Source organism: Myotis nattereri (genome assembly GCF_964212035.1).
Source record: "Myotis nattereri genome assembly, chromosome: 19".
NCBI lineage: Eukaryota > Metazoa > Chordata > Mammalia > Chiroptera > Vespertilionidae > Myotis > Myotis nattereri.
Genome location: NC_138095.1, coordinates 11,638,789 through 11,780,619, shown reverse-complemented (window position 1 = coordinate 11,780,619; position 141,831 = coordinate 11,638,789). Strand labels below are relative to the sequence as shown.

The 141,831-nt window shown below is 50.5% G+C and overlaps 4 protein-coding genes across 9 annotated transcripts in view; all 4 read right to left on the bottom strand.

Moving 5' to 3' along the window:
• Positions 1 to 30,708, bottom strand: part of MLXIP (MLX interacting protein) — a gene marked incomplete at its 5' end in the record, with an annotated part of 45,253 nt that extends 14,545 nt beyond the window's left edge. The window contains one exon of the mRNA XM_081113431.1: positions 30,296 to 30,708. Within this exon, the coding sequence (XP_080969557.1) occupies positions 30,296 to 30,708 (413 nt within the window). The remainder of the gene's footprint in view (positions 1 to 30,295) is intronic.
• Positions 30,709 to 42,262: 11,554 nt separating this feature from the next.
• Positions 42,263 to 65,726, bottom strand: BCL7A (BAF chromatin remodeling complex subunit BCL7A). Of its 5 annotated transcripts, none has more exons than XR_013997258.1 (7): positions 65,268 to 65,723; positions 58,341 to 58,422; positions 55,939 to 56,035; positions 53,197 to 53,364; positions 48,892 to 49,013; positions 44,844 to 45,137; positions 42,264 to 43,147 (listed from the first exon to the last, which is right to left on the bottom strand). XR_013997258.1 is itself a non-coding variant. In XM_081114219.1 (6 exons), exons 1-6 carry the CDS (start codon positions 65,357 to 65,359, stop codon positions 45,066 to 45,068), a joined length of 633 nt encoding a protein of 210 aa, XP_080970345.1. In that variant the 5' UTR covers positions 65,360 to 65,726; the 3' UTR covers positions 42,263 to 45,065. The 5 variants fall into 5 exon arrangements, 2 of the variants coding, with proteins under 2 accessions (XP_080970345.1, XP_080970344.1); XR_013997259.1 differs by having other exon boundaries at positions 42,424 to 43,465; positions 55,861 to 56,035; XR_013997260.1 differs by lacking the exon at positions 42,264 to 43,147 and adding an exon at positions 43,307 to 43,579.
• An 11,033-nt stretch (positions 65,727 to 76,759) lies between these two features.
• CFAP251 (cilia and flagella associated protein 251) lies at positions 76,760 to 125,963 on the bottom strand. 2 transcript variants are annotated; one of them, XM_081113773.1, is made up of 22 exons: positions 125,841 to 125,963; positions 123,822 to 124,687; positions 122,817 to 123,170; positions 119,927 to 120,067; positions 118,239 to 118,348; positions 113,331 to 113,442; positions 112,999 to 113,079; positions 111,750 to 111,827; positions 109,947 to 109,997; positions 107,928 to 108,133; positions 104,282 to 104,476; positions 103,322 to 103,572; positions 102,591 to 102,742; positions 100,146 to 100,319; positions 98,943 to 99,127; positions 92,044 to 92,158; positions 90,024 to 90,187; positions 87,290 to 87,380; positions 86,911 to 87,054; positions 80,385 to 80,613; positions 79,144 to 79,245; positions 76,760 to 77,024 (listed from the first exon to the last, which is right to left on the bottom strand). In XM_081113773.1, the coding sequence occupies exons 2-22, from the start codon at positions 124,665 to 124,667 to the stop codon at positions 76,888 to 76,890; spliced, it is 3,918 nt and encodes a 1,305-aa protein (XP_080969899.1). In that variant the 5' UTR covers positions 124,668 to 124,687; positions 125,841 to 125,963; the 3' UTR covers positions 76,760 to 76,887. The 2 variants fall into 2 exon arrangements, with proteins under 2 accessions (XP_080969899.1, XP_080969900.1); XM_081113774.1 differs by lacking the exon at positions 125,841 to 125,963 and having other exon boundaries at positions 123,822 to 125,271.
• Positions 125,964 to 128,398: 2,435 nt separating this feature from the next.
• PSMD9 (proteasome 26S subunit, non-ATPase 9) lies at positions 128,399 to 137,319 on the bottom strand. The gene is made up of 6 exons (XM_081113771.1): positions 137,150 to 137,319; positions 133,218 to 133,320; positions 131,276 to 131,487; positions 130,350 to 130,451; positions 129,057 to 129,145; positions 128,399 to 128,756 (listed from the first exon to the last, which is right to left on the bottom strand). Exons 1-6 carry the CDS (start codon positions 137,285 to 137,287, stop codon positions 128,729 to 128,731), a joined length of 672 nt encoding a protein of 223 aa, XP_080969897.1. The 5' UTR covers positions 137,288 to 137,319; the 3' UTR covers positions 128,399 to 128,728.
• Positions 137,320 to 141,831: the final 4,512 nt, after the last annotated feature.

Below are 141,831 nucleotides of genomic sequence, written 5' to 3'. Positions count from 1 at the left end.
AGCCTCACCGCAAAGAATTAGGGCCTTCAAACCAGTTACACACCTTCTTCCTCTCCTTCATCCTCATCCAATGGCACTCTGAACCCACGCCCCCACTGCTCAGCTTTCACCCAAGTTCAACAGCCAGAGACTCTACTGCATAACTGCATCCTAACTGAACCTTTACGGTCACTTAACTCTTCTGGCACCCATTTCCTGGGTAAGATCATAATAATACTATCACCTCCAGAGGGTTTTAATAAGGATTAAATGTGTGTACACACACACACAGTGGGTGAACCCTAAAGCAAAATATTATAAGATATTAATAACCACCTCAGTGATTTAGAGTTACATTATTACTGAAAGGCCTAATTTTTAACACCTCCTGACTTGAAAAGGCCTCTCTTTTGTGCCACTATTGTCATGTGACCCTTCCTCTTCTACAGGAGGAAAAGGTGACACCCACATGCCCACTCTCCATACCCATAAACAAAGACCTGGGCAAAGGTCTACCCTGAATTCCATGTGGCTGTAGAACCACTTGCTTCTCGTTTCCTCATCTGACAAGTCTACTCTGTGCCGTGCGTGAGCTAAGAATGAGGAAAGGGATGGATGAGGCAGATGAAGTGCCCTGAGGCACAAGTCCTGCCTAAGTGCTGAGTGTTGTGAAGAAGAGCAGAGGACTCTGGGAGCATACAGTCGGCATAACTGACCAGTCTGCCAGTCAGGAGAGGCTTTCCGGAGGAGGTGACATCTAAGCCAAGGCCTAGAGGATAAGAAACCTTTAAATAAAGCAAGGAGAGGGGGAGAGGCCATTCCTGCTGCCTGGCCGGCCATGGCCCCGAGGTGAGCAAGAACACACCTGGCCAATGCAGCGGAGAACACCCAGCATGGCTGGAGCCTGGAGGGGGGGGCAGTGGGGGTGGGTGCGGCGCTACCAGACAGACCCGACTGGAGAGCAGAGTATATCCCACAGTGCATTAGGTCCCACAGTGGGCAAAACCAACCCGCTTCCCCCACCTCCGCAAGAGCTGTCAGCAACCTGATGCCTAACCAGGCAGGTGGTTCCAGAAAGAAAAACAACAGAAAACTGTCCCTATTTCTTTATTTCCTTAAAGGGAAAAAATATCCAAAACTTTTCTATAACTGATAGTTTCTTCACATTAAAGCCCAGGATAAAAGGCCAGTTTCTATGTTGCTGGATCCTGACCCAGCATTTGCCACCTGCAGCGATGGCGCAGAAGACACCAGCAGGAGAAGGGCGATAATGGAAAGTGAGGGCTCCTGGGAAGAGAACCAGCTTTGGTGCCCTGCAGTATTTGGTGAAGAACTAACCACTAGGCTTAACAACAAACCCAACCTTATCGCTGCTCTGTTACTGAAGACAAAGCAGGGCAACCTGAGCATAAGAGCATCTTCTCAGAGAAGCGAGGTCACCCGGCCGGCTTCAATTACTTACAGTGAAGGGGGGGGGAGATACGGAGAGATCAAACCCCGTAAGCTGGAAGCCAAACCTGACAGGGTGTAGTCTGGGGGTTCTCATCTTCTTCCTCCTCCCTTGCTGAAATGTTTGACGTTTCCTTGATATTTATGTCAAATTTGGTCAAACTTCAGCAGAAGTATGTCAGATTTCAGAGCACAAACTGCTATTACACGCCCCTCCCCCCCCCCGATTTCTGTAATATCTCAATAGCCAACAGGTGGCGCTCAACCAACACAAAGAAGAGTCTGAGTCCAAACCAAAACCAAAAGCCCATCCACAGAAGCAGAGGGTTAGGGTGAAAGGAGAGGTCCTGGATGTTTTCGTGGTGACTGACCACCCTTCCTCCACAGCAATTTCAAGACAAGAGCTGAAGAAGCGATACACGCAGCTCTATGGTTGCAAGGATTCCACAGGCAAACTGTTAGGAAAACGGGGGCTACATTTCTGTAAGCTTCTTTAGTGACTGGCTTCTCAGAGCCTTTTTTGTGCTGATGTCACTGTCCACCTGAAAGGTGGGATAGAGGAGACAGTCCCTATGCCGACAGCCACAGACCAAACCTGGACGGCGACCCTTGTTACAGGGCTACCCGGAGCCCAGTTTCCCATGCGACGGGCCAGGAAAGGCTGGCTGGCTGCTCTAAAAAGTCCTGAGACCTGCAGAGCTTGGCAGAGCTCCCTAGGGCAGTACCCCAGAAAGCACCTATTGGGGGGCTTCTGCTCCCCAGGCCCTGCCCCAGCTTAATTGGTCTTCCAGACATGGATACTTTTAGTCTAACTCAGGATTATGCCCTTTTCCTTCGTTAAAGTGTAACCAGAAACACAGAATGAAAATTTCTGAGACCACTGGCTCTCCCCAGACAGATGAAAGACCTCTGGTCTTAGCTTCCCAAACCTGCCCCTCCCATGTGCCTGTGTAGGTCCTGGGGCTTCCCCCCAGAACAATGAGCCTGGATTCACGCCCTCCCACTCAGACCATGGGAAGGTCCAGGCCTATGTCTGACTCATCCCAGCACAGTGTCTGGCACCTGGGAGGTGCTTTTCAATATGGAGTTACTAAGTGAGTGCTAAACTTTTCCATAAAGAAAACTCATACTCACCCTGCCATGCTACCCTTCCTAGAAGGCAGATTCATGGCATGAAACAAGGAAGTTCACAGTACAACAAAGGTCCCTCTGAAAACTGTTGGTTAGAACTAGCAGACTGAATTCTTCAGAGGTCTGGCAAGAGACTGCTCTGGAATGGAAATTAAAGGGCAAGTCTTGCACAGACTGGAGCTGGAATTGAGAACAGGGGAGGGTGGGGCTGGGGCGGGGACTTGGGATGCGGTAGGTCCCAGGTAGAATTAGGTCCTACTCCTCGTCAGCCTATCATGATAGGTCCCAGAAGGGTGGTAGAGGCCACTTATTTGTTCATTTGACCATACTTGCTTGTTATGGGACAACATGTCTTTGCCATTCCTGATGCTTCCTAGATGCCCAGTAGCAAAACATCCCTAGCGCTGCCTCCCCTCACTCTCTCCCAGCTAGGTAGAGTGGGCAGGTCACCAATGAGTATAAGAGGAGCTGGTGTGGGTGGTCCGGGCTCTTTCCCGCCTCTTGGGAGCAAGCTGCCCACCAAGGGCCCACACTGGTCAGGCTCTGCTCCTACACAGTGAAACACTATGGGGCAATTAAAAACCAACACACATTTCTATGTACTGACATACAGGCAAGATCTGCAAGGTGCATTAACTGGGGGGAATACCAAAGTGCAGGATATGTAGTATGGCCACCATTTGTACTTTCAGCAGGGAGATATGCACAGACACACAGGAAGGAAGAGAGGGAGAGAGCGAGCAAGGGAGGGAGGCTCAGGAAGACAGCCATTTAGGCTCAGGAAAGATACCCAAGAAACAGGTAACAGTGAAACTGACTTTCATTTGGAGAGCTGAATTAAGGAAGTCAGTCAGAGACTTAGTTTTCATTGTTTAATGTTTTATACTGTTTAAATATAACATATGCATGTGTTATATTTTCAAAATAAACAAGGAAATAGGATCAGGGACAACCCAAGACCTTACAGGGCTTCTAGTTAATTGGGGAAGACAATTAATCACATGAGCAGAGGGAAATGTGTGCCTGTCAATTTTGTGCAAGAGATCCAAATATGAGGATAATGACTATTAAGCAGTTTCTCTAATGAGTGAGTGGATGAATAATGCTCAGTTAGATTGGTCCTCTTCCAGGACTCTGGTTTTTCTTCAAAAGAGTGGTCTTATTGGCCTTTCCTGGGGTCTGGGCTTGGTTCCACAGGCTGCTAGGAGCCAAAACTAACAGGCTCCAGACTGACAGAGGTCCACTGAGGTGCCAGGACATGGGGAGCAGCCACGGGCGAGGCAGGACAGAAGAGGGCAATGCCTGGAGCTGTGGGCCCTCCACCCTGGGTCCAGCCCAAGCAGAGCCTCCTCCCAGGGGAAGCTTGTGAGGTTTTCAGGTCTTGCTCCCATACCTGGGCCTGGGTCCTCGCTACTGAGCCCGAAGTTCATCGTCATGGTTACTTGGTGTCTATTCTGGGGCCTCGTGTATCACTGATTCACATCCAATCCTGTTCTAGTATTACACTGTTTTAATAATTACAAATTGTGATGTACTTTACCATCTAGTATCTACATAAGGATAGTCCCATCATTTTTTGAAGAAAGTTTTAGAATTCTTGCCCATTTATTCTTCCATGTGAACTTTATGACCATGTTATAAAATCTCAAAAGAAAACTATTTTAGTGTTTTGACTGGGATTGCACTTAATTTATAAATTATTGCGGGCAACATGGACCCATCCAACTGGGTCATTACTACCCTAGGTCAGTGTATGTTTCTCCACTTATTCAAGCTACTTGACTTACTTAGAGTCAGAGGAATCTGAAGCTATGTGGTATTCTATAAGCTTTTTCACATAGGTCCTTTCTCATTTCTAATCATAATGCTTTCATTAACATTGAAAAATAATGTAAAAATAAAATACAAGGAGAGAAACCAGCAAGACAAATAAATGCACATAGTTACACGTGCAAATACAAGCACCATCACATTTTATTATATTCAACACAGCCCCACCCAGATGATACAGTAACTGCCATCCTCACCTGATCAAAGTGGCTAAGCCACAGACACAAGTGAGACATTGCTATCACATCAGTACTAGGAATAACTACCTCAAAGAGCATAGCCTTTCCCTTGCACTTTCATCCTCCTATGGGAAAAGTAATTAATTAGTAGATTCAAATATTCACCAGGGCTAAGACTTTTACATAAAGATTAAAAACACCCCACCCCATTTCAGACATCTGGCTTAAAGAGTACATAGCTTAACAGAGGGCTGGGGCCACAATGCACATTTGAGCCAGGACTCTAGAAACTGCTACCAGAGAAGTAATACTAGTAAAAACAGAGCATGTTTGCAAATGTTTCTGAGTTGCTATGAAATCTGGCAGGAAACAAGTGTTATTGTCACCATCATTAGTCATTTTCAAGGCACTGCCAGCTACATCACTTACTTAAAAGGCAGAGAAATCTGAAGCTGTCTGATGCTTTTCAAAGGATAAGGTAACACTCTCCAGGTAGCCAAGATCTATAAATAGGCTTTAAAAGCACTGGCTCCTTTGCTAAAAATCAGCTTTGACTGATAAAGAAAACCCATGGAATCTGTTCTCTAATGAACAGGAAGCCCCAAACCTTAACTTTGACAATAACTATGGTCACAGTGACATTACGGTAAGTTAACTGAAGTTAGTATACATACATCTATCAAATTCTAACCTTTCTGGGGCCAGGAGCTGGAGCCAGTCGTTAACACTGTACTATGTAGCACCTATGCCCTGTGTTCAATGGTGCTTAACAAAAGAAATGGGTTGATGTGGCTATGCAGAGCATGAATACTGTGGCCATGACTTTCCCCATGACACTATCCTGATTCGAATACTCCAGGGGTCCTCAAACTACGGCCCGCGGGCCACATGCAAATACAAATATTGTACTTGTTCCCTTTTTGTTTTTTTACTTCAAAATAAGATATGTGCAGTGTGCATAGGAATTTGTTCATAGTTTTTTTTTAAACTATAGTCTGGCCCTCCAACGGTCTGAGGGACAGTGAACTGGCCCCCTGTTTAAAAAGTTTGAGGATCCCTGGTCTACTCAATTCACTTATTTAGCACTGTTCTCGGTGCTAAGAATAGAGCAGTGAACAAAACCAAGTCTCTAGCCTTATGGAGCTTATATTCTATGGGCAGACAACCAAGTATGTGCTGTGGCAGAAGTACTCAGTGGTATGGAGCAGAAGCAGGTGGAGAGGGAGCTGGAAGGGCAAAGGGGCATGTGAGCAGATGTGAAAGTGAGAAATTAGTGGATCCTGGCTGCTGCCTCAACAAGACAACAAAACTGCTCTTGCCAAGGATGCTGATAACATCCACACTGTCAAATCCAACAGTCACTTTCAGGCCTCATCTGACCAGAGCTCCCTGCAACATCTGACGATGCTCTTTGGCCCCCACGCCTCACCCGACTCCAGGCCTTCTCCGGACACTCTTGGCCTCTTGGTCCCTCCGGCTGCTCCCGTTGAGTCTCTCCTTCACCAGCTTTCCCTCCTCCTTCCCTCAGCCTCTATCTCTGGTGTCCTTGGGACTGGTCCTGGGCTCTTCCGACTCCGTACTCTCCCCTCTGCTCCCTTCCACGTGTGTCCTCCAGGCTTGTACACTAGCTGCCCCGATTCCTCTCTGGGCTTCTCCCCTCTGGCCTCCTTCCCACCCAGCAGCCAGAACGCCCTTGACAACACATGCCTATTCACATCGCTCCCTAGCGGGAACTCTTTCAGAGGGTCCCGTCTGCTTATAGGCAGAATAGAATCCCTAAATATTCACCGAAGTAGTCTCCTCACCCCATGTTGCCCACATCTGGTTGTAACATATTCTCATTCACTTGTCTAACGTCTTCATCTTCCAGATATTAGCTTCCTGTCAGAGCCCTCCTGGATCGCTCTCACGGTAAATGATTTCGCTCTGCCCTCTCACAACACCCTGCACCTACCACAATCTGCAGTTACCTATTTATGTGTCTGCTGACAGTCTCCACAACCAGACTGCCTTTTCCATGGAGGAGTGAGGAGTGACCAATACAAACCCGTGCCCAGCACATACCACCACAGAGTATGTGTAGACTGAACTCCCAAATGAAACTCTACTGTCTTCGTACTGCGCACAGAGCCACACTCTTGACTAGAACAGCCCCTGCTCCCTGGCCTTGCCCCATGCCTCCCTTACCATCCTGCGCCAATCCTTCCAAGCAGTCCTTCCTGTCAGAGCACTCAGTTCTCTTTGCCTGAACCTCACACACTCGCATGGATGTGTTCTTGTTCGTTGGATCTTGGTTTATGTTCTTCCCCATCCCACCTTCTTTCCCCTCCCCTCCCCATTTAAAATCAGATAACACATCTTTGTAAATTAACTGATTATCAGTTTTTCAGGTTTGTTTTATTTTAGAGAACACAAAGGAATCATCCAGATGAAGAGGAGGAGTATATTACAAACGGAACAAGACTAAACCAAAAGTCAGGATCCAGCACTGCAGTCCCAGCTTTGATGCAAACAGCAGTGAGACTTGATGTGGGATATCATCTCTGCTCAACAAGTTATTTCCTCTGCCTGGCTCTCAGTTTCCCTCTTTTAGATGAGAGAGAGAGAGAGGAAGTAGCTTATCCCAACTTCCTTTCCAGTTCTAAGCGTCTAGAACTGTACCCCGCCCCAGAAAGGGAGATGCTGACACTAAAGAATACAAATGAGAGATCCCCAAAGTAGGCAGGCATGTTGGATAACAGCTGCCATTCAGTATAAGAAAGAAGAAAAGGATCTGTAAAACCCCAACACAACCACAGACTTCTGACTTATCTCTGAGAAGGGGATTTTAAAAAGCATGCGAACCAATAAAAAACTTTGTACAGCCCTCCTCACATAATAAAAATTCCAAAATAAAATCTGTTTTACCTTTGCCTGCTAAAGATAATTCCCTCCCATCTGCTACTGAGAATCAGCTGTCAGCCCAAATCTCTCCCTCTCTTCATCCTCTTCCCATGCATGCTGTTAACCTTCCAAGCAGCAAGAGTTTGGGTGGGCAGGAGAGCAGGAGACCAACCCACTACATCAAAGGCCAGATCGTCTCTGTCAGATGGGTCACTATCTCGGAAACAATGTCTCTACACTGACCCCCACCAAGATGAGCGCCCCCTACTGCTGACACTGTCTCCTGAGATATATGAACATATTACATCTTTATCAGATTCAAAACACCTACATCTTTTTATCTTTGTGATATACTTATTTTCACTATGTCCTTTCTGTCAAAAGTAGTAATTTGTTATTCACAAACTCAAACTTAAAACAGGGGTGGAAGATGAAGTTTCAGTTTATGATCACATCCCCATTTTAACTCAGGCCTTACTCACCCTGCTGTCTGGGCATTTCCCATCCTGACTGCTGCAACAAACGCTTAAAAAGAAAAGTGTGCAATTATCGCTCCACAAAAGGGGACACACGCCTTTAAAAACCAAGGTCAGGTAGCATATTTTATTCATCACCCTTGCTTCAAGGCCTCCTGGGAACATAGACAAAAATACAATGACAATATCCAAGGTACAAATAATTTAGCAAACTGCAGAGCAGGGAAAAAGCCAACACAGAAAGCGATGGACATTTATCTTCTCAAAACTGCAGTCCCTGATGTCCTGGTGTTTCCCCTCCATATTCACAAACAAAACCAACCAGTGGGCCGGAATGAAAGACTGGACCAAATGGCAAGGAGATTTTGCACTTACTTATCCTGCAGATCTTTTGGGACCAGTGTGTGTTCTAGGGGGAGGAGGAGAGTAGGGAGAGAGGTAGTATGAACAGAACTTGAAGCCAACCACTTAAACTGTTGTTTAAACTATAGAGTTTTCAGAGTCTTCATGCTATTGCGAGGGCCTGCTCCACTTTCCTGACATAAGGAAGAATTGGCTAACATCTGATTGCTCTCAAGTCAGATTTTACCCAGGAAATCTGATCCTGTCCACTGTACCGGTCCTGATGTCATAAAAATGCATCTATCACCAGAACCTCAGGCCAGGCCATCCTTCATGGGGAGAGAGGGGGGGGGACACAGGGTGCCTTCCAGTGAAGTCCAAGAGCAGCTTTTCTAACCAGAGGCAGCTTTCATAATCACTCTGTTACTGGCTGCTGGCCATGGGAGAGGGGAAGAAATGAGGGTGTCCCCACTTGCCTACGATGTGGCTTTGAGCAGATATCTGGCCTTTCAGAACTTCATTTTTTGGGGGGAGGGGGAAAATAACTTATCTCACAGAGCAGAGGTAAGAATTAAATGAAACAAGATATTTAGAATGAACTAATGGTGTCTGGAACACAGGAAGGTCTCAATAAAAGAGATTTGTGCATTCAGCTGACGTTCCCATGACGCTCAGCACTGCTCTGACTCTGTGCGTGATGAAGTGCAGTTACAGGCCTCGAGGCCGCAGCAGCCAAGTCTCCCAGCGACTGGTCAGGGGAGTGATGAGTAAGGAAAGGTCCTTGGGAGCAGGAGAGAACTACCATTTAGAGATCAGAGATGTTTTTCAGTGACAGTGCAATCAAATCCCACTCCTATCTGCACAGATACAATCATCTTTCTTTTTTTATTAGCACATTTCACTCTCCAGCACAGATGAGTATCTACCTAGTAGAAAAGCCTAATAATTCCTGGACAGGAATGGGAGTTGGGGGGTTTTATGGTCACCCATTACCTGCACTTGCAGTCCCCTCACCCCACAAAGTGCCCTCAGCAAGAAAATGCAGCTGGGGGACTGATTACGCGCCTCCAACATCAGCTCTGGGTGTGCTTCTCCATAATGTCCCTTATCAAGCACTTAGTCAGCTGGAGATGGAACACCCAGAAGAGGGCGGGGAAAGCGAGATGCCAGGAGAAACGCTGGGATGTTCTAAACCCTGCCAGCGCTCCAGGAGGAAGTGCAAAGGCTGGTGGATTCACATAGTGTAGCTTATTGCTACGTCTCTTTCAGCTCAAAGTCCATAATTCCAGGACTCTGTAAGAATAAAGAATAATGAGAAATAGTTACCCTAGAAAATGCTAAGAAGCCAGCATTGAGGTAGTTAGAACAAAGAAAAAGAAAAAGGCCAAAACATTTAAATTCCTCAACTCTTTAAAAGGTACAGATAAATGTGTGTCTTGATTTAAAAAAAAAAAAAAGAGCCTGCGATCACACCTTGCTACCCTGCTTTCCCAACCAGGAAGCAAATGCATCCATACATATGGAAGAAATCACCTGCAGGCCAGGAGGTGAAACACCCAGCAACATTCACCTCAGTCTGATGTGTCAGGCGCTTCACTGAAGACTGGGTGACAAAGCCTGTCTCAGCTCTTGACCTCGGAACCTTACAAGCTAATAGGAAATATAGAACGTCTAGGCTCCCACGAAGTGTACGGAAACACACGTATGGAAACACGAATGGGCACGCAAATGCGCAGTGGGTCCAGGATGGTTGAGCTAACCAGGAAAAGGAAATGTGGAGAAAAGGGTTTTAAGCAGAAGGAGTAAGAGGTCTTTCTTGAAATACCAGCAGTTTGGCTTCTGGGTCCCCTCCCTACTGCATCCTTAGCTTTGATAAGAGAAGTTAAGGTAAGAGCCACTGATTAGAGCCTTAAGGATCAAAGTCTCACCCTCACTGCTGCCTGTTCCTTGCCGATGCATGGGGTCAGCAGCAGTAGCTGATTCTGGGGAAAAGAAGAGAGAGCTATGGGAACATCAGTTCATCCATTGCTCACATTTAGGGTCAGTGTAATTTTCTGAATCTGTAGTCCAAAAAGATGATAGAATAGGAGGATGAGCTAGCTTGTCGCACCCGTTTCTGAAGTCAAGCAGAACAAGAAAGGGGGGAAAGAAGAAACAAAAAAAAGATGGGGACAGGATTTAGAAAAGGGAAATTTTGGAAAGATAGCTTTTGTACTATTAGTGGTTTGACTACATAACAGTGGAAAACTCTTCTAAATCAAAAAATCAATAAGCGAGGATACAAGATTTTTGCCAAACTGAGGGAGATGGTGAAAAATGTAAAGGTCTAAGGAGTTCTACAGAATTAGTTACGCTCCCCAAGTGACTTACAAATGGCAGAGAGAAAAGCGTATCTTTATAACGAAGACAGTGAAGCAAATGATCAAAGGTGACATTCGCACCTCTGAAGGGACTATCTGTGAAGCACACTCACCAAAAACATTGAGCCTAAATGTAATCAAGACTCTGGGGCCTAACATGTGGTTCACAGGAAATCCGGGGGACAGAGCAACATGCTACACAACACAATAAGAAAACTAATAGAGTACACGGGGCATTCTTCAGACAGCTGGACCGGCTGCTTCACAAAGTCAATGCCACGGTGGGGGGAAGGGGGGGGGGGGAGCAGAGGGATTATTCTAGATTAAAAAAGACTAGATTCTTCAGTGCTCCTCAAATCTACCATGTGGGATGGTTCCCAGGACTATCTCTGAGTAAGAACTAACCCTGTGGTTAAGTTCATTTTATATTCCCACCCTCCCACCCAGCTCTGTCCACTATGTATCATCTTCTCCTGCCTTTGTAGTTCCATCTTTGAGAAAAAGCACTTCTTAACTTGGCTGTCTGGGGCCAGGATCTTGCAAAAAAAAAAAAAATATATATATATATATACAATCTCAACTGCATTTGGAGAGCTATCCAATCAAATGCAAAGAAACCAAGTTCCCATTCTGGGAGGAAATGGAGTCTGGATCTTCTCACCATTGTGTGAGCTACCTCCACCCCCATGTGAGTTCCTGCTGTCCTCACCTATGAGGCTGGGACTTCCACAAGGACAGCTGATATGACTAATCTGACCACACAAATATGAAACTAAATGGGGGGCAGAGGTGAGGCAATGCGACCTCTGAAAACATCAGAAAGAAGCCAAACACTGAGTTTCTGTCCCACTCTTGAGGAACTGACTGGGAGTCCAGCCAGAGGAATTATTCGCTCTATGGATTAAATCCCGAGTTTGAAGCATCACACATATGAAAGGGGCAGATGCCAGGCCAAAAGGTCAGCATAAATGTCAGCCTAGACAGCAGGTGGGGAGCCTGGCCAGAGCAGGTGGTCTCCTGTACTGGGCAGGCGAGTGCCAAGTAAGGCTGAGGGCACAGGCAAGCAGCTTGACTTCTGGAGGCTCCATGCCAAGAGGTCACAATTGGCTGTCAACCAGCCGGGGGTCAGGAGCAGCCTGGGATGCCCACTGAGACAGCTGTCTATTCTGGATGGCTAACTAATCACCTCAGATGCTGCTGAGCACAGAGGGCAACAGAAAGCAGGTTCTCCCTTCTGGACCAGGCTACCCCCAGGAACACGGCCGAGGTGGAAGAAAAACAGCTAGCTCAGAGCACCAGAGCAATTCAAGCCAACCAACTGCTTTATTCGAAACAATGCTGGCTTTGTCAGGAGATTGCAACAGCCCGACAAGAGCCAGCTGAAAAACCTGCCCTCTTTTACTCATTTCAATCCCTGGTCCCCATGACTTTGAAACATCACACTAAAAAAGGGGGGAGGAAGAGTTACATTCATAAACCAACATCAGCCAACCCCTGTGATGCACCAGGGACAGCTACCACTCAGAGATGACACCTCATGGAGCTGGCTGTTTCACAGCCCTGATGTCCTTCCCAGGAGCTGAGCTCCCAGGGTGCATTTGAATCTCACTTACTGATACATTTCCAGTGATCTTAGCCAACAAAGCACAAGGGCTGAAATGTCAAGTATTTCTACAGTGCTGCTGGGTCAATTTTCCAGTCAATTCAGGAAGGCAGTACACCCAAGATCTCAATTAGAGCTACCAAGCTGGAGTGGCTGCTCCCAGCTTTGCAAAAGCCTGAAAGCTGCTACTCCAGGGTCCTCTAGGGCAAGAAACAAAGAAATTCTCTCTTTGGGAAGAAATGGTGGGGGGTGGGCACCAGCAGATTACAATATTTCTCACACCACACCCTGCCCTGTTCACTTCATCCATATTTCACAAAATCAGTGGCAATCATCTCAAAGCACTATGCAAACACACCCAAAGCTCCAAGGAACCAGCAACAAGCACAAAAACAGAGATAAGCAAAGCTACCAGGCAAAAAGCAGCTGGCTGCATAGAGGCCAAACCAGCTCAACTGCGACCAGCACGTCTCTGGTAGGCTGCTCTCAGAAGCATCTGGAGGAGGCCATGTAGACCACAGGTGAGTTTTCCGCACCACCTGCCTGCTGGCTCTCAGCAACTATGCAAGGACAACACCAAGGACAAGCCAGAGGCTAAGCTGATAACTGGGTTCCTTGCTTTCATGATAAGGTTTTTTCCCATGGGACAATGCCCTCAGCGAAGGTTTCTCTTGGAGGAGAATCATGAATTCCAAAGCTAAAGGGAAATAGAGACAAGTCAGATAAATGGATGCTCAGCATGAGAGAAAGCAAAGAGGCTGGGGCCAGGCTCTGCTGGATGGGACAGACAGGAAGCCCTCCGTAAGGACTTCTGAGCCAGAATGCAGCTGCCGGATGTGGGATGCCACAAGGGGCAACCTAACCTCTCCACTGGGCCTAGGGAGTCAGATGACCTGATCCAGTTTATAAAACATAACCAAAGTCCTCAGGTCTTCACGCAGCCCCTCCAGCACATACCCTGCCAGCATGGGATGGATGAAACCAGAGACACCCCACAGCTGATCAAGCTGACGAGTAAGGCACTAAAGCCAGACATCAGCATCTCGGGGCTCGATATGACAGGAAGCATTTAAATTGTTTCCTAGAGTTGAATCAGCTCTTCCTTCCATGTACCAAGGCATCCCAGAGTTTTGTTTGTAACTCGGAGGAACATTCACCCACACTGCTCCCCATCACACAGGAGCTCACCGCAGCAGTGCGGACTCACAGCTGGAATCACAAGATCCACGCTCTCCCTGCTTCTGGAACTACCCAAAGCCAAGGAAGGCATCCATCTGCTCACATCCCTGCAAAGCCCTGGCCTCATGGGTCTGTCAGCCAGCAGGGCACAACACGGACATATAAGCTCAGTGCTCAGTCCAGGCATGCACGCTGCTGTGACAAGTGTGTCAAACACCATCCGATGTGTCCCCCAGCCCTCTGCAGGCTATAGGGATATGCATGAGAATGCAGGGAGCTTTCCTATCAGCAGCCCCGAGCACAAACAAAGGCTACTTTTCAGCTGTGTTCACCACCTTCCTCCACACACACCTTACTGATGAGGGTGTGGCCAGGCAGGTGGGACCTAAAGTGGCAATGCCTATTCCTGCTTTTTTTCAAGAGTCCTGCTGAAAGGTTCTCAGGGTAAGGGTGATTTCTGTCAGGAAGAAGGAAGAGGCACAGGACATTTTCAGAGAAAGTAGCCAACCTGGGGTATAGGAACAGAGATGAATGGAACAGGGACCCAGAAATTCCTTAAAGTTACCCCAAAATACCATGAAATATTCTCAATGACCAGCAGAGAGAGATTAAATAAATAATAGTACATCTGCACAATGAAATACTATTCAGTCACTAAAACATTTTGCAGATAAATATTTGGGAGCTTGGAAAGATGTTCACAATCTATTAAATGGGGGGGGGGCGGGCGGGCGGGCGGAATACACTCACCATTCCTAAAAAAAGAAAAACAAACAAAAAAACCCCACAAGGTCTGGAAAGATAAACACTAGGGAATTGACAGTGGTTATCTCTGGGTGTTAGAATTTTTTTTTTTTCTTGGAAAGGGGCCTGGAAATACAGTCAAATTCCAAAAAGTAAGTTCTAAGCTTAGAAGAATAATTACCCGACTTTTCAGTGAACCTTTCTCAGCAGAGAAAACACTGTACCTCTAATAAATCCAAATTCTATTTCAATATCGCTGAGAAGCAGAAGATATGGTGTTTAAGAACCATACAGCTATCTGCCAACATCTTTCCAGATCAGATCAAATATGGATAGAAAACCCAAGAGCTAGAAAAGGTAGGGAATGTGTGCAAGGTGGCTACACAGACCATACTCTTGTGTGTGAATGTGTGTGTTGCGGGAAGGGTCCACTCCTTTCTTAACCACCGCAAACACACACACACACACACACACACACACACACACACACTTACACTGGGGAGGTAAAGACAGAGGTAATGTAAGGTCAAATATATAGGTTAGAAACTTTAAACAGGAGCCAAGAGAAAGGCTTCCTCAGTCTAATTTAAAATTATAATCTTGTTTCAATTATAACCAAATCAGTTGTCTGGAGTTAAGTCAAATTATTATCCCTTTCCTTCACCACAGAATCACTCCATGAAACAGCCCCACCCCAATCAAGCATGGTGGTGAAGGGGTAATAGTCCAAAGTGGAATGTAAAGCTAAGAGTAACCTATGGTCCAAGAATTTCACAAAATGGAGAATCAACCTTCCACCTCCAAGACAAGATTATGTAAATAATTGCCCAAGTTCCTCATAACTCGGAGTATTTGATTACTAAGAGCATGCATTCTTCTGGGATTTATCAGGCAGACGGTCTTAAGATTTTTGAATCTAGAAGATGATAGTCCTGTGATTTTAAATAGAGCCTGGGGCAGAAAGTACACAAGAGTGAGAACACATAAAAAGACTTTCCTTGTGCCTGTGGCAAACAGCACAACATACTCCTTCATCTCTTAGGCTAAAACTCAGTTCTAAACTACATCCAACCTAGATTAAACTCATTTTCCCAGAATACCTAATATCTGAACTCAGACAGTAAATTATAGACTGAAACAAAACTTAAAAGTGGAGTTCACACACAAATTCAGATTTCTTCCAATTTTTCAAATATGCCAGATCTTGTAACACTGGCAAGAATCACCTGGAGCCGAGTGATGGCTGTCCCCTTTAGATCAGGCTGACATTCTCTACTTCACCACACACCCCACTGCTCCCCATTGCCTTTCCATCACAGAGACCAAGTCCATTTCACTTATGCCCGCATGGTTTTCATAACAAAGAAATGTTTCTCTGTAACCATGACTTTGAAAGGCAAAAAATAAAAGATATCAAAGATCCCCTTAGCCTTACAAATGGCCAGCTTTATTTCCTGGCCCATGTGGTCATTTGAGTTGTGACCCCCTAACAGACAATGTTAAGAGGGAAAAAGGTCGCCCTGACTGGTTTGGCTCAGTGGATAGAGTGTCGGCCTGCAAGCTGAAGGGTCCCAGGTTTGATTCCGGTCAAGGGGATGTACCTTCGTTGTGGGCACATCCCCAGTAAGGGGTGTGCGGGAGGCAGCTGATCGATGCTTCTCTCTCATCGATGTTTCTAACTCTCTATGCCTCTCCCTTCCTCTCTGTGCAAAATCAATAATATATATGTGTGTGTGTGTGTGTGTGTGTATATATATATATATATATATATATATATATTTTTTTTTTTTTTTTTTTTAAAGAGGGCCCTGGCTGGTTTGGCTCAGTGGATAGAGTGTCGGCCTGTGGACTGAAGGGTCGCAAGTTTGATTCTGGTCAGGGGCATGTGCCTTGGTTGCAGGCACATTTCCAGTGGGAGGTGTGCAGGAGGCAGCTGATCAATGTTTCTCTCTCATCGATGTTTCTAACTCTATATCCCTCTCCCTTCCTCTCTATAAAAAAATCAATAAAATATATTTTTTTTAAAAAGAGGGAAAAAGGTCTTAATAGGATTACCTTACAGAGGGGGCAAGTTGGAGAACCAATTTCTGAGTCAATTTTAATCTAGGGGAAATGCTTAAGGCAGGTCACTTTCCCAATCACTCTCATTTTCTGTACACGGAAGAGAGAGAATTATGGAATTTCTAGACACTGACATATTTAAGATCGTTAACATCATATAGTCCTGTGCTTCCCAAGTCATATTCCCTAAAGTTAATATTGAAAATCTGAACTGTTTTTGAAATATTTTTTAAACAACAGCTTTATTGAAACATAATTTACACACCATGAAATTCACCCTTTAAAAGTGTTTGTTGCCGAGACCGGTTTGGCTCAGTGGATAGAGTGTCGGCCTGTGGACTGAGACGTCCCAGGTTCGATTCCGGTCAGGGGCATGTACCTGGGTTGCGGGCATATCCCCAGTGGGAGATGTGCAGGAGGCAGCTGATCGATGATTCTCTCTCATCGATGTTTCTAACTCTCTATCTCTCTCCCTTCCTCTCTGTAAAAAAATCAATAAAATATATTAAAAAAAAAAAAAGTGTTTGTTGGTGCCCTAACCAGTTTGGCTCAGTGGATAGAGCGTCGGCCTGCGGACTCAAGGGTCCCAGGTTTGATTCCAGCCAAGGGCATGTACCTTGGTTAAGGACACATCCCCAGTAGGGGGTGTGAAGGAGGCAGCTGATCGGTGTTTCTCTCTCATCTATGTTTCTAACTCTCTATCACTCTCCCTCCCCCTCTGTAAAAAAATCAATAAAATGTATTTTTAAAAATAAAATAAGAGTGTCTGTTGGTTTTAGTATATTCACAGAGTTATGCAGCTACTACCACTCTCTAATTTTAAAGCATTTTTATCACTCCCTTAAAAAAAAAAACATAAAAAAGAACAACCCATGCCTGGCTGGTGTGGCTCAGTGGTTGAATGTTGACCCATGAACCCGGAGGTCAGGGTTCGATTCCCAGTCAGGGCACATGCCCAGGTTGCGGGCTGGATCCCCAGTAAGGGTCGTGCAGGAGGCAGCCAATCGATGACTCTCTCTCATCACTGATGTTTCTATCCCTCTTTTGTTCTCCCTTCCTCTCTGAAATCAACAAAACATTTTTTTAAAAACACCCATAACAATTAGCAGTGACTGTATTCTCCCTTTCCCCTCTCCAGCCTCCCTCAGAGGCAAGTACTTGTGTGATTTTCTTCACCACAGGTTACTTACATCTACCCTAGAACTTCATATAAGTGGAATTGTATACTCTTTTGGGTAAGGCTTGTTTCATTCAACATAATGTCTCTGAGATTCATCCATGTTGTTGCACATACCAGCAGTTTGTTCTTTCTTATTGCTCAATGCAACTTGTTTCTAAGGCAGTATCTCTCAAAAACAAAAGGTCTGTTAAGAAAATATAAGATCAGTAAACATGACTCTCTTCCCTCTTGCTTTTTTTTTTTTTTACAGTTAAGGATACCACTACTTAGAGGGGCTAAGTGATATATTGTTAGTCAGTGGCACCACTGCACTGTCCTGTGTTGTCCAATCCAATCATCTTTCTACCACATCCATTGACACTTGCTAGTCTCACCGGTAAGAAAGTCCCTATCTGAATCGGTGAGAGAATTCTGTTACAGGAAATGAAAGGTCAATACCCAAGTAATGAAGGTAGTAGGCTTCCCTCAAAGACATGTCTGTCAATGAGTGGATAAACAAAAATGGTATACTAATGCAATGGAAGACTATTCATGAATAAAAAGGAATAAAATACTGACATGCATTGCATCGTGAGTTAATCCCGAAAATATGCTAAGTGAAAAAAGTCGGACATAAAAGGCCACGTATAATATGATTCCATTTATATGAAATGTCTACAAAAGGCAAATCCATAGACACAGAAAGCGGATTAGTGGTTGTCTGGGGCTAAGGTGGGAATTGGGATTAACCACAAAAGGGCATGAGAGATTGTAGTGTGGTGATGAAACTGGATTGTGACCACTGATTGTACAACTAAAAACGGAATGAACTTAAAATAAGTGCATTCTGTGATATGTAAATGATACCTCAATAAAGTTGTTAAACAACAACTTGTCTGTATAAGTGGATGAAAGAGTTCTGCTCTAAGGCAGATCTGTTTAATAACTTAAAAAACAAAGGAGGCAATTTAAGAGACCCTACTACTCAACTAGAAAATAGTTGTTTAAAACAACAAACTAATATAATCATAAATGGTTTTAAGAATTCATTACAAGTGTTTTGTTTTAATAAGTAAAAGAACTGTAAATTAGTTTTCTCTAAAGCTCAGTATTAAGCTATCTGGGTAGGTCCCATAAGACAAGCTAGTCCATTTGCAAATGGGCCAGTTACCCTGTGAGCATAGGAAGAAGTTCTGAAGGTTTTTTTAAGCTAGATTATTGGGTAAATATCCAGAAACTATGTTTATCCCCTTACTTTCAATATAAGGTGCTGCTTCTTGTTTCTATGACTGAGTTTGTCTCATGGCCGCTGACCAAAAGAGGCCCAGGAGCTGCTTTCAGAAACAGTGGAAGTGTGCTGCCTCAGCCCCCATGTTTCCACTTCCCAGAGCAACTACAACTCCACGAGCCTCTGTTCCTACCAGCAGTCTGGCTCTCTCTGCTGGCCCCTTATGAACTCTGACTTAGCTTTCCTCTTCACTGTTAATTAACTCAGTGGGATGCTTTATGTTCACTTCTGAGACTCAAAAGCTAATGACAAGAAATTCTGCTTCTGGAATTATTTTTCCAGATCGTGGACACTTTTCTGGAGCTACCAAAAAAAACCCCTTGTACACTGCCTCCTTCCAGAAGAGTTTTCTGATGATGCAGTCTAACCCCGAATACATTAAGAATGCTAGATTTAGAGAAGTGTCTGGCCGAAACCGGTTTGGCTCAGTGGATAGAGCGTCGGCCTGCGGACTGAAAGGTCCCAGGTTTGATTCCAGTCAAGGGCATGTACCTTGGTTGCGGGCATATCCCCAGTAGATGTGCAGGAGGCAGCTCATCGATGTTTCTAACTCTCTACCTCTCTCCCTTCCTCTCTGTAAAAAATCAATAAAATATAAAAAACAAACAAACAAAAAGAAACGGAGAAGGCAAATGTTTCTTTAAAAAAAAAAAGAGAGAGAGAGAGAAGTGTCTTTAGGGCATTCAAGACCAGCAATATTGCTCCACCACAACCAGCCCCAACTGAGTAAAAACACCATTCAGGATATAGGATAGTATGTATTTCACCAGAAAAAAATCACTACTTTCTGAAAGCCAGCTCAAAACTCCAAAACTTCCCCTCCCCAATTACCCCCTTCATGAGGCATGACAGAGGGTAGGGAGGCTAGATGAGCAGCATGGACATGGACAGAAGAACCCAGGGTGGCTGGACTGGTCAGGCTAAGCGGAGAACTGCTCTGGTAATAGTGAGGCTGTCACTGGGTCACCCCCTTGCAGCCTCTTCCCAGGGGAGCTGCCCCACCCACAGCTCCGTCTTTCAGGGTGGCCAGGCAGCCAAGTTTAGTATGCACAGCAGCGGTAGCCACACAGCTGACTAAATCATCTCAGCTTTCTCATTCCAGTAATGGCTCCCAGGGCTCAGACCAAAACCTCAGAGTCATTGTTAATTTCTTTTCTTTTTTTTCCGTTTCATCCTGAATGTCCAATCCATCAGCGACTTCAAAACCCACCATGAATCATCCACTTTTCATCACCCCCACTGCTACCGTCCTCGTCTGAGAATGGTGCCAACAGACCCTCAGTGGTACCCGTTTCCACTCATGGCTGCCTATTGACTAGTCTCCAGATTGGCCTCAACGAACTGTACTCCCCAGTGCAATGAGCACAATTTCCCAACTTACTACCAAGGCCACCAAGGCCCTGCCCCTCTTCAGTCATTCTGACGACTCACCCATGCCCCCACATACCAGCCGTGCTTTGTTGGCCCTTTTTCTAGCCTTGGACTGTGCCACATTCATCTCACCTTGGGCCTTTGCCTAGGGCTCTTTCACTGCCTGGATGACTATCCACTCAGGTTTCAGTTCAAACCTGAAATGTCACCTCCTCAAAGAACTTCCGAGATTAGCGGAGATAAAGTATCCACTCACCTCCATCCCCTGTCACTTGCCATCTTCCCTCCTGCTATATGTTCTTCACTGCAGGAACAATAGAAATCTACTTTGCTTGCTGATTCTCCTACTAGAATATAAACCCCAAGAGGGGAGATGACTCATCTGTCCTGTTGGCTACTGTATCCCCAAGAGCTGGAGCAGTGTCTGGCACACAATAGAGACCTGATTAATACTTCTGAAAAGAATAAGCACTTGTGCCAAGAGCAACCAGTCCAAAGACCAAGGCTAGATGCACGCTCTGTGGCCGGTGAGGGTCTGCTCAGAGAGGGAGGGGCCAGTTAGTCTCCCCCTCAAACATTTGAATTGGAGGCTGAGGCTAATTTAATAGACAACTGGCAAAGAGCGCTGATGGTAATAGAAAGCTTGAAGCAAGGTCTGTGTGTGAAACAGGCCGAGGCAGAAGTTCCCATAAGCAGAAGCTGTGAAGCAGAGAACAGGACAGCAGGTGAGAGAGCCAGCTGGTGGCAGCAGGATGAAAGCCACAAAGAAAAACAGAGCCTGGGAGAGGAGACCAGTCACTAAGGGAAGTACCTAATTATGAGGAAAGAAGGGCAAATTCTCCTGCTGAGGACCCAGAGCTGCCTGGAACCCAGCTGCAGCCTCCATGGAATCAGCCAATGCAGGAATCCCGGAATTATCATGAGATTACCAGCACCCTTCCAGATAACCAGCTTCCTTCCTGGTACTTGCAATAAACCACCATTGTATGAGGGCCCCTGATCCATGTAGCCAAAAGAGCTCTGACTAAAACACAAGTCCTGTGGCCTGGAATTCTAACTATAGAAAGAATTCCAACAAAAGATGGAATATATCACCTAAGCGATTTGCTATCTGGACTGCACATATTATACCCAAGAAGTAATTCAATTTCAGTAATTTAATTCAATGGGAGCTTACAGTGAATTTTCCATCAGCCATTATATGAATCCTTAAAAATAAGTAATATTAAGTTTCTACAATACTCTACTGTAGGAATTTTACTGAGAAGCAAGAATAAAGCCCACTTCACAGACTTTTTCTTTCTTTTTTAAAAAAATATATTTTATTGATTTTTTTACAGAGATGAAGGGAGAGGAATAGAGAGTTAGAAACATCGATCAGCTGCCTCCTGAACACCCCCTACTGGGGATGTGCCCGCAACCAAGGTACATGCCCTTGACCAGAATTGAACCTGGGACGCTTCAGTCCGCAGGCCGATGCTCTATCTACTGAGCCAAACCAGTTAGGGCCAGACTTTTCCTTTTAAAATGCGGTCCCTCCTATCACAAGATCCCCTGAACTGGCGCCTAATACACTCAGCAGAACTTGATATAACTCCAGGGCATGCTGCTACGCTCTCCCGTGGTGGGAGAAGAAATAAGAAAGACTTTTTTTATACCTGGGTTATGTGCTTAAAACATTACCTTAATAAACTTTGGAAACCAAGTCTGTATTAGTTTCTCTTGCTGCTATAACAAATAACCACAAAATTTATGGCTTAGAACAATACAAATTTATTATCTGACTAGGGGCCCGGTGCACAAAATTCGTGCACTGGGGGAGGGAGGTGTCCCTCAGCCCAGCCTGCCCCCTCTCACATACTGGGAGCCCTCAGGGGATGTCCTACTGACGGCTTAGGGCTGCTCCCTGCTCCCCTTGGGGAGCGGGCCTAAGCCGCAGTCTGGCCTCCCTTTGTGAGAGGCGACCGGGCTGATCAGGGGAAGGCACCAGCCCCATCACCCCGCTGCTGCAGCCACTGCCAGTCACTGCAGCCACCAAGGTGTTTTCATCAACACGGACTCCAGTCCCTTCACCATGAAAAAATGACAACTTTCTTTAGGCATTTTCAAGATGTGTCTTTCATAAGATATGACATTTCTTTATTATTTTTTTTTATCCTCACCTGAGAATATGTTTCCATTGATTTTTAGAGAATGTGGAAAGAAAGGGAAAGACAGAGAGAAACATCAAAGTGAGAGGAACACTTTGATTGGTTGCCTCCTGCATGAGCGCTGACCTGGGCCCCAGCCAGGGAAGAGCCTGCAACCTAGGTACATGCCCTTGGTCAGAATTGAACCCAGACCCTGTGGTAGGCAGGCCGAGACATTATCTACTGAGCCAAACCGGCTAGGGCAGGATATGATATTTCTTAGCCCCTCCAGCAGCAGACCTTTGTTCTTTTCTCCAGGAGTGAGGTGGAAAAACCCTGCATCACCTTCTTGGATTCTTATTACCCAAGTTACTAAGAATATTACCAGTGGCATACAGGGAGCTTAGCCAATGAGTGGTCAGAAAAGATGTTTCCTCTGTAGTTCACACCGATCCCCGGCTCAGCCCCTGCCCAGGCCTCAGGCCTCTAGCTGGGGCATTAGGCCTGGGCAGGGGACCCCCAGTCCGCTCTGATCGCCTGCCCAGGCCTAAGACCTCTGGCTAGGGTCTTAGGCCAGGGCAAGGGAACCTGCAGCCTGCTCCAATCGCAGGCTCCGCCCCTGCCCAGGCCAGAGGGGCGTTAGGCCTGGGCAGAGGACCCCCAGCCTGCTCAGATAGCAGGCTCCGCCCCTGCCCAGGCCAGAGGGGTGTTAGGCCTGGGCAGAGGACCCCCAGTCCGCTCCAATCGCCTGCCCAGGCCTAAGACCTCTGGCTGGGGCCTTAGGCCTGGGCAGGGAACCCCCAGCCCGCTCCAATCACAGGCTCTGCCCCTGCCCAGGCCTCAGGCTTCTGGCTAAGGAGATCGCAGGCTCCACCCCTGCCCAGGCCTCAGGCCCCTGGCCAGGGTATTAGGCCTGGGCAGGGGACCCCCAGCCCCTGGCAATCGCCGGCTCCACCCATACTCAGGCCTCAGGCCAGGGCATTAGGCCTGGGCAGGAGACCCCCAGCCTGCTCCGATAGCAGGCTCCGCCCCTGCCCAGGCCTCAGGCTTCTGGCCCGGGTGATAGCCGGCTCTGCTTCCCTGGGTGGTGTCTGGTGCTGCCCGCCCCGCCTCCCCAGTCCCCGATCTGCGGCCTGGATCCCACGGGTGGCTTCTGGGCTGCCCACCCCGCCTCCCCAGTCCCCGATCTGTGGCCGGATCCTGCAGGCGGCATCTGGCGCTGCCTGCCCCACCTGCAGTATGCAAATTTAACAGCCATCTTTGGTGGGTTAATTTGCATACTCTTCTGATTGGCTGGTGGGCATAGTGAAGGTATGGTCAGTTAGCATCTTTGTCTTTTATTAGTGTAGATAGTCCCGGAGGTGAGAAGTCTGAAATGGGTCTCACTGGCTAAAATCAAGATGAGAGCAGACTGAATTCCTTCTGAAGATCTAAGGGAGAATTGTTCCTTGCCTTTTCCAGTTTCTTGAGGAAGCCCACATTCCTTAACTCTGGGCCCCTTCCTCCAGCTTCAAAGCCAACATCAGGCCAAGCCCTCCTGCTGCTCTTTCTCTCTGGTTCTCTCTTTTGATTTCCTCTTCCACTTTTAAGGAGGACCCTTGAGATTACATTGGGGCCACCCAAATAATCCAAAATAATATTCCCATTTTAAACCCACTGATTAACAACCTTAATTCTTCTTTGCTGTGTAACCCAACATATTCACAGGTTGTGGGGACTAGGATGTGGACATCTTGGTGAGGGTGGGGGCATTAATCTGCCTACCACTCCAGTCCATATGAGCCACAATTCACACACCACCTAACAAAACACTTTGGCCTGTTGTCCCACTCCACACCAACATCCCATAAAGCACTGTTCCACAGTGGTTTGCCTTTGCACAGCTGAAGATAAATAAAAGTTTGCAGAAGCAAGACCAGGTACCTGAGCTTCCCTTTTCAATTCCATATATATTTCCTAATCACTCAGTATGTGCCAGACACTGTTAGGTTCGGTGGGCAAATCAAAGGTGAAGACAGCGGAAATTCTGGTAGCTTAGGTCTAAGTAATGGCATGAGGCAGAATCAATAAGGGTTGTGGACTTACAGAGGACCATAGCGTTTATTCCCTTTGGGTTTATCAGGGCAGCTGGTGTCCAAGCTGAGTCTTGAAGAAAGGGTAGGATTTCACTAGTGGGGAAGGGCAGCCATGAAAGGGGATAGGGCCACCTAAAGGCATTCATTTTCCCCATCTTGGATTCTCCATGTCTTCCGTTAGGAGAAAAATTGGTATTTTCGCCACCTCTCTAACAAGACTGCAGATTTTTATGAGCAGATAAGGGAGATAACATTTCAGCTCCAGACACTGTCTTGGACAAGTTGACTAACCTCTTGGTGATAGGACAAATTAACTTCTATGCTCAGGCTTTCTTTCTTTTTTTAAAATATGAAAAATAAGAACTCAACCATGACCTACCTGAGAAGGTTAGTGTGAGAAATGCTTAAGATAACATAAAGAGAATCTAGGATATAGTTGTTGCTCAGTTAATCTGATTCTCTTCTCCTATCCTAGTAAATAAACTCCCACCACCTCTCCTCTAGCCTCTTTTCCCAGGATATTCCCGATTTTATCACCCTTCGCCTTTCCATCAGGATGACATTTAGCCAATCGGGCTCTGTATAAAAAGGAAATTTGGTCCTAAACTACTAAAGGGAAGATGATAGGTAAAAGGAACACTGGGGCTTCCTGCTGGGCAATGTGATTCATATTTTTTAACCCTTAACATGGGAAAGGGGCAATGCACATTAAACCCTGATGTCAGGGGAAACAGTCCACATTGATACCAGTTATGTAAACACACACACACTCAATCGTTGGCATCGCCATAGACCTGGTTCATGTTTTTTTATCAGAGTCCTTGCTAATTGTTCTACAATTGTCTATCTGTTGCCCACGCCAAGTTTGTGAGCTCCTCAAGGAGAGAGCCTGTCCTTCTCATCTCTGTAGCCCTTGCTCCCATCCAAACCTTTTAATGGCACACTATCCTATATAATAAAAGGCTAATATGCAAATAGACCAAACAGCAGAACAACCGAACAACCAGTCGCTTTGATGTGCGCTGACCACCAGGGGGCGTGTGCAAAACATGGTGGGCATCGGCCACAGCAGGATGGTGGAGCAGGTGAGTGGGGGCGCCAGACCAAGGCGGGACACCAGTCGCTGTCATCGAGGTGAGCCTCTGGTGGTTACTGAAATTCTTTGCTCCCACATGCCCCGGTTCCACCCAATGCTCGCACCTACTGCTGGCACCAGCCCCGCTTGCACCCGCTGCCAGCGCCCAGCACCCAGCACCAGCCATGGTCGCTTGGTGCCGCCAGCGGATGTGAGAGGCAACTGCCGGCCCTGATTGCCCCTCAGGGCTTCTCCACCTCCCCCTGCTCCTAAGGGGAGATCGGGGCCAGCAGCCGCTTCTCACACCCACTGCCAGAGTCAGCCCCACTCGCACCCATAGCCAGTGCCAGAACCACCACTCGCACCTTCTCCTGGTGCCCAGCATGGGTCCCAATCGCTTGGTGCCATCAGCAGGTGTGAACAGCTGCTGGCCCTGATTGTCCCTGAGGGCTTCTCCACCTCCCTCTGCTCCTAAGGGGCGATCAGGGCAGCAGCTGCCGCTCGCACCCTCTGCGGACGCTGGTCCCACTCACACCCACTGCTGGCAATGGACCCAATCACTCCATGCCTTCAGCATGCTGTCAGCGTGTGGGAACGGAGGAGGCGGGAGGGGAGCTGCCGACAGACAGGGGTCTGGTTGCTGCAGTGGGAGGGGCTGGGCAGGGGTGCAGAGGATGGGCCAGGACCCGCCCCTGTGCCTACCGCAGCCTTGTGGCCCACAGTTCCTTTCAAGGTGCACAAATTCATGCACTGGGCCCCTAATATAATGATAAAGGACTAAAGAAAGCACAGGAAGAAAAACTGTGTCTTCAGCATGGTTGCAGAAGAGTCAAACTAACTTAGTCATTTGTGGAAATGGTTCCCATTTACAACTAGTTACCAGGCCTAGCATCAGAAAGTTCTTCTTTTGAAAACTTAAAGTTTGAAGAGCTCAATGCTCTAAACCTTTAATTCCTGCTATTCCTTAAGTCTGGCAGAGATTCCTGCCTTGGGTCAAGAACAAAGGGTTACTATACAGGCTACACTTACTCAAGTCGCAGTCTAGAAACTTGTATCCCAAGGCCATCTCAAAGGTCCAAATTAAAAGGTCTCCTCAAGCCCTGACCGGTTTGGCTCAGTGGATGGAGCGTCAGCCTGCGGACTGAAGGGTCTCAGGTTCCATTCCGGTCAAGGGCATGTACCTTGGTTGCAGGCACATTCCCAGTGGGAGGTGTGCAGGAGGCAGCTGATCGATGTTTCTCTCCCATCGATGTTTCTAACTCTCTATCCCTCTCCCTTCCTCTCTGTAAAAAATCAATAAAACATATTTTTTTAAAAAAGGTCTCCTCAAATCTCCACTTAATCAGAAACCCATTGTGCAGAGAGCGCCTGCTTATCTCTAAATACATAAAAAAACCATCACCCCTCCCCTCAGGTTCACACCAAGGCTCCCTAATAAAGAGCTACATAAAAAGCTAGAGAAGTGAAACCAGAACCAACCACAAAGAGCTATATACTAGATGCATTCAGAATCTGTGTGGGTGATTTACATGTGTGACATTCCTTAAAATGCTAAGAGGACAAGAACCATGAACTGTGTTCTAGAGTACACAGCTCCATTGTGGAGCCTTAGCAAGTATGGGCAAACCAAGAATGTGTCTACTGAGTATCTGTAGAGCACACATTTGAAAGCCACACTAAAAGACCTGTCAGATACATCATTTCCTTTAGTTTACAGATGAGAAACTGGGGCTCCTAGTCAATGTCAGTTGAATGAGGATGCAGAGTTGGATTTCGCATGTTAAATCTCCTCTTATTTGCCAGGTACTAGACCCATTCGAAGACATTATCTCAATTAATCCTAACATTCACCCTGCAGGGCAGTTTTATCCTCCCCATTTGACAGTGACAGAAAGGCTGAGAAAAGGTACGCTTCTATCATGGAGATTTTGCCTTGGGGAAAGCAACTATTTCCCTTCAAAACATCCCAATTATTGAGCACACAATCAAGATAGGAAGGACAGCCCTGACCAGTTTGGCTCAGTGGCTATAGAGTCGGCCTGTGGACTGAAGAGTCCCAGGTTCGATTCCGGTCAAGGGCATGTACCTGGGTTGCAGGCACATCCTCAGTAGGGGGTGTTCAGGAGGCAGCTGATGGATGTTTCTCTCTCATGGATGTTTCTAACTCTCTATCCCTCTCCCTTCCTCTCTGTAAAAAATCAGTAAAATATATTTTTTTAAAAAAGATAGGAAGGACATGGGTTTTAAGGAAATGATATGAAGTTGGAGTCCCATCAGCACTGCTATTTACTCACGTGGGCCACTGGGCACTCACAACATCTTATTTCCCCTTCCAAAGTCAGCCTGCCAAGGACCCTTCAGGAGACCAAGACTTTGCATGTTCAGGAACAGAGCATATTCAGAGTCCCGAGACCACTTCACAGGGCTGGGGAAAAACAACCACAACTTCCCCTGCACTTAGTTCCTCCCTCAAAAGGGCTGTTGAACCTCATCTGGAAACAGCTGGAAGGCAGCAGTTTACAGGAAACCAAAAAAAAAAACACAAAAAAAACATATAGCACAGAGTGTACCGGGGAGAGTTAGGCAGCTAGAACGAAGAGGCCAGGGGACACACAGGAAGTTGGTTAGAAGGAGCCCATGCCAGAACCAGTCACGCAGCAGAGGAAGGAGGCCAGGAGGGGAGGTCCAGCTGGCCTTCCTCTTGGCCAAGGAGAAGGAGAAAACTGCAAACAGTGGTGAAGGCTCAGGCCCCACCAAAAGGAAAGTCAGACCACCTCTGAGGTTAAGCCTTCTTCCCTGGTTGCCTCCTACTCCTCTGACAGCCAGCCAGTGGTCATGACGGACAGCTGAGGACAGACACTCCCTTCTGTTCCCGGGCTGCTTTCTAAGCCAGAGGCTACATCCCAGTCCATTAACTGGTTTTGAGTCCTTCCTCTGTCACGCTCTACCCAAGTTCCACACTGCCAACTCAACTTGAGGGCCAGCCACACCAGCCTCACACAGAGAGGCAGGGCACCCTCATGAGGAATCACTAGGCTGGCAGCACCCATGGGGGGGACCTGCACTGGCAGGACCTGTGCACAGGGAGTAGCAGTAAAGCAAGAGAGCCAGTGGGGTGGGAGGTGTTAAGAGCAAGATAAGTCTCCCATCAAACTAAGTGTGCATTTTGCAAACAAGAAAGTTAATTGAGCAATGGCCAGTTGCCAAAATGCTTTTGAAAGAAGTGTGCATGAGGCGGGGAATGCCATTACTAAAATTCCTTGGTGTTAGTTGACAATAAACCTTTAGGTTATCTAAACTGAGGGCAAAGAGGAGACTGGTTTATTCTTTACTTTAGGGGAGCGCTTTCTAGCCCATACCGCCTGCAACTCAGCCATCCATTCTCTCCCTGTACATGGAGTTTATATTAAGATAGAGAAGAGGATTACATTCTTTTAATAAAACACATTCCTGTCTTTCACCCCTGTTTTGTGTGAAAGGGCTCTCTCGCGCTGGGGCATATGCTACAATGGGTCTGATTGCAATGGAAGTGCTCACAATTTGAGATGGAGTAAGCAGAGCTTAAAGGCTGAGGGCTGCAGTCCCAACACCATTCGTTTAAAAAAAACCAAAAAACAAAACAGAACATCTTCACAGGCTCGGTGCCAGCTCAAACTGGCAAGACCAGAGCAGCAAAGCAGAGCCCGACCAACGCGCCATTAAAGGGAGCGCTGTGGGTAACCTGCTGCAGCCATGGGGCCAACAAACCGCCAGGGAAGGCGGTTGGAGAGGAAACGGGAGGGTGGGGGCATTTCAGGAACATAACAAAGGAACAAATGGATTAATCATTTATTCCAGAGGAGGAAAATGTCACCCAGAGCCCTGTATCTAGTGTTTCAACTTCCAGCAAATGGGTAATGTATTCTGGGTTCATGGCTCTCCCACCCCCCCCCAAAAAAAGGGGGGGGGTGGGAAATGTCCCTCCTCTTCTTTACACTTTTCTGGAAACTTCCGAGGCAGCCTGCAGAGAACACCCTACGAAGGCCTGAGCCAGTCGAGGGACCCAACCAATAACCCCCGCTGAGCAGGGACCCTGCCCTGGCGAGAGCTGGGGTGCAGGCCGGGGCTCCCTGCAGAGTCCGAATCAGTTCTGCTGCTGAGGCAGAGCCACCTGAGGCTAACACCTAGCCCACCGAGGAAGGAAGGGAAGGCAGAGGAGGCGCCAGGCATTTCAGTGCCTTGGGGGCGGCGGGGGGGGGGGGCACCCTCTGCCCAGAGCCAAACCCACACGTAGGGTGGCGCTGGGACGCCTGCCCTCCACACCGGCATCTCATCTCCGTATCAGGTTTCAGGGCCGCCAGCGAACCCTGCGCCTTGCCAGGAGGACAGGCTGCACCTCCAACAGCTGTGCTTCCAGAAGTCTTCCTGGGAGACGCCCAGGGCCCCTCCCGAGCTGGGGGAGGGCTTCCCGGTGGAGGTGGCGGGCTTCCCGGTGGAGGTGGCGGGGGGGCGGAGACCCAGCCTCCCTCCGCCAGGGCGAGGAAAGGAGCCTCCAGCTTGGAGCCGGGCGCGGCGGCGCAGGGAAGCACTGCGCCCATCGACCTCCCCTCCCACGGCAGCCGAGGGGAGCAGCGACGCCTTCATCCCCCGGGATCCGGGAGGAAGCAGACCCCCACCATGCAGGGCCGGACCCGCACAGAGCCCCCGCGCGCAGGGGGCCGTCACCCCGACGCCGCTGGGGACCCGCGAGGCGTCCGGTCCCACCTCGGTGGCGCCGGGGACACTGGGAGGAGGCAGCGGTGCGGAGCGCGAAGCCGGAAGAACCGAGCGCGGCGGGCAGGGGAAGAGGCCAGGAACCCTCCCGGAGCCGGGCGACCCCGGGGGAAGGCGTGGAGTCCAGGGGTCCCCCCCACCCCGGGCGGCCCAGCCCCCCGCGCTGGTTTCGTCCGCGGAGGGAGCGCGGCTTGACAGGTGGGGCCGGACGGCGACGCCGGGCCCCCTACCTGTAGGCCAGGGTCATGCACTCGAAGAGCTTGGTGAGCGAGGCGTCGATGGACAGGTGGCAGGAGCTGGTCTTGCCGAAGCTGTAGGTCTGGCACGTCTGCTTGTTGACCGTGTCGAAATCGTAGCCCTTCTTGGGCGGGTGCTCGCGGTGCGGCGACGACACCATGAAGTGGCCGCTGTGGATGATCTGCTGGCGGCGCGGCGGCTCCTCGCGGCCCGGCCCGGCCCAGGGCGGCGGCGGCGCGGCGCTCGCGTGGGCCCGGGCCGCGGGGGCCGCTCCGGAGGCGGGCGGCGGGGACGGCTCATCCGTGTCCGAGTCGTCGTCGTCCTCAGGCACCGGGGGTTTGAGCAGCACCGGGCGGCCCCGGCTGCTAGGCCGGCGCGGGGAGCACATGAAGACGTCGGCCGCCATGGGAGCGCCCGGTCCGGGGCATCCCCCGGGCCCCGGGGCGACGCGGGCGGGCGGGCGGGCGGGCGAGCGAGGCTGAGGGGACGCCGGCCCGGCCCGCGCGCCGACTGCCCGCGAGCGCGCCGCGGGGCGTGAGGGGGAGGGCGCGGGCTGACGGGGCCGCCTCGCGCCCGCCCCCGAGTAACGTCACCGGCGCGTCTCGGCCAATCGGATGCCCGCGTCGGCCTCTTAAAGGCGCAGGGGAGCCTTTCGGTATCTAGGCGGACAAAAAGAAAAAAAACAGGGAGAGCCGGGGCCACGCCTCCGAGCCCCGCCCCTCGCCGCCCCCTCCCCTCCGGGCTGTCCTGGTGCCGGGGGACGCGGTGGCCAGGTAGTGCGGGTCGCCAGGGTCCCGACACAGGGAGGCGCGGGCCGAGCCGGCCGTGCTGATCCCGCCCCACGCTCCGGGCAATCGCCCTGCGGCCCAGTTGCGGGCGAGGCGGGCCCTCCACGTGGTTGGTGGGGGTGGGGCTCCCCCTCCCTCTCCCCGCCCCCCCCCCCCCCCCCCCCCGGGCCTTCCGCTTACTTCTGCAGAGCCCGGAACTGCGTCCCAACAGCTCCTGCCTGATGCTGCTGGGCACTGTGATTGTTGTCCCATTTTATTGATGAGAAGACTGAGTCGCAGAAGGGCAAAGGCATTTGTCGACCGTGAAAACGAGACCAAGAAAACTTCTCACCGAGACCTCGCTTAATGCAGAGGTGGAAGGTGGCTCTGCCAAGTTGAGGCGTTATCCTGGGAGATCGCAGCACGTCCGCCCGCAGAGGCGCTTGTTCAGATCCTCAGTTTGGAGGGCGAGCCAGCACATAAACCATTCCAAACAGGGAGATTCTGAGCCAGAGATTTGTTTTCCGTTAAGTGGGGGGACAATTCCTATGCACCAGAAAGTTGTGACAGTTAAAAAAAAACGAATACCAAGTGCTCAGCACAACACCTGGCCCAATAAGTGTACAGTGTAGACGTATCCAAAGAATGCCAATACCCAACAACTTTTGACCTACAGAAAGGGCAGTTTGGCATGGTTCAATCTAATACTTAACACTTCTAGAAAGCTAAGAAAGTTTTAGGAACTCAGAGCCAGCCTGGGATGGGGGTGGCAGGGCACCAAGAGGCCTAGTGAGGCCCCTGGGCCCAGAGCACCCACCCTAGTCCCAGCAGGACCTCGTGAGTCCTCTACTGACTCACCCCTCCTCTGCTTTGAGGCCAGTTTCACTTCCACATTTGGATGCAAGCTGATGGCCTTGCCCCACCCTCCTCCTGAAGGGGGAGGGTGTTGGGAATGGAAGGGAGGAAGGGCTCACCAAACCGTCTGCACTCACTCCTTTCCTAGAGTCTCTAAGGAGGAGTAGGTCGCCAGGGACTGCCAGCTTCCGCTATGAGTTTGAGGTCCCCACCCCCTTTGCCCAAACCATCGCTTTGAACTCTGGCTGCAAAAATGTGAAGGTCCAGCCTATGATTTGCCTTCCTTCAATCTGGAAATTCTTCTTCTTGGTAAACTCTTAAATGCCCAGCCACATACGACACCGCAGTTTCACTTCTAGAATTTTATTGTGTGTACAGGATGATGACTGCAGTGCCATTTATAAAGCATGAGCAGGAACAATGTAATGTCTAACAAGCGGGGAGTCGTTGGATATATATGGCCCCAAATATAATGGTACACTACATATGAAATGATGTACGTGTATATTTATTGACATGGAAAGAAGTCCATAATACACTGGATGGAAAAACAACTTTTAAAAAGTTATCAGTAGCCCTGGCTGGTTCCCCTCAGTGGTTAGAGTGTCGGCCAGCAGACCAAAGGATCTGAGGCTGAGCAGGTAACTCGGTTGCAGGTTTGATCCCTAACCCCAGTTGGGGCCCATGTGGGAGGCAACCAATCTCTCTTTCTCTCCCCCTCCTCCCTCCCTTCCACTCTCTCTCTAAAAATCAATGTAAAAAATATCCTCTGGTAAGAATTAACAAAACAAACAAAAAAAGATAAAAAATTATCAGTAGTTTAATATCAATTTCAAAAATAAATAAATTCATATATGTATGTGTCTATATCAGAAAGTGCACCATGCTAACTAACACCAGTTATCTGCTTGGGCGGGGGTGATTTTTATTTTTCTTCTTTATGCTTACCTATCTTTTCTAATTTCTAAAAGAAACAATTATTATTTGTATACTTTTTTGGGGGGAGTGTACTCTTTATTTCTGTTTGGTTTCTTAAACACAAAAGACATCCATGAAGGAGGATGTATACTTTTTCTTTAATTGAAAAAATAAATATCCATTTCTGGGAAGGAGAGAACCGCTTCAGGCTGATGCTAAAAACTGGCAGAACCTGGAGGTCTTCTCTCTGGGTGGTGCAGATGGCACAGATGACCTCCAGTTGCCTTTGGGAGGGAGGGTATAAGCTTCGCTGCCGAAACTCTGGAGCAAGGCCAGGGAAGAGGACAGTAGTCTTGCTGTTCGCTCTGCTCACGGCCACTGCATTGCTACCCATGGCCTGCAGCCTCTGGCACCGCACTCCCCGCACTCCTCCATGCTGACTATCTGTGATTCTCGAGTCTCCATGATTTAGTTTCTCCAGATGTTGAACCTCCAGTCTCCAGCAGAAAGGAGAGAGAGAAGGGCCGTCAGCTGAGACCACAGGATGGGACTGGCAACCTAGAGGTCTGTTTCATATGCAGTCTGTCAACCAAACACTGTTGTTGTTGTTGTTGTTTTGAAATATATATTTTTTTGCTATCAGAGAAGGGAGAGGGAGAGGTAGAAACATCAATGATGAGAGGGCATCATTGACCGGCTGCCTCCTGTATGCCCCACACTAGGGATCAAGCTCAACCCAGTCATGTGCCCTGACTGGGAATCAAACCGTGACCTCCTGGTTCATAGGTCGATGTTCCACCACTGCGTCATGCTGGCCAGGCGACCAACCCCCGTTTTTAATCCTCTGCTTTCTGCAATACCTGATGCCTCTGATTCCTGAGATTTTCTAGGGTTCAGAGGAGGACTGGCTTGAGCAGTGGGATCTATTTCTGGAGCACTTGGGTCTGTTGTTTCCCGGCCTTGCAAAGTTGGTTTCCACTTGGCCATCCTCCTTTATATAGTGGTTTGGGCTACCGATGTTGCCTTATTTCACTACCTATGGGTTTTCTGCCTCTGCTTCTTTTTTTTCTTTTTTTAATATAGTTTATTGATTTTTTACAGAGAGAAAGGGAGAGTTAGATACATCGATCAGTTGCCTCCTGCACACCACCTACTGGGGATGTGCCCACAACCACGGTACATGCCCTTGACCGGAATCAAACCCGGGACTCTTCAGTCCATAGGCCGACGCTCTCTCCACTGAGCCAAACCGGTCAGGGCTGCCTCTGCTTCTTATTTCCTTTTACTTTGGGGGAAAAAAAAGAAAGGTGTAAACATGTCTTTACAATAGGAAAAACCAAGATCTAAACAGTTTTTTAAAATGTGACTTATTTGTTAACATTTTAAAAATCGACATAAACATAAGAATGTTAGGATTTCCTTGAACTATCTGAAGATCTGACAACACTGGGTCCAGACTGTTTCCACTTTGTAGCAGCTGGAGCTAAGGAGCAACTATCCCCTTTATTTTTTTAAAATATATTTTATTGATTTTTTTTACAGAGAGGAAGAGAGAGGGATAGAGAGTTAGAAACATCGATGAGAGAGAAACATTGATCAGCTGCTTCCTGCACACCCCCTATTGGGGATGTGCCCGCAACCAAGGTATATGCCCTTGACCAGAATCGAACCTGGGACCCTTCAGTCCACAGGCCGACGCTCTATCCACTGAGCCAAACTGGTTAGGGCGCAACTCTCCCCTTTAGACACAGCTTGTGCTCCCCAGCTTTCCACAGTCCCCACCACTCCCTATTGTCCCGTGGGTTTTGCTTGTCTGCATCACTTGCCTGGTTCCTGTAGGCCAGTGATGGCGAACCTATGACACATGTGTCAGAGGTGACACGTGAACTCACTTTTGGTTGATTTTTCTTTGTTAAATGGCATTTAAATATATAAAATAAATGTCAAAAATATACATCTTTATTTTACTATGGTTGCAAATATCAAAAAATTTCTATATGTGACACAGCACCAGAGTTAAGTTAGGGTTTTTCAAAATGCTGGCACGCCGAGCTCAAAAGGTTCCCCATCACTGCTGTAGGCATCTGAGTTTGAAATCCCTGCTAAACCTCATTATTAACTGCGTGCTCCTCAGTGGAACACGTTAGTGGCAACTTCCTACATGGCCGTGGGCGAGAGAAGACAGTCACAGGAACGGGGAGAGGCGCAGAAGGAAGAGGGTCGTGAGGGTCAGACCCAGGGGCTTGGAGACCAAGAAGGTCAGAGAGCCCTGGGGACAAAACTTTCACAATGTGGGGATAATGACCACCGACTTCCTCGGGCCGTTGTAAGGACCAAGTGGGTTAACGTAGGCGAAGTACTGCAACCTGCCTGGCACATAACATACGGTGTGATGTTGGCTGTTACTGTTTTCACTTGTTTTGTGTCATTGCAGTATGAATTGCCTACAGTAACGCTCTCTCTTTTTTTGTGTACGATTCCACGAGCTTGACAAACATACAGTCACGTCCTCACAAGAGCGCCAATCATGACATGAACTGGTCCTAACACACACACACACACACACACACATAATTCCCTCACCCCCTTGCAGTAGTCACCCCCTCTCCCCACCCCACCCCGGGCGCCGGCAGCCACGGATCGGCTTCCTGTCTCTATAGCGTTGCCTTTTCCAGAATTTCATATAAATGGAGCCATTCAGTAAGCAACCTTGAGCCTGGCTTCCTTTCACGTAGCGTAACGCACCCAGGTTCTTCCCCACGATTGCATGTAGCTGTAGCCCATTCCTTTTTATTTCTGAATCGGGTTTCGTGCTATGAAGGTAGCACAGTCAGCCGATCCGTTCACCGGTTGAAGGCCATTTCAGTTGCTTCCCGTTTTGGGTAAATAGCTAGGGGTGGGAGTGGCCGGCTGGTAGGGTAAGTTTGTGTTTAACTTTATAAGGACCTGCCAGACGTTTTCCTCAGTGGCGGTGCCATGTTCCCTTTCCACCAGCATGTAGAGTTTTCATCTCTCTGCATCCTTACCAGCATTTGGTAGGGTCTCTCTCTTTAGCTCTTTTAGTAGGAATGTGGAGCATCTCATTATGGTGTTAGTGGGCATTTTCCGAATAACTAATGACGCTCATCACCTCTCGTGTGCTTATTTACTTTCTGGACCTTTTCTTTGATGACGTGTCTGTGCAAATATTTTGCTAGGCTTTTCAGGGGGTGGGTGCTGGCTTTCTTATTCTTGACTTTTGAGAGTTCTTTTTATTTTTAACTTTTAAAGAATCTTTATTGTTGCCCAGCTGGGTTACTCAGTGGTTAAGCGTCGACCTTCGAACCAGGAGGTCACGGTTCGATTCCTGGTCGTCAGGGCACTTGGCCAGATTACAGGCTCAATCCCCAATGAGGGGCGTGCAGGAGGCAGCCGATTGATGATTCTCTCTCATGAGTGATGTTTCTATTTCTTTCTCCCTCTCCCTTCCTCTTTGACATCAATACAAGTATAATTTTTTTTATTGTTGAAAGTATTACATATGTCCCCGTTCTTCCCCTTCTAACTTGCCAGAGAGTTCTTTATATAGTCTACAAGTCCTTTATCTGAGAAGTGTTTTCGCAAAGATCATCTGCCCATCTGTGGTTTGTCTTTTTTTTTTTTTAATATATTTTATTGATTTTTTACAGAGAAGAAGGGAGAGGGATAGAAAGTCAGAAACATCGATGAGAGAGATCGATCAGCTGCCTCCTGCACGCCCCACAGTGGGGACGTGCCTGCAACCAAGGTACATGCCCTTGACCGGAATCGAACCCGGGACCCTTGAATCCGCAGGCCGATGCTCTATCCATGAGCCAAACCGGTTCGGCATGTGGTTTGTCTTTTTATTCTCTTAGCAGTTCTTTAGCAGAAGTTGGTAATTCTGATGAAGTCCAATTTATCAATATTTTTCTTTTCTAGTTAGCGCTTTGATGCCTAAAAAAGTTTTGCCTACCCACAAGATCACCAAGATTTTTTTTTTCTTATGTTTTCCTCTAGAATTGTTAGTTACCTTTTGGCCTAGGATCCATTTTGAGTGACTTTTGCTAGCAATAAGGTGCAAGGTATGGGCTGAGGTTCATTCAATTTTGTACAGGGATGTCCAATTGTCCCAGCATCAGCCATTGGATATTCACGATGATTAGTAACACCATCAGGATCTCAGGTGTTCTGGGGGCCGGGGTCAGCAAGGGGACCTCCTGGCCCTGCACATTCCTCAACCCGACAGAAGAATTGATTTCAGGTCGCTTTACCGCCTCACTCTCCTCCTGAATTTTTCTTACATGAAACAAACCATGAAAGGGCAGGGGTGGCCTAGTGGTCTGGCAACATCCCTTTGAAAATAAACAAGCGCAGAAACTGAAAGGCAGCAGCCATCTCTGGGGACTACTTGGAGAAACAGTTTGAGGCCTGGGCATCCGCTACGCGTGGCTCTCCTGCCCCCGCCAGCCAGCGGGTCGGGATACAGGGACGCCAAACAGGATGCTTCGTTGTCATTCAATGTCACCTCTGGCCTGGGAGACCCCACCCCCTGACAGAGACCTTTGCTGGGTCAGGTCATGCTGGTGGGGAGCATCTAACTGTGTGTGTGTCGGGGGGGAGAGGGGGTGCTGGAAGACTTCCATGGCTGAATAGCCCTTGACAGTCTGGACAGCCAGCCTCACACCTCTAAGGGAAACTGAGGCACGGGGGAAAAGGAAATAGAGGCATATGGGTTTGGCATTTTTTGGGGCTTTACTGAGCTATATTTTACACCCCAGGAGATTCACCCATGTTAAGAGTACGATTCAAAACATTTCCTCCTTCATCTATGCAGCTAATCTTTGTTCCCAGCCCCAGATAACCCAAGTTCTACCTTCTGATTCCATAGTTTTGCTTTTCCTAGAAATTTCATATAAATGGGATCCAGTCTGCAGTCACAGTGGGATTTCAAGCCCGAATCTAACAAGGGAGCAGTGAGCCAGGACAGCAAGCACGCCCACCTGCACCCAGGACTTTCCCTGCGTGCTGGGTCACCTGCGGGCACCATTATATCTGACTCTCAGTCTTCACATCTTTAAAATGGGGCTACAAGTTGGGTTAAAGCCCCATTTCAGGGTTAAAGCCAGGGTGAAAGGAGCTAATGGAGGCCCAATGTCTTGCATATTCATCATACTCCATGGACACTGGAAGCAGGACAAACACCCAGCAGCAGGACGGGTGGGCGAGTCCACTGTTACATTCTCGCCCCGTGGAGGATTCTCAGGAATGACAATGAATGGACTCCAGGGGCCTGGGACAATATCGATGAATCTCACAAACATCGAATCCAGTGGAAGAAGCCAGACACTAAAGAGCACATCCATGAATATAAAGTCCAGAAGTGGGCAAACTTCATCTGTGCGGTTACCCTTGGGTGGTAGTGACCAGGAGGGATGTGGGTGATGTCTGGGGCTAGTCGTCTGCTGTTTCTTGACCCAGGTGCTGGTTATACAGGTGCATTGAGTACATTCACTGAGCTACACCCTTACATGTGGATACAAAATGCAGAAAAGTCTTGCAGGTGCCTGGCACATAGGTAATTATTATTATTATTTCAATGATACAGTGTTTCAATAGGAGACTATAGTTGAGTGCAACAGTGGCAAACATTTTCTGTAGGGGCAGGATGGTAAACACTTTCCACTTTGCAAGTGATATAGTCTCTGTAGCAACTGTTTGCAAACAGCCCAGGACAATATGTAAACAAATATGCATGGCTGTGTTTTAATAATTATTTACAAAAACAAGTGGCGGGCCACATTTGCCTCATCTAGTGGAAGATGGGCTGGATGCCAAAGCCTCTTTCACCAAGTCTCTGCAGGACCTTTCACTTTCCCAGCCTCGGTTTTTCTATCTGTATAATGGGAGGCTGATTTCAGTTCAACACTACCATTCAGGGTTGCAAGGAGATCAAATGAGTTCATAACTGAGGGAGCCCTATGTGGGGGTGGGGGTGGGGTCGCGGGGGGTGGGGGGGGGAGCAGGGGGGGAGGCAGGAGTTAACAGTGTCTTGAGATTCTTCAATACAAAGCAGATTGCTATTTCTGTCAAAATCTGGAGAAAGACCTTGACCGGAAGTCATCCAGTGCAGCCACGGGCACCAGTATCCCAGGGGTATCCCAGAGGGAGACAGGACCCATGGGCCTGGCACCACATCCTGATCCTTGCCTCCCAGGAGCTTTCCACCCCTCCCCCCCCACCCCCCCAGGACCTGTAGTGGGCTGTTCCCCTTGATCCCAGGGCCCGAGCTCCCTGCAAGAGGAATCTGGTGGCAACTGGGATGTGGGGATGTCTTGTCAAATCTCCAGCCCTTTGCTCATGCCCTTCCTTCAGCCGGATTTCTCTTCCTCCTGTTTCCTGTGGCTTCTACTCATCCCCCAAGGCATGACTCAGGCAAGGATCACCTGGGGGTGCTGGTTGGATACGTCCAGTATCAATCATATGGGATAGAGGTGAGTCTTGAGAGAAGGTGTAGCCCTAACTGGTTTGGCTCAGTGGATAGAGCATCGGCCTGCAGACTCAAGAGTCGCAGGTTCGATTCCGGTCAAGGGCATGTACCTTGGTTGCAGGCACATCCCCAGTAGGGAGTGTGCAGGAGGCAGCTGATGGATGTTTCTCTCTCATCGATGTTTCTAACTCTATATCCCTCTCCCTTCCTCTCTGTAAAAAATCAATAGAATATATTTTTTTTAAATAGAGATAAGGTGTAACTCCGAGGGCAAGCCCAAAGCAGCCGGGGTGGGTGACTCTTGCCTTTCCCTGTGCACCATTTTCTAGGAGCTGAACTTCTGGAGTCTAAACATGCTTGAGGATAGTAACTGCAGTAGCAATAACAATAGCAGCTAACATTCATTGAGATTCACTCTGTGCCGGGGCTCGTCCCAAGCTTTTTACGTGTATTAATTCATTTGATCCTCACAACAACCCAAGTAGGCACTGTCATTCTCCCCATCTTCCAGATGAGGGAACTGCGGCCCAGAGACGTTAAAACACTTACCTGAGGGCACACAGCTCTAAAGTGCTGCAGCTCTGAGGCTTCTAGAAGAGGCTGCTTCAGAAGTCCCACACGGGCCCATGTTTAGCTCCTGGTGCCAGCTGTGAAATTCCCAAGTCCTTGTCACATGGGAACATGGAAGGAGGAGCCGTTCGGAGGGGGAGAGGAACACTCCCAGTTCGGAGTCAGAGCTACCATCTCAGCAACCACTCCTCCTGGATTTGTCCAGAAGACACCCCGTGTGTGGGTTCCTGTGGGAAAGACCCACTGAAAACTGACCTAAACTATCAAGGGCAGGCACTGGCTCACAAAATTGGAAAGTTCAGGAGAAGGGCTGGCTCAGGGCCGGCTGGGACCAAGGGCTCCAATGCTACTCTCAGGAAGCTCACACTCACCATCTTTCAACTCTCTCCTGTGTTGGCTTCATTTTCAGGCAGGCTGCTCCCCACCTTGGAGCAAAGGGGGCCCCAGGAGCTCCATTTAACACTCCAGCAGAACTCTTTCCCAACAGCTCCCGCAAAAAATCCCAGGGCTGACTCTCATTGGGCCACTTTTGGTCATGTGATCACCTTGGAACCAACTGCTGCCACTAGGGGGAGGGACCTAGACCCGGGTCACATGGCCATCCATGGGACTGAGAGTGAGTGAGGGGGCCCTCTACTGGGAGAAGTAGGGAATGCAACTGGCAAAGGCAGCTGGTGTCTACTCTCAGCGGCAGGAAAACATGCATCTCTCACCCAGAGGGCGTGGGTAGACTTGGTGTTTAAGACTTGGTACAGTTCCCCCTGAAACCAGCCACTGACCTCCATGGCACTTGTTGAGGTGATCCAGAACTCAGACTTGCACAAGAGCTTTCGCGAACTGCCTCCCCAGCCCACCTGTCCCCGTCCCACCTGTCTGCAGTCCATTGCCGCACATGACCTCGGGCACACAGCCCCTCCAGCCAACACCCCGCCTCCTGCTTGGCCTACTGCCCCAGTTCCCTGGTTGTCCTGCCCACCTCCAGGCTGGCCTTTTCCAATCCATGCCATACTGGCAGCCCTGCCCTCAGTCCAGCAGAGCGCTGGCTCAGAAACCTCAGCCACTCCTTATCAACAAGGACAAACAAGCTTCTTAGCCCCGTGCGGGACTTCCTCCACATCCTAACCACACCACCAAAATGCCGCTCTCCCATAATTCCTCGCAAACTGCCAGACACCCTAGTGCACCGGCTGGCTCACTTCTCTGCCCCGAGGGAAAGGGTCAAGTCCGAGTCACTGCTGACCAGGGCTCAGCACACACATGGTGCTCAACGGATGCCTGGAAAACCTGCAAAACTGACTGCTCCTCCGTGGAGGGAGAGGAGAGGAAGTCAGACGGCTCCAGACAGACAGACAGACAGAGGGCTGAAAAAGCCAGAGAAGCCAAGAGAAACACAGAGAACCTGAAACAGAACGACTGGGAGACAGCGGTCTGGGGGTGGGGGAAAACGAGAGAGAGGGGGAGATGCATAGGAAGGGACCTTCATCAGGGCTGTGACGCAGGGAGCAGGCACTCAGGGCGGGCAGGGAAGGGGAGAGGGGAGGGGGCACCGGCTAACGTGTTTTTGTTGCTAAGCAAACAGGCCCCTGTGACCGGCGTTCTGTCCAGCTGAACTTTCCACATCAGGAGTTTATTTTGCCGAGCAACCAGTCCTGGTGAAAACACGGGAAGGTGTTAGAGAGGAGAGGGGTGGGGAGCAGAGAGGCAGGCAAACAAGGAGGGAACATTCGCCTCCCCTTTCCTTATCTCCGTTCCCCCAGGGCCCGGTTGGCAGGTGCAAGAGGAAGTGAGGCTGGACTGAGAAAAATAATTCAGGGAGGAAGTCTGAGCTGAGAGGGAAAGGCCCGAGCCGCTGGGAGGGGAAAGGTGCCCGGAAGGTTCTGGTTCTGCTCTGAGCCCGTCACCAGGTTGGCGAGTTAAGACAGGTCAGGACAACCCACCTGTGACGTGGCCTAACCTCCAAGTCCCTGCCATGGGCCACAGCGTCCAAAGCCAGGGACAGGGTCCTCGGTCAGGATCCAGGTTTTTTGGGGGGGGGGGGGCGGGGGGGGGTGTGCAGGCCGGTGTGGCTTCTAAACTGGGGCTCTGATTGGCTGCATGACTCATGCATGAGACAGTCCTGATGTTGCCTCCCCGAGGTAGGGTGGCCTCCACACCTGCCCACAGCACCCCCTGGTGCCTAATGATGGCAGCTGGCACGACCGTGGGAGACCCCAGATCCTGTGTGCAAGGAGCTTACAGTGTCCTGTTTCCACGTCAGGGCCACACAGCCGTGCGGGAGGCCAGAGCAGGGGCTGAGGGACATTCTCACCATCAATTGGATTTTACTCTTTATTACAATGTTACCAAAACCACACGGTGTTGTTCGTGACCCGAATTTTTTTATTTTTACTTTCTGAAATGGAACCATTGTACATTGTACAAACCATATCTACTGATGGAATAAATAAGTGAAAAATTATACTGCTGTACAACACGCCGAAAAAAAAAAATCGTAAGAGAAAACAACAACAACAAAAAATCAGGTAACGTGAAAAAAAGGTCTTTATACCTCTAACCAGGTCCTTGGGGGTAATGAATGTGCCAAGCCACGACGCCGGTGGAAATGGGAGGTCACCACCCGCAGCGTCAGCCGACTGCCTTCCAGGGTAAGGGTGTAAGTGCCAGCACTTTGTGGAATGTGTAGCCACAGCTTCCCCAGCTTCTGGGGGATCGGGTTTGCCCTGGGAGCCCTTTAGGCCATGGGGCCTGGTGTCCGCGGAAGGCATTCGCTTAGGGCCCCGTCCTGGCTGGGCCAGCTGCCAAGGTGGGAGAGGGCGTGGCACGGGGTGGGCAGGGGGACAGCGGCTCCGGGGAGCGGGCTGCTGGGAAGGAAGCACATCTGGATTTTGCAGTCTCCTCTGGACCAGCGTCAAATGCGGGGCTTCGCTGGCACGTCGCCTGGCACGGCCGTGGCCGCGGTGGGGCCAGGTGGCTCCCAGGCCGCCGGCCCACCCCTACCTTCAGGCACTTCAGAGAAAAACGAATGACCGCCTCGGTGTCGTGGACGGCGTCCTCATTCCCCACCGTGTGGACTCGCCTGGCCTGTCCGCGGGGCCGGCAGGGGGCGCAGGGGACCCTGGCTGATGGACATGCGTGTGCAAGAGTGTGCGTGACTCTCCTTCAGCTGTCTTGGTCATCACCTCTCGGTTCCCCAAAAAAAGAGCAGGAAATAAACATCCCGATTCGTCTTTCATCAAAATGGAGTTTTGCTGCAAAGGAAAAGGTGATTCAAACCCTTCAGGATCTGGAGGTAAAGCCGCCTGGAGTGCTGAGAGGTAACGGGGAGAAGGAGCAGCCGTTCTGCGTACTGCGGAGCACTGACCGCCCGAGGGCGGGAAACTGATAAGATTTTTTTGATTTTTTTTTTTAAGACAGAAACCTTTCGGCCACCACCGCTCACTTCAACATTGAGATCTCCAGAGTTCGCGTGTTTGTTTCCCCTGATCTCAGGAGACGTTTTTGCATGAGGTATTTGAGATTCAGGAACATTTTGCTTCTTCTTGAAGAGCAGGAAATGGATGGGCTCCCTTACAAAAAAAAACGCAAGTAAGAGCCCCACCCTCAGAAACTCTTAGAAAGTGGAATCTGGCAGATACTTCCCACGGTGGTCAGGAGAGCGATCCCCACGGCAAAGGTGGTACCTGAATATGCACCAGTTAGCAAAATAAAACAAAACAGAAAACAACCAACAAAACCTCGCAACCCTTCCCCCCCCCCCCCGCCCCCCACCACCACACACAGCTCAAAGGGAGTTGGAACTCCAGTGCAGGAAAGAAAGCTTGGGAACAGGGCTGGGGGCTGAGGAGTCCATAGAGGAACGAAGAGCAACCAGGCCTCAGAACCAAGCACTCGGGCAGCTGGTCCAAGGGGGCAGCTTCATTTTAGTGAGAAGCAGCTGCCCCAGGCGGGCAGGGATGGAGGCAGGGATTCGATCGCCCCTTCTTGGAGGGCAAAGCTTTCCAGCTCCTTGGTGCCTCCCTTCTGGCCTTCAAGGCTGAACCATCAAGGCCCGCTCCTTGGGGGGACCGACCGCAGGGTACCCTGGGAATAAGACAGGATCCGTCTGTTGGCTCGGTGGTGTCAGGAACATTATGCAGAAGCAAGCGGGTTTCCTGGATTGCAATCTTGACCCCCTTCCCCCGGGTGGGGCTTAGAGGGCCTGGGGGAGGCAGAGGGCAGCAGATTACTGTGGATTTGAAATCCTTTGAGAGCACCAGCTACTCCTGCCACCTGCTCCCGGCCTCCACGGCCTTTCTGTCACCTCGAGACGATCCTGCAGTCAGCCACAGAAGCCACCCCGTCTTCGGAGGCGTGGGAGGAGGCGGTATGGTGGGGGCAGAGGGTGGAAGTGCCAGAATGATCTAGGAGCTCTGTGTGTCCATTTGGGCCACGTGGAAACGCCAGGTTCAGATGTCCCGAGGAAGTGAGCGTATCGGGTGGCCAGAGCTCGGGGACAGTGCCCTGACACCTGAGACTCCTCGGACCAGACCGTGGAGGCTGGGCAGGTGGCCGAAGGTCCTACTCCTCTGCAGCCCCGGGCTCTCCCCATCCCTGCCTGCTCTGTTCCCACTGAAGTCCCGGTACAGGGAGGAGTGTGACATGAGGGCCGGCTGGCCGGGGTAGTGGCAGCCTCAACAAAGCCGAGAGGGCGCTTTGCAAAGGGAGATGCAAAACAACGGGGGAAACATGCCGGAGGTCACCTCAAGGGCACAAGGCACACGAAAAGAAAGCGGGAGGAGTCGGTGGGACAGTGGAAAGCCCCGAAACGTGAATTCCTGATGGGCGCCACCCTCAGATAGCTTATGTCGTTAGAGAGAGAAGTGGGGCGAAAAACAATACAGCAGCAACGCAAATGTAATCTTGGCTTCAGAGACAGTGTCTGACACTCCTGAGCTGTCGACCCACCTCCATAAGGACAGTCACTTCAAGATTCGAGGGTTTTGCTTCACAGCAGAAAGTTCTTCAGTGTCTGAGAAGTCACGCTGTTCTGGGTTCTCTTGGATTTGCACTTGGTAAACTTGGGAAAGTCAGTCGTTCTAACCCGAGGGCTCGCTCGGGGAAGTCGTAGAAGTAAGCCTGCTGATGGATCTCCCGGGAAACTCGGACCGGAGCCTGAGCCCCGAACGTCTACATCTCTTCGGAGTTTTGTTGCGACGTCTCCAGTTTCATCTTTTTAGAGGGCGGCCCTCCTTCCAAATCCTTAGGGGAAGAGGAAGGAAAGAGAACAGCAGGTTAACAGGCCAGGAGATCTGTTCAGGGCAGCCGGGAGGTTCAAGGTCAGCCCAGGAAGTAACTGAGGACAGGACCCGATGGCCGGTGAGCATGGATTTCGGGAGGTTCACACACCTGCAGGGAACCTCAAACCCAAACTCCTCCTGGGTCTCCCGAACCGCGAGTCGCCTTGGTTCTGGTCCTGCTTGTCCGGGTCACACTGACCTCCCTCTGCACCCTCCCCCGGTGCCCCTAAGGTCCCCCTCAGTCCACCCCTCCCGGAGCAGGTGTCCCCCCATTATCCGTCCTCCAACCTGTGAGTAACCGCCAGGGTGATTCTGAAGTTCACGTCTCCAAGCTCCGCGCCTAGACCAGCCTGGCCATGCTAACAATTGCTCCTTGGGGCCCAGCACGGGTGCCCGGCCCAGGCGAGCGCTCGGCAGTGGTTAAGTGTGCCCGGGTATGTTGCCATGGGGAGAGAGAGGGTCTGTGGTTGTCACCAAATTCCCAAGAGTCCGTGACTCAAAAACAGGTTCAACGGTTGCTCTCCCACCTCCTGCCTTGACGGTCCCACTCCATCTCCAACCTCACCTGTCACTTGAGATCAACTTTTTTTTTAAAAATGGAATTTATTGGGGTGACACTGGTTAATAAAATTATATAGGGTTCAGGGGTACAATTCTGTAAGACATCATCTGTATATTGCATTTGTGTTCACCACCTGAGACCAGATTTTTTTTGGTTTGTTTTTTTTTTAATTTCAAACAGGAAGGGAGAGGGAGAGAAACTTCAACGACGACAGAGAATCATTGATCGGCTGCCTCCTGCATGCCTCCTACTGGGGATCGAACCTGCAACCCAGGCATGTGCCCTGACCAGGAATGGAACCATGACCTCCTGGTTCAGAGGTTAACACTCAACCAGTGAGCCACACGGGCCGGGCACCAACTCTTGACGTCGCCCATCCCCTACCTGTTGGGGGTGCTGACATCTTCCTGGGATAAAGGGGGATGATGCCCGGGAGTCCCCCCTTTCTCTCCACACTCCCACACCCAGCCCAACAGCAAGTCCCATCAACTCTATCGCCAAAGACCCTTGAGCCCGCCCGCCTCTCCCTCTGCCTAGCGCCCTGTCCACACCTGAGCTGCCACCAGCTCTCGCCCGAATGACAGCTTCCCTACACAGCCTTCGACACAGCCTAGGAGCTCCTCTCAAAACAGAAATCAGCCCAGCCCATGAGGCCCAGTGGCTGAGCGTCGACCTTAGGAACCAGAGGTTCCGGTCCCATTCCCGGTCAGGCTCCATCCCCAGGATGGGGCGTTCAGGAGGTAGCCGACCAGTGATTCTCTCACCATTGATGTTGCTATCGCTCTCTCCCTTCCTCTCTGAAATCAACAAAACTACATTGAAAAGAATAAAAATAAAACAGTAACGGCTAAACTTCCAGATCAAGCTGTTTGCTTCACTGCCAAGCTTCCTCCGTCCTGCTCGCAAGCCTGGCAGCCCTGCGGGCGAGGATGCGTGTCCGTGTGGGCACGAAAACGGTGGAGGGGGCCCCAGTTCAGGACTGGGCCCCTGGGGATGGGAGTGGGGGTGACAGGAAAGACCCCTGTACTGTTCAGACATCGGGGGAGTAGGGGTCAGGCCCCAGCACTCGATGCTCCCCACCAACCCCCCGAGTGTGAGTCTGTATTTCAAACTGACCTTCCCTCCACTGAGTTCAAGAGGTCAGCAGGCCCCGGCGGACACTGTGGTTTCACAAACTATACAAGAGGCTTTGAAGGTGACTTTTCATCAGTGAGCTCATGCAGCCTGAGACCCTGTGACCTGCTTTTCTCAGTTCACATGGTGAGGATATTTCTTCATTCTTCCTCTGTACCTGGGTCAATCGTGCCCGCCCGCCACCCCCACCCTGCCTTTTTAATTTTTTTTAAATCTTCACCCGAGGATATTTTTCCATTGGTTTTTAGGGCCCGGGCCGGGGAGGAGCCTGCAACCAAGGTACATGCCCTTGACCGGAATCGAATCTGGGACCCTTCAGCCCTCAGGCTTCAGAGAGAAGAAGGAAGAGGGAGAGAGAGAAACATCAATGATGAATCATTGATCGGCTGCCCCTGCACGCCCTCGACTGGGGATCCAGCCCACGACCCAGGCATGTACGCCAAGTGGAATCGAACCCTGAGCTCCTGGTTCATGGGTCGATGCTTAAACACCAAGCCATGCTGGCTGGCCTCAACTGTGCCCTTTTTATTTTTACTTATTTTTTTAAAATATATTTTTATTGATTTCAGAGAGGAAGGGAGAGGGGGAGAGAGACAGAAACATCAATGATGAGAAAGAATCATTGATTGGCTGCCTCCTGTACACCCCCTATTGGGGATCGAGCCCGCAACCCAGGCATGTGCCCTTGACCGGAATTGAACCCGGGACCCTCCAGTCCACAGAGAGAGGCTCTATCCACTGAGCCAAACTGGCTAGGGTGGTGCCCTTTTTAACAACTGTATGCCAGACTGTTTTATACACGACCCTAGATTTATTTAAATTGATCCCTTTAGACCAGGGGTCCTCAAACTTTTTAAACAGGGGGCCAGTTCACTGTCCCTCAGACCGTTGGAGGGCCGGACTATAGTTAAAAAAAAAACAACTATGAACAAATTCCTATGCACACTGCACATATCTTATTTTGAAGTGAAAAAACAAAACGGGAACAAAGACAATATTTGTATTTGCATGTGGCCCGCGGGCCGTAGTTTGAGGACCCCTGCTTTAGATGAACTTCCTGCCACTGCAAACATCTTCCATCCACACTCCCTCTAGGCCTCTGGGCGTTTGGAGGGTGTCCTATAGCACGAAGGGGGGGTGCAGACCCAAGGGTGCGTAGATGCTCGAGTCTGAGAGGAGCGTCCCCTGGGAAGGCCTGGTTCAAGGCTGCACACCATGCAGACCAGGTCCTGCCCTTTCCCTCGTTTCTGCGGCTACGCGTCAGTTCATCCCCAGGTGCCGGAAACGATTCAGCACCGTGGCAACGGTTTTATCCGTTGACGCTGGGATACCACTGAGTCCCCCTTCTTTTAAATGAGCACAGAGGGTTGACAGTGAGAGGCATCACGGTCGCCGAGGCAACACGGAGGCATCTTCTGTGTCCAGCTCCACTGTGTGTTACCCACGTTCTCTCATCTCATCAAACCCCAGCCCCAAGGCAGCTCTGCGACCCCATTTTGGCAGCTGGAGACACTGAAGCTGACGTCTGTGTGAGCTGACAGCGCTGGGACTCGCACCCGGGACATTTGCTCCTATCCCCCCGGGCCACCTGCTTCTGCACCGATTCAGACCAGGTTCTGACCAACCGTGATGACCCAGAGAGGAGTCTGGGCATGGGGGGCATGCTCAGTTGCAAAATATTTTCAAAGATTATTTTATCCAGCGCTGAGGATTCTGAAGACTCATCTCCCCAGCGCTAAAGGCAGGTGACTGGATCACTGAGAGCAGGCACTGCTTTTGTGGAAACAAAGTGAGGAAGCTGAGGACCCTTCCTCTTCCTACCCCTGCCCGTGTCTCGCCCTTCACCGGCAGCCCCCGCTCCCAGGGCCGGACACAGCGGGGCGCTCACGAAGGCACGAAAGTTCCGATCGTCCAACAAGAAAGGCAAAACAAAATAACAAAACACCTTTCAATGCACCCCCGGCACCCTAACGGGCACCCGGCCGACCTGGCAGCCCCTCTGAGGCCTGGCTCGGGGTACCTGAGAGATGGAGGGCGTCTCTGCCGCTAGAGCCGCTTCTCCAGATGGCGGCCGCTCGGCTTTCTCTGAGCTGTTCACGGCGTTTTCCACGGAAGACTGCGAGTTCTGCTCGTCAGAAGCATCTGAGGGTAAAGCAAGACGGCAGAAGCTGTTTTCAGACACGTGACTTGCGGGGCCAGATGGAACAATTACTAAAAATACCTGGGAACGGGGTAGTTTGGTGGCTCGGCGGTCTGTCAGGGCTACCGTACGCTGGGCGGGTTGGGGAGACTCTGGCTTATTTTTTAGAGATGCTTTAAGCATCCAGGCCACGTGCTGGCCCTGTGACCTCCAACCCTTTCCTGCACACCCATTACCTGCCCAATGTCCCTAGAGGGCACCTAAAAACAAAAAACAAAAAACAAAAAAAACAGCTACAGGCTGTGCCGCATGCAGCCGGCGCCCTCTGCTGGCCACAGCGCGCTCCAACCACCACGGCTGCGGACTCCTCCCTCTTCCCAGCACAGAGCCCGCATTCTCCACTGGGGAGCAGACGCAGAGGGGACTGCCCCTGGTAAACATTTCTCTTAATAATATGGGTATTTTTTTTCTGATCGTCAGAGCCATGACTGAGCTTTGCAAGAAGCAGAAAATACAGGAAAAAAAACCCCTAGTTGAAATCGCCAATGATTTCACACCACCCACAGCCACCAGCACCCCAGCAACATTTTAGAGGACCTAGTCCCATTTTCCCAGATGTTTCCCCCTGCACGCACATGATGCTCCTCTCTCCCCGAATGGGGCTCACACAGCATTGTGGGAGATTTGCCATGTAAAAATTCTCTAAGTACAAGAGCATACAAGATGGCTGCATGGCATTCTGTCACCAATTGCTTATTTCATGAATCCTGTTTCGCCCGTTATTTGGGCTCTTTCTTATGCGTTAGTCTCCCTGCTCCCCAACCACGTCCCTTTAGCAGAAGGAAGGTGCAGGACATAGCAGGTTGTGGTGCGGCTTTGGAGGAGGAGGTGCCTGCTCTGCCTGAAGCTTATTTGGGGCATAAAGCAGGAGAGCTCACGAGAGGGGGGAGGGGGTACACAGCACCAACATTCCCCCCCCCCACGCCCCCCAGTCCCACTCTGCTGGCTCTCAGGGTCCCAGTAACATGTCATCTGGCTTTTTAAAAGTACACTAAAAGAGCCCGGCAGGTGTGCCTCAGTGGTTGAGCATCAACCTATGAACCAGGAGGTCACAGCTCAATTCCTGGTCAGGGCACATGCCGGGGGCTCGGGCTCAATCCCCAGAAGGGGGCATGCAGGAGGCAGCTGATCAATGACTCTCTATCATCATTGTTCTTTCTCTCTCTCTCCCTCTCCCTTCCTCTCTGAAATCAATAAAAATATATATTTAAAAGAAAAAAATCCACACTCATGTCATATTTTATTTCATAACTAGAGGCCCAGTGCACAAATTCGTGAAGCTGGGGTGGGGGGAGGGGGGTCTGGCCAGCCCAGCCCCAATCAGCGGATTGGGGCGGGCCTGTCGGGAGGAGAAAGCGGTCAGGGCTGGGCTGGCTGGGGGGAGGGGTCGCAGGTGGTTGGCCGCCCAGCCCCACCCCCTATTGGGGTGGGGGGTGATCAGGGGTGGGGTTGGCTGGGGGGTGGGGCTGTGGGCCGATTGGGGTGGTGGGGGCTCATCGGGGGTGGGGCCAGCTGGGGGGAGGGGCTGCAAGAGGTGGGCCGGTTGGCCTTACCCCCAGATGGATCTGGCCGGTTCGCTGGCCACAAGTGGGCGTCACAGCGACCTGCGTTCTGGTTGTTATGGTGTTGCAGTCGCTGGCTTTTTATACATATAGGTAGATATGTGTTTGCTTTGGCAAACATTTTCCCTTGTAACTGTCCTCCTCCTCTCCGACCACAGTCCCGCCCTACCCTGTGGAATGCGCTCTGTGAGTGGAGCAGGGAGTGGGGAGCGGGGCCCAGACGTAGGCGTAGAAACCAGGCAGGAGGCTGGGGCCTGGAGGCACGCTGACCCTGGCCTGGCCTGAGCGCTCAGTGTGGGAACGGGCCTTGGAGCTCGGGCGCGTTCACGGGTCGGCACAGCGGCCTGATTCTCTCAGCGGAACGGGACTGGAACTCACCCAGGGGGAATTATTTTCCTGGGGCCTAAATTTAGTCCAGGGAGCTTGAACATTATGTCATTCCCTGAACTCACTCAGCAGTAAACAAGTTCAAAGCAAGGTCGACAGCTGGCGACCAACCGGCTTTGTCCCACAGGCGGCGTGCACCCACCTGGGGAGGCTGTGTGTGGGGGGAGCTCTGGCAGCCCTTGGCAGTGGGCAGGTGGGCCTGGCCCGCTGTGAGGGTCCCGCCTGAACCACGCTGGGCACCTGGGCAGGACCAGGGGCCGGGGTGGCTGGAAGGGGACCCTGGTGGGGTTCCCACCTGGACCTGGAGAGCTTGTGTCGGCGGAGAGTACGGGGGTGAGGATGGCAGTTATGAAAGGAGGTCTTAAACCTGGGATCGGATTCCTGCAATGGGCCCTTTAAAGGGAGATGCAGGCCCTGGCCAGGCAGCTCAGTTGGTTAGAGAAAGCAGGACGGGGAAGCAGCCAGGACGTGGCCCACACCTGGTCCTGCACAGCCTCGCCCTAGTGTCCCCCCCACCCCCACCCCTGCCCTCCCAATGGCTCACCAGGCCCTTCCTAGCGCCAGGCTCGGCCGAGCATTCTGCTCTCTCGCTTACTTTCCTGTAGTGACCCGACAAGAGAGGCAACTTTTATTTGTCTCGTCTCATAAACAAGGAAACAGGAAGGCGTGTAGGAGTGGACACGGTCAGCCCAAGGCCACACAGCTGGCAAGCGCCGGCCCAGATGTGACCAGCTCGTCCTGTGTTCACGCTCCCTGGCTCGTGACCGTGCGGCGGACTGTGGGGGGGACTCGCCGCCCAGCACCCAGCGAGGAGCGGCTGCACCGCAGGGGCCCGGGAAAGATCAAATTTTAAAAAGTACGGTTTTGCCAAAACCGGTTTGGCTCAGAGGATAGAGCGTCGGTCTGCGGACTGAAAGGTCCCAGGTTCGATTCTGGTCAAGGGCATGTACCTTGGTTGCAGGCACATCCCCAGCAGGAGATGTGCAGGAGGCAGCTGATCGATGTTTCTCTCTCATCGATGTTTCTAACTCTCTATCTCTCTCCCTTCCTCTCTGTAAAAAAATCAATAAAATATATTAAAAAAAAAAAAGTACGGTTTCTATTGAGTGGGTATGGCTTTCATTCATATCATCGTAAAGTCAACTCATTTGTAAATCAGGGCCCGTCTATATGTGAACATTTTCATTTAAAGGGGGTCCAGACACCTCAACATAAACAAACACAGACCCATGTAAACACACTTACACGTCCTCCACAGGCGTTAAGACCACTTCTTAACGCCTCCTCCACTCCCCCCTGGTGCAGCGCCACCCTCTCTCACCTGGATGATGGCAGCAACCCTGCCCCCCCCACCCCCCCACCCCCCCCCCGCCAAGTTCACAGCAATCAAAGTCAAAGTGATCCTTCAGATCTCGGCACGCAAGCTCCCAATGGCTCCCAGTGCACTCGGCATGAAAGTCAGGGTCTTCTAAGTGGCATTCTGAACCCTGCACACGCCAGGCCCCGCCTCCTCTGGGGTCTCACTGTCTGAGCCCCTCGCCCCGCCCACTCTCCTCCAGCCACACCGAGCAAGCTCCTGCCTCAGGACCTTTGCACGGGTTCCCTCTGCTCACAGTGCTCGCCCAGTTATCCCAGGCGGCTTCCTCCCTCGCCTAATTTGCTGGGTGAGGCTTCCCCGGACCACTGATTTAAAATCACAATATCCCCCATAAAGGGGCCAGACTCCCCATGCCCCTTTCTTAGTTTATCATTCTCCAGAACACTTACTTTCCAGATGCTAGATTGTGTGATTTTTAAATTGCCCCCCAAGAACAGGAGCCCCAGGCATCACCCTTCTTCCAGGACCGGTGCACGGCAGGGCCTCCTTAAAGGCCTGTCATCGCCCTGGCTGGTTTGGCTCCGTGGCTAGAGCATCGGCCTGTGGACTGAAGGGTGCTGGGTTCAGTTCTGGTCAAGGGCACATGCCTGGGTCGCAGGCTTAACCCCCTGTGGGGGGCGTGCAGGAGGCAGCCAATCAATGATTCCCTCATTATCAATGTTTCTATTTCTCTCTCCCTCTCCCTTCCTCTCTGAAATCAATAAAAATATATTAAAGAAGCAAAAAAAAGACCTGCCATCGCCTGCCTGGACAGAAGGCTGGACCGTCCGGATGGGGAGAGGGCCTGAGGGCACGTACCTTCGGCCCCAGGGAGCTCCTTGCCTTCAGCCTGGGCCTCGTCGGCCTTGGTGTTGGTGCCTTCGCAGGGCACAGAGGGGTTGGGCTCCGGCGCGGGGCTGGAGTTGCTGCTGTTCTCCTGTTTGATGGGGGAGGCGTCCGCTATGGAGCTCTGGTTGCTGTTGTCATCTGGGTGGGGGAACAGAAGCACAGGTGAACTCCCGCAGCTGCTGGGGATGGCGGGTGGGGGGCTCAGCTTCCTCATGCCTCACTGCCCACAGGACGCTGTCCCAGGCAGGGGGACACTCGCCCCTCCGGAACCCCCGAGCTGGCACACCCAGTGCCCTCCCCCACGGGCTCCGGAGCTGGCACACCCAGTGCCCGCCCCCCCTCCACGGGCTCCGAGAGCCCTGTGTTTGGAGGCAGCCAGCCACAGAGGCCTGGCACATTTTAAGTCTCTGGGGGCGTCTGAGGCCTGGTCCTGGGTGAGGAGACCAGACATCGTGTGTGCTTGCCTCGGAAGTAACACGGAGGCCGAAGCGCAGTGCATGGGGCGGCGCTGCCGAAACGTTTCATCCGGTCTGATCGCGCCTCTAACCGACTCCCACTTGATCCGAAACAAAAGGGAGAGAAAAGCTACCCCACAAAGTGGGATATTCCACAGGACAGCCGGCCAGGCTCTGCTAGTCAATACCATGAAGGGGGAGAAGGATCAGGGAAGATTATTGTAGATGAAAAAGAAATTTAAGCGCTCTAACAGCTAAACATGATGTGAGAACATTATTTAAATCCTGTGTTGAACGTGCCAGTTGGTAAGAGACGTTGGGGGATGACTGGGGAATTTGAATACAGCCTTAAGTCTAAAAGACATTAAGGAATTATTCTTAATTTTGTTAGGGTTGATAATCGTACACCGGGCACACAGCATACCAATGTCATTCATTAGTGACGCGTGCTCAAATGTTCAGGTACAGACTTAAGTATCACAATGAAGGGAAATTTACTTTTAAAATGCTCTAGCCCTGGCCAGTGTGGCTCAGTTGGCTGGGTGCAGTCCTGTGCACCAGGAGGTCGCTGGTTCGATTCACAGTCAGGGCATATGTCCAGGTTGCAGGCTCGATCCCCATGTTGGCGGGGGGTGGGGGTGGGGGTGGGGGCGGGGGGGAGAAGGGGGCGTGATAGAGGTAGGTGATTGATGGTTCTCTCTCTCCCCCTTCCTCTCTCTCTAAAATCAATTTAAAAATTAAAAAAAGAAATGCTCTAGCACAAGCTACATACCATTTTCAGAATTTCCTAAACTTTACTCTCAAGAGCTGTGCATTTTTGATATGCACATTGCATTTCAATCAGAAAAACGTTAACACATTTTTAACAACAGAAGAGGCAGAAATGTCATGTATCATTGGAAATCTAGGTGGTAGGTATATGGGGATGATTAGCAGTACTACCCTCTCCATTCTTCTCTCTTATGAAATTTTTCACAATAAAAAGAAAAGCATAACCAATGGACATAAGACACTGGGGGGTAGGGGAGGCCAGGGGATTGTCAAGGGCGGGAAAAAAAGGAGACATATGTAATACTTTAAGCAATAAAACAATTTTTTAAAAAAAAACAAGAAAAGGAAAGAAAGTTAATTGGGCGATGACATTGGTGGTTGTGCTGGTGGCAGACCTGGGGGTCCCGGGGCACATACACCCTTGCTTTGGATCCCCTTTCATGGGCACAGAGAGTCACCTTAAACTGCAGCTTTTCAAGCAGTGATTTCAAAAACACGACCACAATCGTACGCTGCTTTTCTGGGCCGTGCCGCACACCTGGGACCAAGGCCATTTTTGTAAAAATGCGAGAGGGGAGATCCATTCGCCCAGGGCACCGACGACATGTCGGGCAGGAGGGGACCCCAGGGGGAGCCCTGGGGACGTTCTGTCTTGATCTGGGCCAGCTCCATGGGCGAGTGCAGTTTGTGAGCGTTCCACGGAGCCACAGGCTTGGGATGTGTGTCCCTCCTCTCGGATAAAAAAGGAGCCCTAACCGGTTTGGCTCAGCGGATAGAGTGTCGGCCTGCGGACTCAAGGGTCCCAGGTTCGATTCCAGTCAAGGGCATGTACCTTGGTTGCGGGCACATCCCCAGTTGGGGGTGTGCAGGAGGCAGCTGATCGATGTTTCTCTCTCATCAATGTTTCCAACTCTCTATCCCTCTCCCTTCCTCTCTGTAAAAAATCAATAAAATATATATTTTTTAAAAAAATAAAAATAAATAAAAAGGTAAAAGGAGACATAAACGCCAGCGACGCCAAGACCACGGCAGACTGGCTAACGCGCGTCTCCCGCCTGGAAATGCTCGGTGGGACGCTGGTGACAAGCTTTGAAATAAGACAGCGAAGGAAGGAAGGCTGTCGACGTGGATTTACACGAAGCCAGAAACCCAGGTTGGAGCTTCCCAGTAGCCAAAGCGAAACAGGAAATACAACACAGCCATCTGTGCAGTAAGCCAGGCCTCGGAGGCAAAAAGAACACCTCCTGTGAGATTGCTGTCACTGGGTGAGAAGAAGGTCTTGACTTGATGTTCCTGGGCTTGCGGGGCTTGGAAAAGGAGTTCCTTCTCCTCCACTGAGCCTTTTCCTTGGCACCGAGGCCCAGGCCTGCCCGGCCCTCCTACCCCTTTGCCTGGAATGTGAACGAACCTGCTGGTGAAACAAAATACGGCTGAGCTGCTTGGGCCCAGGGGCCTGGCAGGAGCGGGCGGGCGGCGGGGGGCTCACCGTGCATGTCCATCATCCCCGGGGAGGAGCTGTTCTCCGGCGTGGTCACCTCCGAGCCACACTTGTCGTCTTTGCCCTTTTTCTTGTTCTTGTTTTTCTGGAGGAGGAAACGGAGCAGAAACGGAGTCACCAGGTCGCGTGTGTGCGGGCAGGAGCGAGACCTGGAGGGTGCCATGACTGACTCCCCTTGGAGCCCCCAGGTCCCTGGAGGGCTCTCCTTGGCCTGCACTTGAACATGTCCCGTTAGGGGCCTCCCCTGCTTTGGAATCAGAGCCCTGCAGCGGGGGGTTTCTGGGGCTGGGATAAACACCCCCAGTGTCTGTGGGGCCAGCACCAACAGGCACGCAAACACCCTGGCTGGCGGGGGTCTCCTCCTCCTTCAGGGGGAGCGTCTGGGGGCCAGGCCATGGTTACCCGCCCAGGGCAGGTACAGCGATGCCAGGGGAGCCATGGGAAAACACAGATCTCACACACTCCCACTGTGGCCAGGCTCCAGGGCGGCCTCTCTCGGGCACCACAGAGGGAGACGAGGGGAGGAGGGCCGGGGGAGGGGGTGCTTTTGCGTGGGGTTCCACTTTTAAACCCGGAATGGAACAGTGTCGGAAGCGCCGTGTCCATCGGTAAGAGGCTCGTTAAATAAATGACCGTGCGTTCGTTCAGTGTAATGTGATGCAACAATTACAGAGCCAGGCGGCTCTTCATTTAATAACGGGAAACGATCTACGAAAATGCCAACACTGAACACATTTCAGTGTCTCCAGGACGTTTTTATATAAGAGGTGCGGGGTGGACTGCTGCCATTAACGGTGAAGGACAGAACAAGGAAGTGAGCTGAGTGGGGTGGGGTCGTGCGCAGGGAAGGGAAACAATTTATAAAAAGACACACAGGAAAGCCCTGGCCAGGGAGCTCGGTTGGTTGGAGTGTCGGCCCACACACCGAAAGCTGACAGGCTCGATTCCCGGTCAGGGCACACGCCGAGGTTGTGAGTTCGATCCCCAGTGGGGGTGTGTACGGGAGGCAACCAACTGGTGTTTCTCTCTCCCTCCCTTCCTCTTTCTCTAAAATAATAATAAATCAATAAAAACCCCACACACATGTCCTCGGGTAAGGATTTAAAAAAAAAAGATACACAGACACCCCAGGACCTGGGCATTACTGCTTCGCTGCAGGAATGCGGGAACTAAGGCCCAGTGAGGTGGGGTCCCCTGTCCAACATCACGGGTCCGTCGGGGGTGCTCTGTGCCCAGCTGGAGCCGCCCCGTCCTCCCGACAGCCCGGATGTTGTGTTTTCTCCTTGATCGCGATCCATTTGGCACTTCCCTGATGTCTGTTCCGTGCTGTTCTATAATTATCTCCCCCCCCCCCCCCGCGAGATTATAAATTCCTTGAGAGCAGGGACCACGTCTTCTCAAAGGCAACGGTGTTTATACAACACCTGACGGTGCGCAAGGCACAGGCGACGGCAGAGCCAGGGCTGCCTCTGAGGAGCCTGGTCACACGGCGTCTCCCTCCGGAGTGGTCTAGGTCTCGGGACCGCTGGGGAAGGCAGCTCTGGTGGCTCCTCGAACCCAGACCAGACAGAACCAGAAGTGACAAGCACCCATGTTCTCAGTCCAGCGCCCCTCCCCCCAGGAGACTCAAGGCTGGTAACCAAAGACAGGGGCTTTCAACCAGCCTTTCTGACCCCCTCTAAACCTGCCAATCACGCTCCTGTCACCTCCAGGAGCAAATGAAACCAGGCGGCTCCGTGTGAGCCACCTTCCTGGAGGTGGGGCCAATCACAAGAACGGGAAAGGCACTCCAGGCAGGAGGAACAGCCCCTGCAAAGGCCTGGAGGTGGGACCATTCAGGATTTTGACTGGGAACTAGAGTAGCTGACCTGGGGTCTTTGGGAGTCCCTGGTCTCAGAGCCTCTAAGCTGAAAAACTGCCCGGAGGGGCTGTCATCATCCCTCCCTCCCTAAGATCAAGCACAGCCGCTGGGGCTCCCCCTGGTGGGCAGAGTCACCACCCCTCCTGGAGCAAAACTCGGGGGTGAGAACAAAAGGGTCTCCAGGAGTGGAGAGAGCATGGACCCCGGAGTCAAGACGGACGTGACCCTTGCTGTGTGACTCTGGGGAAATGGCCTCCCCTCTCTGAGCCTGTGTCCTCACTGGCACAGAGAAGACAGAGATGAACTCCACAGACTCAGCATGAGAAATAAACGAGGCAATACCCGGCCTACAGTCGGGTGCTACAATGACGGGGAGCACCCGCCTGTCTGTGGGTACCCCTACGGCAGCCCCCTCATCATGGTGGCCGGGTCCCTGGGGAAGGGGCACTTCTGCACGGAGGTACCGTGGGGCTCTCTGCCCAAGAGGTGACATGAGGGGGTATTCAGAGGACGGGCCCCTCATACTCACATCATCAACCTTTGGCTCCGTCACAGGGACCCACTTGTAGATTCGCAGGGATGTGTCACCCACGGTCACCCACTTCTTCTCCCTGCGGAGGAGGAGGAAGAGCCTGTTACCGGGGGCTCTGGGGCAGGGCCCTGCTCCCCCCCTTGTGGGGCCCTGACCGCACTCCCTCGGGGCAGCTGTGATGCGCTGGCCGCTCGGGGTTAAGGGGACAAGCGCGAGGTCATACAGATGTGGCTTGTATCCCATCTCGGCTGCTCACTGGGTCCCTGGGCAGGACCCTCCCCGATCTGAGCCTCAGCGTCTCCATCTGCTAGACCCCGTCTGGCTGTCAGGCTCTCCAGGCTGCGTGAGGGCTACCTCAGACCGTGTGTGTTCAAGGCTTCGATGCCTGGAAGGAAGTGCTTGGCAAGGCTGGGAGGCGGGAGAGCGGCTGCCATGAGGATGACTCCCCTGGACGAGGGGAACTGGGCCCCAGGTCCCTCCAGCTCCCCCCGCCCCCCCCCAGAGCCAGCAAGCCGGGCCAGCCGAGCCCCTCTGGGCCGCAGGGAGGGCTTCAGGCCAGCCAGGTGTTTCCTCCTGGGGGTGGGGTCTGAGGTCGGGGGCGGCGGGGGGGGGGGGGGGAGGAGCAGGGGCACACAGCTGGACTAACCACCCTCGCTCTGCCCTCTGGAGCAGCAGAGGGGGCAGGAGAGCAGGGGCAAACCCCAAGGGCAGGCCCCAAGCGCCGATACTGAGGGTTGTAACAGGGAAGCCCAGCCTGGACCGTGGGCAGCAGCTGGTTGGAGAGATGCCCCGAGCCTCCCGCTGCTCCGTCCTGAGCCTGGCAGGCGCTTCGGGGCCTTGTCTCCGAAGGCCCCCGTCTGCACAGCTGCGCCTACCCCTGCCCCTGCCCGGCCGCATCCTAAACTCCTGGGGGACAGTGTCCAGGGCCCCTGCTGCCAGAGGCGGGCGTATGAGTGAAGAGGAGAAAATCGCCAGCCACTAGGGGGAAGAGGGGTCGCCGGTCTTCACAAAAGATAGTAACGACCCCCCTCTCCTCCCCAGCACTCTGCTCCAAGCCATTGTCATTCTTAAATTATTGTTCCACCTTGACCCCCTGCAGTCCATAAGCCAGGTCGTATCCCTTCCTGTCCCAAACCCTGGGAATCACCTGCCCGAGGGAGAGCTGGGATTCGAACCCGGGCAGTTCTGGCCCCAAGGTCCACGCCCCTGGCACCATCTCGGGAGAAGTGGGAGGCTGGGGCCAGATGCACACCTGGAACAGGTGGCGTAGTTGCCAGGACCCTCAGCAATTCCGGTGACAAGGTTCTGCCAGAACCGAGTACTGTGCATGGGTGGGCACCTCTGTCCGTGGGCTGTCTAGCACCTTCTCCAACCTCCCTGCCCAGGTCTGTCTTGGGCCTTCCCCTCCATGTGGGGTTGGGGGACCTCACGTCACAGCCACCAGGCGCCCCCTTCACCACAGGGGGTTCTGGGTGCCTGAGCAACTCAAAACCACCTCCCCCAAACCACAGACACCTCTGCCCCCCACACTGTGGTGCGCGGGCCCCGCCGTTACCTCTGGAGGGAGCGAGGGACCGTTTTACTATCAGACGAGTGACCTTTCTGGTATGTTTTCTGTGCTAAGCACGGGACACGCTTGCTCTACTCCTCCCATAACCTTGTGTGGCAAGAACGGTCACCTTCCCCGGGTGGCGGGTAAAGAAATGGAGGCATTCTCCCCAGAGCCGGTACTCACGCCTCCCTGGGGGCAGGATGGACCCTCCTCCGTCTGAGTCTTCCCCCCCCCTCCATCCTGAATAGTCAGAAGGTGCCAGGAAGGGACAGGGGCGTTCCAAGAAACAGTCTCAGTGACAAAGCAACAATCACAATAGCCATTGTGTGCCCAGGCCTCGTGCCAAGCCTTTTGTTTACATGCCCTCTCTCCCAGACATCGCCGGCAGGCCTATGAGAGGGGGACTACTATCACCCCACTTTATAGACGGGGAGACGGGCGGTCCGGAGCGGAGATACCACTAGTTCATAGTCACGTAGCCAGTCAATGGCAGAACCGGGACTGGACACAGGCTGTGACCCCAGAGGCCACCTTCCGCGCTTCTGTCTCCCGTGAAAAATGAAGAATCCATTCCACAGAGCACATCAGCAACAGATGCCGGGCAGAAGTGCCAACTGCTGGTACCTGTGCACATGACCAAAGGCGCTCACCGCTCACAAGCCCTCAACTGGCTGCCTGGGCCTGGGCTCCAGTAGGACAGCAAATCCACAGTTTGATCGTGTTAAAAACAATAACGAAAAACACACAGCCGGTGTGGCTCAATGGCTGAGCACTGACCTATGGACCAGGAGGTCATGGTTTGATACCCAGTCAGGGCACATCCCGGGGTTACAGGCTCCCTTCCCAGTAGGGGGCGTGCAAGAGGCAGCTGATCAACGATTCTCTCATGGTTGATGTTTCTCTCTCTCCCCCACTCCTTTTTCTCTCAAGTCACTAGAAAAAAAAATTTTTTTTTTTAAAGGAATTGACTTGTAACACACAAGACACCTTTCAGATCTGGCCCCAGGAAAAGCCAGCCAACAGCCATGACCACCCTGGACCAGACCTGGGTTTGCCGGCCACACAACAGTGGAGATGAATCTTGGCAATGGCAGGTGCTTCTCAGAGAGGTCACAGGCCCTCCAGGTGATGAGCTCAACACAACCAGGTTGTCCCGATGCCCCAGCTGGCGAGCTGTGGCCCGAGTCCCCAGGTCCCTGTGCTCCCGCTACATTTCTAGGAGTGGACTCTGAGGGGCTACGGGACACAGGGTAGAGAGTTAAGGCCCGACCTCAGGCCTGCCATTCGGCCAGCGGCCAGCCAGGCAGAGATGGGGACCGGAGCTCAGGGGTGAGTCACTGAGCGAGGACCAGGGACGACGAGCAGGGACCTCACGGACATGTCGCGTGAGCTCCGAGGACTCATCAAGCGGGTGGCTGGACAGCGCCGTGGGAAACACACCACATGGGCGCAGAGGAGCAGCGTAGCTCCCACTGCCGCCCCCAAACCCATCACCCCGGGCACACGGCCCCACCCCAATGAGGGTTCGAAGCTGTAGTCATTACCTGACATCTCAGGTGGCAAATGAGTGGCCGACAGGCCGTTCTGTCCGGCCTGCACAGTGCTTTTAAAAATGTGAATCAGTTTGCCAAACTTTACAAAAAAGCAAAAGAAAAAAGTCAGACAACATAGAAATCCAGACTCCTGGCTACTCTCAAAAACATGATCTGATCACAAGGGGCCCACACACCCTCCTCCCCAGGGTCTGAGGCCCCCTCAGATCCCCCAGCTCTCCCCACCTGTAGACACCGGGCCTACCCCAACCTTGCCATGAAGCCGCCCCTGGGCGCACCGAACCCTCGTGCCTTGATGGCCCCCGGTAACCACATGCTTAAGGATCTGTCTTCCACCTCAGACTTGGGCTCCTGGGTTTAAAGACTAAGTGAGGTCCTAGCTATAGAAGCAGAGCCCCTCTTCAGCACGGGCTCCTATATAAACTACAAGTACCCACCCAGAATCTCCGGCCAAGGCCAATTTCCAATGTTCTCCCAGGTCCAGTTCCAAGGGCAAGACTACCTTGGGGTCACTTGGCTCCCTCAGCAAGAGCTCTAAAACCCTCACTTTGTGTTCATTTCCCAGGGCTGGTCCTCGATGCCTCGGGAGGCCTGGCTGACAGCTGCCCTTACCTTCACTGGGCCTGCCCTGTGTCTGGCAGGAGGGCACCCTCCCGGGTTCCGAGGTGAGGCCCTAGGCTCCCCATCCCACCCCCCTCAGGGACAATGGGAAATCCTTGGGAACAGGCCTGTCTCTGTCGACCACAAGACACTGAGGGACCCTCAGACCAAAGGCCCAGGGGGTCCCCAGCCTAAGCCTACCTCTTAGCCCAAGCCTTTGCCTCCTGCTCTTCTCCACCACACCAGGCCTCCTCACCTGGCCGAGTTTCCGGAAAGGGCCCCCCCACATACACACATTGTCCTTCCCTCAGCCTTCTCTGGCTGCCTCACACTCTACCCGCCTGTCCTGCTGGGGCACCAGGCAGGAAGGAGAGGCTGAACAGCTCCGGACAGGCTGGTCACGGCTGGTGGCTGGCTTTTGGGGGGACAGGGGTGGGGGCAGGGGAGGGCTGGCAGAGGGGCCTGGGTGGGGTCCCTGGGGCTGGGGAGAAACTCCACCCTAGGCTTCCACGCTGACTGGCATGCCAGACGTGACCACCTTTATCCTCTGGGTAAAATACAGGCTGCTGAACCGCATTTGAATTTCAGATAAACAATGAATAATCGTTTTCGTATAAGTATGGCCCAAAAGAGTGCACGGGACATACTTACGATGCAGAGAAATATTTTAAAAAGTTATTTTTGTTGTTTACCTGAAAGTCAAATTTAACTCAGTGTCCATGAATTTATTTGCTAAATCTGGCAACCCAGCCTCCCAGCCAGCAGTGACTGCACGGTAGGTGGCCACGCAGTTAATAAACAACCCAAAGGCTGCAGGACGGAGGGACAGGAAGGCCCATCCTAAAGGCAGTGTGAAGGTGAGATTTGGCTTCTCCAGGCAGGGGAAACCCAGGACATAAGGCAAAGTTTTGTATGTTGTTTTTTTGTTTGTTTGTTTTTGCTTAGAAGGGGCAGGAAAAAAAAGAAAGAAAAAAATCAGCAAAATGTAAGTTTCTGTGGAGCCCACCTTACCATAAAGACAACATTTATAATGGCGGCTCCTGTGTACAGGGAGGAGTGCTGGTAGAAACATGATCTTATTTTTTTTGGGGGGGGGGGTAGGGGGAGGAGGGGGACAGGACCCCAAAGCCATGGTTAGAGAAGTTACCTGGTTTATCTAAGGTCAAACAGGAAGTGAACTGGCTGCCGGGCCCTGGGGTCCCAAAGCCTGAGGTCTTTAGAGGACATGACAAGTTGTTTCCCAAAAGGAGGGAGGAGATCCGTTCTCCTCCCCTCCCCCCAAACACAGGCCTGGCCCTCAGTGGGGCCCGCGGGGTGGAAAACCCCATCCTTCCATCTGCCCTCCCTGCAGAGCAGCTGGGAGGCGGCCGGGCAGGAGCAGCTGTCTGGGTGCAAGGCCTCTGCCTCGCTGGGAACCTGGGGCGGAGGCCCCACCACGCCTCCTGGGGCAGGGACTGTGGGGTCGCTTGCCCCCAGCCCCTTGCTCAGCTCCAGGCCCAGACACCCGTCTTCTTTGACCAGGAGCTCAGGGGACCACTCCAGCCTTCCCTCTGGGAATCCCACCAGAGAAGGGGCCGTGGGCTTGCTCTCCTGTGTGTGTTTTGGCCTGCAGCTGTTTCTGCCATGTTTAAATGGCTCCAGTCGGCCTGGGGGGGTGCCGGGCGCACTAGGGGAGCTCCCACGGCTCGGAGGACTTGGATCTCAACTTTGGAAAGCCTCCCCTTCTCACGGTTCTGAAAATTCTTTGTCCCACTGGAGCCAAACCCAGCCCTCCGCCGGGCATCCGGCCATCTGCAGACAGCCCTTTCCATAGGAGGCCCGCGAGCACGTGGACTTTATTGATTTTCCTCTTGCCTTTTTTGTTGGGGTTGACTCGGAAAGGACAGCTAACTTGCGACCCGGCGAGACTGGATCCTCGCCCCCTGTGGTTTTTAGAGACCGAGGCGTTACTTAAGAAATGACACCCCTAAACATAAACACAGCTCGCCAAGGGGGGTGGGGGAGTGGGTGGGGGTGGGGCGACCAATTCTCATCCTTTAAATAAAGGGTCCGGACCAGCCCGCCGGCGCTGACACGTGAGAGCATCGCGGCCGCTCCTCTCCCTCCCTGACCCTGGTGGAGCCGTGGGAAAAAAAAATAATGAAGTTGAAATCCGGGAGCTGCGAGTTTTCAACAAGTCCGCCTCGACCCGGCGATCTGGGCGCCCCAGGCCCGGCCCGAGGGCCGGTTCCGAGTCAGACCCCGCAGACGCCGAACAAGCGTTCAGTCTGTTCAATACAACGAGGCTCAGCAGGACACTCTCTCGCGAGCCGCGGAAACACGCGCGGCCAACCCCGGTCCCCGGTCCCCGCGCTCGGAGAACAAAACAACGGCTCCCTCCGCAAAACAAACACGAGCTGCTGGTTTGGGGGAGGCAGGCGCGGCCCAGGACCGGTTTCTGGCAAAAAAACACACACACACCACATTCGCTCGCCCAAGCCCCGCGCCTGGGTGCCGAGCGGAGAGGGTGTAGGGGTGCCCCGCGCTCCGGGCCCCGCGGCGCCCCCTCCTCGCGCTCGCCCCCATCTTGCTTCCCCGCCAAGAGCCCTCGCTCCAGGCAGCCCAAAGCGCTAAATTTAAACGGCTCGCGCTCTGCAAACTCCGCAGACTCGAGGGCGCCGGGCCTGGGAGGCGGGGAGCGGGCGAGCGAGCGAGCCAGCCGGAGAGGGAGCGAGGGAGGGAGGCCCGGCGCGGGCAAGGGCGCGGGGGCCGGCGCTGCGCCGCCCGGGGCGCGCGGGGAGGAGACGGAGACGGCGGCGGCCCGCTCGGCGCTGCACAATGGAGCTCGCGCTCTCCCCTCCGCCGCCGGCATCGCGGCCCCGGCGCGCGGGAAGCCGCTTTCATGTGACTCGCACAAAACGAAATGGCTTCTGGGGCCGGCCCCGAGCTCCCCTCCGGGGAGCCGAGCGCCGCGGCGGGGACTGCCCGCTGCTCGGCCGCCGGCCCGGGGAGCCCCCGCCTCCGGGCTGCCGCCGCCGCCACCGCCGCGCCAGGTGGGCGACCGGCGCGAGCGCACCTGGGCAGCGGCCGCGGCCCCCGCCTCGCGCAGGTGACCCGGCTCGCGCGCCGCCCGCCCCCTCCCAGTCCCGGGCCGCGGGCGGTCGGGGCGCTGCGCCCGCCGGCTTTTTGTATGTGGTCGGGGGTCGCGCGGCCGCGGCGCCGAGCGGCGCCTCCGCTTACCATTTGCGCACTTTCTCGATAGCCGCCATGACCCTCTTGATATCATCTTTGGCCCGACTCCTGGTCTCGGCTCGAACTGACCTGCCCGACATGGTTCTGGCGGGGAGAGAGAGGCTGCGAGCGCGCCGCCCGGTCCTGCTCGCGCTCCGCGGCGGCCACACTCGCGCCCGCCCGCCCGCCGCTCACTCACTCTCACACACACACACTCTCTCTCACACACTCACGCACACTCACACTCACACACTCACACTCACTCACTCACACACACACACATACACACACACATATATACATACACACACAACACACACACAAAGCCGGGGCCACCGCGCGCCCGGGCCCAGTGCGCAAGCGCCGGGCGGCAGCTGCACCGAGCAGGGGGAGCAGCGCCGCCGCGGCCGCCAGCAGTGCGGCCTCCGGGCGCCGCCGTCGCCGGGCCGCCAGCCTCCCACCCACTCCGGGGAGGCGGCGAGGGGCGCCCGGCGACCCGACGGGGGTGGGGGCGGGAGCGCGGACACTCACCCCGAGGCCGCGGGTTCCCCGGGGGAGGGCGGGCCAGCCGCGGAGGGGGCGCGTTCCTTGGGAGCCAGCCTGGCGGCCCGTCCGCCGCCCGGGGTTTGCGGGTTTGCGGCAGCGGGTGCAATAACGCAAGTTTCCTGCGGGGCTCTCGACTTCGCGGAGTTGCAGGCAGCGATCGGAGTTGCAGGCAGCGGTCGGGGACGCGAGGTGATCCTGGAAAGAGTGGAGAAACGCTCTGCCCCGCGTAAACACGCGCGCTAGGACGTCGCTTCCCTTTCCTGCGTCCTTTTGGAAAACTGGGGTCAGAGGAAAGGTGCCTGGGGCGGGGCAGACACTCGCCCCTGCTTATTCAACGGCTTCCAGCTGGGAAAGTTCAATGACGATCCGCATTTTGGAGGGCGCTTGAGCTTGTTTCTTCCCCGTCCTGCCCCAGGGTAGTTCTGGGGAGGAATCTGCAGTTACCAGGACAACCCAGGTGCCACATCTTTGTTCAGGTGCAGCTAAACCGATTTGACCAGAGATAATTCACGCCCAGATGGATGCTGGGGAAAGTGGGAGTGACCCTGCCAGCAAGCTCGGGGTCTTGGAGATAAAACTATTCCAGTACCTGGGGAAACTAAGTCACCGGGAAGTTCAAGGTCATAGCCATATGTTAGATCTTTGGCTCCCACTCACTCTGGAACCAATCAGTTTGCCCTGATTGGTTTTGATTTGGGGTAGATGAGCTACCGGCTAATGGGCTGAGGGACTGCAGTGCAGGCCTTTTTCTAGGCATGTCTTTCTACCATTCTGAACCTCAAGTTCCTAATGTGAAAAGTGAATAGAACACCAGCCTGAGACTCATTCTGAGGACATTCCTAACAGCAAGTCCTAATGTAGAGGTCTCATATTGCCAGCCCTGACCTCACATGCAGAGGTCAGGTCAGCAGATAGGTGCTTAGGCCCACACAGAACTGCTATATATATATGGACTAGAGGCCCGGTGCACAAAATTCGTGCACGGAGGCAGGGGGAGAAGGGTCCCTCAGCCCGGCCTGCACCCTCTCGAAATCCGAGACCACTGGCTCCTAACCACTCGCCTGCCTGCCTCATCACCCCTAACCACTCACCTGCCTGCCTGATCTCCAACTGCTTCTGCCTGCCTGCCAGATCACCCCTAACCACTCTGCCTAACTGATCACCTCTAACCACTCACCTGCCTTCCTGATCACACCTAATCACTCACCTGCCTGCCTGATTGCCCCTAACCACTCTGTCTGCCTGCCTGATTGCCCCTAACCCCTCGCCTGCCTGCCTGATCACCCCTAACTGCCTCTGCCTCGGCCCCCACCGCAGTGGCTTCGTCTGGAAGGTCCTTCAGCTATCTGGCCTAATTAGCATATTATGCTTTTATTATTATAGAAGATAGCACATCAGAAATCCAAATACCAATGGATTAATGCATGTATCTATTCAGCCGTTGAAAAAGGAGTGAAGTACTGACCCATGCCACAGCGTGAATGAACTTTGGAAACATGCTAAGTGAAAGAAGCCAGACACGATAGGACAAAGACTGCATGATTCCACTCACAGGAGATATATCCACTAGACAAAGCCACGGAGACAGACAACAGATTGGTGGTTGCCAGGGGCCACGGGAGTGGGGCGTGACTTCCAGTGGATACGGGGTTTCCTTTGGGAGTGATGAGGAAGTCCTGGATGAGAAGGTTCCAGTGGTGGTTGCTGCACACACTGTGAATGTGCCTAATGCCACTGAACTGTACACTTTAAAATGCTTACCCCTCACAACGGTCCATTTACTACAACAAAAAGCAACCCAAATATCCACCTAACACCTATATAATTTGATTAACCAATATCATCCCAATAAATTTAATAAAAAAGAAAAAACTTTTTTTTTTTTTAACATGGAGCCTTTTCTAGAAATAGCAGATGATGTACAATCTGGGCCCCCAGTGCCAATGGCCACGACCACTTGGAGCCGAGGAGCCCTGTGCCCCTCAGAGCTCCCCAGGTCACCAGCGCGTCACGCCCCTTCACTCACTTGTATTACCAGGTGGCCCTAAGGGAATTGGTTTTTATCTCTGATGAAACTGTAAAGCTTTCTTTATAAATCCAGTATGTCCCTTTTTATCGTTTCCTGTCCCCTTGCAGACACTTTAAGGCGTCTTTCTTTCATCAAAGCACAGTTGTTTTATAGTCTGTGTCTGATAAGTCTAAGACTTGAAGTGTCAGAGGGCCTGTTTCTGCTGGTTCTTGCTCATGGTGTCCTGTTTCCTTGTGATCCACCTGGTGCTCCTTGACCACGCAGAACACTGGACTTTAAAATGTATTCCTAGGGCCGAAACCGGTTTGGCTCAGTGGATAGAGCGTCGGCCTGCGGACTGAAGGGTCCCAGGTTCGATTCTGGTCAAGGGCATGTACCTGGGTTGCCAGCACATCCCCAGTGGGGGATGTGCAGGAGGCAGCTGATCGATGTTTCTCTCTCATCGATGTTTCTAGCTCTCTATCTCTCTCCCTTCCTCTCTGTGGAAAATCAATAAAATATATTTAAAAAATAATAAAAAAATAAAATACTTAAAAAAAAAGTAAAATGTATTTCTAGGGATCACTGGAGGCCCCAGGTGACATTACCTTCCTTGAGAGATGCTTTATGTTTGCTCTGCCAGGCTCCTGAAGACATGGCTAGTCCAGGATGACCCCCATGCAAGTTCAGGACTGGTGGGTCCCTGGACCACCCAGGCGATGCCAATAGAGGTTGCCCAATTGAGCAACCTAGTTTGCCCCTGAGGGTTGGGTCCCTGGCGTGGGGCAGCTGGCTGATAGGCCTGCACTTCCCAATTCTGTGTTCAGTGACCTCCCGTGGAGAGTTTGGAAAGGCCATGGCGGCTGGGGGGAGGAGGGGGAGATGCATTTACACCATGGAAATTGGCAAAAGCTCCATACACATCAGGACCCTTTCCCCAGCCCCACCCAGAGCGGGTTGGTAAACATTTACCAGGACACCAATGGCAGAGCTTAATGAGGTCCAGAAATACTGTAGGGAAGGTCTCCCCCAAAGAGTGAGTCTGATGATGAGTTTCAAAAAGACTGGGGAGCCTTGGGGGGAAAAAGTTTTTTTGATAAACCAAACACTGAAATCTGCCTCTCAGTATTTTTTCTTGCCTATAAGCACAACTGTAAAAACTCACAGCTCAGATGCTAGTGGATCGGCAACTCGCATATCCATCGACGCAGCCATTGGCTTGCCTGAAAGTTGGGCCACTTTAAGTCATATGAAAATAGATAGCCCTGGCCGGTGTGGCTCAGTGGATAGAGTGTCGGCTTGCCGACCAAAGGATCCCGGGCTCGATTCCCGTCAAGGGCATGTACCTTGGTTGCAGGCTCCTCCCCCGCCCAGGCCCTGGTCAGAGCTCATGCCCGAGGCAACCAATGTGTTTCTCTCACATCCATGTTTCTCCCTGTCTTTCCCTATCTCTTCCACTCTCCCTAAAAATCAATGGCAAAATATCCTCGAGTGAAGATTAACAACAACAAAAATAAATAAAAAGAAAATAAAGAGACAGAACACATGAAGTGTTTTTGAAAGACTAATGTGTTCAAAGGCGAGCCAAGGTCATCGAGACACTCCTCTAACGATAAATGATTAAGCGCAGACGGTGGGGTCATGACCGTGTGACCCGGAGAAAAGTGGGAACCCGTCCACCAACGGGCTTGGGGACTTCTCGGGTCAGGCATCTAAAAGGCTGCCCAGGCGTCAGCTGCTTCACTCCCAGGGGTGCAGTCGTTTTGGCTGCCCGGCATCTGAAGTCTCCCCATCCCCCACTGCAGAAGCTAGAGGGGGCCTGTTTCTCTCTTCACCCAGGGAATTAGGTTCCTGGGCATTAGCCAGTTGGTGGATGGTCTAGCTGATATTTTAAAAATAATAGCATTGTTGCCTGGCCAGTGTGGCTCAGTGGTTGAGCATTCACTTCCCAGTCAGGGCTCATGTCTGGGTTTCGTGCCGGGGTCCAACCCCAGCAGGTCCAGGGGTTCCCAAAGGCGTAGACGGAGTCGGTGAAGAAGGAATGACACGGAGACAGCGTTCAGTTGATCAGCAGCCTAGCCAGGATCTCCAGCCAAGTTCTGGTCTCGATCTCCAGAGAGGTTCTGCTGTTTATTGTCTTGTTACATCCGTATTTATCCCAGTTGATTTTAATCCTGTCAATTTCTATTACAAAGGTTAGGGCGTTTCTTATCTCCATTCCAGGGAGTAAAGATTATGTAGCTTAAGCATGATTGTTTGTAGTTGAAGTGATTAACTACCCGCCTGGCACTTAGTTAAGGAGTTTCATCCCCTCTCTGACATCAGGGAAAAATTCCTACCTGGGGAAACAACCTTTCTCGGAGAGGTGACCTTGGTTAAAACACACAGCGCTAAGGGGAGCAAACATATTAAGAACAGTATGCTATATACGCCAGGTCCCTTGAAACATATGCTGTGCAGATGTTTCTTTCCTGCAGCGACTGTGTCAAGCAGCAAGGATGGACCGGCTTCCGGCAGTTTCGGACTCAATCCCCCCAGTAGGGGGCGTGCAGGAGGCAGCCGATCAATGATTCTCTCTCATCATGGATGTTTCTCTCTCTTTCTCCCTCTCCCATCCTCTCTGGAATCAGTAAAAACACACATATATATTTAAAATAATAAATAGCATTGTTGAAATATAATTAACATACCATAAAACACACCCTTTTAAAGTGGTTTTTACTATGGTCATTGAGTTGTGAAGCCATCACCACAACCCATTTTAGAATCTTTTTGTCATCCCAGAAAGAAACCCTCCACTTACATTAGCAGTCAGTCTTCCTCTTCCCTCCCCAGTCCCAGCCACCAGGAATCTACTTCCTGTCTCTATGGATTTGCCTATTCTGGACATTTCACATCAAAGAAACTGTATAATATGTGTCCTTTTGCATCTGGCTTCTTTTTACATCCTGAATGCCTTGTCTCTTGTTGTAATCCTTCCCCTCTCCCTGAATAGTCTCCTCACTCTTGTCCCTTTCCCCAGACACACCCTCCTGCCCATCACCCAGTTCTATGCCTCTAAGCTGCAAACTTATTCCATTTCGCCTTCATTTAAATAGTCAAGTTTAACCTCCTTAATTCAGCACACAAGGCCATCCATAATGTGACCTCTGCCTTCTCTGGCCATCGCCCCCAGGCACCCCTCAGATTGGCTTAGAGTGCCTCGCTTATGTAATTTCTCCTCTGCCTTCCCTGATCCCCTCCCTCCCACCATCTGCTCTGGATGCCCCTATATCATGGCACCCGATGTATAATTATTGATGCTTCCCTCGCTACAATGTAGCCTTCTTAGGCACAAGAACCATGCCTCGCGCCACAGTGTGTCTCAGCTTAGCCACCGTGCTGACACTGGGGTCACTGTCAGAGGATCTCTGGGCCGCACTGGGGAGGGGGAGTGGCCAGCATTTGCTGGAACTTTACCGCAGCAAGGCTGCCTTCTGGGATCGATCATCAGGGGATTCGGGCAAATGCATAAACAAGATCGCGAGTGAAGGGGCAACGAGATCACGGAGAAAACTGTGCTTACGTGTTTAAAAAACATTGGGATCCCTAGAAAATTAAGAAGACGACATGCCAACTCAGGGCTGAAACCCACTGTGAGCGTTTCCACCTTGTGCCGTGGTCGCGTGAGAGAACAGCCGCGCCGGGGCCGGCTCCACACCTGACGCGACGTACATGTGGCTCCTGGCTCCGAGGCACACTGTGCCCCCGTCTGTCTGCAATGTTCTCCCCACTCCCTTGCCACGAGGGCTGTCCGCTTCTCTGCACCTGGGACCCGAGGTTCAGCACCCCACCCGCTGCTCCCTTCACCAGGACGGACACTTTGGTGTTGACCGTCCCCACTGCAGCGTGAGTGACTTCAAGCGATGGAGAGAGGCGGGGGGCCCCGGTGGGCAGCCATCGCCCTGGGCCTGAGGCCTGGCACCTGGGCATGACGAATACCCGCTGTGACCTAGGAAGGCAGGAGGCCTTTCCGCAGCTCAGGAAACACGAGCTCAAGTTACAGGGACCCCACTAGTAACTGTCCCGAGGTCGGTCCCCACACTCAGGATTGCACTGCTGGGAGAGACTGTTGCATCACCTGGGCTGTTTTCTTTTCTTTTTTTGGTAATATTCCTTTAAGCGAAGCTAGCAGAGGGTAGTTACCCGACCTATGAGTCGGGTGGCAACTTGCTGCAGATCCCCAGTGCCCGGATCTATTTATTACCGTCAGTTTTGAAGCAGCTGCCTGTAGGGAAACGCCGGCCAAATCCCTGAGGTGCACGCTCAGACTGAAAACACCAGGTCTAGGCTGGCCGGGGCTGAAGGACACGGACCTTTAAAATGAGACCCCCCCTGCACTGCCTCGAGGTGTTTGCAGAGGACAGACAGCAAGCGGGGTGACCCGGGAGCAGCGGCCTGACTGGCCCCAGGAGCATTTGCTTGACGTAGGGCAGACCATGGGAATGATTCAGGGGTCACTGCCTCAGAAAGGTGGTGCCGATTGCGTTCTTTATTGTTGTTGGTAATCCTCACCCGAGGATATTTTTCCACTGATTTTTAGGGAGAGTTGAAGACAGAGAGAAAGACAGAAACATCGATGTGAGAGAAACACGTCAATTGCTTTTGCCTCCTGCATGAGCCCCGACCAGGGCCCGGCCGGGGAGGAGCCTGAAACCATGGTACATGCCCTTGACTGGAATTGACCCTTTGGTCTGCAGGCCGATGCTCTACCCACTGAGCAAAACTGGCTAGGGCACAGATTTCGTTCTTTTTAAAGTTGATTTATTGGCCTGACCGGTGTGGCTCAGTCGTTGAGCATCACGGTTTGATTCCTGGTCAGGGCACATACCTGGGTTGTGGGCTCCATCCCCAGTAGGGGGTGTGCAGGAGGCAGCTGATCAAAGATTCTCTCTCACCACTGATGTTTCTATCTCTCTCGCCCTCTCCCTTCCTCTCTGAAATCAATAAAATATATATATATATATTAAAATTGATTTTAGAGAGACAGAGAGAGAAGCATTGATTTGTTGTTCCATTTATTGATGCATTCAGTGGTTGATTTTGGACTGGGGATCGAACCCACAACCTTGGTGTATCCAGACGATGCTCTAACCAACTGAGCTACCTAGCCAGGGCCAGATTGCTTTTTCTTTTTTTAAATCTTGATATAATTTTAGATTTACAGGAGAGTTGCAAAGGCAGAACCGAGAGCGTCCCTCTGGACCTGTCACCTAGCTTCCCCCGGGCGCATGTCTTATGAAACCAGGACACAGTGATGGGAACTAAGGAATTAGCTGAACTACCCCACACACTACAGACTTCATGTCGACGTCACCAATTTCTCCAGAAATCCCGGTTCCCACTGCGTTTCACCGTCGTGTCCCCTCCGTCCCCTCCCATTGGTGACCGTTCCCAGCCTTTTCTTGTTGCTCGAGACGGTTTGGAAGAGAACCAGCCAAGGATTCTGCACAGATTCGCCGTGTTTGTAAACATCTGCTGGCGGAGTGGGTCCCGGCCTGTGAGGTACAGCAGACTCCGGCCTGTGGGGCGCATCAGGGGCTGCTGTTTCTGGGTGGCCCACGAGCTAGAAAGATGGCTTCTGCAGTTTTAAATGGTTGAAGTAATAAAAAGAAGAAGATGGCTTTGTGATATGTGGGAATTCTCAGGAAATCCACATGTCCGTGTACGCATCTCCATCTGATCGGAACGAGGCCGCGGCCCCTCTTCCCCGAATGGCCGCTGGCCCGGCGCAGGAGCTGAGCCGCAGCCCACCTGCTGACGGCGCCGCAGCATGAACTCCTCTCCGCCCTTCGCAGGGACCGGCTTCCGATCCCGATGCAGAGGGCCAGTGAGGACTGGTGTGCGCTGCTGTTCAAGAGCCAAGTCGGCTCCTACAAGGGCACCACCGGAGCTTCAAGTTCGTTCACTTGGTCAGCCCACAAGTGGTTACTGAGGGCCCGTTGTCAAAACCAGCAGAGAGCGCTAACTGGTGGGAAAGCTCTGGGATTAGGAGCGGTTCGTTCTCTCCGAGTCTCAGGCACCGTGTCTGCCTGTCATAATAATAGCTGCTGTCCTATTTTAAGTGCTGCCTCCTGCCAGCAGCTCACTCTTCAATCGCACCATCTCCTTAAATCCTCACAACCACCCTGGGAGTCCGGCGTCCCGGGAGGAAACTGAGGTTTGAGAGATGAGCTGCACCCAAGGGTGCCCAGGAGCGAGTACATAGGAGAAGCAGAAAGCTATGTGGGAGTTTTTGATGCCTGCGTGGGAGGGGGCTGGGAGTCTGTGGTGGAAAGTGGGGTTTGTGGGGGCGGCTCATGGCGGTGCTGGGGAGACCACTGCTATTCTACATGCCCCTGAACTCTGCAAGCCACAAACTGGGGTGGGTCGGCCAGCAGCCAGGGGCCCCATCTGAAATAGTATTCTGTTTTCAGAGGGCCATCCCCGCGTGCTTTTTGGTGCTGTCTGTCCTCTGCAAGCACCTCGAGGCAATGCAGGGGGGTCTCATTTTATTTTTATTATTTTTTTAAATATATTTTATTGATTTTTTACAGAGAGGAAGGGAGAGGGATAGAGAGTTAGAAACATCAAAGAGAGAGAAACATCGATCAGCTGCCTCCTGCACACTCCCCACTGGGGATGTGCCCGCAACCAAGGTACATGCCCTTGACCGGAATCGAACCTGGGACCCTTGAGTCCGCAGGCCGATGCTCTATCCACTGAGCCAAACCAGTTAGGGCGGGGGGGGGGGCACTCATTTTAAAGGCCCGTGTCCTTCAGCCCCGGCCAGCCTAGACCTGGTGTTTTCAGTCTGAGCATGCACCTCAGAGATTTGGCCGGCGTTTCCCTACAGGCAGCTGCTTCAAAGCTGACGGTAATAAATAGATCTGGGCACTGGGGATCTGCAGCAAGTTGCCACCCGACTCATAGGTCGGGTAACTACCCTCTGCTAGCTTAGTTTAAAGGAATATTACAAAACAGGCTTGATGTACGAGCCCCACAGTCCTGTCTCCAATCTCCTCCCTCCCTTTCTGGCATCGCTGCTCTGCCACCCACGTGGTTGGCGAGTCTGAGCTCTCTGCTCACTTGGGGGGCAGGTGCCCTGGGATAGCTGTCCTTCCTGCCCACTACCTGTGTGGCCCGGGACGGGAGGGGGAGAGGCCCTCCTGGGGCTGAGGGCACCGCACTGCTCTGCGCTGGTCAGACAAGTTGAGAGACAGCAGAACCAAAGGGCCTGCAGAAAGGAGCCCCAAAGGTGAGAAAGGGCCCCACAGGCCGGGCCGGGCTGGGAGTGGAGTGGGAAGTCATCGACGCGGATCTTGCTGTCCCTGGATATTTTGGCAAGGACCGCATGCTGACTTAGAGACACAGGAAGCTGGCTCAGCGCAGGGGGTGTGGCTCAGCCTGGGTGCGATAGTGGCCCAGCCACAGTGGGTCCAAGTGGTCCCTGGTCGGTTCTGCTGAAGACAATTACCCCAAGATGTGCCGTCGATAAGAACAAAATCAGAGTGCGCCGGGCTCGGTGAAAGAGGCCTCTGGTGCGTCTGATGGGGCTCAGTGGTTGAGCGTCAACCTATGTACCAGGTCTCGGGTTCGACTCCCGGTCGGGGCACATGCCCGGGTTGCGGGCTCCATACCCAGTGGGGGCCGTGCAGGAGGCAGCCGATCCATGATTCTCTCTCATCATTGATGTTTCTCTCTCTCCCTTCCTCTCTGAAATAAATTTTTTTAAAAAAAAGAAAGAGAAAGAAGCCTCTGGTGACTAGACTGCATCCAATTCTGAGTTGTTGTTTTAAGAGAACAAGTCATTTGGGGTTTCCTGTTCCCTAAAATGTCCCTGAGAACTTTCTAACTGGCTTGCTGTTTGATAATATGTCTCTGAAGCCCTCAGCAGCTGCAAAATTGATCCACAGAGCTTGTTTTTGTTTTGTATTAAGAAGAAAATGTGAGCTAGCCCTGGTGACACGACGAGATGCTGTTCGTCCCAAGTTCGCAGTGACACGGCTGGTCCGGGCGGACGGTTCCAGTCTGCGGTCCAGGTGGGCGCCAGGCAGCGGGGAAGGCTCTGCACACAGACCCGGCTCTGCACACACAGCCCCGGCGCCCAGCACAGAGCACCCGGGCAGGGCTCAGAAGCGCTGCCCACCAGGCTAGTTCCCCAGGGAAGGGCCTGGTCTGGGTGGGAGGCGTGCTGGGCTGCGCATGTGTCGGGGATAATATCGGGCACATCTGCCTGAAAAAGGAGACCTCCTAACCGAGGACAAAACTCTAAAATCGGACCCTAACTTCCACCTGTTTACGCAACGATGGCACTTCCTTTTTAAGGTCAAAACACCGCTAAAAACGCAGTGTGTTCCCTCAACAGCCCCTGAGCTGGGGGGCTGGCCCGCTTCTTGCCTTCTGCGTGTTTTGAAGCCCACGGACGGTGAGGCGGCGGCGGACCCACCAGGCCGGTGTCTGCTGTGTGTAGGGGGCAGGGCGGCCTGTGGTTGCGGGTCCAGGTGCAGCGCACACAGGGTTCTGGGCCTTCTGCATTCTCTCTGACAGTTGCCACCGGAGTTCAGCATGGCCAGCAGTGCTCTTCAGAACCGCCACGCACAGCTGCCTGGGTGTTTTGCTGATGAGAAGCCGTGAGCGAGAGACTCCCGGGGGCCAGGAGCACCCCCGCCCCAGCCTGACAGCAGGCGTGGGAGGTCCCATCCACATTGGGCCACAGTAGGCCGGGGCCCGGCAGGCATTCGCGGGGAAGGGAATAGGTCACCCGTGTCCTTAGGAAGGCCTGCTGCCGGCCGAGGCCCCCTGGGGACCCCACCACCTCCCGCTCCCCCTCCAAACCCTCTGCAGCAGCCTTGCCTTGCTTGTCATACCTCCACCCACTTGTCTGTTTCAGAAACAGTGGGAGGTCCAACTTGGTGAATCCCACTGCTTAACAGAAATTTGCTTTTAATTTAATGCTTACATGTTTTAAAGACTGGCATGGGGGTAGGGAAACACGGGGCAAGTACTGCCTCTTGGAGGGAAAAAACCCTCCCCACACACAAAGTCCTTTGTCCCTCAGACATCCCTTGCATCCTCGCTGACCTCAGCATCTTGTTCGAAACCGGGTGAAATGTTCAGGCCCAGGATATCCGTGACGAATATTTCCGCCGTGATCTCCTCCGGGAGCTCCTCTTCCCAGCGCACTTTCGACCCTGACGGACAAGAGAACGCACGTGTCTTCCCAACAATTGGGCTTCTGCCACGAGAGCGTTTTCCCAGAAATGCAAGGAAGCGATACTCAGAGGGGACAGGTGCTTTGTGCTGTGGTTTGGCTTTGATTCCTTGAAAACCCCCGGGGGGCGGGGGTTGTGGGGTTGGGGGAGGGGTCTGGTTACAATCCTTCCTTTATGGTTTGGGCCACTGGGGTCCTGAATCTACAAACCTCGCTGGAAAGCCTTAATCCAGCGGTTCTCAACCTGTGGGTCACGACCCCTTTGGGGGTCAAACGACCCTTTCACAGGGGTCGCCTAAGACCAGACCATTGGAAAACACATATATAATTGTGATTAATCACTATGCTTTCATTATGTTCAATTTGTAACAATGAAAATACATCCTGCATATCAGATATTTACATGACAATTCATAACAGTAGCAAAATTACAGTTATGAAGTAGCAACGAAAATAATTTTATGGTTGGGGGTCACCACAACATGAGGAACTGTATTAAAGGGTCGCAGCATTAGGAAGGTTGGGAACCACTGCCTTAATCACATGGTATTGCCGATTTCACCATTTCGAGACTCTTAGAAACACTAAATACATAACAATTGGGAAAGTTACATTCTGAGACCCCCTGAGATCACAAGGAATGGGGTGGGGCGGGGGGCGGGTTGGCGGTGACCCATCAGATCCCGGGCTCTAGAACTGAGTTCAGGAGCGCTGTCTCACTTGAAATTGGGGATGGGATGGCCCAGCCAGGGTGGCTCAGTTGTTGAGCATTGACCTACGAAGCAGGAGGTCACAGTTCAATTCCCGGTCAGGGCACATGCCAGTGTGGGGCATGCAGGAGGCAGCCCATCAATGATTCTCTCTCATCATGGATGTTTCTATCTCTCTCTCCCTCTCTCTTCCTCTCTGAAATCAATAGAAACTTAATAAAATAAAATAAAAAGATATTGGGTACAGACAATACAGTGGGGCCTTGACTTACGAGTGTCCCGACTAACGAGTTTTTTGAGATACCAGCTGCCTCTCGGCCGATTTTTTGCATTGAGTTGACAGAGTAATTTGAATTAATGAGCTCCTTAACAAGCTCGGTCTCGGAACGAATTAAACTCGTAAGTCAAGGCCCCGCTGCACAAGAGGGAGAAGGCAGGCCGGTGAGAAACCATTGCTCCTGACTCCAGTCGCAATAACAGGGTGGCTCTGCCCACCGCGGGGTCACCGGCCCAGCGTCGGGGCGTCACTGGAGTCATGTGCACACAGGCCGGCCCAGGAGAGGGGTCTGGATGGGTGCCTCCTGAGCTTGACTTTGCAACCCAAATCGCAGGGCCATTTTCCTCCCTCCGGCGGAGTAGAAGGAGGCAGGAAATCCTCAGGAAAGGAGGGATGATCATTAAAAACTAAAGTCGCCCTCGCCAGCTTGGCTCAGCGGACAGAGCACTGGCCCTCGGACTGAAGGGTCCGGGGTTCGATTCAGGTCAAAGGCACATACCTAGGTTGCAGGCTTGATCCCCAGCCCAGTTGATCCCTGGCCCAGTTAAGGCACGTGCGGGAGGCAACCAATGGATGATTCTCTTGCACATCGATGTTTCTCTCTCTTTCTGTCCCTCCCTCTCCCTTCCACTCTCTCCAGAAATCAATGGAGAAGTAGCCTCAGGTGAGGATTAACAACAGCAAAGAAACCTTTAAAGTCTGGCAGCTCAAAGTTGGGCTTGTGCTGCCTACCAAGTCAGTTCCTCTGGACAATTCCTCTTCTTCTGAAACAGCTTCCGAACTGTGCTCTCTCTACTGGTGGCCAGTCATCACCCACCCGAGCCGGGAAGATGAAGACGGGGCGGTGGTGTAAAGGAAGCCGCCAGGCCAGCGGCATGAAGGAGGGACACACAGCGGGACCATGGCCTAGACACGGCCACGCTCGCTAGCCCTTTCACAGCGTTTTCATGGCCTTCCCGCAGACTTGCTGTGTCGTATGCAGGGTATGAGGGAGGGCGGCTCTCACAGGTCCCGAGAGACAAACGCACGTAAGCCGACAGCAGGTGAGTGAGCCCAGCGGCCTGCTCGGACAGGACAGGACAGGACAGGACAGGGCAGGGTGGCCCCAGTACCTTTGAGGGAGGAGGCGGCTGGCTCGGATGTCCAGCCCTCGGGGTTCAGGCCCAGCAGCGTGGCGAAGCAGTCGGACAGCTCCTCCTCCGTCATGTGCTCCCCTGGGCATCGGAAAGGAAAAGGGTGGCTGGTCAGCTCTCAGGACTAAGCCAGATGTCAAAGCTTAGAATCAACACTGTGAGGTCTGAAAGAGAATTACTCCACAATTTCCTTCTCTTTTAATAAAGAATAAATATATATATATATACACATTTAATAAAGAATATATATATATATTAATAAAGAATATATATATATATGTATATTCATTTCAGAGAGGAAGGAAGAGATAGAAACATCAATGATGAGAGAGAAGCATTGATTGGCTGCTTCTGCAACCCCCTACCCCCACTGGGGACTGAGCCCGCAACCTGGGAATGTGCCTTGACCCGGAATCGAACCATGACCTCCTAGTGCATAGGTCGACGCTCAAACACTGTGCCACAATGGCCAGGCACGATTTCCTTTTCTAGAGCCCTGGCTCAGTTGGTTGGGCATCGTCTGGTGCATCGAAAGTTGCCAGTTCCATTCCCAGTCATGCCCAGGTTTTGGACTCTATTCCTAGTAGGGGGCATGCAGGAGGCAGCTGATCAATGTTGCACTCTCCCTCTCTCTCTAAAAATCAACTTTAAAATCTTTAAAAAAATTTATCTAGAGAGTCCCATGTTGCTGCCACATATACATCCTTACATGGTGTTAAAAATGGGACTCCCACAGGGGACATTCTTTGGGGTTTGTATGGAGACATCAGACAACTTTCTGATCGAGACTGCCCTCAGCTTTACTTCGAACTCCCTCACAACCCTCGATCCCCGGGTTTGACTAAGATAAAACGATCACCCACAGAGAGAGCTCGCTTGACTTCCTCACATAAAATAATGGGGAAAATAGCAGGGGAAAAGGAAAAACATTTATTTCACAACTGCGCCTCATCATCGCCCCGCGGGATAGATGGCTGGCACTTGTCAAGTGGGGACAGGGAACCTCGAGGTGTCAGTCATGGGGGCATGACGGGCCTTCTTCTGGCCTCCAGGTCAGCATCCTTCCCGCTACCTCACGTTTGTGGGCCATGCGGGCCATTAAGCACATCCTGTCAAGTTAAAGATGCTGGAGGGGGGGGTATGGTCCTGTCTCCCCAGCTCGCCTCTCTCCAGGGGGCGTGGCCCAATGGCCTGCAAGATAACCCTATTTGTGGGTTCACCTTTAGTTAGAAGCAGCCTCAGGAAATCCTCTCTTCGAATGGCTTTCTTTCCTTCCGAGTTGGTGTAGCCCAGAATGTCGAAGTTCTTCTGGATGGAACTCATGGTGTAACCAAATGGTGGCCGGTGGTTAAGGTAAACTTTCAGGAAATCCGGTAAGGTGATTTTGTCAATTACCTCTCCAGTGTCCACATACTCACTAAATTTGATTTCGTTAAATATATCATCGATCTAGGGAAGAGGTAAAAAAAAAAAAAAAAAAAGCAGAAAGGCACCTTTTAAAATTTATATATATATATATAAGTTATATATATATATATTATTGATTTCAAAGAGGAAAGGAGAGGGGATTGAACCCACAACCCTGACATGTGCCCTGACTGGGAATGGAACCATGACCTCCTGGTTCATAGGTCGATGCTCAACCACTGAGCCATGCTGGCCGGCTGGCACTTTTCATATATTCTAAAAATCAGAGGGTAACAGACAAATGTGTGTTTTGTGGGTTTTTTTATTTTTCATTTTTTATTCAATTTATTGAGGTGATACTGGTTGACAACAAATGTTCACAGTTTAGATCATGTCTGCTATGGGGTTGATTTTTTGCAAATTTGATTATATATATATATATATATATATATATATATATATATATATATATATATATTATCCTTTCTTACCTTTAACACTGTCTTATTACCCAATATTTTCAAAGAAACCACATATTCTCAATGCAACATTCTGGGAATGAACTTTTGAAAATGTTACATCATTGGTTAGGATACCAATGAACTATAATTGCTAGTATAAAAGTAGCTTTAAATGGTAACACTGTTTCATATATAGCATTTAGTGAGCTTATATTATACACAATTGCATGTTAGATTACGTATAATTTTATCTACAAATAAAACACTATCCCGGAGCACATTCTTTACATAATGTACTATGTAATTTTAAGTGTTGTTATATACACATGCTTCTACTCACTGAGCCAGTGGAGACTGGGGCTGAACATATGATCTTTGATGACAGACCGAGGTTCAAACCCTGGGTCTGCCACTTTCTACGTGACCTGGGGGAGTAACTTAACATTCCTCATCCCCGGTTTTCTCATCTTGAAAAAGGGTGTGATGTGGTAAGACATCTGATTGGACTGTTTTGAAGCTAACTGCGACCGTGTGCGTAAAGTGCTAAACGTAATGCCTAGCACATAACAAGTACTCAACAAGCAGCAACTACTCCTGTGGTTATGCTTTGTTGTGTTGTTTTGTTTTGTTTTTAATCCTCACCCGAGGCTATTTCTCCACTGATTTTTTGAGAGAGTGGAAGAGAGAGGGAAAGACAGAGAGAAATATCGATATGAGAGAAACGCATCGATTGGTTGCCTCCTGCATGAGCCCCGACTAGGGCCCAGGCCGGGAAGGAGTCTGCAACAGAGGTATGTGCCCTTGACTGGAATCGAACCCGGGATCCTTCAGTCTGCAGGCCGATGCTCTTTCCACTGAGTCAAACTGGCTAGGGCCTGTGGTTATGCTTTGTATGTCCTTGCCACTTATATGTAATTATAATCCATATATACAACAGCTTAAGTGACCGTTCGACCTTTCAACCGTTCAACCGGTAGCTATGGCACACACTGTACATCAAGGGGGCAGACGCTCAATGCACAGGCATGGAAACATGGAACAGACTGATGAGTCTCAGAGGGAATGGGGAGGGAGGAAGGATGAGAAGAGATTAGCCAAATATCTTATATGCATACCGGAGGCCCGGTGCATGGATTCGTGCACCAGTGAGGTCCCTTGGCTTGGCCTGTGAGGACCAGGCAGAAACCAGCAGTCTGACATCCCCCGAGGGGATTGTGAGAGGGCACAAGCCAGGCCGAGGGACTCCACTGGTGCACGAATCCATGCACTGGGCCTCCAGTATAATATAAATTACACTTTGTAAGTACATAAATAATATAAGTGACACATGTAAAATATAAATGTGATATATGAGCTGACTCAATTCAGAAATAGGAGATTAACCCAAAGATAACCCAAAGGTGCCTGAAGTCACTCGTGCCCAGAGCAGAGCACGGCGTGTCCTCAGCGTGATCCACTGCATGGGGATTCGCCTCTTACTCCTCCCCTGCTCAAGGGGCAGAGCTGGCAGTTTCGGCGTCACTGACATCTCTTCCCCGAGCCTACTCTGCAAGTGGTAGGTGAGAAGGCAGGTTCTGCTGCGTGTCAAAACAGAGTTCATGCTTGGAGAGGAACCTCAGAGACGGAACCGGAACACCGAGTGCCTTCCCGATGCCCCAGCGTGACGCTGCCTGCCCGGGCGCCCGGCTGGCCCGTGCTGGCATTCTCTCACGGGCCCACCCTCCGCTAAGGCAGTGGTTCCTCTGATTCACCCAGAGAGCTAAAACGTCCTGATGCCCTAGTCCCAACCCCAGAGATGCTGATTTAATGGGCGTGGGGTGGTATTATGGTTTTTATGTTATTTTTATTTTGTTGTTGTTAATCCTCACTGAGGATATTCTTTCCATTGATTTTTATTTATTAGTGGCCCGGTGCACGAATTTGTGCACATTGAAAGGAAATTAATTAGAAGAAATATTTTAATATCGCTATTCGCCCTTTCTCTAGAAGTGTCAACCAAATTCACGATTGACAATGACAGATTGAAACACACGCGTGTGATTGGCGCCAGTAAGAGCTTTGTATGTATCGCACATGCGCGAGTCAACTCAGCCTTTTCTATATATAGAATAAACTTGCTTAGTTAGACCTGCTTTCTGATTTAGCTAAATTTTTTACAGCCTAGTGAAGAACCCCAACTTCTCTTTCAGGTAATTGTCAGCAACACAGCAGTAAATATCAACATGAAGCAGATTATTATTGTAGATCATGCAAGGAGAACAAAGGGTAAAATATTTAACTGCAGCAGTGTTTGACTATATTGACTATATTCTGTGCAGTGAGAAAACCTGAAGTCATTTTCAAGGTCCACCATTTCTTACTTCTTTTCAGGCGGGTCAAGTTTCTAAGCTTTCTAAATCTCCATTTCCCGGCTAATGAAAAGAAAAGAGGATTCCACTGAGTCTCCTATCTACCTACTCCAGAACTTCTGTGAGGATCAAATGAGAGGAGGCCTGGGAAAATGCTTCACAGACATTTGGTTAAAGTGTAAAATGTTTCCACCTGGCTATAAAGCAAGTAGTGCTCCTTGGCTGAAGAAACTCCAAGGAAACTAGTTGCTAGGGAGACGAGGAAGCCAGGTGTTGCTATGTGACATCATTATTCGGACAGACACTTAGCATATTAGCATTTCATATATAGAGATTTCCCATTGATTTTATTGATTTCAAAGAGGAAGGGAGAGGGAGAAATAGAAACATCAACGATGAAAGAGAATCATTGATTGCCTGCCTCTTGCACACCCGCTACTGGGGATTGAGCCCAAAACCAGGGCATGTGCCCTGACTAGGAACTGAACTGTGATCTCCTGGTTCATAGGTCGACACTCAACCACTGAGCCATGCGGGCTGGACTCCTTGATTTTTAGAGAGTGGAAGCGAGGGAGGGCAGGGAAGGGCTGAAGGGTGGCCAAGGAAGGTGCCCGGGTGAAAAGGCAAGCAGGTTGCTGGCCTGGCTCCCCCATGCTGCCCATCCAAGTGGGAAACTCCGAGAAGTCCAGAACCCTCGTTAGAACCAGCCCGTGCTAAAGGGGAGAACAGTCAGGGCAGGTATTTATTCAACAGCTTTTAAACATTAGACACCCAGCACCTGGCCTCTCCGTGGCACTGCTGCCCGGCCTGTGACACGAGGGCAGCCTGTGCCTGGTGGCCGGAGCCCCTGGCCCAGGATGACTGCACGGCCACCTCTGACATCCACCCCACAGGCCTTCGGGCTGGTGATCCTGCCGCCGACCGCAGGAAGCCACTGATGTCCTCAGAACCATGCTTCACAATTAAGCTTTACAGCCTCCCTGTTAACAGGAGGGGTCACCATGCATCTGCACGGAGGCCACCTCTTGCTTCTGTCAACGGCGCCTGGTGAGCCGGGTTCTTCTGCGACAGTTCCACAGACTCCGGGAGGGCTCTCCTCCTCCTCCCGGCGCACAGAGCTCTCGGGAACGTGCTCCGCAACAAGGAGACAGTCTTCTGTCACAGCATCACCTTCGTGTTGCCGCCCCCGTGCTTCTGCGCTGACCTGGGGCAGGTGAGGAGGGGCTGCAGGGCAGGTGTCAGGGGTGGGCGGGGCCAGGGCACAGTCACATCTGGAGACACCCTTGCTATTTCTGCATCATTGTGTGACTCACAGCTGCCCTCTGCTTCCGCCAGTAACCACATCTGGATGGCAGCTGCCTCTCTGTCCAGGGACACGCCACGGAGCGCCAAGTCCTGCCCACTGGACGCAGTCGCCTTTAGTGCCCGGCCACAGAGCTGTGTCCCTGTCGTCTGTGGTGGGTGACTCAGAGATGAGGCCACCACCCAATCACAGGGCCCTTCCTGGTGACCTTCTCCCAGCTGCTCATCAGAGCCCGGGCCTCAAACACCTCCGGGACTCCTCCCTGCCCCACGTGAATGTTTTTAAAGGTTTCCAAATCAGAAGGGCGAGTCCTTCATCTTGTTCCAAACCCACAACCGAGGGTCGGCGAGGGGCCCGCAGCTCTTCGAAATCTTGATCCAGCCTTGCAGCTGCACCCAGAAATAGTGTGGATAAAGGACACTGGTATTCAGACCTTATAACACAGAAGTCCATACCTGAAGCCTGTGTGATCCTATTAACCAAGGCCACCCCAACCAATTCAAATTAATAGAGGAGACAGATGATGGATGGATGGATAGACAGGCAACAAACACTGGCAGTTCCTCAAACAGTTCACCATGGAGTCACCACTGACACTGCCATATCCCTCCCAGGTGTGCACGCAAGAGAAGTCAAAACACACCTCTACTAGTAACAAAGACATGTACGCAAATACTCACGACAGTGTTACTCACAGCAGCCAAAAGGTGGAAACAGCCCAGGTGTCCACCAGTTGATGAAGGGAAAGAAATAAGATGTGCCCTGCCCACATGAATGAGTAGAATATGATTCAGCCATGAAAAGGAACGCAGGACTAGTCACACTACAACGTGGGGGCACCTTGAAAACACAGCGAGTAGCCCTGGCCGGGGGGTTCAGTTGGTTGGAACGTCATTCTGTACTCCAAAAGGTTGTAGGTTCGACTCCCAGTCAGGGCACATACCTAGGTGACAGGTTTGATCCGCAGTCAGGGAGCATATGGAAGGCAAACAATGTTTCTTTCTTTCTCTCTCTCTCTCTCTCTCTCTCTCTCTCTCTCACCCCCCCCCCCCGCCTTCCTCTCTCTCTTTAAAAATCAATAAAAACATATCCTGAGCCCTAGCCGGTTTGGCTCAGTGGATAGAGCGTCGGCCTACGGACTGAAAGGTCCCAGGTTTGATTCCAGTCAAGGGCATGTACCTTGGTTGCGGGCACATGTCCAGTAGGGGGTGTGCAGGAGGCAGCTGATCAATGTTTCTCTCTCATCAATGTTTCTAACTCTCTATCCCTTTCCCTTCCTCTCTGTACAAAATCAATAAAATATAAATTAAAAAAAACATATCCTGGGGTAAGAATTTAAAAAATTAAAATAAATGTGTGTGTGTGTGTGTGTGTGTGTGTGTGAGATTTAAAATATGAACAACCATTTAGCCTGTGCAGAGGGATTATAATTGTTTTCTTCATTCCACTTATATATCTTTTCTGATGTGTTAACATTTAAAATCAGGAAGAAACCCAATCAATTGTATTTTTAAGAAATATGTTCCTATTGATTTCAGAGAGGAAGGGAGAGGGAGAGAGAGCTGGAAACATCCATGATGAGAGAGAATCATCGATGTGCTGCCTCCTGCATGCTAACCACTGGGGATTGAGACGGCAACCTGGGCATGTGCCCTGACTGGGGATCGAACAGTGACCTCCTGGTTCACAGGTCAATGCTTAACCACTGAGCCACACCGGCCGGGCTCAATTGCATTTTAAACCACAGTTTCTCTGGGGAACATTCTCCTGGGAGTGTCACTGGTGCCCCTGTGGAGGCCCCCCCCCCTACAGCTGGGGGTGCTTAGTGAGGTCATGCGGAGATGACACTGTCTGAGCCCCACCTCCCAGAGGCACCCCATCCCCACGGGCCAGGCTAGCAGCAGCCCCACGGGGAAGAACTGTCACAGCTCTTCCTGCACCGAGTGCTTCTCAGGCATCGCCTCCTTGGTCCTCCCGCCCGGGCCAGCCCCGCTGACTCCCAGACCCTCGCTCTGACCAGCGCCCACCCGTGGTGGCGAGGAACCTGTCTTTTAGGAGCATCTGCAGGGGAGGTTGTTCTTAGGAGCTCGTCTGCTCTCCCAGAACCTTCCTCCTGAGCCACTTACGCAAGAACCATGTTCAGTGCTTCTTGCGGACCCGAGCTCGCTGTCTCCGGGCCGGTTTCCTGACGAGCACATCCCCCCGCTGTCCTTGCTCTCCTGCCTACCTTCTCTTCCGAGGGGTAGAAGCCGATGGCTCTCATGACAAAAGGCACCTCCGACAGGCAAATGTGTTCCGACACCTCCCTGGCCTCCATTGTGTCGATACCTTGGCTACGGAGCTGCGAGTAGTAAAAATAGTCTTCCAGCTCCTGCGTGGAAGCAGAATGGAAACACAGTGTGCGCTGTGGCTGCGGTGGGAAGCATCCACTAAGACTCCAAGGACATTTTCTAGAAAGTACATTTCGAGCTCAGTGGGGGCGGGCGGGGGGGGGGGAGGAGAAAAAGAGCTTTGGGGGGGAAAGCACGAGAGTTACCCCCGGACACGCGTGTTTTGCAAACTCCTAACTCGATGTTACCGGCAGTGTTTACTCTGAGGATGATTACCCTGTAGAATTTTCCTTCCCTGCCACCAGACACCAGGCCATAGAACGGGGTCAAGTCTTCACCCCCAAGAGAAACAGCTGCCTCCAGGGCGCTAGAACGAGAGCAGAAAGGGGACTGTTAGAAAGCTCTCCAGCGCCAGCAGCCTGGGCCGGGGCCGCGGGGCACTGCAGGCCTCCGAAGGCTATTCCGGGGCGCAGCTACGATTAGGGTCTCTGTAAACCTGTTAAGAAAACGCCCTCGCCGAAACCGGTTTGGCTCAGTGGATAGAGCGTCGGCCTGCGGACTGAGGGGTCCCAGGTTCGATTCCGGTCAAGGGCATGTACCTGGGTTGCGGGCACATCCCCAGTAGGAGATGTGCAGGAGGCAGCGGATCGATGTTTCTCTCTCATTGATGTTTCTAGCTCTCTATCTCTCTCCCTTCCTCTCTGTAAAAAAATCAATAAAATATATATATATAAAAAAAAAAGAAAACGCCCTCCATGATGAACCAAAAATGAAAAGTTCCATTCCAAGCGCGGCGCCCAGTGGTACAGGTCAAACGCCTTAATGACAGTGATATCCACACGCAGACGGCAGAGCAGGCGCCTGGCACGGTGTCTGCGACCTTCGGGGACCACGCCTCTCCAGAGGGAGTCCTCCCTGCACGGCCGCTCTGCCCGTGACTCCAGACCTGCATGTGGCCAGGGCCGAGGGCACCGGGTGGCAGAGGTGAACTGCCAACGCTAATTGCTTCCGTGAACACTCAGGAGGCCACAGGGGACCCTGCCAGTCGGATAAAAATAACCCTCCGCTCTCTAACACGGGGTCAGGTTTTCCAAAAATAGGCCCGTAAGGTAAGAAAACCTACTTTTGTATGAGACCGACTTTGCCTCGAATAGAATGCTAATAATACTATGAAATCGTTATAATAACCCACTCGCTGGATCTCTGCTAACCAGGCCATCAGCCTCCTTGTGGGTTATTAAAACACTCTGCAGCCGGCCAGTGTGGCTCAGTGGTTGAGCATCGACCTATGAACCAGGAGGTCAGGGTTCGATTCCCGGTCGGGGCACATGCCCAGGTTGCGGGCCTGATCAGCAGGGTGGGGCGTGCAGGAGGCAGCCGATCAATGATTCTCTCTCATCACTGATGTTTCTATCTCTCTCTCCCTCTCCCTTCCTCTCTGAAATCAATAAAAATATTTTTTTTCAAACCACAACACACTGCAGTGTAGACACAGCAGAGAAGTGGCTTAGTGTCTGGGCTCTGGGCTCCCAGCTCTGCCCCTTGCAGGTGACTTCACCTTTCTGGCCTCAGTTTCCTCTTCTGTAAAGTGGGAGTAACCGCAGGGCCGGCCTCACAGGTTGTTGTGAGAATTAAACGGATGCAATAAGGGATTTGTCAAGAAGCCCTTTATTTTTGTGCTGTGGTGAGTGCCTGCTGAGGTGTGGGCCTGAGTCAGAAAGATGGCGAGAGCCCCACCCCACCACACTCCGTCACCCCTAGTGCAGGTCTCCTAACCCCTGGGAGCTAGTTTCCAGGCCTGAACAGTGGGGACGGCGACGGCCCTACCTCGCAGGCAGCTGTGAGGATGAAATCGGACAGTATCTGGAAAGCACCCGGCCAGGGCCTGGCCCGGAACCGACTTGGTACGAGCAGTTAAATTTATTGCCTTGACCGGTTTGGCTCAGTGGATGGAGCGTCGGCCTGCGGGCTGAAGGGTCCCAGGTTCGATTCCGGTCAAGGGCATGTACCTTGGTTGCGGGCACATCTCCAGTGGGGAGTGTGCAGGAGGCAGCTGATCGATGTTTCTCTCTCATTGATGTTTCTAACTCTCTATTCCTCTCCCTTCCTCTCTGTAAAAAATCAATAAAATATATTTTAAAAAAAATTATTACTGCCGTTGACTGGGAACTGACATGCACCTCCACCTCCCACACAACTGTCCCCACTCCTCCCAATAGGGCCCTGCACAAGCCCTACACACGGTCGGTGAAGCTGGAGTGATCACCAGGTGGGCCTGGGGTCCCAGCCCAGTCTTCACGCGGCTCTTGGCTCAGATGTTAGCCATTGAGGCAGGTGCTCAGCTGTGAGGGCTCCATCTCTGTGGCCTCCAGGCCAGGCCCAAGCCCAGTCCCAACAGGCTCTGTGGGCAGGGAGGCCACTTTAGCCATGTGGCTCTGGAGAAGCGCCGGGTAAAGACCAGAAGTTACACAGAGGAGCCTGTCAACACCAGGAATGCCCAAGGGGACAGTCACAAGAGCCCCCGTCCTCTGCGAGCAGCCTCTGGTGGTCAGAGCTATACCATGTCCCCTGCAGACAGAGTAGCAAGCTTTCCTCGCCACAGGGAGTGGCCTGAGGGCAAGGCCTGAGTCCTTTTGTTTTTAAATTCTTTAAAAAAAAAAAAAGTTTTATTGACTTCAGAGAGGAAGGGAGAAGAGATGGACTCATCAATGATGAGAGAGAATCACCAATTGCTGCCTCCTGCACACCAGCCCATCGGGGACCGAGCCTGCAACCCGGGCACATACCCAGACCGGGAATAGAACTGTGACCTTCTGGTTCATAGTTCCACGCCCAACTACTGAGCCACACGGGCCTGGCAATGCCTGAGTCCTTGGTCACCTTTATAACTGCGGCCCTGGCACAGTGCCCGGCATTGGTTGGGGTGTAACACCTGTCTGCTGTTGCTGAGTATTCAGAGGGGTCTGCACTGGCCCCCATCCTCACAGGCCAAGCTGCTCCCAACACGCACCTGAGGTTGACTTCCCACTGCACCACAGACAGATCCTGTCCCCCGGCCGTGAAGATGTAGTGGCCATTGTGGGAGAGGGCCATCCCGGCCACCCCGTTCGGGTGGCAGACGATAGCACAGGTCTTATGGGGGTTGCCATCTATCGGTAAGATCTGGAGTCCGACCTGGAAAGGAACAGGCAACCGGATATTCAGGCTCAGATGACCAGGTCCCAGGCTGGGCCCGGCACCTTCACAGTGACCTTCAGGCCTGACACTGGGAAGACTCCTGTGGCTCAGGGTGTGTGAGAGCGTTTCAGGTGGCAGAGGGTTCGCACACACAGACCCCTGCAGGGTGATCCCTTAGGAGAGAGATGCCAGGTTCCAGCAAGGACACAGAGGGGAGCTTTCCTCCCGTCTTCATAGATGGATGTCCAAGGTTTTCCAGAATAATCCTAACATCCTATGATTTTACGCTTTCCTGTATAGGTCACTCATTAAATGTACAACTAAGCGTAACTAATTTGTATGCTTTTACTAGTATAAGATGTTTTAAAACATGTTTACTAGTGGCCCAGTGCACGGATTCGTGCACATTGAAAGGAAATTAATTAGAAGAAATATTTTAATATAGCTATTTGCCCTTTCTCTAGAAGTGTCAACCAAATACATGATCGATAATGACAGATCGAAACATATGCGTGCGATTGGCGCCAGTGAGAGTTTTATATGTATCACACATAAGTCTTTTCTATATATAGAATAAACTTGCTTAATCAGACCTGCTTTCAAATTTGGCTAAACTTTTTACAGCCCAGTGAAGCACCCCAACTTCTCTTTCAGGTAATTGTCAGCAACACAGCAGTAAATATCAACATGAAGCAGATTATTATTGTAGATCATGCAGGGAGAGCAAAGGGTAAAATATTTAACTGCAGCAGTGTTTGACTATATTGACTATATTCTGTGCAGTGAGAAAACCTGAAGTCATTTTCAAGGTCCACCATTTCTTACTTCTTTTCAGTCTGGTCAAGTTTCTAAGCTTTCTGAATCTCCATTTCCCGGCTAATGAAAAGAAGAGGATTCCACCGAGTCTCCTATCTACCCACTCCAGGACTTCTGTGAGGATCAAATGAGATGAGGCATGGGAAAATGCTTCACAGACATTTGGTTAAAGTGTAAAATGTTTCCACCTGGCTATAAAGCAAGTCGTGTTCCTGAGCTGAGGAAACTGCAAGGAGGCTAGTTGTTTCTAGGGAGAGGAAGGTGGGTGTTGCTATGTGATGTCATTACCCAGTGCCCCCAGCCACTGTTTCCAGGCTGGGCTGGGCTGTGGGCTGCATTTTGTGCCATGGGGTCTCAGCAGCATTGGCTGCAATTTGGTGGGCTGCTGCTCCAGGATGGTGGCAGGGCCTGTGTCCCACTTGGGGGAAGCTAGTGTTGCTTTGTGGGCACCAGGTCCACGGTGCCATTTCTCTGTAAATGGCCAGTGCGCATCATGGCAGTTCCTGCATTGAGCATGTGCCCCATGGTGCTCAGTGCATGTCATAGTAACTGGTCGGACGGTTGGACACTCAGCACATTAGTATTTTATATATATAGATTGATTTCAGAGAGAGGAAGGGAGAGGGAGAGAGAGAGAGAAACATCAATGATGAAAGAGAATCACTGATAGGCCTCCTCCTGCACACCCCTTACTGGGGATCAAGCCCGCAACCTGGGCATGTGCCCTGTCAGGGATTCAAACTGTGACCTTCTGGTTCACAGGCTGATGCTCAACCGTAAGTCACACTGGGCGAGCAAGATTTTTTCCCCACGTAAATAAATTGGGAAGAATAAAATCCTTTGGGGACCATGTGTCTGCTTGGAAATGTCTTCTCAGAGTCACCCTCACTTGTCTGTGGCCGTTGTCAGTGTCACCATGGACCCAGGTAGAGGGAGCTGGACTTGGCTAGGAAACCAAGCATCCTTGATAGAATGCGTGGGACCGATCGCCACTCAAAGCACACGGCCGCCTCCCGAGGCGGGCAGGCAGAGCGCACCTTGTCTCTGTTGATGAACACCAAGTAGCGCCTCTCCAGCTCCGTGGCGGTTTTCACGGGGAGGACCTGGACCTGCTCCACGGGGGACCCGAAGACTGGCCCCAGAAGTGTCTTTCTGCGGGAGGAAGAGAGCCGTTTCCAATCCCACAAATCGCAACACGGGCTTTCTGACTAGTTGCCTTTCATGATCCCCTGCACGTTTCCAGCTGTGCACTCCCGGCCTTGTCACTCAGCAGAGCCCGTCCACAAGACGAGCTCTCTCCGCCGCTGCTCACAGCTGCCGTAAAGAGGGGGCAACAGCTCCGAACGGCGAGGGCTCCCGGGGAGCTGGCTGTGCAGGCGCTTTTAGCGGGGAGCCTCCGACTGGCCTCCTTGACAGCTGAGTGAAGGGAACATTATGCCCCGAGAACATGTACATGAACGAGGGACAAGGGATGGGAAAAAGGCCGCGGCGAGGAAGTGACACGCGCTGGCAGGAGGCGTGCGGCGCCCCTTCCCGGTGGCAGGCCAGGAGATCAGAGGGAGATGTGCCGGTTGTTCCAGGCACCTGACACCCGGCCTCAGCACAGCACACAGATTTCCAAAAAACTTGCTGCGAGTCAAGTGATAATGAATCGTCTCCCCGCAGCGGGCAGCTTCTTTAATTCAGACTCTTACACGCATTAGGAATTGGATCTGAGGTGAGGTTCCCAGACAGGACCTTAAGCCCAGCGCTGGGTTCCCCTGAGCCAGCAAAACCTGGGCCTCGGGACCCTTGCTCACGCCTTCTGGGGCTCTGGAAGGCCCTAGCCCAGTGGTTCTCAACCTGTGGGTCGAGACCCCTTTGGCGGTCGAACGACCCTTTCACAGTCGCCTAAGACCATCCTGCATATCAGATATTTACATTACGATTCATAACAGTAGCAACATGACAATTATGAAGCAGCAACAAAAATAATTTTATGGTTGGGTCACAACATGAGGAACTGTATTGAAAGGGCCAGAAGGTTGAGAGCCACTGCCTAGCCTTTATTTATTTACTAGGGGCCCGGTGCACGAAATTCGTGCACTGGGTGTGTGGGGGGGGGAGTGTCGCTCAGCCCAGCCTGCCCCCTCTCACATACTGGGAGCCCTCAGGCGTTGACCCCCATCACCCTCCAATCGCAGGATCGGCCCCTTGCCCAGGCCTGACGCCTCTGGCTGAGGCGTCCGGCCCGGGCAGCGGGGACCTGCAGCTGCAGCGGCCCCACGATCGTGGGCTTCGCTTTAGGCCCAGGCAAGGGACCCCTAGCTCCTGGGACTGCCAGCTTCGACCGTGCCCAGCTCCCATCGCTGGCTCCACCCCTACTTCCTGCTATCACTGGCCAGGGCGGAAAAGGCACCTGATTCTCCGATCATAGCTGGGGGGCCTTTGCCCTGCCCCCCAGCTCTTAGCTCCCCCCTGGGTTTCCGATCACTGTCAGTGGCAGGGGGCTTCTTCCTGCTTTCCCTTTCGCCTCCCTGCATTGTGCCTACATATGCAAATTAGCCGCCATCTTGTTGGCAGTTAACTGCCAATCTTAGTTGGCAGTTAACTGCCAATCTTAGTTGGCAGTTAATTTGCATATAGCCCTTATTAGCCAATGAAAAGGGTAGCTCATACGCCAATTACCATTTTTCTCTTTTATTAGTGTAGATGTTTTAACTAGAGACCCGATGCACGAAATTCGTGCAAGAGTAGGCCTTCCTGCCCCCAGCTGCCGGCACCGGCTTCCCTCCAGCCACCAGCAGGCACCCGGGACCCTGGCAGCCCTGGCTTCGTCCAGAAGGTCATCTGGAAGGACGTCCAGAAGCACATCTGGTCTAACTAGCATATTACACTTTTATTTTTATAGATCCTCACCTGAGGACAGGCCCTCAGTGATTTGAGAGAGAGAGGAAAGGAGAGAGAGAGAGAGAGAGAGAGAGAGAGAGAGGAAGAGAAACATGGATCAGTTGCTTCCTGTATGTGCCCCGCCTGCACCCCCACCCAGGTATGTGCCCTGACCAGAACCGAACCTGCGACCCTTCGCTGCACGGGATGATGCTTCAACCAACTGAGCCGTACTGGCCAGGGATCTAGCCATTTTTTTTTATTCTTCATTAAGTACCTTTTGAAAAAAAGAGGATCCACAAAATCTAATACACTTCACACCCCACTACGCCTGGATGTGTGCTGGGTAAGGCTGGTGGCTATCTCATCTTATGGTATTATGAGCCCCTCGCTATACAGGTGTTTCTTTCCTGTGTCCCCTGCACCCAGCCAGTGTCTGGCAGGCACAGCAGACACTCCAGGTATATGAGCTGAATAAATAAAGAGCAAATCCACTCGACAGCCGTTTTAGCACCATGTTAGGTACTTGGGACACAGAAATGAGTGAGATTTGGTTGAATTCCATAGTGGTGATGGTTGCACAACTTGGTGAATACAGTAAAAACCATTGGGGGGAAAATGTAAACTTTATGGCATGTGAATTATATGTAAATTTAAATTATAAACAAATAAGGTCAAGTGATTCAACCTGTGCCTCAGGCTCTTCTGGTAAAATAGGGGAAATGACGCTACTTACACCCTGAGACTGTGGTGAGCACTAAATAAGTTAATATATATAAAGCACATTGTAGGAGCTGTATAACTACTACCTGGTATTGTTAAAATACCTAGTCCTGGACGGTGTGTCTCAGCTGGTTGTCCCCTGCAATGGAAGGTTGCCAGTTTGATTCTCGGTCAGAGCACATGCCTGGGTTCTGAGCTCAACCCCCAGTAGGAGGTGTGCAGGAGGCAGCTGGTTCATGTTTCACTCTCACATCAATGTTTCTCTCTCTCCCTTCCTCTCTCTCTAAAAATCAAATTACATTTTTTTAAAAATCTAACAATTTCATAAAATTAACATTTTTCTTCTGATTAAAAAAGTATATGTTTATTGTGAAAATTTTCAAACATGTTTGGCGTAAAGCAGAAAATCTAGCCGTAAGTACATTGCTATACCCTTTATCCCAAGAGAATCATGGGAATAGTTTGGTGTGTATGACTCGATAATTATTTTATATATATTCTAACCTACATAATTATAATTTTATATGAAAAACTATAAATTAAATAAGTATGATTTGTATGAAAATATATTCATGCTTATTTGGCCATTTGCTTCATCTCACGTTATATCTTGGAGATTTTTCTATGATTCTCTGCAGACAGCTTATCTTTTTCTTTTTTCTTTTCTTTTTTTAAAATATATTTTTATTGATTTCAGAGAGGAAGGGAGAAGGGAGAGAGAGAGAGAAACATCCATGATAAGAGAGAATCATGGATTGGCTGCCTCCTGCACGCCCACTCCTGGGGATGGAGCCCACAACCTGGGCATGTGCCCTTGACCGGGAATCGAACCCGGGACTGCAGGCCTATCCACTGAGCCAAACCACCTGGGGCTTCTTTTTTCTTTTCTAAAAACAGCATCATGTTGGCCCAGGCCAAGGTAGCTCGGTTGGTTAGAGCACCATCCGGATACGCCAAGATTGCAGGTTCAATCCCTGGTAAGGGCATTTACAAGAAGTACCCAGAAGGCATAAATAAGTGAGACAACAAACAGACCTCTCTCTCTCTCTCTCTCTCTCTCTCCATTAAGAAAATAAATTTTGAGCTGAAACCGGTTTGGCTCGGTGGATAGAGCATCGGCCTGCGGACTGAAGGGTCCCAGGTTCGAATCCGATCAAGGGCATGTACCTGGATTGCGGCACATCCCCAGTGGGAGATGTGCAGGAGGCAGCTGATCGATGTTTCTCTCTCATCGATGTTTCTATCTCTCTCCCTTCCTCTCTGTAAAAAATCAATAAAAATATATTAAAAAAAAAGAAAAGAAAATAAATTTTGAAAAATAAAAGCATCGTGTTTCAGTGCACTGACAGGCCACCATCTAACTAATCCCCTATTAATGGGCATTTGGATTGTTTCCATTTTTAAAAATATTTTCAAACAAGACAGCCTTTGACTTATGTCTTGGCATGCTGTGAGCCCTGTGTGGGCTGCGTTCCTGGAAGTCAGAGATACCATCAGATTTAATCGAGGGTAACGGATTGCTCTCCCAAAGGTTGCCCCGATTTCCAGCGGCAGCGGAGAGAAGTGCCCTTCCCCTTGGCCCCTCGCCGACACCGGGCGCCATCGATCACTTTTATCTTTGCTAATCTGATTTGTGGGAACGGTGTCTTGCTCTCATTTGCATCTGTGCAATACCAGGGAGCATCTGCTCACAGGTTTATCGGCCTTTTCCTGTGAACTGCCTTCCCGCGTCCTTTCAAATATTGTGAAATGCATCTGAAGCCTGTTTTGGGATTGATCATGAAAAGACAGCTCCTGCCTAGCTGAGGTGGTTACAGGCGTTATTGTCCCTGCCACTTCCAGTGCTTTCCGCGATGGGTTTTACTTGGAAGGATGGGAATGTTTGGGACCAGAGCGAACACGGTGAATAAATATACTCAGTGCCCCAGACTTGTCCACTATAAAATGGTTAGGTTTATCTCGATACATTTATTTCTTAAGAAAGATACTGCCCTGGCCGGTGGCGCTCAGTGGTTAGTGTCGACCTGTGCACCTAAGGGTTGCAGGTTCGATTCCTGGTCAAGGGCACCTGTGGGAGGCAATCAGTCAATGTGTCTCTTTCACATCAATGTCCCCCCCCCCCCCCACCTTCCACTCTCTCTGAAAACTCGATGGGAAAAAATATCCTCTGGTGAGAAGAAAGAAAGACAGAAAGAGAGAGAGGGAGGGAGGGAGGGAGGTCTTTCTGCTAATTGCAGGCTGATTTTCAAGTGCAGAAACTCCCGAGTGTGAGGCTCCAAGTCCCGGTCAGTGACTGTCGGCGGAGCTTCAAGCCTGGCGCCCTCCCCAGTCCATGTGCTCAGCAAACTCCGTCTTCTCAGGACCGGGCATGTCTACAGGATATTCTTTGTCCAATAAGTTTGTGTCCATTAACGGTGATGTACAAAGACTCTGAAATCTTCCAAAAACTCCTTTTCATGTATTTCCTGCAAATGCCTCCTTCCCCGTGTTCTCAGTTGTGTTTTTTTTTTAATTGTGCTGGATTTCTCTCCAGTTCCTGCCACACGACGGGGCGTTTCTCAGTCATTTCTCCTTGTACCCTTCTAGAAAGAACTTCAAAAAATTCCAGGTGGTCGTGGCCTTTCGGGGACCCATTTTACTGGATACATGGTTTTAAAATGACCTTCTCAAGCCTGGGGTCAGCTGCTGTCGACCACTTTCCTGACCCCCTTCCCGGGGCAGGGTCACGAGCGCATTCTCACTGTCTCTCCTGCCTCGTGCCCCTGCTCTCCTCAGCCACACCCACGAGGCAGCCAGGCCGCAGGCGAAGGAGGCTGCCCGCAGGGCTGACCAGGTAGGACCCCAAAGCCAGGCCTGCACCAGGGCCCACTTGTGCCAAAGTGGACGACAGAGTCAGAGCCAGGTTCAAGGGTCCAGCCCCGCTGTCTGACTTTGCTCCGTCGCCTCTGGACCTGTGTGGGATCCTACTCTGCAGGGCTGTTTGAGACGAAATGAGATGACAAGCGCAGCCCTAACCGATTTGGCTCAGTGGATAGAGCATCGGCCTGCGGACTGAAGGGTCCCAGGTTCGATTCTGGTCAAGGGCATGTACCTTGGTTGCAGACACATCCCCAGTAGGGGGTGTGCTGATCCATGTTTCTCTCTCATCGATGTTTCTAACTCTCTATCCCTCTTCCTTCCTCTCTGTAAAAAAATCAATAAAATATATTTTAAAAAAAGAAAAGAAAAAAAGGCAGAGCCGGGCCCCGCAGGGATGGTGCACAGTAGTCGGCATTGTCACGAGGAGCCGACGGGGGGGGGGGGGGGGGGGGGGGGCCAGGCCAAGTAGCACCAGAGGCCGACCTCAAATGCAGACCTGCTTTGGGGCGGAGGACCTGCTGCTCTCGGATGCATTGGGCTTGGTCCCTGGACCTCTTTTCCAGGCCCCCTTCCCTTCTGGAACCTTCTCTTGGCTCATGGCTCTAAAGCACCATGTGCTCTTGCTCTTGGCTCTCCAGCCCAGCCTCGCCCAGGAACTCCACTCCTCCCATTAAAATGCAAATTCCGTGATGAAACATGGTTTTGTTGGCATCCTCACCGTCAGCACCTAGAACAGCACCTGGCTCAGGTAGGGGCTCAGGAAATGCTGAGTAAACACAGGAAGGCCATCCGTGGCCTGAGAAGCTCCTCGGAACCAGGAGTCAGAACAGTCAAACCACCGGGCACTGAACTGGCTGCCTCTGTCCTCATCCACTGGCGAATAGTGGGAGGTGTTTTTAAATCCTGACTCCAGGATATTTTTTCCATTGATTTTTTTAGAGAAAGTGGAAGGGAAGGAGGGAGGAGTAGAAGGAGAGAAGAGAGAAGAGAGAGGAGAGAGGAGAGAGGAGAGAGAGAGAAAGAAAGAAGCATTGATATGAGAGAGACACATTTAGTAGTTGCCTCCCACATGTACCCCTGGGCCGGGATCGATCCTGCAACCCAGGTATGTGCCCTTGACCAGGAATTGAACCCGTGACCCTTTGGTTCCTGGGCCGACACTCTAATCACTGAGCAACACCGGCCAGAGCAGAATGGAAGATTTTATTGAGCATCGGTGACTTTTCTGGCTCCTTCACTGCGATTCAGGCACTGAGTTCTGGGTGCCTTATCTCTGTGCGGGGTGGGGCTCAGAAGCAAGGGCTCTGGGCTGGAATCCTGCCTCTGGCACTTCCCAGCCCTGTGACCTTATCTGTGCCTCAGTTTCCTCCTCTGCAAAACCAGTGATAGCTGTGCTGCTCACAGGTCCTTAAGCTGCGACTTGACATAGGCCAGGGGCTGAGAAACTGAATTATGTGCCATGTTAGTGGGAACCCACCGGGCGTACCTGCACATTTTGGTGGTAGAATTGAAAAGTTTCACTTTGTAGCCGCTGTTGGAGATGAGCAGGAAGAGTTCCTTGGTGAGTGGTGGGTACCAGATCATACAGGTGGGGTAGTTGCCCTGGTCAGTTTGGTGAATGTCCAGCACTTCCAGGTGGTTTTTGTAGCTCCCGAGAAGATTATACTCGATCTGCAGAGGCGCCCAGACGGACAAACATGAAGACAGAGCTGGATGAAGTCAGCCCAAAGTCCTATTCTAAGAGAAGACTGGGCTAGACCCTTAACCTAATAAGCTACCAGGAGGGAGTATTCATTACGAGCAAAATGAGGAGTAAGTGCTCTGAAACATGATGCCATTTAATGCTCACCACTCCCAAGCCAAGTAGTACTGCTGTGCCCATTTTACAGATGAGAAAACCGATGTTCAGAGAGGTTCAGGGGCTTGCTCAAGGTCACACAGTTAAGAAGTGTAAAGTGAGGATTCAAATTTAGGTCCAGCTGACTCCAAAACCTGAACTCTTATAGTTACTACTATGTTATACGGCTTCCTTTCCCCATTATCTTGGGGGTAGGAACTCATTCATACCTAAGTCTCAGCACCTGATAGTCATAAATCAGCGGCCTGCTGAATTTCACCCACAGGTAGGTTTTGGTGGCCAAACCAGGATGGAAGGAAGGATGGATGTATGGATGGGTGGATGGATGGGTGGATGGATGGGTGGATGGGTGGATGGGTGAATGAATAGAATAAAGGAAGGAAGGGGAGGGAAATTAGGATGATGGACAGATACACAGACTGGTTGATTTCGAATGCTCTTGGCTTGATCATGTAACATTACTTTTGACGCTGTCCCTACCTTTCCCTCTTATCTCACATTCTCCGTGAGGTGTGACATTTGGGGAAGAAGTGTCGGTGAGTGTCGGCTTTCCAAATTCCAGAGAGGCGAGGGCGGCCGGGTTTCCATGCCGTGGGAACCCCACCTCCCCGCCGCCGCCGCCGCACCTCCTCCCAGAAGCCTCCTCACTCAGGACACGAGTCGGAGCCGTGTTAAGACCAAGTACCAACTCGGGGAGGTTTACACTACTTCTCGGTACATTCACTGCCTCCAACACACACACACAGTGGGCCTGGGTCTGTGCCGGACACCAGGGGGGGAACAAGAGTGAGACGCACGGGGGGCCCGGTGAACGGAAACGACCCCGCTCACCAGGAGCCTGTCTCTCCCCAGGCTCAGCAGTCTCGGCTCATTGCTATCCAGATGGACCCCGAACAGGAGACTTCGAATGCTTTGGCGATGAGAACGCAGCCTTGCCAGGTATTCCCAGACCCTCTGACTATTTCTGACCTTGACCATGTAAACGGCCACAGTAAAATTTGCATCCTGCATATGAGCAAAAGAACAGAAGTTATTCTTTTTTTAGAGTTTTTAACTTAAAAATAATCTTTATTGCCCTGGCCAGGTAGCTCAGTTGGTTAGAGCGTCATCCCAGTGTGCCACGGTTATGGGTTCAATCTCGGTCAGGGCACATACTAGTACAAGAAGCAACCAATGAATGCATAAACAAGTGGGACAACAATTCGATGTTTCTCTCTCTCTCTCTCTAAGAAGCAATTTTAAAAAAATCATCATTATGTTTTTGTACCAATTTTGCTGTGAGAATATTTTGTCTGAAAATAAATCTTTGTCTATCGGAGCAAGTGGTAAAATGATGCCCATTTTACAGATGAGAAAATTAAGGTTGAAAGTAGATAACTCACAAAGATAGCGGTGTCTCTGACACCACCTCGTCCCTACCTCATTCTCTGTGGAAGCCCTGACTCCTTTTGCCTTTGTCTCCCCATCTCTATATCCAGCTACAAATGAAAAGGTAGACTTTTTTCCTAAAAAGTATGATGGTTGAGCCCTGGCCAGTGTAGCTCAGTGGGTAGAGTTTCGGCCCTTGAACCAAAGGGTGGTGGGTTCGATTCCTAGTCAAGGGCAGGTACCTGGGTTGCAGGCTCAATCCCTAGCCCTGGTCAGGGGTGCATTTGGGAGGCAACCAATCAATGTGTCTCTTTCACATTGATGTTTCTCTCTTTCTCTCCCTCTCCTTCCCTCCCTTCTACTCTCTCTAAAAAAAATCAATGGAAAAAATATCCTTGGGTGAGGATTAACAAAACAAAGGAATGACTTTATTGTTCTTCTAAAAAATGACACATGCTCATTATAAAATTTTTTTTAAAAAGTATCATGGATGAGAGTGACACACACGATCAGAGTGGGCGAGCGTGGCCTGAAGGGCAGGCAGTGGGTGTGTGGCGGGAGGTGCGGTGGCTTCTGGCTCCTGGCAGTGCTGTGATCTGACCGGAAGGCAGGTCAGGCTGAGGCCAGAGGCGCTGGGGAGGCACCGGAGGGGTGGACGGCGGTTCTGTCGAGTGAAGACGGTTGCCTTGTCTCTTCCCACAGACATCCAGGCAGGATGAGAACGGTGCGGACGAAGAGAACTGGCAGGAAGGGAGAGGGCGAGGGCGGAGGAAATCTTCACTGGGCTTGGGAACCCCATTCATAGAGGGGAGGACAGAACCCGAGGTGCGGGTGGAAGACTTTGCTTTGAGATAAAGGAGAATGTCATCTCGTCACAAAAACGAAAGGGGCAGATGAAAGAATGGATGCAGAGAAGGGGTCCCAAAAACTAACAAACCAAAGTAGTTGTCAGGGTCCAAGTTTAGAAGTTCTGAGGCCCTGGCCTTATTTTCAGGCAAAAGTCCCCTCACCCCACCCCTTTCCTCTTTTAATAACAGCTTTATCGAGCTATAATTCACATACAATGCAATTCGTTTAAAGTGTACGGTTCAATGGGTTTTAGTATATTCCGAGCTGTACGTCCATCATCAAAAATCCTATATCCTTTAGCAGTTATTCTCTAACCTCCCAACCCCCCCCCCCTTTTTTTTAATGTTTTTAAATTGATTTCAGAGAAGGCGGGAGGGAGGGGGAGAGAGAGAGAGAGAGAGAGAGAGAGAGAGAGAGAGAGAGAGAGAGAGAAGCATCAATGATGAGAGAGAATTTTCGAATGGCTGCCTCCTGCATGCCCCCTACTGGCATGCCTGTACCTGTCAGGACAAACCATCATACTTTTTAGGAAAAAAGTCTACCTTTTCATTTGTAGCTGGATATAGAGATGGGGAGACAAAGGCAAAAGGAGTCAAGGCTTCCACAGAGAATGAGGTGGGGACGAGGTGGTGTCAGAGACACCGCTACCTTCTTCCCCATATGTGAGTTATCTACTCTCAACCTGCATGCCCGAAACCCAGGCATGTGCCCTGACTAGGAATTGAACCCTGACCTCATGGTTCATGGGTCAATGCTCAACCAGTGAGCTACACTAGCCAGGGCCCCCTCTCTTTAAAAAAAACAAAACAATAATTTTAGAGAGAGAAAAAGGGGGCAGGGAGAAAGAGAGAGAAAGAGAGAGAGAGAGAGAGAGAGAGAGAGAGACTGATTTGTTGTCTCACTTATTTATGCATTTATTGGTTGATTCTTGCATGTGCCCTGACCAGAGATCAAACCCACAATCTCTGTAAATCAGACTGAGCTACCTGGGGCCAGTGCCTCTTTGGCTTTAAATAAGGTTGCTGAGCCACACAGAACAGTCTCAGTGAAAACACTCACTGCGGTTGCCATGTACTGGGAGTTATGGGAGAAGCTGATGTGAGTCACGCTGGTCCTGGAATAGTTGAAAGGCTCTGGGATTCCATTTTCCAAGGACATTGCATCAAGAATGTAAACTGTCCCCTCGATGAAGCCAGCTCCAAGAAGGTCTCCTGAAATCACAAGCCAGAGAACAGTGGTCGAAAGGGCTTCTTGCCTGGCTGGTGGGGCTCAATGGTTGAGTGTCGACCTATGAACCAGGAGGTCACAGTTCGATTCTAGGACAGGTCACATGCCCAGAGATTGTAGGCTTGATCTCCAGCATGGGGCATGCAGGAGGCAGCTGATAAATGATTCTCTCTCGTCATTGATGTTTCTATCTCTCTCTCCCTCTCCCTTCCTCTTTGAAATCAATAAAAATTTTAAAAAATATTTTTTTTAAAAAGGGCGTCTTTCATTTAAGAAACACAGACTCTGTGTCAGGCCTTGTCCTAGGTCCCCAGGAGACAGCGATGAGTGACAGACAAGGTCCCTCGTAGGAGAAAACGACCCTGAAAAGCATGACCGCCTGGGAGGAACGCTCAGAGACCCTAAGCACCGAGGGCTGCAGGAGCCAGAGGGAGAAGGCATCTCGTCTGGCCAGGCAGAGGGAGTCGTGTCAAGGCCAACTCCCAGCAGCTGTGACAGCCACAGCACGGCCATTGTGTCTGCTTCGCTCTGGAACCTGAGAGAGGCGGATACAACGAAAATACCTTCGGGGTTGTAGGTCAGACTCTGGATTCCAAGCCCCTTCTCGAAGACTCTGCTGAAAAGGTATCTTTTCTTTTTATAATCCCACACTTTGATCATGCCACAGGAACTCCCGATGGTGACGAGGGGCTGATATGGGTGGCAGGAGATGGCACAAATGGCTTCCTTGGGCTCTATGAGTAACTTCTCCAGTTTGGTCTCATCTGCCTTTAAGTGGTACACGATCGCATCAGATGTTCCGATGATAAAATTCCTGTTTGCCAAGGAGAGACCGAACGGCATCAGCGTTTGCAGGGAGCGGGCGCGCCAGCCACGCGGCTTCTAATTGCCCATGAAACGCCTCTGTCGTCTGTAATTTAGTGACATTATTAACCCACCGCCTCCAAAAATATACCACGCACCCCCAACAGCCTCCATTTGCAAGTGAAAAAGCCCACATTTCTCCATGGAAATTGAGTCATTAGGCATGCAGATGGACAGTCGGTTGTACAATTAGCTAATCTGCACATGCAAATATTCATTTGTGTATGCAAATATGGAGCTGGGCGCACACATACAGCCGCGCCTGCAGATACCGCCAGGGTAATTGAGCAGGCTCACAGATAATTCCGTCTTGAAATGTTATGGCTATTAATTATCAAAGGCCTTTAACTGCGCCGCGAGGACAAACTCGGCTTCCAGAAGAGACCAGCCTGCAAGCGAAGGACTCCAGGCGGAGCAGAGATCAGAGCTCAGGGATAAGCCCTTGCAGCTTCTAGTCACGGAAGAATCTTCATATGAAATTAATGTTTCATTTTTAAAAATGAGTCCGGATTATAATCAGCCAGAGAGACCCATCTACCAGCTATGCTCAGGACTGACCCGGACGGCCGGTTCCCTCACTTCCCATCCCAGGAACGAGGTGGACACTCCCGGACAATCCTTTCTGACCATTCAGACGACTAGATTCAGGAACAACGTACCTTATGACAAAAACGTCACCTTTTAAAGTGCAGTCTGAAGGGTAGTTTGATTTCTCGGTAGGAGGCACCGCCGGGGTCTTTGAAAAGGACAGCGTTCTTATGGAGCTCAGTTTGAAGTTGCTGAACCAGTTAATGATGGACAGGGTGCGATCGTAGAACTTAATGTTACCCTTCACGTCACCTGTGACAATATAGCTGAAATGGAGAATAACATCAGTTAAAGAATTGTAATAAGTACCGTCTATATTTTTAAACATTTTTTTCAAATAAAAAAAATTGTTGTTGGTTGGAGAGAGAGGAAGGGGTGGGAGGGAGAGAGAGAGAAATACTGATTTGTTGTTTCACTTATTTATGCATTTATTGGTTGCTTCCTGTATGTCCTCTGACTGGGGATTGAACCTGCAACCTTGGCGTATCAGAATGATGCTCCAGCCAACTGAGCTACCCAGCCAGGGCCTCAGTACCATGTACTGAGCACTTAATTGTATATCAGGCTCTGGATTCCTTCTGGGCATTGTAAAAACTCCACTTAATGGTCTGCCCTGTGAGGCTGGTTTTGCTCTTATCCGCTTTACAGCTAGGGAACTAAGGCTCAGAGAAGTTAAGAAACCTGCTCAGGGCCTGGGGTTGCCAGATTTAGCAAATAAAAATGCAGGAAGCCCAGTTAAATGTGAATTTCAGACGGACAATGAGTAATTTTTTAGTGTAAGTTTGTCCCCAATGTTGTACAGAACATACTTATGCCTGGCAACCCTTTCAGGTCCACGTGGTGAGTGAGACCATGCAGGGGTCCAGGTGTGTCCAACACAGTCGCTGCTCTCTGCTCTATGATCCCCTGCTCTCCGAGACCAGCCACAGTGACTGACATTCTGCGCCTTGAGACTGCAGATGACCACAGAGGCTGTCTACCGGCCTTCCAAGATCTCACAAGCTGCAAATGGGGTACCAGCCACTTTATAAGTAGGCACTGCTGCCCGGCCAGTATGGCTCAGTGGTGGAGCGTCGACCCAGGTACTAAGAGGTCATGGTTCATGTGCCCTTGACTGGAATCAAACCTGGGGCCCTTCAGTCTGCAGGCCGACGCTCCATTCACTGAACCAAACCAGCTAGGGCAGTGGTTCTCAACCTTGGCTGCCCATTAGAATCACCTGGGAGTCTTTTTAAAATCCTGATTTCTGGGCCTCATCCTCCGGAAATTGTTTCATTGTTATTAATGTTGTGGCCCCACCCCATAACAAAGAAACAGAATTTCCGGAGGATGAGGCCCAGAAATTAGGATTTTAAAAAGATTCCCAGGTGATCCTAATGGGCAGCCAAGGTTAAGAACCACTGAGCTAGGGCAAGGACTTGCTTTTTTTAAGCCTGTGACAGAATTCTAATCACGGGGGAAGTTGGGGGGAGTTTCCTCTTATATACCCAAGGTGATTAAATGAGGTTTCTGATTAATAAGCAAGGCAGGTGGGCTGTGTAATTGGCGAAAACGCCTTTCACTGCCCTCTGCTGGACAGAAACGGCAAAGCAGGCCACGCGTTTTCAGAGAGCTTTCCTGGCTGGGTTTCATTTAACATGTGGGGGGGAACCGAGGCCTGGTCTTTCCTGGGCCCTAACCCCCGACTAATACAAGGTTGATGGCATCGTGAACTGCAATTCTACTACTGATCTCTTCGCACCGCCGAGTGAGGGTGACAATTGCGTTTCTCTGTCAACCTGCACCAGGGCCTGCGTGTCTGCTGTACAAAAGGAAGGAGAGGGGCCTGGCCTGTCTGGCTCAGTGAATCTCTGGTCCAGGGCACGTAACTGGGTTGCAGGATCGATCCCCAGCGCTGGTTGGGCCGTGTGCAGGAGGCAAACAATCAGTGTGTCTCTCTCACATCAATGTTTCTCTGTGTGTGTGTGTGTCTTTCCCCTGCCCTTCCACTCTCTAAAAATCAATGAAAGAATATCCTCCGGTGAGGATTAAAAAAAAAAAAAAAAGGAAAGGAGAGGGAAAGCAAAGCAGCTTTCAGAAAGCAGGTGGCACGGGGACTCCAACCATACGGGCAGGGTCCTGGTCTTTAGGGGATTTTCTCCATCCTTTTGGGAACTTCTCTATCACACCAATGAGGCCTATTTGGCTCAGAGCTCCCCTGGGCCAGACAGTGAGCTAAGAGTTTGACATGCCTGTCTCCCTAACTCCTCATGAAATCACTCAGAGACGGATACTACCGTGCTCATCTTACAGATGGACAAATGGAAGCTTGACGAAGTTCAGTTCTCTGCCCACTCAGCAAGATAGGGATGTATCTGGAATGGGATCTCTCTCTCTCTCTCTCTCTCTGAGGCGAAGGCTTTTTATAAAAAAATATATTTTTTTATTGATTTCAGAGAGGAAGGGAGAGGGAGAGAGAGATAGAAACATCAATGATAGAATCATTGATTGGCTGCCTCCTGCATGCCTCCTACTGGGGATCCAGCCTGCAACCCAGGCATGTGCCCTTGATCGGAATTGAACCTGGGACCCTTCAGTCCCCAGGTCAACACTCTATCCACTGAGCTCAACTAATGTCCCTGGATATATTCTATGCATATACAAAATACAGGTATACATTTAAAGGGGTTTTTAATACCTTTATAGGCCCTGGCCAGGTAGCTCTGTTGGTTAGAGTATCATCCCTATATGCCAAGATTGTGGGTTCGATCCCCGGTCAGGACACATACAGGAATCAACCAATGAATGCATGAATAAGTGGGATAACAAATCGGTGTTTCTCTCCCTCCCTTCCTCTCTCTCTAAAAATCAATAAATAAAATTTTATAAAAGACTTTGATGGTCTTTTTAAGAAATGAAATATCTACACTAATAAAAGACAAAGATGCTAATTGACTGTACCTTTGCTATGCCCATCAGCCAATCAGAAGAGTATGCAAATTAACCCAGCAAAGATGGCCGTTAAATTTGCATACTGCAGGCAGGCAGGGTGGGGCAGCGCCATCCAACGCCCGCCCCAACCGCAGGATCGGGCCTGCCCTGTGTGACCCGGGGAGGTGGGGCAGGCACCGCAGGATCGGGCCTGCCATCTGCAACCCGGGGAGCGGGCCTAAACCAGGAGGTGGTTATCTCCCAAGGGGTCCCAGACTGTGAGAGGGCACAGGTCAGGCTGAGGGACACCCATCCCTGCCAGTGCACAAATTTTTGTGCACCGGGCCTCTAGTATATATATAAAAAGCTAAGCGACCGGCCAGCCAGCCAACTGGCCAACCAGCCAGTAAGTATGACGCACACTGACCACCAAGGGGCAGATGCTCAATGTAGGAGCTGCCGAGCGACGGCAACTTTGCAGAGTGTCCTCTCACACTCCGGACCCTGCAGGGGATGTTGGACTGCCGGTTTCAGCCCAATCCCTGCAGGCCAGGTCGAGGGACCCCACCTGCCTGAGGGACCCCACTCATTCCACAGACGCCCTTTGAGCCCCGGCGCCACCCCAGGTATGGCCAGTTGAGGAGGGACCTCAGGAGGTTGGCTCCAAGGTGTGTCCAGCCCATCTCACCCAGTCTCACCCCGCTGGCCACCTTCTAATTAATTTCCTTTCAATGTGCACGAATCCATGCACTGGGCCTCTAGTATTTTTATAATCATCTACGGCTACTTTTTAGTTCCGTTAATTACCTGTCAACCGTAGTAAGCACAGTGATACCCTCTTTCTGCAAGTGAACCAGTTTACAAGGCTTGATGTAGGGGAGGGTGGAGGCAGACAGCGGTGGGCGGTACACATCCCAGACCACCAGCTTCCCTTCCAGGGTGGCCGACAGGACTTGGGTGAAATTCAGGTGAAAGATGGACTGGCTGAACTTCCCCACGTGCTTGTTGAACGTCTGCATTTCAAAAGGTAGATCATGAGCTATCGTTGGTGAGACGCATAAAACAAGCTGTTTACCCACACGTGGCGTTTTATAATACCACCCTGAAATGTAGTAGAAAAAGATACAAAAGTTTAAAAAGCACACATCAATCCCTTAAAAAAAAACGCTCCCCTGTGGATTGCCCTGGCCCAGGCAGCTCTGAAGCTCACGTGCTAAGATTGAGTGAAGGGTTGTGTATTCTGTCCATTAAACTGTTTGCTGAAAGCAAATGCCAGAGTGGCCAAGCTCTGCTCCTATCTGTTCCACTTTCCTTGCTGAGGTTTCAGAGACGGATAAAGAAACCAAGGTCTGCCGTGGGCAGAAGCACGCCCCAGCCGTGAGACACCATAGAACAGTTCTCCCAGCCGCCCGGGGACCATCCGTCACTCTCAGCAGCGGGAGTGTCCCTCAGGCTCCCTGTGAAGCTTGTGCTGCGTAGAACAAGGCCCGGGGTGGCCTCAGACGACGTCTTAGAGGGCAGGTATAGGGAGAACCAGAGCAGGGAGTGGCGCCGCTCCGCGAGGGATCAGCAAATGAAAAAAGGAGAGGAACTTGCAGTCTGTCTGTCATACGACGCAGTACGTCTGCCACCCGATTGTCTAAGATCCTAAGGTTTACCTCGTCTGGCCTGAACACAAGAGGATCAGTAAAAACAAAAACAAAAAAACTGGTTAAGCAAGGGCACCGGGCTTTTCCTAAGAGCAGCCCCGTTTCAATGCGAAGTATTCTTATTATTTCAAACTACAGAGCCTCCGTGGAGCGTAACGGCCACGAGTAACTGGAACGGGCTGCATTTATTTGTTGATAATTTAATTTACGAAAAACAGGAGTTTGCAGACAGAATCATCTCTCCCATGTCCGTCCGTCTCGTCGTCTTCTTTCCTCTTGGCATGCCCGCTCCGACAGGGGATTTCTGCGAGTCACACCAGGAGTGCAGGCGGGAAGCAGAAAAACTACCCTGTGGTTCTCGCTGAGCGCAGACCACAGGGGTCTCAGGTCAGGAAATGCGCAGGCGACGGGACTCGGTTCCGCCGCACAGGCGGTCGCTCCGGGTGACCAGGCAAGGACAGCGCTGCCTCCAAGGCCTGGCTCACCGCTCTTCTGCTGGCCCTTAAAAGTCTAAATGCCCGATATCTTTTCTCACAATATGCTTTTATAGATTTCAGAGAGAGGAAGGGAGAGGGAGAGAGAAAGAAACATCAGTGATGAGAGAGAACCATCGATCGGCTGCCTCCTGCACGCCCCACACCGGGGACCGAGCCCACAACATGGGCCTGGGCCCTGACCGGGAATAGCACCGTGACCTCCTGGTTCACAGGTCGATGCTCGACCACGGAGCCACGCCGGCGTGGCGCAGGATCTTTATTACCCTGAACACTGAGCAGCCAGCTACTCTGTGTCCAACCTCTCTACTTACGTGACTCCACGCTAACTGCCCTCATGTGCACGCATAGCTTACGTGACTCCACGCTAACTGCCCTTCTTTGCCACATGTGCACGCATAGCTTACTGAAGCCATCACTTTCTGGGGGGATATGTTCTCATGGGAGTAAACTTCCTTTTCTGTAATATTTTATTTTTAACAGCACATCCGTTATTTTCAACTGACAAATTCAATATGGTAAAGGACCCAACTCAAGTATTTTTATATATTATTTCCCTACATTAAGACATGCAAAGAGCAGCCCAAAATGCCTACATGTTTATTCTCCACAAAACCAGATGTATAAAAAAGCGACGGGGAAAAAATAAATATAAATTTTAAAAAAGCGACGGACATACTCACTTTTTCTGTTAAAAGTGGGGCACTGTGAATAAGTATGTCTCTCTCTTCATACTGGTAAGGACAGGAAAAAAAACAAAACAAAACATCACTACTAAAACAAAGACCTGGTTTCCCAAAGAACTAACTACATAACAACAAAATCGGAACAAACGCGTCTAAACAGGCTCAGAGCTTCGCAGCTTCCACAGGTAAGAGAACCTGCTGCCTCCAGGGACAGCCAGAAACATTCAGCCAGATGAACAAATACTGAAGAATTGCCACAAATGATTGCGACCTGAAATGGTGGTCAGTGCGAGTGGATTCCACCTGTGCAAGGCTCTCAAGCTATCACAAATACCTGAAGTAATGATTATCGCTGAAAATCAGCCACGCAATGTGTTTTTGTTGTTTACTGCCATCTCCTATTGAGGTAAAATGGACATCACATAAAATCAGCCACTGACCCTTTTAAAGTGTACAATTCAGTGATACTTAGTCTGTGAACAGTGCTGTGTAACCATCATTCCTCTCCCCAGAGGGAAGCCCCTGCCCATTAAGTGGTCCTGGTCCTGCCCCTCCTCCAGCCCTGACAACCACTATTCTGGATCCTGTCTCGATGGGTTTACCTATTCTGGACCTTTCATGTAAGTGGAATATTCCATTTACACCACGTGACTTTGTGTGTCTGGCTTCTCTCTCACTTGGCGTCACGTTTTCAAGGTTCACCCACGGTGTAGGATGAAATCAGCTCTCCATTCCTTTTAACGGCTAAATAATATCCCATTGTATAGATGGACCACCTTTTGTTTATCCACTCATGTGTTGATGGACATTTGGTTTGGTTCAACTTTTTGGTTATTGCGAATGCCGCTGCTGCTGTGTGTATTTTTTTGTCTGTTTTCAATTCTTTTGAGGCTATACCTAGGAATTGCTGACTTGTATGGTAATTGTACGTTTAACTTCTTCAAAAAAAATACGTTGTTATTGATTTTTTGAGAGAGAGAGAAGAAGGGAGAGGAAGGGAGATAGAAACAACCATGATAGAGAAACATTGATGAGCTGCCTGCTGCATGCCCGCTACTGGAGATAAAGCCTGAAACCCCAGCATATGCCCTGACCGGAAATCAAACCAGACACCTCTTGGTACATGGGACGACGCTCAATCCACTGAGCCACACTGGCTGGGCTATGTTTGACTTTTGATCTTGTTTTTTTTTTTTTTTAAATATATTTTATTGATTTTTTACAGAGAGGAAGGGAGAGAGACAGAGAGCCAGAAACATCGATGAGAGAGAAACATCGACCAGCTGCCTCCTGCACACTTCCCACTGGGGATGTGCCCGCAACCCAGGTACATGCCCTTGACCGGAATCGAACCTGGGACCTTTCAGTCCACAAGCCGACGCTCTATCCACTGAGCCAAACCAGTTTCGGCTGATCTTGTTTTAATGTCATAATTTTGCCCTGTGTCAGTATAAATATTGCTGATCTGTTTTCTAATCCTTTCTAAAAGGCCCAAGATCTCAAAAACACAAAAACAAAACAAAAACACTACCCTATACTTTAGACCTGTTAAATATATTCATATAGATATTTGACTTTTTATTTAAAAATTAAATAAGAGTTAAATTATCTACTTCAGAATGAATATGCTAATTTCCAATGTGACTAAAATAAATACTGTAATTAAATCAAAACACTTCAATATATTTATTGCTTCCTAAGAACATACAATATTGTTACATTACCAAAACATCTGTCCTCAAAGGATGAACATGTGTTTGTTAGTTACTATTTAAAACAAATCGAGATATTTGTACTTACCCACAAATAATGTATTGCCCGTACTTTACTATTGCTCACCAATTCTTTATTATTTGTTGGATTAAAAATAAGGTAGTTCTGAAATATAAAGTATGGAGACATATTACAATAAACAATAAATTTTCTGTTTCTCTCTGGTTAAGCTAAATGTTCAAATTAAGTGAGATTTTTATTAAAATACATAACTGAATAGGAATCTAAAACAGAGCAGACATGGCATTTTATAAGCAGTAGGAATATAAATACCGATCATTAAAGTTAATGGTCTCAGTGCATTCCCTTTCTTAGGCTCATTTATTATAACTCATCATCTAGGAATTAGAACAAGCAAAAGTAAACCAGCATTCACCAACAACTCTTATTCTGTGTTCTTGAGGAGAAAGGCCACTGAGTACACATTTCTGAATCCGACAGGCCCACAGGTAGCTTGGGATGAATACAAAATATTGGAAGGAGATTCTGCTTCCTGCCAAGGTGCTGAACAGCAGGGGGACCTGGCTCCCTTCCTGAAACCAGCCCTGCAGACCCTCTAGAAGCGAGGGAGGCGTGCAACGCAGAGACTGAACGATCCCTCAACAGAAAGTGGGAAACCCTGGGAGGCTTTCCGCGTGCATCTTAAGTAGCACGGGTACAGCCCGAGATGCAGGGTTGCAGGCGTGGCATCAAGAAGCAAGCTGGACAAAGATGTTGAATGCATATATGCACAACACAGCCTATAGGGTGCTGAAAGCCTGGGGAGGGCAGGAGGGGGGATGGGGGCGGGCAGGAGGGGGTCAACGGAGGAAAAAAGGGGACATATGTAACATTTTCAATAATAAAGCATCATTTTTTTTAAAAAAGCAGCAGCAGCAGCAGCAGGTTGGAGCCTGGCTGGTGTGGCTCAGTAGTTGAGTGTCGACCTATGAAGCAGGAAGTCACAGTTCAATTCCCGGTCAGGGCACATGCCCAGAGTTAAAGGCTCAATCCCCAGTGGAGGGTGAGCAGGAGACAGCCCATCAATCTCTCTCTCTCTCCCTCTCCCTTCCCCTCTGAAATCAATAAAAATATATTTTAAAAAAAAGAATACAGTAGAATCTGGCACATAAGAAGTATTCAAAAAAGTTAGTTATTATCAGAAATCAAATGAGATCTCAGTTATGAAAACGTTTTAAAAAGCTCTACTGCACCAAAACTCCACTAAAACAAGAAGTCACTTTGGCTTGGCCTGAGTGACCTTAGGTAGGTCCTTCCAGGCTCAGACTGAACTCACCTGGAAACCGTATTCCTTGGGCAGGTCCAGCGTGCACGCCGGTGTTTCGGCCGCTAAAGTCCACCTCCAGATGCAAACTTTCTGTAAGTGAGAGCAGACAGGAGGACGGGGTGTCCGGGGGCCTCTGGAGTCACCACACTGCTGGTTAACCCTGGAACCTGTTCACTAAGCACAGCGCCCAGGCTAAGCCGCGAGGCACAGAGCTCCTGACAACGTGGAGGCCAGTCTTCCCAAGAGCATCGCAGATGCCACGCGGCCTGAACAGAGCGGCTCCCGGGGACGCTCTGGACGCGTCGGCCAGCCCACGGAGGCCACCCTGAAGGTCCCTGTACCTGGATTTCGGCATCTGAGATGGTTGCCAGATACTTGGCATCGCGGGTCATGGCTATGGCCCTGATGCCTTCGCCTTCCGGGCAGCTGTCGAATATTGTGTGCACGGGAATCCTGCAAGACAGGACGGGGGACAAGCATTTGCTAGGCCTGCCCTGGTTCCCACAGGGACCCACTTCAAAAGCATAACGACTGGGGATAAATAAATGTGGTGTTTCCAGGCAGCGGAATGTTACTCGGCCGTGAAAAGAAATGAGCACGGACACACACTGCAACGTGGATGAACCTTACGTCATGCAGAGCCTGGCCGGCCTCGCTCAATGGTTGAGTGTCAACCCATGAACCAGGTCACAGCTCGATTCCTGGTCAGGGCACATGCCCGGGTTGCAGGCTTGATCCCCAGTAGGGGGCGTGCAAGGGGCAGACAATCGATTCTCTCTCATTGAATGTTTCTCTCTATCCCTCTCCCTTCCTATGAAATCAATAAAAAGATATTTTTAAATAATTCTTTATTGTTGAAAGCATTACATATGTCCTCTTTTTCCCCATTGACCCCCTCCAGCCCACCCCTACCCCCTGCCTCAGGACCTCACCACCCCATTGTCTGTGTCCATGGGCCTTGCATATATGTATACAAGGTCTCTGGTTGATTACCTCCCACCTACCCACCCTCCCCCACCTTCCCTCCGAGATTCCGCACTCTGTCCCATGCTTCCATGTCTCTGGATCCACTCCGTTCATCAGTTTATTTTGTTAGTTAGATTCCACATATGAGTGAGATCATGCGATTCTTGTCTTTCTCTGACTGACTTATTTCACTTAGCATGATGCTCTCCAGGTCCCTCCATGCTGTCTCAAAGGGTAAGAGAGTCTTCTTTTTTACCACTGCATAGTATTCCGTGGTGTAAATGTACCACAGCTAATAAAAAGGTATTTTTAGAAGAAGGTAGGCCGAAACCGGTTTGGCTCAGTGGATAGAGCGTCGGCCTGCGGACTGAAGGGTCCCGGGTTCGATTCCGGTCAGGGGCATGTGCCTGGGTTGCGGGCATATCCCCAGTGGGAGATGTGCAGGAGGCAGCTGATCGATGTTTCTCTCTCATCGATGTTTCTGGCTCTCTATCTCTCTCCCTTCCTCTCTGTAAAAAATCAATAAAATATATTTTTTAAAAAAAGAAGAAGAAGAAGAAGGTAGATTGTGGAAAGTCACCACAATTTTGTGAAAAAAGCAAATTGCAAAACAGTATACACAGCATGTCCTGATTGTGTGTGTGTGTGTGTTTGTGTGTTTGTGTGTGTGTGTTTTTTTTGTGTGTGTTTGTGTGTGTGTGTGTGTGTTTATAGGAATAGATTCCCAACTAAACAATGGTGACTTGGAGAAGGGGTTTGAGTGCGAAGGACTTTATTTATTATTTTTTTTTATAAACTTCTGTACTGTGTCACTTGGCAAGATGTTAGAACTGTAAGAAACAGACAAAGCCTCGACACATGCAGAGATTAATCAGGACATTTAAACATCTAAGAGAGCCAAAGGAATGCAACGGACAACAGAAGCCATGATGGAAGTAAGCTGTCATGTTGGGGTCCCTGACTTCATCAGAAATGAAGAGCGGGTGGTGGCAAGAAGATGCAACCCAGGAACCTGGCTACCAGCTCCCCGCCCCTTTTTTTTTTCCATTGTGGAGCTGTTGGTACAGAGAATATGATCAGTGTCCCGCTTGGCCAGAACCAGGTCCGTGTGCTGGCTGAGGGCCGGCCTGGTTCTCTGTTGCCCGGAAACTCCATCCCACTGTGTAGCCGCCCCAAACATTCATGTGGAAAGGCGGTCCGCACGTTGTTGGGAATGGCACAATGATGTCCTTAGTTGGAAGATATATCTTACCCCTGGGGAGATTTAGAATTCAATATAGAGAAGATGAAATCAGTCAAACCTACACTTTTTTTTTTTTTATCCTCACCCAAGGATATTTTTCCATTGATTTTAGAGAAAGTGGAAGAAAGAGCGAGAGACAGAGAGAAACACTGACGTGAGAGAAACATTGACTGATTGCCTCCTGTACGCACCCTGACTAGGGCCGGGCCAGGGAGGAGCCTGCAACCAAGGTACATGGCCTTGACGGGACTTGAACCTGGGACCCTTTGGTCTGCAGGCTGACACTATCCTCTGAGCCAAACCAGGTAGGACCAGACCTACACTCTTAACATATTTGTGATTAGAGAATCAGTTGCTTCTTATTAGGAACTAGAGGCCCGGTGCATGAAATTCGTGCACAGGGGTGTGTGTCCCTCAGCCCAGCCTTCACCCTCTCCAATATGGGACCCCTCGAGGGATGTCTGACTGCCCACCGGGATCGGGACTAAACTGTCCTCCCCTGCCAGACTGGTCACCCCTAATTGCCCTCCCTTGCCAGGCTGGTCCCTCCAACTGCCCTCCCCTGCAGGCCTGGTCACCCCCAACTGCCCTCCCCTGCAGGCCTGGTCCCTCCAACTGCCCTCCCCTGCAGGCCTGGTCACCCCCAACTGCCCTCCTCTGTAGGCCTGGTCGACCCCAACTGCCCTCCCCTGCAGGCCTGGACACCCCCAACTGCCCTCCCCTGCCAGCCATCTTGTGTCCATGTGGGAGCGGCCATCTTGTGTGTTGGAGTGATGGTCAATTTGCATATTACCTCTTTATTAGATAGTATGGGTGATGTTTAAGAGAATTTAATATATCAAAGTCTCTAATATTATATTTGTGATTCTAATTCAAAGTACATAATTGATTTTGACATAATTTTAAATTCAAATAGTATTAGGTTTATAAACGTATTAGGATGCTTAAGAGAACTTAAGATTTGCCATACTTATGTCTAATTTATTAGATTTACAAGAATCACTTAAGCATGGGTGAAGGATTTAGTTGTTAATGAGACTACTACAGAACTTAAAGATGAAACCAAGTATATTCAACTTTTAAATGCAGCTTAAAATGTTTAAAAGGAGTAAATAATCAAATTTGTAAGTGGAGCCAAACATTAATCAAAATCCCCTTAAAGGAGATTGCAAAAATATGCTAGGTTCATAAATAAAATAAGATTTATAAGTTGAAGAAAAAGCTTAAAGAAGAACTATAATTTTCAATTTGTCACTTTAATAAAGTGAATATTAATTCCAAACCAAATAATCTTTTCTGGGTCCCCAAGTCATTTGCGAATCATACAACTCATAGCAACCTATTGCTTGAATTGTTAGCCACAGATACCCTTTACTTTGTAAATTTTTTTAACCCTCACCTGAAGATATATTGATTTTTTTTTTTTTTCCTCAGAGAGGAAGGGAGAGGGAGAGAGACAGAAACATCAATGATAAAAGAGAATCATGGATTGGCTGCCTCCTGCACACCCCCTACTGGAGATTAAGCCCCAATCCAGGCATACGTCCTGACCAGGAATTGAACCTCTTGGTTCATGGGTTGACACTCAATCACTAAGTCGGTTGGCTACTTACTGATTTTAGAGAGAGAGGATGAGAGAGAGAGAGAGAGAGAGAGAGAGAGAGAGAGAGAAACACTGATGTGAGAGAGAAACATCGGTTGCTCCCACAAGCACATGACTGGGGACTGAACTTGCAACCTAGGTATGTGCCCTGACCAGGAATCAAACCTGCAAACTTTTGGGTGTACAGGATGATACTCCAACCAACTGAGCCACCTGGCTGGGATATATATGCTTTACTTTGTAATTAAAAAAAAAAATCACTGCCTCACGTTGCTCCCAGTCTAGTGGGGAGACTGCTTTATAAATAAAAAAAAATCAAAGGCCGAACCGGTTTGGTTCAGTGGATAGAGCGTCGGCCTGCGAACTGAAGGGTCCCAGGTTCGATTCCGGTCAAGGGCATGTACCTTGGTTGCGGGTGCATCCCCAGTGGGGGGTGTGCAGGAGGCAGCTGATCGATGTTTCTCTCTCATCGATGTTTCTGGTTCTCTATCCCTCTCCCTTCCTCTCTGTAAAAAATCAATAAAGTATATTTTTTTAAAAAAGAAGAAGAAAGAAAAAAATCAAAGGATAAGCGACTGCAAGGGGCCCGCGGGGCCTGGGGAGGAGGAGCTGCCGAGGAGCGGCGCCAGGCACTGCGCCGGCCGCTCTCCCCCACAATCCCGGCAGGTCAGGGCAGTGGTCTAGAGAGTGAAATTCCTGTCTACCCAGAACCTCCGAATGTGATCTCATTTAGAAACAGGGGCTTTGCAGATGTAATTAATTCGGTTCAGATGAGGTGACACTGGACGAGGGTGGGCCCTGAATCCAATGACTGGTGTCCGCACAGAAGAGAAGGCACAGAGAGACGCGTAGGGGGAAAGGCCGTGTGAGGATGGAAACAGCCTGGAGGACTGGTCTACTAGCCACGAGCACCGGGGCTCGCCCGCCGCCACCAGCAGCTGGGAGAGGACATGGGGCAGACTCTCCCAGGAGAGTCCGAACCAGCCGGCTTCCGACTGCTGGACTCGTGAACTGAGAAACCTGTCATTTTAAGCCTCCCAGCTGGTGGTCCTTTCGCAAAGCAGCCACGGGAAAGGAAAACGACAGGTATGACTGGACGGGGACAGTCCTCACTTCTCTGGGCCTCCAAGCTGGGTAGTGCGACCTGGCTCCCCTCAGCCCAGGCCACTCTGGGGCACAACAAACGGAGTTTCTGGGCTGAAAGAACGAAGAATCGTAAATGGGAAATTCGCCCAGGCCATGTCCATCAGGCCTCGAGGCGACAAGGCAGCCGGGTTTCCCGGGCAACCTCCCACTCACCTGTGCCCCATCCCTGGCTTCACGTCCCCGCACGCACGGCACTGTTCACTGCCTGCTGGTCACAGTGGCAGATATTCTACGAAAACTGGGAGGGGGGGGACGACGGGGGAGGGGAGGGAGTGACGGCGCCAAGCCTACCCTGTGAAGGAGTCCCAGATCATCAACAGGCAGTCGGGTCCTCTGTCGGCCGTGGCGATCCACCGCCTGTCCTCGCTGACGCACATGCAGGAGATCACGTTGGGGTGGCCCTAAGGAAATGGGGGAAACAGCTTTGAAACATGGAGGATGCAGCCCAGCCCTGGTATGGGCAGGAAAGACTGGGGCCCTGCAGAGAGCCGAGCCCCTTCCCCGGCGCATCGGGCTGGAAATTCTACTTCTAGGAGGCAGATGCCTTACGTTGCAGCCACGTGTCTGGGACCCCGGCACAATCCTGAGTGTTAACTGAACTCTTAGAAAACGCTTCGTGGTGTTTTGTTCTAGGCCAGTGGTTCTCAACCTTCTGGCCCTTTAAATACAGTTCCTCATTTTGTGACCCAACCATAAAATTATTTTCGTTGCTACTTCATAACTGTCATGTTGCAACTGTTATGAATCGTCATGTAAATATCTGATACGCAAGATGGTCTTAGGCAACCCCTGTGAAAGGGTCGTTCGACCGCCAAAGGGGTCGCGACCCACAGGTTGAGAACAGCTGCTCTAGGCATTGACTAAGGAAGTCCTTATTAAAATGTATGTTAATTGCCCTGGCTGGTGTGGCTCAGTTGGTTGAGCCTTGTGCCATGCACCAAGAGGTCACCGCTCGATTCCCAGTCCAGGGCATGTGCCTGGGTTAGAGGCTCCATCCCCAGTTGGGGGCGTGCAGGCAGCAGCCGATCGATGATTCTCTCTCATCACTGATGCTTCTATCTCTCTCTCCCTCCCCCTTCCTCTCTGAAATCAATAAAAAAAATATTTAAAAAATCAAATAAAATAAGAATTTAAAAAATACATGTTCACTGAAAGGGTAACAGAGAACTGTCTATCACAGTGATGGCGAACCTTTTGAGCTCGGCGTGTCAGCATTTTGAAAAACCCTAACTTAACTCTGGTGCCGTGTCACATAGAGAAATTTTTTGATATTTGCAACCATAGTAAAACACAGACTTACATTTTTGATATTTATTTTATATATTTAAATGCCATTTAACAAAGAAAAATCAACCAAAAAAATGAGTTCGCGTGTCACCTCTGACACGCGTGTCACAGGTTCGCCATCACCGGTCTATGAGGTTAACTATTGGGAAGTCAGACACCAGGAAGCATGGCACTTGGACGGGTAAGTGACGGCCAGGAAACGGGCCACCGGTGCCAGAGCAGAAGACGCAGAGTGGTGTGGGGGGGCGCGGGGTGGGGTGAACAAGAAGAAAGTTGTGGAGGACAAACTGACCCCACCTCCCAGCATGAGTAGGAGGACCAAAGCCCTTTGAAAGCTGGAAGGGAAGCCAAGGGTTAACACGGTCGGTCGGAAGCCCTTTGTGCGTAGTTCTGCGGAGACAACACAATCTATTCTGGCCACGTTTCTACGGAAATGTGAAACACGCAGATGTTTTAAACTCGTGTTGCTATAAAATTAAAATCCGCGGCTGTTTGTAAATTGATTCTGATTGGAATCGGAGAGACAGCGAACAATAAAATGTGTTCCTAAACACAGGATGTGCCACAGTTCAGAGGAGAGGTGGGGAAGCATGAGGGTGATGCGGAGTGAAGTCAGCCCCGGGAATAAAAAACGAACTGCTGCATCCAAGCTGAGGATGGCCTCTGGGGCCCGCAGGGTAACAGCCGCCTACCCGAAGGTGATGCTGAGTGTTCTTGTAAACGTTGTAGATGACGGCGGTGTGGGCGTTGGCGTACAGGAGCACCCGCTGCTCCTCGTCTCGGATGTAGTACACAGGGAGAGAACTGTTCCATCCGAACTTCCAAGTCATGGTCTGGAAGACAAAGGCAAGACCAGCAAGACGCTACCATGTGTCCAGCCCGAGCTGCGACTCCAGGCGCGTCCCTCCTCCCTTCTCCCCTTTGCAGCCCCATCATAGTTCTGGACATAAGTCCGGTACTCAGGCAATGGCCTGTGGGTCCCTCAAGGGTTATCGTGAGGAGCAAGGCTTTTTCCTTTATTCTCGGCACGACCAGCACTAGGTAAACAGTAGGAGCTAAATTAACGTCGAAGTGCATAAAGTGATGCCCAGGAGGTGCAGGTGGGGAAAGCCACAGCTGGTCTGGATGCCACCAGCACAGAGGGGACAGGAGATGGTTACAGTTATACCAAACTGTAATAGTAGTCACCTCAGGCAGAAGGGGTTGGGGTGGGGAGGGTGCAAGAAGTGGAATCCTGCCTTTAAAAATAAATAAATAAATAAAGAGCATCTAGTCATTTTAACAGAAAGAAGAAACAATAAAGGCAAAAGGAAAGTGCTGGAAACCATTTACTGTCTTTATTAGCTGAGTATAGACAGAGACCCCAAAAGTTAGTAACCTTGAAGCCCTAGCAAAGGTCAGGGCTGTGTACCACCCAGTTAATCTAGATAATGGTAGCTGAAGCAACCTCCCTACCTTCAATCATGTAAATTGCCTAAGGGTCATGTTATGACCTAATCTGTGTGTCATTGAAACCTCCTTACCCTAGGGCTACCCCAGACAAACCTCCTTACCCTAGGGCTACCCCAGACCAAATAAAAGGTTGGAGCAGCCAGAGCATCCGGGGGAGTCTCTCTCTCCTTGAGTTGGACTTGCCCGCCTGGCTCCCCGACATTTCCAAATTATCTCGTGTCTTTTTCTCTCATTTGTTGTGCGGCTCCTCTTTCAGATACCGAACCCTACTCCACGCCGGACGTGGAAGGAAACTAACTCAGCAGGAAAGGGAAAAGATAAAAGGAAAAAGAGCTAAACAAATCAGCAAAGCAAAAAGGTCCAGGAAAGTTTCAGTTCTGCAGTGAGCCCGAGGCTAACTGGACCCCTGGGACCCCTGGCACAACGCTGAGTGTAAACTGAACTCTTGGAAAACACTTGGCGTTTTGTTCTAGGCACTGACTAAGGAAGTCCTTATTCAAATACACGTTAATTGCCCTGGCTGGTGTGGCTCAGTTGGTGGAGCCTGTGCCATGCACCGCGAGGCCACCGTTCGATTCCCAGTCCAGGGCACGTGGGCAGTGGCTTTTGTCAGGTCCAGAGAGCGGGGTCCCAACACAGAGACCACTTGCTCTCCCGAGTGACAGTCCCTGATGTCCTGGTAGCTGGCGGATCAAGGCAAAAGTCTTCACTGGCTCTAAAACTCAACGATTCTTTCTTCCAGGCTGAGCAGCTGCAAGTTTAACCTGGAACTCCAGGGCTCAGAGTCGCCACACCAACAGAAAGGAGCTGTCAGTTGTCTGCGTTTCCCGCTAGGCATTTTCCCACCCTCATCCTCATCCTCCTCATCATCTCATTAACACCTGCCAAGTGCTCGCTATGTGTTAGGAATGAAGTTAAGTACTTCATAGACCAGGCGTCCTCAAACTATGGCCCCACGGGCCACATGCAAATACAAATATTGTATTTGCTCCTGTTTTGTTTTTTTACTTCAAAATAAGATATGTGCAGTGTGCATAAGAATTTTTTCATAGTTTTTTTTTAAACTATAGTCCGGCCCTCCAACGGTCTGAGGGACAGTGAACTGGCCCCCTGTTTAAAAAGTTTGAGGACCCCTGTTCATACACACTCAATCACAAATCTTCCACAGCCATGAATCTACAGGGGAAAGGAGAAAAGGGGGGGGGGGGGGTGGGCAGGGGAAGGGGATGAATCCTAGGAAACAATTTTCAGAAACCAGCAGATGGAGAAAGAAGGGGGGGAAAAGCCCTTCTCCTCCTTCCCTTGGTAAACGATAATATTTTTACTCCTGGCAGATGGTGCCTCCTGGAATACTGTCAGCGGCCGTGAAGGCAGGTTCCCCTGGGCTGCCTGGTGCCTTTCCCAGTGGCTTTCAGTTCTCAGGAACCAATGAAGGCAGGAGGGGTGCGGAGAGGAGGGGAAAAGAAGGAACCGATGCCCTGGCTGGTGTGGCTCGGTTGGTTGGGCATCATCCTGCACACCGAAAGACTGCTGGTTGGACTCCTGGTCAGGACACACGCCAGCGTTCCGGGCTCAGTCCTCAGTTGGGGGTGTGCAGGAGGCAGCCAATAAATATGTCACTCTCACAGTCAACGTTTCTCTCTCCCTCTCCATTCCTCTCTCTCTAAAAAATCACTAAAAATTTTAAAAGAAGGAATCGATGGGATGGAGGAGTTGTACTGTGAGGGAGAGAATGAGGGAGGGAGGAAGAAAGAGAAAGAGAAGAGCGAGGGGAGAAGGAGAGGGAGAGGGAGGGGAAAGAGAAAGGGAGGGAAGGAGTGGGGAGGAGAGGGGAGAGGGAGAGATGGATTCTGAATCCCCGCCCCGCCCCCCCAAAAAAAACAGCACCCTGTGCGAAGACAAGTGACACAAGAATTTCCTGCCTCTGAGCAACACTGTTGAACCCAGATGCAGCCCTCCTTCATGTCCACATCTCCAGCCCCAGCTCTGAACTGGACTTGAAAATACAGAGTCTGTGATTAGTTCTTAAAGGATCTTTCTGGTGGTATTTTTTTCCACGTGCATAAACCCCCCCCCCTTTCACAATACTCTCAAAGTACCGGGGGAAACACAGAAGTGTGCTACACTTACCAGGGGATACACCTTGGCCCCGTCGTCCTTTTGAAACAGAATGTCCTTACTGCTGGTGGACACCAGCGAGTCCGAGCCCGTCGCGGGGGTGTGGGCTTTGGGCTGCAATTCTTCCTCTTTTCCCTTGTCGGCGTAGGATACTTTTTTTTCTCGTCTCTTTTCCTTTTCCTCCTTTACTGGTTCTGAAACTTTTTCTTGGGCCAGTTCCCCTGAGGACAGATGGGCCATTTTCTTTTGAAGGGACATTATCAGTTTTTCTTCAGAACTGGTGAGCGCCAACTCATAGTCGGAGGGTGAGCTCAGGCTGCTCAAACTCTCTGTGTGCAATGAATGCTCTGACTCCCTATCAATTGTCTTTAAAAAGAAATAAAAGGAGATTGTGATTCCAAATACGACACGTCCTCACTTATTTCCCTTCCTTTTCCTAAGTCAGCCAGGCTCAGGGTTAGCCTCACCCTGGAACTAGGAAGTGTTTTTAAAAGGAGCCTGGGCATCTTGGTATTCAAATAACATGAATCGTGGGTGTGGCCGGTTTATCCCTGGCCTGCCAGCACCCCACAACAGCAGTCATTCTCCTGGTGGCCTCCAAATGGGCGACTAGCCAGAGAGTCAGGTCTCCCGGACCAGAGCCGAGTTTCTCCTACAGGGAGGGTCTCTGGGGGGTTTATGTTACTATTATCACACCGACAGCACACCGACCAGCTAACGCCGACCAGCCCTTTAAAGTCAGCTCCTCCTCCAGGAAGCTCTCCTGGACCACCCTTCAAACTGTGTTAATTTGTCCTTGTTTGAAAAATATCTCCTAGACACCTCTCAATCTCGGCACTTAGCACATTGTTTTATAATGTTCGGTTGTGGGTCTGGCTCCCTACACACCCTAGAACCCAAGAGAATGAAAAATGAACTGTGTCTTACTTGGTTTTGTATCCCCATAGCCTGGCATATAGTAAACATTCAATGAATGGTTATGAATGAATGAATGAATGAATGACGATTGCTACTTACTAGAGAAGTTTCTGACATGAGTGACTGGGAATCACTGGATGGGAGTCTCTCCAAATTGATCATGGCCATGGTGAGCTGTTGGGGCACCCCTGCGATTTCTTCCTGGGATCCTGCAACCATCCCTGCCAGTGCTGCTTCAGCCTTTTCCTCTGTTTCTCCCCCTTCCTCCTCCGTCAGGCTTCCTTCCCCTTCCTCCTCCTTCAGGTTTCCTTCCCCTTCCTCCTCCTTCAGGTTTCCTTCCCCTTCCTCCTCCTTCAGGTTTCCTTTCCCTTCCTCCTCCTTCAGGTTTCCTTCCCCTTCCTCCTCCTTCAGGTTTCCTTCCCCTTCCTCCTCCTTCAGGTTTCCTTCCCCTTCCTCCTCCTTCAGGTTTCCTTCCCCTTCCTCCTCCTTCAGGTTTCCTTCCCCTTCCTCCTCCTTCAGGTTTCCTTCCCCTTCCTCCTCCTTCAGGTTTCCTTCCCCTTCCTCCTCCTTCAGGTTTCCTTCCTCTTCCTCCTCCTTCAGGTTTCCTTTCCCTTCCTCCTCCTTCAGGTTTCCTTCCCCTTCCTCCTCCTTCAGGTTTCCTTCCCCTTCCTCCTCCTTCAGGTTTCCTTCCCCTTCCTCCTCCTTCAGGTTTCCTTCCCCTTCCTCCTCCTTCAGGTTTCCTTTCCCTTCCTCCTCCTTCAGGTTTCCTTCCCCTTCCTCCTCCGCCTCTTTCTCCTCCTGAGTCTCTCTCCATGGTAATAGGTCATCCTCTGATTGCTGTGGTACATTTTCTTCCTCTTCAGAATAATCTGGATGTTCTTCTTCTTTCATTTCTGTCTCTCCATCTTCTCCTTCTTCTAGTGGGTTTCCCTCTGCATCTGACATTCTTCTCTGTGGCGTCTCCTCTAGAGAAATTTGACAATAATCAGCAAGACCCTCTGTTTCCCATGTTCATCCCTTGGTGACCTCATCTACCGATAAAATGTGCAATACCAGCTCTGACTCCTTTCCATGGGAATAAAAAGAATGTCAGACTCCTGGGAAAGCCTGTCCCAAATCTTGGCAATATTGATCCCAGGGCCTCTCATCTTTCTAGGAATAACTTCAGAGCTCTCTAACTCGTGTTAAAGATATTCCTATTCCAACAGGCAGCAACATGCGTAACCCAGGCATTGCTGACCATTCCAATAATGACTAAGAAGCAGTGTAGCTTTGTGGTTAAAAGCACAGGCTCGGGCAACCCGCTTAGACCTCCTCCCTGTAGCAGGGAGCTTTTCTGTAATGAACCTTTATTTGCTCAAAAATAAATTAAAAAATAAGCAAGCACAGACTCTGTGCCCAGCCTGTGTGGCTCAGTGGTTGAGTGTTAACCTATGACCCAGGAGGTCACGATTTAATTTCAGTCAGGGCACATGCCTGGGTGGCAGGCTTGATCCCCAGTGTGGGGCATGCAGGAGGCAGCTGATCAATGATTCTCCCTCATCATTGATATTTCTCTCTCCTTCGCCCCTCCTCTCTGAAATAAATAATTAAATAAATTATATATATATATATATATATATATATATATATATATATAAAATAACTCCCGATTCTGGGGTTATTGTGAAGATTATATGATATAGATAAAACGCTCGACACAGTTGTGGCCCATAGTGCTTGAGAAATGGTAGCAACTGTTTAAGAAGCCTTTTTTCCTCTCATTTATTCCTTACAACAAACTTGAGAATTTGAGGCTCTGGGAGTTGAAGTGACTATTCAAGGTCACACAGCTGGCAAGCAGCAGACCCTTCTCCCGCTGTTCCTCCACCTGAAAAATTACTGATGTCAAGTCCAGGGCCCCTGGCACAAAGCCTCTTCCCAATGCCAAACCTGGCCAGTGAATCTGGGTGCAGGGGCGAGGGGCGGGGGTCGGAGTGGGTGGGAAGCGAAGGTGTGTGGTCTGCGGGCCGCCCAGGCCCGGCCCTGCCCGACTGGGGTGAGCACCCGCGGAGGCACCAAGTCCTGCTTTGCTGGACACACCCTGCGCGGACCACGCGGCCTGCGACCCTGACTCACAGAGCGCGCCCAGCCAGGTCCTCAAAAGGCCACGGTGGTCCCGCCGCTTGGACTCAGCCACTTCCCAGCGGCCGCTTCTCCAACACCGGATCCCTAGTTACGGTTGCCACCCAAGCCCTATCCCTATGGTAACCGCCGCCGCGGCAGGCGACGTGCCGTAAAGCGAAAGGGCGGTACGGTGGTCACGTGCCCAGAAAGCGGCCGCGAGCCGGCCCGCGCGCCCCCTGCCGGTGTCCCCGGAGAGGCACCACCGCGACTGGGGCGGCTCCATCCGCTTTTCCCGTGGAGCCATCCCGAGAAACTGCAGCGGCGAACACTAGCAGTTTTGACTTTCTGAAGGTTTAACAAGATTAAGTGAAGAAGTATGAAATGTTTTGGTAAAAATTCTCTTTTCCAAAAGCCGTCTAAATTTCCCGGTCTAGCGGACGCTGCACCTAGATGTCTTCCACACCTCCTCACTGGGGTAAAAAGTGTTTAGAGAATTTTAAGCTAGCCGGGAGATTACAGTAGAGGGTACATTATCTTGCTGTTCTTATCACAGAACGTTTCTGCAAATCCAGTTTGGTTAAACCTATTAGGATCGCCTGGCCAATGTGGCTCAGTGGTTGAACATGGACCTATGAACCAGGTCAGGGTTGGATTCTGGGTCAGGGCACATGCCTGGCTGGGGGGTGTGCAGGAGGCAGCCAATCAATGATTCTCTCTCATCACTGATGTTTCTATCTCTCACTTCCTCTCTCAAATTAATACAAAATATATTTTTTAAAAATTAGGATCATTCTACTTCTCAGTGACCCTCCCCTAGAATCTCATGGAAGAGGGCACACCTGGCCATCCCGAGGTTTTTTCAAAAGGAGACCTGCAGGAAACCAGCCAAAGGCACTATGCAGAACACTGCTATCACTTGAGGAAAATGCAAGTGATCCTCCCCACCCCCACCCCCACCCCCACGTCTAGATGGGAGAAGCTGTGTTGATTAAAGTCTAGGGTCGTGGTCGGCAAACTGCGGCTCACGAGCCACACGCGGCTCTTTGGCCCCTTGAGTGTGGCTCTTCCACAAAATACCACGTGCGGGCACATGTACAGTGCGATTGAAACTTCATGGCCCATGCGCAGAAGTCAGTTTTCGGCCTAAGCGAGTCTATTTTGAAGAAGTACTATTGATATTTGGCTCTGTTGACTAATGAGTTTGCCGACCACTGGTCTAGTACAGTGGTTCTCAACCTTGGCTGCACATTAGAATTACCTGGGAATCTTTTTAAAATCCTGATTTCTGGGCCTCATCCTCCGGAAATTCTGTTTCTTTGTTACTAATGTTGTGGTCCCACCCCATCACAAAGAAACAGAATTTCCGGAGGATGAGGCCCAGAAATCAGGATTTTAAGAAGATTCCCAGGTGATTCTAATGTGCAGCCAAGGTTGAGAACCACTGTACTAGGGCTTATAAAAAAGATTGAAAACACTTGGAATTAGAACACCCAATTGAAACAGCAAAGCTTGGTCAACACCGTGGCTGTCGGAGGGGAATGCGCGGGGAGGTGGGGCTGGAGTAAGTTTGGGGAAGACCCTCCACAGGAAGGCTTCCCAGCTGAGCGTGAGAACCCATGGCAGGAAGCACAGGCCAATGCTGACTCCCGTCAGGGCCAGCTGGTACCTGTGTCCAACCCAAGCAAATTCAGTCCCAAGAGACACAGATGCCCTGGCAGAGTGAGCCAGATCTCTGAAGGAGAGGGGACCACACGAACTGTGGGAATAAATAGTAAAGAGCGAAGACTAGTCCCTAGGAATCACTGAAATCCACTTTGCTGTGTTAGAGAGAAAACAAGAGGAGGACCCATACACACTGCTGTTCCCATCAGCAACGTCAAGCACACCTTAGCAGTTTATAAAATAGTGCTGAGCTGAGGCTGTGACAAGGTTCAATGATAAAAAGCCACAATAGAAGCTAATCTGCAGGCATTTTTATTCTACAAGTGGAGGGAGCTTGCTGCCCTCTGGTGGATTATGGATGAGAAAGCCGACACCTGCTGGGCTGCCTGGGAGCCTCCTGGTTTATCTATTCTTTTCTCTTTTTTTGTTATAAAAATGTGGAATGCTTCAGGAATATGCATGTCATATTCTTAAAGGGAGCAGCTGTGGCTCTGGAGGTCCAAGTTCTGAAAACAAGATTTCTGTATCCAGGGCAGCAACACCGCACTGCAAAGGGAGACGGGCAGCTGGTGTCTGGAAACCCCGTGCCATAAAGGATGTTCCGGAAATATTGTGATCAAATTTGACTTTGGCACAATTACTGTTCTACCCCTCCCTTTTTTTCTTTTTTCATTTTAGAGAGAGGAGAGAGAGAGAAACATCGTTCCGTTGTTCCACTTATTCATGCACTCATCGGGTGACCCCTGCATGGGCCCTGACTGGGACCGAACCCACAACCCTGGCACATCAGTTCAATGCTCCAACCAACTGAGCCACTGGCCAGGGCCCAACTTTCTGTGAGGATGTTCTGAGCTTTGGCTGAGAGGTCCATAAGGAGTTTAGTTGGGGTGATAACATGCTCATAGCAGTACTATAAAACTGTTTATTTGGAGAAAATAATTCCTAGAAGAATAAAGTCATGACAGCACCTGTCAGAATAACTCCCACCCTCTTGCCATCAGAGATTCCCATTTGGGGCCATGGTCTAATTCAGAAAAGATCAGCTAAGCACAGATCAGGTCTGAACAATGCCTTAATCCCAAGAGACTACACTCGGAGGCCACAGCGTTTCTACCACCTAGAAGTTCAGGCTTCCAGATCCTTAAACTCCAGGGAGAGGAGAGAAGGGAGAAATCCCCCCCAAGACACAAGTCTAGGGCCACAGAAGATGCTTTCCTGATACTGTTCCTCAGGGACAATCAGCTTTGCAAAGGAATAATGTTGCAGCTGGAAGAAAAACAGAAAAGAAACAGCGTAAGTTTGACGGCTCCACTCAGGGAGATCAGGAGGGGAGCCCTCCTGAGCTTTTCACTTACATTCTTTAGTCCCGTAAAGCAAATGCCCAGCGAGACCAGGGCTCCCTCCACCTCTGCACCCATAGTCTCATTCCTGCCACAGTATTCATCATCAGTTCTACAGGTCACCGGGGGATCCCCATCATTTCCCAACCCGCCCCCACCCCAGCTTTATGTCTAACAAACATACAATGGACACCGCCGTGTGAATGAACCAAAACAGATACTTTACCCCAGCAGTCCCTTCCCCGCCCAGCGCGTTGGGACAAGTCTAAGCCGGTGTTTCTCCCCTCTGCGGATCACTGTCACATTCAGGGGCTTCTGAAAGGAAAATGAGCTCGTTTTATGTTCAACCTCCTTAGCACTCAAAGAAATTCAGGCTAAAATGCCGAGATGCTCTATCAGTGGATAGAGTGTCAACCTGCCGACTGGAGGGTCCCGGGTTTGATTCCGGTTTTTCGCCCATCAAGTCAGCAAGGACGCTTATTTTAAGCATTGGCCTGCAGTCGGTGGGTGGGGGACGTGGCACTCTCAGGCCAGTCAGTGGGGCTGCAAATTGGAACCATCCTCTTGCAGAGACACCCCCCGCCCAAAAAAAAATCTTTAAGAAGTGCATACAGCCCTAGCCAGTTTGGCTCAGTGGATAAGAGCATCAGGAGAGGATTAACGAATATTGAAATTAAAATGTGCATATAAAATACATTTTGCAAAAAAAGAATACAGAAGGATATATCAACAAAGTGTTCATCCCAGGACTGTTTATAAATTCAAAAACTGAAAACACCCAAAATATCCCTTAGTAAGATATGATTCAAATATAGATAGTGAATGAGGAGGCAGTTCTAGAATGCAAAACCAAACCAAACCAACAAAGTATGAACCCACTTGAGTATATTTTCTAAAGAGCATATGTATTGCTTGGTGCATACAAAGTTCTCTGGAAGGTATACCAAAGCACTGTGAACCGTGGTTACTTCCCAGAGAGAATGGAGTCAGAGAAAACAGAGTTTACTTTTATATCTTTCTCTACCATTAACTTTTTAACAATGAGTATGTATTATTTTTAAAAAATATATGCTTTTATTAATTTTAGAAAGAGAGGAAGGGAGAAGGGGAGAGAAACATCAATGTGAGAGCGAAACATTGACCGGCTGCCTCCCACATGCTCCTGATCAGGGAAAGAGCCTATAACCCAGGAATGTGCCCTGACCAGGAATCAAACTGACGACCCCTTGGTGCATGTGACAACACTCAACCAACTGAGCCACACTAGCCAGGCTGTATGTGCTACTTTAATAAAAATTAAAACAAGATGCATCAAAATTAAAAAATTTTTTGCATCAAAGGATACTGTCAACCAAGTGAAAAAAGCAACCCTTAAAAAGGAAGAAAATTCTGACATATGTAACAACACTGAAGGACCACGAAGTCATTAGACTAAGTGCAATATACCAGTCAAAACAGGACAAATATTATGATTCCGGCAACTCTAGGGTTACTGACCCCCACGTAACCCCCAACTCACCCCCTCACTGTGCTGCACCACGGTGCCAATGTTTTGCAGCGACTGGAAGTTTTGGGTGTTTACGGAGCCAAACTCCACAATCTCATCATCCACTTGCAGACCCTAAAGAAAAAAGAGATGGAAAACCAGGCTAGAGGTTAGATGTGCTTCTGGTGTCCCTTTACCCTTCCATACCTAACTAAATGTTAAGGCCAAGAGCGTGTTTTCTACACGCTGGGGGGGGGGGGGGGGGCGGGGGGGACCAGGACAGGCCCAAAGCGAAGAGGTCATGCAGAAGGCAGATAATTGGGCACCTCCTCCAGGGGGCTCCTTCTAGGACAGATCTAGTAGAAGGTGGCCAGGTCTGCCCAATGTCTGATAAGAGCTGGCGGTTGTGGAGGTTGAGATATGTGGGGGAAAGCCAACTGCTGCTCTCTGGGGTCCTGACCCAGGTTCGGGCAGCAGACAGACGCAGGACAGTCTGGACCTCTTTGTTGAGGGGTCAGAACTTAGACAAGTTTGCCCTTAAATGAGCAGCCATAGGCACAAGGCTGAGCACAGGCACTAGTGTGACCTTTTCATTCTAAGAATACAAATGGTGATGCACTCATCCCCTCAACAAATATTTGCTGTGTTGTCCTAGCCAGCTTGGCTCAGTGGATAGAGCATCAGCCTGCGGACTGAAGGGTCCTGGGTTCAAGTCTGGTCCCAGACATATACCTGGGTTGCTGGATCGGTCCCCAGTGGGGGGGTGTGCAGGAGGCAGCTGATCAATGATTCTCTCTCATCATTGATGTTTCTCTCTCTCTCCCCCCCTCCCTTCCTCTCTGAAATCAAAAGTATATTAAAAATATATATGTTTCTGTGGGCCAATGACAGCACTGTACTGGATGGGTGGATACAGTGGTGAACAGGACAGGGCCTCTGTGTGACAGGCCCTGGCTTACCGCGATGCTGGCAGGGGAGCCGGGGCTGATGCTGTTCACTTTGGCAAAGGCCTGAGGGGGGGTGAGGCCCTCGCTCTGGCTCAGACTTCGGCTCATGGCCTCTTCCTGGGCCTCGGCCATGTCCCGGGCCTGCTTCTCCTTGTCCCGAGCATGCAGCTGGTGCAGGGCCTCCTCCACCTGCTTCATCACCGCCTTGTGATCGTTCTGCAAGCCTGGGAGGAGGAAACCGGATCAGGGGCCAAGGACGACAGCCGAGGACACAAGACTCCCGCATTCATCCTCTGAACACTCCATGAGCACTTCCTACATGCTCGGCCTTGTACCGAAACACACACAGATGGAGTCATGATTCAAACAGGTAACAGAAGTCAGGAAGCAGAAAATGTAGACGATAATTCCCTTTTTTAAAAATGTTTTTTATTGACTTGAGAGAAACATTGATGTGAGAGAGAAACATCGATCAGGTGCCTCAGTACACACCCTGACCTGGGACCGAACCCACGACCTGGGCATGCACCCTCACCCGGAATCGAACCTGCGACCTCTAGGTGCACAGGATGATGCCCAGCCAACCGAGCCACACCAGCCAGGGTGATAATTCCCTCCTAATGTGAGTTGGTGGTAGGCCACTGGCTGCCCGCCTGTGGCAGTGTGAATAAGGCCCCGAAAAGATGTCCCATCCTAGTCCCCGGGACTGTGCTGCTTTACATGGCAGGAGGGACTTTGCCGATGTGATTAAGTTTATGACTCTGAGAACGAGGTTATTCTGCATTATCCAGGGGGTGGGCCCAATGCAGTGGTTCCCAATGTGGGGAACATGCCCCACAGGGGGGCAATTTGATTTTTAAGGGGGGCAATTCAAGAATGAGTTATTAACAGTGAATTCTTGCATTTATTATGGTTCTAGGGCCCTCAGATACAGTATATAAATATATATTGTGACATATTTATGCATTTCAGTTCTCTATTATGTTTTGAAACTTTATTTGCTATTTTTTCATATCACTTCATATTATTATTTTTTAACAATTTCTTAGTGATTTCTTCCTCAGTACTTCAACTGTCCTTTCATTTCTCTCTTTCATGGATGCCGATCTTTGGAAGCTTGTTTAGACCAAGTTCATGGCCTTTTAGGCTTCCTCCACGTGAACAGGAGTTCACTTTTTGAATAATAAGAATTATATGTCATGGGGGGCAGCAGGGTTTTAGGGATGCTTAGGTGGGGCATGGCCAAAAAAAGGTTGGGAACCACTGGCCCAAAGCTATCATGGGTCTTTTTAAGTGAAGGAGGGAGGCAAAATGGGAGAAAGTGATGTGACAGAATCGGAGTTGGAGGGATGTGACTGTCAGCTTTGAAGATGGAAGGAGCCACGAAACAAGGGATGCGGGCGGCCTCTATTGCTGGAAAAGACAAGGAAACGGGCTCGCCCCTGGAGCCTCCGGAGGGAACACGCCCTGCCCAACACCTTGATCTCAGCCCAGTGACACCATGTGGAGGTCTCACCTCCCGAGCTGTGAGATAACAAGTCTGTGACATTTTAGGCCACGCAGTCTGTGGTGATGTGTTATATGAGAACCAGAAAACAAATGCACTGCCCACCTCTGTTCTCCCTCCGTTCCTGGGTCACCATCGTCAACAGCGAAACATAATTCCTAACACATAATTGATGCGATTAAGATCGGAAGCAATATCTGACCTGGGTTTCTATTGTTATTTCAATAAAGTTTCCAGAATGAAGTGAAGCTCTTAAAAACAAACGGAAGCTATAAATACTGAACCCTGAGTTTAAGCCATTCCCTGAGTTCTCATTCCTCCACAGAGACAATGAGATAATCCTATCGAGGCGGAAGAGAGGGAAGCAGGTAACATGGGTTACTGGTGATCTCATTCGTGTGCCTTTACTGTCCCCCTGTGCAGGGTGGGGCCCTACGGGTCACTCACAGACGATGTTGTGCCTGGCAGTTCGAACTTGGTACAGGTCCACGTCTGAGCGGGGGTAGCCCTCGCAGTCCACCAGCGGCTCATTCATCCCAACACCTTTTAGCTGGAGGAAAGAAATGTGGATTTTAAAAAATCGCACAGGCCCGCCCGGTGTGGCTCAGTGATTGAGCATCGACCCATGAACCAGGAAGATCACGGTTCGATTCCCGGTCAGGGCACATGCCCGAGTTTAGGGCTCAATCCTCAATGGGGAACGTGCAGGAGGCAGCTGATCAATGATTCTCTCTCATCATTAATGTTTGTATCTCTCTCTCCCCTTCTCCCTCCCTCTCTCTGAAAAATCAACAAAAACATTTTAAAAAAAATAACTTAAAAAAGACCTCTTTCCCACTTTTCCTCCGCAGTCATCATGAAGGTGACGGTAAGGAAAGCTGCCACCTGTGGACCACTTGGCACAGACTTGGTATGTTATCCACATCCTCCCACAAGTACCCTCTTTGGTGGGCCCTGTTTTCTAAATTAATTTTTGAAAAACACAAGTACTGCATGAATCATTCTCCCTTTTAGAAGTTAGAGCTGTGCAGATAAGGCTACTGACTCCTTTGAGCATGAACCCCAAGGCCAGCCTCCCCTGGCTCCTCCAAACCCTCCTCCTCCAGGCAGCTGACATCTGGCCAACAGCCTTGGAAGCTGGAGGGGAGTGAAAGCCCCGAAACGCATCCAGCTGTAGCCGAACGTGGATTCTGCTGAGTGTAAAAAAGATGTAAGAGGGCTTTCAAAGAGGCCCCCACCCAGGAAGGACACACTGATATCACCAAGGGCCCATGAGGGACAGGAACTGGGTGTCTGGGGACAGCGAGGGAGAGAGACTTTTCATTTTACATCCTTTAGTAGCCTTTGAATTTGGACCATGAGACTATTCCCTTTTAACATTTTAGTCTTTTCCTACGTAAGTCAGAGCATGATGTACAGAAGCAGGAAACGTGTTACACACCGAAGATGATGCAGGGGAGGGATTCTGCAGTCGGACAGCCTTTGATGTGATCTGAATTCTGCCACAAACAACCTGGGCGCCTTCCCTCCCTCAGTCTCAGCTTCCTCATTTACTAAATGGGAGCGAAGGTACTCCGCTGCCCGCGTAGCATGGGAATTGATGAGTTGACCTCTGTGGAGTGCTTAGCACAGTGCCAGGAACATGCAAAGTGGGTTGAACAGCGGCCCCCAAAAGATATGTCCAAATCCTAACCTCAGAACCTGGGAACGTGATCTTATTTGGAAAAAGGGCCTTTGCAGATGTAATTAAGTTAAGGGTCTCTGAGCTCACCCTAGATTTGGGGTGGAACCTAAATCTAGTACCAAGCATCCATATAAGAGAAAAGAGAGAGACACCTGGGGCACAGAGAGATGGCCATGTGAAGGAAGAGGGCAGAGATGGGGTAAAACAGCTACAATCCAAGGATGGCCAGTAGCCACCAGGAACTAGGAGAGAGGCATCGAATGGACTGTCCTTCAGACCCTGCCTTCACTTTACTTCAGACTTCATTTCTAACCTCCGCAACTGTGAGACAGTAAATTTATCTTGTTTTAAGCCACCTAGTCTGTGGTCATTTGTTATGGCGGCCCTAGGAAATGAACACACACAGTAGTCAATGACGGCTGTAGTTACCAGTGAGCACAGAGACAGTGCCCGGAGCACACAGGGACTGGGTGGAGGGATTCCCTTTGCTTCTCTCCCTTTCTCTCTGGACACTGTTACACAGACTGTTTCCTGTTGGCAAGGGAGGGGGGATGGGGGTCCCCTATAGTCCCTTAAGACAGGACTCTCTACAGATACTGCATAAATGACCCAGGGCTACACACCTTTATCAGCCGCCTGCCTTTCCACAATGACTGAGTTCACTGGCATTCCCGAAGCAAGACCACACAAGATACTGATTTCCAAAGTGGGGACCCACGCCATGGCACCTCACACACAGGGCACTAAATAATCCTGAATGTAAAATACTAACTCCCTTTCCAAGGATCCCCGACCCTCCAATAATCAAGAAGGAAGTCTCCATTTGGTGACATCACCCACAGGTCACCTGCGATCTCTGGGCCTCTTAGGTTTGTTTTTAACAGCTTTACTGAGATAGAATTCACAGACCACACAATCCATCCATTTAAAGTGTATAATTCAATGGTTTTTAGAATATTTGCAGGGTTGAGCAACCATCGCCACAATCAATGTTAGGACATTTTCATCACCCTCGTTCCCATTCTCCCCTCGCCTCAGCCTCTAGCAACCATGAAGCTACTTCCTGTCTCTATGGAGTTGCCTATTCTAGACATTTTGTATAAACAGAATCATAAGACAGGTGGCCTTTTTGATGAACTTCTCACTCAGCATCATGCTTTCAAGGTTCACGCACATTGTGGTGTGTGTTAGTGCTTTGTCCCTTTTTATTAAATAACATCCACTGTATGGAGAGACCACATTTTATTAGCCACTCATCAGTTAATGGAGATTTGTATGGATCATCTTGGTGTACATTTTTACCTTATACTTAAGGGAAGAGATTCTCATTTTTTCACATGCCGTAGAACTATACTAGCAAAAGTTCCTTTTAAAATAAATTTATTTAAGTAAAAAAAAAAAAAAGTGAAAAAAAAAAAAAGTGGGTCAACTTAAAGCAAAACATACAAGGAGCCCCTGGCTGGGTGGCTCAGTTGGTTGGAGCATCATCCCATACACCAAAAGGTTGCTAGTTCAATTCCCATCTAGGGCACATGCCTGAGTTTCAGGTTCCAACCCCTGTCCGGGCACACGTGGTAATGCGGGAGGCAGCCGATCAATGCTTCTCTCTCACATCAATGTTTCTCTTTTTCTCTCCCTTCCTCTCTCTAAAAATCAGTGAAAACATCCTCAGGTGAGGATGAAAAATAAAAACAAAGAGAATAACACTACAAGAAGTATATGGGTACAGCATCGTGTAGACAGCAATTTAAGGTTAAGAAATTGCTGGCATAACACCCAAAAGCACAGGTCCTGGATTCAACAGGCCTGAGAACCAATTCCCACTTTGTGACTTTGAGCAAGTGACTTCCCCTTCATGACCCACCACCCTTCGGGCGTATACAGTCAGCACCCAGTAAAATGTTACCCTGGCCTCCATCCAGCACTTCACCTTACTCCCATTACCTAAAATGCATTCCATCTGCCCTACACAGGATGTAACGAACTTATTTTCTCTGCAAATTGCTTTGTGGTTTTAAGGAAAACTATCAGTTTTGGAGCCGGACAGACCTAGGATCGAGCTCTACCACTGCCACTTTTTAGCTACAAGACCCTAGGCAAGGGAGTACCCCACTCTGGCCTCAGTTTCCTCTTTACGCAATAAGGACAATGAGCCTTAACTGTCACTCAAAGTTCAGCCCTTTGACCTGCAGCATCAGCATCGCTAATAATTTGCCAGAAATGCAGCATCTGCTCCGGCGCGCCCTGCCCCCCATCAGGCAAAACCCGGAACATCTGGTAAACGTTTCAGCCCAGACTGGTGATGGCGGTGACTGCCAACCACCCGGCCTCTGCAGACTTACTAGCTCTGTGACCGGAGGCAGGGGGGCAGGTCTAAGCTAAGCAACGTCTCCGCTTCCTCATCCCTAAAATGGACGAAATAACAGAGCTCACGTCAAAGGGTTGCCGCGAGGATGCAATGAGCTCACCGACGGAACGAAAGCACGTGAAACCACGCCCAGCACAGGGTCAGGGCTCCGCAAACGCTTGCTAGGATTCCCACCGTTTAGTTCTCAGCGTTAGGAGCCTCTCTCCACCGACAGAGGCCGCACTTGCGGCGCCGTGGGTCTCCCAGTCCCCCGGGCCCGGGGGTGGAGCCGAGTCCGTCGGCGTCGGGGCGCCCCCACGCCCCCGGGAGCCCCGAGCCCACACTCACGCTCTCCAATACGCCATAATTGGCCTTGATCTGCGCTTCGATCTCCTCCTTGCGCCGTATCAGCTCCTGGACATCGCTGACCGTCACCGCGCTGGCCTGCGGGGAGCCCCCGCCCAACCCGTCCTCCTTCTCCGACATCTTGGACTTCCAGCCAGGCTCCTGGACACCCGGCTTCCGGTTGCGGACCCCCGAGGAGACTTTGGCTACGGCTCCGCCCGCGGGCCAAAACACCACGGTCGGCCCGTCCGCGAGCGCTGGGAGGAGCTAGGGACGCGGTCTCGTCGGTGGGCGGGGTCACCTGAAGCCACACCCTGCTGGAACCGGCGGTCTGGGGGTGCCTCCACGTGCCGCAGTGTGCGGAGGAATGGTTCCCTGTACCCCACAGCTGGGGACAAGGCCAGTTAGTTTCTTTTCCTAGTTGACTTTTTTAAAAATTGATTTTTAGAGAGAGGAAGGGAGACGCATAAAGAGATAAAAACATCAATGAGAAATATCATCCATCTGCTGCCTCCTGCACGCCCCCTACTGGGGTTCGAGCCCACAACCCAGGTTTGTGCCCGGGCCAGGAATCCAACCGTGACCTCCTAGTTCCTGGGCCCGCACTCAACCAGGAGCCACACCTGCCGGGCTAGCTGACCCATTTTCTGTCCTCATTCATTCAACTAACATTTATTGAGCGCCTACTGTGTGTATTGTGAGAGCACTGTGCGTGGTGCTCAAATCCAGCTCTTCACATCTACGCGTGCTGGAGGGTTTACAAAACATTCTTATTCCTATCCCTCATTTTTTTTCAAAGCCTACACGGTTGTGTTCAAATCCAGGGCTCCTGCCACTTACTGCAATGCAGTGATCTTGACTAAATCACTTCACTTCTCTGAGCCTCGGCTTTCTCATCTGTGTATTAGTTTCATATCAACAGAAATCCATCTCATAGAGCTGACATTTTGCCAACAAGTATTTATTGAATGCCTCCTTTGTGTCATACTTTGTCCTGGGTGCTGGATGGATAAAGAACTGAGTGCTGGGCCCAGTGGCTGACAGATATTAGATCTCTATAAATTTTGGTAAAAATAGTATTGATGGTAATAATATTAATACTAATAATTTATCAAATAGTTACAATGTGCCAGACACTGTTTTACGTGCCTTTCATATAAACAACCTCTTGAAACCAGGGTTGTCATTACCCTCACTTGACAGCCAACAACACTATCTCAATAACCTACTTGCCCAACTAGCAAAGCAAGCTGCCCGAATGTCAACCCAGCCTAAAGCAAACTGACGAAACTTAATTTCGTAACATGTGCCCCCCTAATGTTTTGCCCTGAAAGGTATAGCCTAACCGCGAATAGCCCAGCCAAGAACTAAGAGCTGAATCTAGTCCCTTAGGGTTGATGCTAGTTCTGAAGAGCGGAGACTAGCCCCTAAAACCAGAGACTGGCCCCTAAGACCCTAACCTACTTCCCCATAGCCAGTTTCAAAAGGTGGAGCCGAGCCCCGAAGAGCCCACCTACACTGGAAAGGACACGCCGTCACTTATGTAGTATTCAAACATGTTTACCTGAATTCAGTCATGGCAAACAAACACTCAAATCCTAACCGAGGAACATTCTTCAGAACAACCGGCCTGCACTCTTCCAAAAGGTCAGCCTTGTGAAATACACCTGTGTGCCAGGCAATCTCCTAGATGAAAGAGATGCAACAATGAAATGCAACCTGTGTTCCTGGTAGGACCCTGGTTCTCCTCAATAATGGAAGCTATAAAGGATGTTCTTGGGACAATTGAGGAAATTTGAATATGAACTTTATATTACACTAGAGACCCAGTGCATGAAATTTGTGCATGGGTAGGGTCCCTAGGCCTGGCTGGTGATCAGGGCCTTCCAGCTGCCGGCTGGCTGGGGGCCTTCCTTCATTCTGCACATGAAGAACATATTAAAGCCAGTACAGCTTTTAAAACTGAGATGAGATTCAGGCAACATAAAATTAACCATATTAACCATTTATTTAAAGTGAACAATTCGGTGACATTTAATTTATTTACTATGTTGAGCAACCACCACCTTTATCTAGTTCCAAAACATTTTCATCACCCAAAAAAGGAACCCTGTGCCCAGCGAGCAGTCACTCCCCATTCCTCCCCCACCCCTACCCCCAGCCCCTGGCCACCACCCACCTACATTTTGTCTCTATGGATTTGCCTATCCTGGATATTTCATATAAATAGAATTTACAATAATACACTTTTTCAGTCAATGGCTTTCATATAAAAATTCAAAGCGCCTGCTTCTTTTGATCAAAATCTGACCAAACTTGGCCCATGTCCCCACAGGCAACAACTGGCTGAAGCTGAGTCATCGGTGCCCTGTTGACAAAGTGTGAGTCTAAACTCCACAATCCCACCTGGCTCTCGCTCTCCTATATCACCCTCCGGGCTCCTGGAGCATTTGGGATTCAAGTCCCTGAATCATGGCCTCTCGGACCCTTTTCGTTTGCTAAAATCCTGAGGTTCTCCAGAGGCATGAGACACACCGGAAAAATAAGAGAAACTCGGACGGGGAATAAGAGGGAATGAATCTCTACTCCGCTTTCCAGTCTGAACGACTTAGCTTCTCTGAGCCTCAGCTTTCTGAACTGTAAAATGGGCATCATCATGAAGTCTACCTCCTGGGGTCATGTTAAATGCAAAGCGTTGGACACAGTCATTCCTATCCCTGTAGACGACAGGGACTCTGCCACTACAGCTCTCCTAATAGTCAGAAGTGGGAAAGGGAGGTTCAGAGAGGTGAAGCAATATATGGAAAGCAACTCAGCAAACTGGAGGCCAAAGCAGATTGCCCTGTTACCCTGTGAGGAGTGAAAGTCAGTGCTCTGCAGTGACGGGTGGGAGAGGTTTGAAAGCTTGGGGACTTTGGGGGGGAGGGGGAGGACATGGGTTCTTTCTGGAAGGGATCAATGCTTGATCTTGAGTAACTCCATCTCCGGCTTATGCAAGTGATAACGGTGCTGACGTGATGGTAGTTTGGCCTGAGAGGACAAGAAAAAAAACCCTTTGATGTGCCCTGGACCTCGATGTCATAGCAGATGCTCAGCCTCCACACCAATCATGGAGGCTTCCCACCCCCTCAACCTCAGGCAACTAGAGAGTGGAGCCCCTCCTACTGGCTCAGAAGAGCCCATTATTAATTCCCTCCCCGGGGAAGTCTGAGAACCATATTTTAAAAAACACTAGCATTACTGAAAATTAAATTACAGTAAAGGTTAAATGACAAAGAAACAAAAAATTAAAAAATATCAGCTTACAATTAAATGAACTGTATTAAAAACAAAGGAATAGCCCTGACCGGTTTGGCTCAGTGGCTAGAGCATCTGCCTGCGGACTGAAGGGTCCCAGGTTCGATTCCGGTCAAGGGCATGTACCTGGGTTGCGGGCACATCCCCAGTGGGAGATGTGCAGGAGGCAGCTGATCGATGTTTCTCTCTCATCGATGTTTCTAACTCTATATCCCTCTCCCTTCCTCTCTGTAAAAAATCAATAAAATATGTTTTTTAAAAAAAAAAACAAAAACAAAGGAATAAGTGCTCAAATCTCCTGCCTTCCTTGCTGTTTTACTGCGGTTTACTATTACCTGTGCTCTTGTGTATTTCATCAGTGTTCCACGTTACTGCTCATGCCATTCTCAAACCCAAGTTCAGTGGCATCACCTTGGTAGCCTGAACTTGGCTACAGGGAGTATATACGCCATAGAATTCAAATGCTACAAATCAAGGCTTCATTTGTTCATTTGTTTTACTGTTTGTCTAGGCAGGGGTGGGCAGACTATTGGTCTTTGGTTCAAATGTGGACTTCTGTCTCTCTTTTCTCACTGCCTGTTTTTTTTTTTTAAATATATTTTATTGATTTTTTACAGAGAGGAAGGGAGAGAGATAGAGAGCTAGAAACATCGATGAGAGAGAAACATCGATCAGCTGCCTCCTGCACACCCCCTACTGGGGATGTGCTCACAACCCAGGTACATGCCCTTGACCGGAATCGAACCTGGGACCCTTGAGTCCGCAGGCCGACGCTCTATCCACTGAGCCAAACTGGTTTTGGCATCCGCCTGTTTTTGTAAATAAAGTTTTATTGGCACACAGACATGCCAATTCATTTACATACAACAACAGCAGGGTTGAATAGTTAGTTGCAGTAGAGGCTGAATGGGCCTCAAAGCCTGAAATATTTACTATATTGTGCTATAGAAAATGCTTGCCAGGACCCGTTCTAGACTTTTTATTTTTTTTAATCCTCACCCAAGTACATTTTTTCCATTGATTTTTTTTTTTTTTTGAGAGAGAGTGTAAGGGAGGGGAAGAGACAGAGAGAAACATCGACATGAGAGAGACACATGGATTGGTTGCTTCCCACATGCATCCTGACTGGGGCCGGAGACCAAGCCTGCAATTGAGGTCCGTGCCCTTGACTGAATTCGAACCCAGGACCCTTTGGTCCACAGGCCAACACGCTATCAACTGAGCCAAACTGGCTAGGGCTAGACTGCTTATTTTTGAAGCAGGCAGGTAAACTAACTTCCACGGCCAATTGCTCCATCCTTTTTCTTTTTCTTTTTCTTTTTAATTAATTTTTCTTTCTATTTATCCTTTTTATTTTTCAACTAGAGGCCCAGTGCACGAAATTTGTG

Coding starts and splice junctions, on each gene's coding strand:
- BCL7A (XM_081114218.1), bottom strand. CDS start 65,359: ATGTCGGGCAGGTCAGTTCGAGCCGAGACCAGGAGTCGGGCCAAAGAT. Junction 56,036..58,340: donor CGGAGCCAAAGGTTGATGAT/GTGAGTATGAGG, acceptor TTCCTCCTCCAG/AAAAACAAGAACAAGAAAAA. Junction 45,138..48,891: donor AGACGCCCTCCATCTCTCAG/GTACCCCGAGCC, acceptor TCTTCCCCTAAG/GATTTGGAAGGAGGGCCGCC.
- CFAP251 (XM_081113773.1), bottom strand. CDS start 124,667: ATGTCAGATGCAGAGGGAAACCCACTAGAAGAAGGAGAAGATGGAGAG. Junction 109,998..111,749: donor GGGCAATACATTATTTGTGG/GTAAGTACAAAT, acceptor TGTCCTTACCAG/TATGAAGAGAGAGACATACT. Junction 90,188..92,043: donor TGTTCATCAACAGAGACAAG/GTGCGCTCTGCC, acceptor GTTCCTTTCCAG/GTCGGACTCCAGATCTTACC.
- PSMD9 (XM_081113771.1), bottom strand. CDS start 137,287: ATGTCGGAGAAGGAGGACGGGTTGGGCGGGGGCTCCCCGCAGGCCAGC. Junction 131,488..133,217: donor TGCCAGGCACAACATCGTCT/GTGAGTGACCCG, acceptor TCCTCCTCCCAG/GCTTGCAGAACGATCACAAG. Junction 128,757..129,056: donor GCGGGGAAGGGACTGCTGGG/GTAAAGTATCTG, acceptor TTTTTCTTCCAG/CTGCAACATTATTCCTTTGC.